This window comes from Taudactylus pleione, unplaced genomic scaffold (assembly GCF_031769625.1).
Source record: "Taudactylus pleione unplaced genomic scaffold, aTauple2 ptg000114l, whole genome shotgun sequence".
NCBI classification, from domain to species: Eukaryota; Metazoa; Chordata; class Amphibia; order Anura; family Myobatrachidae; genus Taudactylus; species Taudactylus pleione.
This window is the reverse complement of record NW_028284516.1, coordinates 1,931,373-2,075,551: the sequence shown is the minus strand read 5'-3', so window position 1 is coordinate 2,075,551 and position 144,179 is coordinate 1,931,373. Positions and strand designations below refer to the sequence as shown.

The 144,179-nt window shown below is 45.5% G+C and overlaps 2 protein-coding genes and 1 pseudogene across 2 annotated transcripts; all 3 read left to right on the top strand.

The window, feature by feature from the left end:
* Positions 1–43,179: 43,179 nt before the first annotated feature.
* Positions 43,180–50,455, top strand: LOC148524913 (chromobox protein homolog 3-like). The gene is made up of 3 exons (XM_088471351.1): positions 43,180–43,191; positions 44,583–44,814; positions 50,247–50,455. The coding sequence occupies exons 1-3, from the start codon at positions 43,180–43,182 to the stop codon at positions 50,453–50,455; spliced, it is 453 nt and encodes a 150-aa protein (XP_088327477.1).
* Positions 50,456–54,399: 3,944 nt separating this feature from the next.
* Positions 54,400–125,008, top strand: CIBAR1 (CBY1 interacting BAR domain containing 1). The gene is made up of 9 exons (XM_088471384.1): positions 54,400–54,585; positions 63,178–63,412; positions 69,719–69,787; positions 85,880–85,981; positions 87,368–87,373; positions 89,983–90,087; positions 99,356–99,469; positions 103,845–103,958; positions 123,781–125,008. Exons 1-9 carry the CDS (start codon positions 54,536–54,538, stop codon positions 123,862–123,864), a joined length of 879 nt encoding a protein of 292 aa, XP_088327510.1. The 5' UTR covers positions 54,400–54,535; the 3' UTR covers positions 123,865–125,008.
* A 14,080-nt stretch (positions 125,009–139,088) lies between these two features.
* On the top strand, positions 139,089–139,207 carry LOC148524911 (5S ribosomal RNA; annotated as a pseudogene).
* Positions 139,208–144,179: the final 4,972 nt, after the last annotated feature.

The following is a 144,179-nucleotide window of genomic DNA, read 5'->3' as shown; positions in this document are numbered from 1 at the left end:
TGTTGATGCACGTGCGGCTATTGCGCACACAAGTCACAAACACAGAAAAAAAAATATTTTTTATTTTTTTTGGAGTGCACTTTGGGGGTTACACCATACTTCAACAGACGAGCCAGCCGGCCCTGTACTTATGACACAGGTGCACGCTTGGCGCTGCTACTTTGTTGATGCACGTACGGCTACTGCGCACACAATTCACAAACACAGAAAAAAAGAATTGTTTTTTTGCACTTGGGGGTGTACCCCTGATGGACAGATCACCCCCTGGACAACACTACAGCACCCCTTTAAGACTACAGCCTTTATGTGACACTGCACAACACAGCCCAGCCAGCCCCTATGGACATTGGAGTGGACGCAGCCCCTATGGACAACTGACTGTACAACACAGCCCAGCCAGCCCCTATGGACAACAGCAGCACAACACAGCCCAGCCAGCCCCTATGGACAACAGCAGCACAACACAGCCCAGCCAGCCCCTATGGACAGCAGCACAACACAGCCCAGCCAGCCATAACTCCCACCCTCCCTCTTCACTGTCCACAGCCGGAGTGAAAAATGGCGCCGACGTGGGGACCTTTTGTAGAATCCAAAACCCGCGAGATCCGACTGCGGGATGATGACGTTTTTCCTGGATTTCAGATCCGAGTCAGGCGGGGAAACTCCACCGGCTCGGATCGGGCGGGCTCGGATTTCATAAATCCGAACCCGCAAATGCAGTGGCACTCACAGGACTTGCACAAAATAGTACTTGCGGTGTATTAACACCTAACACAAACCGGTATCTCCGTGTGGTCAACGTTTCATTTTATTACAAGATTTTGTCGGTATTTTGTGAGTCCTGTGAGTGCCACTGCATTTATTTCTATGTGCATTGACCCAGTCTGGAGGCACCCAGGCAGGATGGATGGATTATAGTATTGAGTGCCGACTTACTCTGTTTGTTATATATATAAGTAGAAACTTTCTACTACACTACCACAAATGACATAAACTTTAACCCATTTGATGAATTGATTACACGCATGTGTTTGAACAGCGTCCATACTGGCATCTCTCTTGCATATCTGACTCTGCTGATTGCTCTCTTTGTCTTGGGTGGATGTCAGGTACAAATACATAAAGCCACCTGTACTTATACCCTAGTGCCTAATTCTACACACTTCCATCAAATAATTTCCCCTTGCAGCCATCTCTGCTGTCAACCCATTAATTGAGCACATCTGCTGAGTCTAATGACCATTGTAGTGTACACGTACCTGACAACTGTGTAATATAGACATTACCCGCAGGACACTAATGCTGGACCCCCAGGGCCTGCTATATTCTGCATTATTGACAATTCGCAGTTTGCTCTCTAGACTGTGGAGGTGAAGTCATTACAATGGGGGTTATCATAAGGTGAAATTCCTATGTCAGCGTTCCATGTGCAAAATAATGGGAATAATAAAACAGCCAGGGATTATGTCATTGTGGCAGTTTATTTCTTTATAGAGAGATTAATTGCTTTTGCATATTTCACGGTATGTGGAGATTTGCACGAGAAGATGAACATTTTTGTTTAATTTGTTCAAACGTGTAGAAATCCTCAAGTGTAAAAAACGGAGCACTTACAGCTCAGATGTCAATTCATCAATATACATAAATGAATAAAAAATAGTGCTATTCGGTCTCCATTGTATTGTAATCAATATAAAGAGAGCACACATGGCGGTTAGACTATGAGACAGTCACTTTATTAACAGATACAAACAACCAATGTTTAGTTCCTGCTCCAGAGACCCCTCAGCCATGACCCAACCCCTCCCAATATACAGTTTAATTCCACCCAAAACTACATAACTCTTCAGGAGCTGGGAAAGCAACATGTGACTTTGGGAGCCAATAAGAAAGTGGCTTTCTGTTGTTCCTCATAATCACTTCCCCTCGAACCTAGACTGCACATGAAGCACTAGACAGGATTCCGTGGACAATTTTTTTTTTTTATATAATTCACTCCTGCTGATACCATTGAGATCCCTGAAGAATCTCACAGTGTGTCTGCAGGAATAATCCTGTCTCAACTCTGGTCGGTGTTATGCTGAGTGGCCATGTGGAATGGCCGGAGGTCAGTGCTCCAAAAAAGTGAGAAAATAATTATTCATGGTTAAACAAGTTAATTGGAATTACACAGTTTTGGAAAATCAATCCCACTTCAAGTGTTGATGAGAAAGATAAATAAAAGCAAACATTTATATTCATATAATCGTATATGACACAACTCTTTAAAATGTTACTTTTACATGTTAGATTTGGAGAATGCGCTGCAGAAGAATGAGGTTCATAGATTTAACATGAGATGTTTATTTGATGGTGAGAAACGTTATATACATTACATAAGTGTACTTCATATCAGGAGCAGGCTTATACCCATATCAGATATAAATTCCTGGCTTCATCTCGGGTCAGACCGGGGACATCGAGCACAATTTGAAACCAGCCTAACCCTTTTACACATGGGTGACAATCCGCGTTGTTCCCAGGTAGTCACACTTCACATCTGACCAGAGTCTTGCAGTGACCCGCGTCTTCTGTCAGGCAGCAGTGGACACTGGAAGATTGTCATCTCCAAGCACCACTGAGCAGGAGCCTTTTAGACATGACCCGGGTTATGCCATTCAGACTAGAGGTGACCCGGGTCGGATCTGGGAATAACCCTGCTACCGAGCAGGGTCACAGACACGGTCCCTTTCACGCGTATCCTAGATCCGGGTAGGTGTGCATGCACTGGGAAAAACCCGAGTATGTGTGAAGGGGTATTACATAACTGGAGCTGGTAGGCACACTTTCTTAAACACTTAACTGCCTAAAATGTTGTCCAAAAACCGCTCAGAAATTGTCAGGATTTTTATGATTGAATTAGGTCAAGAACATCTATTTAAAACTTATCAACACGATTTTATTTAAAAAATATAAATTTTTATGGTATATTGTGAATGAACTTGAACTTTAAACACTTTTAAACTATTTAACTATCCCTAATCGGTAGTCCCGTATCGATATTCTTGATAAGGGATCGGCAAAATCAAAAGGACACATGAAATTACGAATAATATTAATACTGATATACCCTGGGGGGGCTAAGGGCTGATGTATTTACATTTCTCCATCAGTTTTTCGTCTCTGCAGATGCCGAGTATACACTGGGGCTAAGAGCTGCTTTGAATACATTTATTGGGCAGGGAGGTCCCTCTGATATTGGCGGCTGCTAGAAAGTCATCTCCTGGCAGTCACCCAGTGGGCATTACTAACTGATTGCATCAAATGCAACCATGTCAGGAAGAGCCCAGCCTGGAGTGGATGCATCTGTTGTGACCACGCCAACCACATGGTTATACCTCATCCCTTTCCAGTGGCCACGCCTTTTACACAGAATATGTTTTATTATTTCTGTCACAGAGCAGAATATAGTGACTCATATAGAGTGGGATGTACTAAACTGAAAAATGCGGTAAAACCCCCTTAAATGCCATTTTTGGCGTTTTTTCCATATGTACCAAGCACCGGAATGCGATTCATTTCAGTGCTTCGTCCTGGTGGGTAACTCCATCTTCAGATGCCATTACCCAATAGAAGCCTATGGGCTTCTTATCGGGACGCCCCCCTGAGAGGATCTCTCCCAGCTCCCCAGCGGCTTGCGCAGAAGGACGACAGAGGGACTTCTAGGTGTTAAACCCGGAAGCACCTCTATCTGAGGCTCTCTCTTATCAGGAGAGCTGTTCTTTGCGATTATAATTGCAGTTCTAAGTACATACTGGAGTAAATAACCCCAGAATGTAGTGCAGTGATTCCCAACCTCGGTCCTCAAGGCACACTAACAGTCCTGGTTTTAGTGATATCCATGTTTCAGCACAGGTGGTTAAATCAAAATAACTGAGGTACTAATTGAGTCACCTGTGCTCAAGTATGGCTATCCTTAAAACATGGACTGTTAGTGTGCCTTGAGGGACTGTGGTTGGGAACCCCTGATGTAGTGCCAAATTAAGGTTTACATGGGCCTGGAGCTGAAATGACCAATGCTGGTACCTACCTTGAGCTACCTTATAGTGGAGCTAGTAAAATACATTTTTGGAGGGGGGGTTTTTGTAGAATGGTGAGAACTGTATGGTATGCTTTTTCTTAACTGCTAGAATAGTTTAAATTAATAAGGAAAGAATAAAAAAAAATCCTAAATTGTTCACTGATTATTAACATATTTGTATACATTTTCACCCCACATCCGTAGCCGCTGCCGTAAAATAATAAATGAACTGCCTTCTTAGGTGTTGCCTTTTTTTAAAAAAAAATAATGGCAATACTGGACCAGGGCGGTAAGGGTTAACTTTGACGAAGGACACTTTTGTGCATCCCCACTCTGGCAAGAAATTTAAAATCAAGTATATCCTTACCTGCAGTAGAAGTTATGTGATCTATTTTATTAGATGTCCTTAATTGATTCCTCTACATCGATGTGTGTAAATATACAGAGAATATTATATATATATATATATATATATATATATAATGCAAAGAGCATTGCAGTGACTGCCATATAATGGGCAATACAGTTGCTGCCATATAATACAGTTAACATCACAGTGACCACTAGATACTGCAAAGAACATTGTAGTGACTTCCATATAATATAGAGATCATTGCAGTGACCACCAAATGATGCAGTCACCAATGTTTATCTCTGTGTACACCGCTGTTACCATAATAAACCCAGCAGCCTGGTTCAGGACTTCTGTGTGGACTAACCTCCATTTCACATTCCGCTGACACCTATTGTGTTCAAGCAGGTTATACCAATAGCTTATACTAATATCACAATAACAAATCAATGATACCAAGATTTGTATTGATCATTTTAGACTGTGTTGTAAGTAAATGGAATATAATAGGGGAGGATGAACATCTTAGTTGCACCTAGTGCGATGGATGGATGGATGTGCTCACACTTCTCTTTAATACCAATAAGTAAAATGAAGATTCAGAACACAGTTAAAGAAATGGAAATGATAATGTTTGATTAATGTAGGTGTCATCACGTTTAATTTATTAGTGACAAGACTAAATCTCAGACACGGGAGAGACAAAGCCATTACTTCAGCATATTTAATTTCAGTGGTCTACAAAATATGTCTAAGTATTTTATGTACCATAAGGAAATAAAAAGAAAACATTGTGATTACCATAAAAGACATATTCATTAATGTATGAATATGCAAGTTTATTAGGAACCAGATGTTGCTTCCTAATCATGTTACTCTGAGTCTGCAACTATTAAAATACAACGTTACAAAAACAAGTATATTTCTTTGAAACATTCCAAAAACAAACAGAAGTTTATCAGCATCAACATTTTTTGACAGTATGAATCCTTGTATAAAGATATTGGTTCCTAGCACCACCTTAGGGCCTGATTTAGAGATGGATGTTCATCCCATGATGAATGTACATCTCCGATGTCTCCGGGTCTGTGCCTGCACAGGATCCGTTCTGTGCATGTGCAGAACAGGTCCGGCAATTGCGTTCGCAGACCTCCCCAAGCCGTAGCATGATTGACATGCTGTGGCGTTAGGGGGGCGGTGCGAGGGTATGGCTGGTCACTGTTCCCAGAAATGGGGCGTGACTCCACCCGTTTTCTAGGAGGGACGAGGCCAGGGTCTGTGTCGGCGGACCCAGATTCCTGGCCTCTTTAGTGACCAGCACCCGATCAGGTTGCGGGTGGCTTCAGCCCCCGCAGCCTGACAAAGGAGCAACCTGGGAGGTTACCTAAAGTGATTGCAAAAAAGGGCTGTTTCATGGGTGTGTTCTAGGAGGGTCCTGCTGCTGTGCAAATACAATGCTTCAGAGGCCATGTTTAGATGGATTAGAGGAGAGTAGCTAGAGTAGACCCTAGGCTAATGCAAACGTTGATGGTGTGACCCATGTTGCGTCAATGTTGGCATATTTACAATCTCTCTCAAATGCACAGAATGCGCAGTCTAACAGCGGGCACCCTGATGTTTAAGCTGGAAATCTTGAAGTAATTTGGCCATCAAGGAACCTCATTTCCCTCAACTTATATGCAGAGCAAATACTTAAACACTTTGCCGCATTCTGTTAAAAATTGAACTAAAACACAATGGATAATATGTGAATACAAATATCTATGTATAGAGATACAGTAATTCCCTCTAACATATGTGTGGTGTCCTGAATAAATTAATTTGCGTATGGCGGAGGTTTCCAAACGAGGTCCTCAAGGCTCCCCAACAGTTTGGGTTTTAGAGATATCCATGGTTGAGCACAGGTGGTTATATTAAAGTGACTGAGGTACTAATTAAGTCACCTGTGCTCAACCATGGATATCTCTACAACCTGAACTGTTGGGGAGCCTTGAGGACTGCATTTGGGAACCTCTGGTGTATGGTGTTGTATTAAAAGGATTCTAGCAGCAGCAAAGGGATTGATTCCGCACAAGACTGGTTAATTAAAGAAATAAATATTTGTTTTCAGAGGGGGTGCGAAGATGCAGGAGAATAAGGACCTCATTCAGAGTCGGTCGTTGCAGCCGCACGGTCGTACGGGAAAAGGGGCCGGATATGCAAATGATGCACTCGCAAGTTGCGTCCCTAAGATCGGATTGGTAGCTGGCCGACCAAGGGGAGGAAGCGGCCGGAAGACAAAAAAATACACCCACTTCTCGTACGCATTACATGTCATCTCCGGGCATATAAGGATTAATCGAGACCATCGGGAACCATCGGAACTGGTCGTAGAGCTTAAGGTTGACCATACCCTCTCTTAAGCTCTACGATCATGTCAGTGTAAAAACCTCCCATGTCACGTGTGCTATGACACTACTTTGTTAATTATGCACTCCCATTAAACGCCGTTCGCATAATTAGGCACGCCTGCATTCGGATCTCCACTCCCCCGTTTTCAAGCACCTTCCCCTGTTACCACCCACAAACGCCTCAATCTGTCACTCAAACTACCGACCTGGCTGTGTTCAAGTAGAGAGAAATTTTTGATCGTAACAGCTAGTTTGCGCACGTGCATTGCGAACTTTACGCATGCGCAGTTTAGCGAACATCGGTGGCGTACGACCGTGTGGCCGCTACGACCGACTCTGAATGAGGTCCTAAGCTTTCACATAAGTAACTGTAAGTAGTAACAGTGCAGTAAAAATAATCTCTTAATTTTAACTGCTCTAAAATCTTGATGAACAAGTAGTCTCTTTCAGTGTAGAAGCAAGGCAATTTTATACACTGTGCCAACCCAGACATGTGACATCATGTCAAGGGGCAGGCCGCCGGGACCAGGAAGAGGAGGAGCGCCTGAAGCATTCTAAGGGGGTTCCAGGCAGCTCTGCAGTGGTTTTAAAAGCTACAGGGGGCCGTTCCAGCCACCCTGCAAGCCAAGTGCAACTACCAAGCGGATCTGCAGCATCGGTGGTGGAACCATTTGCTAACCCCGGTTATGGCCCTGATCTCTGAAACCAAGTAACAAGATGTGTGAACACTTTTACACAACAATTTTTTGTTACTTTATGACTAAAGTAATGTATTATCTTAATAAACTATGCGTTCAACACCACAGATGTAGTTAGCATCTCGGCCACTAGTCTAAATCCCGACGGGGGAAGCCCGACCTAGGAGTTAAGATTGGCGCTGAAATACCGATGCCTATCTTAATCCCGATGCCAGAATACAGGAGGACGCCATCCGGAATGAGGTAAGTCCGGGGCGTCTTAGCTGTTAGCTGCACGGGGGTAGTGGAAATATTAGGTTTAAGCATCATAGCAAGGTTAGGGTTAGGTTTTGGGGTGGGGTTAAGGATAGGCACTAATGGGGAGGGTTAGGGTGCGGACGGTTAGGGTTAGGGGGAGAAGGGGGGAAGTTTAGTATACTTACCCGACCCCTGTCGGGATACCAACCATCGGGATGCCACTGTCTGTATTTTGACAGGAGGCATCCCGACTGTCGGTATTACATACCGATTCCCCACACCAGATAAGTGCTAAACCAGTAAATTATGTCAAAAGGTGAGCAGAAAAATATACATACATATGTTCATATGTATAGACCTTTGTTATTACTATTATAAGTAACATAACTTCAGTCACACACACACATAGGCAAATGCAGGGGGTTTCCAGTTGCCCTGAACCACCCCATCTTCCCAGCCTGCTGCCACCAAGAAGAGATGGGCATTATGGAAAAATTATTATCAAACCCTGTTATTACCTTCTATTGGTGCATCAGGAGGACTCTTGACACAGTTCTGCTCTTCAGCTGTACTCCTGTTGCTTCCTCTGTTCACAACATAGGAGAGAGGGAAGGATTTCCCCCCCAGACCTAGACAGCAATCAGACCAGGATTTGTTTCAAAATAAGTTACAGTAGTATTTCTTCAAAATACTCCACCATAATGATCACTTAATGATAAGGATAAGGTTTTGTGGATTTAGCATTTGCTTTTTATAATGGTCATTAGGAAATAATCTGTTTTGCATAATGGTCACTAGGGTTATATTTGTTTTGTATTAAATCACAAGAATGGGTTCTACTTTGTAGATTGATTGCCACAATTTGCAATAATATTGCACTTCAAAAAGCTGTCTTAAATATATCTGATTAAGGCCCTCATTCAGAGCCGCACGTTAACAACAGTACGCTCGTTGCGTTCCGATGTTGACTAACCGCGCATGCGTCGGTGTTACACTGCGCATGTGCGTACGGCAGATTGCGAGCTTTTTTTCTCTCGTTCCTAAAATAGCGTACAGGAAGTGACATGTCAAATGTGATTGACAGAACAGGGCGTTTTTGGGTGTTGACGGGGGTGGAGATGAAAAAACGCAGGCGTGGCGAGGCGTTTTTGGGGCGTACATACATTAGCAGATGCGAACGTCAAATGTGTTCGGACCGTCTCATACGTCACTGGAACATCCGCTTTCCCTTCAAAATGCTCGCACAGCTTAGGGTCAGGATTACTCGACCACATTGGCGATGGCCTTCTCCTCCGTCCCGGGACTCAACGATGGTGCTGCGATTAATCGCGGCTGGTCAGTAAAGTAATTAGTGTTGGATTGAAAACCGGCTTGGTATGTGTTTGGAAAGCAGTTTATTGGGATAGCACAAAAGCGTACGCAGGTGGAAATCAGAGCTGCTAATGTCATGATTACACAATCAATTAGCGTACATTTTGGGTGTTTTATTTTGGCCACAATTTGTTGGTTATGGCCTATTGTAACAATAATGTCATCATGTTTTAATTAGCTCCCCTTTTTTTTGGTTTACTGTGGAATTTGCATCGCTATGTGATTTTTTAAACGTTCCTTAAAGAGGCCTTTTTTTTTTTTTTTAAGAGGGTCAGTTTTTGCCTTTAGGGCCAGGATTAAATGTAACCCATTTGTACAATAATGTCACAATACAATGTCAGTTTTTTGTTTTAAATTTATTGTTTAAACACAAACAAATTGGCCTAATATTTTTTGGCCTTTTTTTTGTGGCAAAGATATTTGTTAAAATAAAAAAAAAAGCCATAACTGGTAACATAAACGTAAATACCAAATTTAAAAAAATTTCACAAGAAAGGAGAGGGAAGTTTTGACCAGAAAGGAATATGAGCCAAGCACAGAAGGAGTGTGGGCAAAGTCGCCATTGCTGTCACCGTTTTCTCGCCCGTTTGGCTGGGTGAGGGTGGGCGCCAGACCGGGTCCGGGATGCCATCGGGCTGGCCTGTCCAGAGGCAGATGTTGTGGCCTCTGGACTAGGCACAGGGCTAGGCACATTTGGAGGATTGGCTGATGTTGTGCCAGAGGTGGAGGATCCGGATGTTCCGGCAGGAAGGGAGGTCGGCTCCACCATGTGCTGGCGAACGAGCTGCTCCAGGGCATCAGCGATGCGGATGTTGGCCCTGGTATTTTCCGCCAGGGCCTGAGCAATGGTCACGTTGGCCGCAGCATTTTGCTCCAGGGCCTCAGCCACCCGTATCAGACTGGCGTCCATCCTCTGCAGAATCTCCGTATGGAAATCCGATTTAAAATTGAGTTCTGTGAGGAGGCCCACTGCCTGCGAGGGGGCACGCCCTGGACTGGCTTCTGCAGGGTCCTCAGCCGGATGTACTGGTTCCTCCCCTGCAGAGCCAGCAGAAATTCTGCGGCCAAGGCTCCCCTCTGGAGCAGACTCATCCGCCTCTGTCTCTGTTAGGAAAATTGCGAAAAGACTCACATTAGAATCTACATATTGGCACAATAGCATTTCAGAGTTGGTGACATCACAAGACTTACCTTGGCCAACATGAGGAGCCGCAAAGTCTGGCATGTCCGTATCCATGTTGGACACGCCAAACACCTCCACAGCCTGCACACACCCCTGTGCCAGCTCTTCTAAGTCTGTCAACTCCAATGACACAGGGGTGGGACCCCCACCTGTCCCCCTTGCATGCCTAGCCCTGTCGGCAAGTTTTTGCTTGAGACGATATTTGAAGTCTGCCCATCTGTGGAATGAAATTGGAACCATTATCCTTTGTTTTACAATGGGGTTTGTTTATAGGATGGGAAAGTGTTTACTTACCGCCGTTTGACATCCCGGGCTAGACGGACATAATCACCCACCCTATTGACAGCAACGGCGACCTCCTCCCACATTTTCCACTTCTGGCTTTGGCTCATATTCCTGGCTGCCTGGGGCAGGATGTCAACGCACTTCTGGATCAAAACCTCCATCTCCTTGCTTGTGAAATGTGGCTGCCTTTTTTTTTTGGCAGCTTTGGCGGGTTGACTGGGGCCAGCAGTCTCTTCCATGTCATCCTCCTCACCTATTTGGGTAAATATGCAGATTTAGCCACTTCACAACTTGCACAATATTATGTTTTAAAAGAATCATTGAGACAAAATGCATGAAGGCCTTACCGCCGGATTTTTGGCCATTGTTTCCCTGGTCTGAAGCCATGTCTCTGCTTCCAGAATGAAATCAACCAGAAATTAAATGTGATTTCGTGACGTATTTATACATGCGTCCTTAGTTTGCGGCCGCATCATTGATTGTGCGTCCCTATGATTCATCCTTAATTTGTGCGGGAAAATAAACACTATTTATGGCTTGGTGTGTGTGGAGTCGAGGTTGCGTTGTTGGATTGTTGGCGGTTAAGTTGGTTGGATTTGGTTGTTTGCGGTTGGAGGATTTGGCGGAGTTTGTTTTTTTTTTGTTTTGCTACAGTTGTTTTGGTTTTCCGTTCGCATTTTTTTGGTTTATTTTTTTCCATCGTTTCCTGATTTGGTAAGTTTTGTGCAGTCTAATTTGTGGCCAATTGGTGTCTACTTCTGGTTTTTGGTTTTATATATTTTTTTTTACACTAATTTCATCTATTTTAGTTTGTTTTGGCTTTCGGACCCAAAGACCTTTTTGTTGGAAATCTTATATATTCGAGTTGGGTAAGTCCATTTTTTTTCTTGCATTTGCGAACTAATTAACGCATTTTTGACTGTTGGTGTAGTAACTTGCATTTGCGAACTAATTAACGCATTTTTGACTGTTGGTGTAGTGACTTGCATTTGCGAACTAATTAACGCATTTTTGACTGTTGGTGTAGTGACTTGCATTTGCGAACTAATTAACGCATTTTTGACTGTTGGTGTAGTGACTTGCATTTGCGAACTAATTAACGCATTTTTGACTGTTGGTGTAGTGACTTGCATTTGCGAACTAATTAACGCATTTTTGACTGTTGGTGTAGTGACTTGCATTTGCGAACTAATTAACGCATTTTTGACTGTTGGTGTAGTGACTTGCATTTGCGAACTAATTAACGCATTTTTGACTGTTGGTGTAGTGACTTGCATTTGCGAACTAATTAACGCATTTTTGACTGTTGGTGTAGTGACTTGCATTTGCGAACTAATTAACGCATTTTTGACTGTTGGTGTAGTGACTTGCATTTGCGAACTAATTAACGCATTTTTGACTGTTGGTGTAGTGACTTGCATTTGCGAACTAATTAACGCATTTTTCGAGGCTTATTCATCATGTAAACCAGTTTTGCTTTTCCCTTTTCCATTTTTGGGGTCCATTTGACCCCTATTTGACGTACGGTGTGCAATGTCGTTTTCATCGATGGCCAAATGTGTGTTTCGCCTATTTTATGTGTTGGCTTGCACCAATTTGACAAACAAAAAATCACCCTCTAAATTTTTGATGTCTCATTTTTGGCTTTTTTACAGTTTATACGTATCATGACAATACCCCGGCATGTAAGCAGCTATGGATGGTATCATAAAGCTAAGTTGTTTTATGTTACTTTTGGGGTGGCTCAAAAGCCTTACATTGTAAACTTTGAATTTCAGGTAGATCTGGGGCGAATTGTTCTGGCCCTGCTCCCGGAAGACGACCAACCTCAAACTCGTCCCAGGCGTAGGCATCGTAGGCATGCAAGGCCCCAGATATTTCGAACACGTGTCACCCTTTTTGGAATGCCCGATGATGAGGTTTTAAGACGCTACCGTCTACCTCCCAAAATCATCATAGACACTCTCTCATTAATAGAAAGTGATCTTGAGCGGCAAATTGACAGTCCAACAGCAATACCACCACTGACGCAATTTATGGCGGTGTTACATTTCTGTGCCTCAGGATCGTTTCAAACAACGGTGGGAATAGTGGCGGGCATCTCCCAATCCTCCTTTTCCCGGATCCTGAGGGCAGTGATGGAGGCACTTTTCAAGCACCTCCATCATTTTATTAAAATGCCTTTGGATATGGGTGCCCTTAGTGTGGCCAAGGCCAATTTTTACCAAATAGCTGGCTTCCCACACATCATAGGGGTTGTGGATGGTACTCACATACCACTTCAGCCTCCAGCACGGCTGGAGGCAATATTTAGAAACCGTAAACACTATCACTCCCTGAATGTAATGGTGGTATGTGATGCCTCCCTCCAGATCCTGTCCCTGAATGCTAAATTACCAGGAAGTGCTCATGACTCCTTCGTCATCCGGCAATCAGGGATATGGCAGAAATTAACCAACCTACAAGCTGGTGATGCGTGGCTTCTGGGTAAGTGGAGACCTTTAGTACATAACAATGTTAAGCTTGATACACAGTGTTCCTGATGTTGGCTATTTTTTTTCACAGGAGACAGTGGATACCCTTGCATGTCCTGGCTGCTCACTCCTTATTTGGCTCCCACACCAGGGCCACAAAGTGCGTATAATTCCGCACTTACAGCCACCAGGCAAGTGGTGGAGCGCTGTATCGGCCTTTTAAAAGGCCGATTCAGATGCCTCCACCGCTCTGGTGGCGAGCTCATGTATGTGCCGGATATGGTGTCTAAAATTGTGGTCCTGTGTGGGATATTTCACAACATTGCCATAAGGAGTGGTGTCCCAATGCAGCCAGAGGATGCCTTACCTGAGGATGGCCCCCCCGAGGTTGGTCGGAGGTCAGTATGTGGGGGGGCCATACGCGATGATGTGGTGGCCAGATTTTTTAGGTAAGTTGTAACAAAACTACAGTGTTTATACCTAATGTGTTTGTGTTTGTTTGCGAACATCTAATTTTGTGTTTTTTTTCTCACCATCTTCTGTTTGTTCACATAATCTTTGGCACTCCAACGCTCACTACTTCCTGCTACCCTTACCAAACCTGGATCTGGTCCTTTTGGGCATATATTCTGGAACCCATATTGCAACGCCATGTTTGTGGAATCATGTTGGCATGGTCCTTCGTCAACCAGTTCTTGATTTTTGGTTTTTATTTAATTATTTCTTGGTATGTGTTGTATTTGAATTTATCACTGTGTTCTTTTTTTGGGAGTGACCACTTTGTTTTCTCTGTTATGTTGTGAATAAATGTTTGGAGAGTGAAATGGTCTTCCTTTTTTGGGACGTTAACAGCAAGTGTAACCAGGTTAACACAAGTTACATTTGACTAAGGGGTAATCCAGTACTGACGCCAGTTGAGCTAAACTGAAATATGTTTTCAGCTTCCCAACCCACACCAAAAGGAAGCCTGGCCCAACCTTGGGATTTGTAAGATTGGCCTAAGCAGCTTGCGCACCAACTAGGAACCTGTAAAATGTAGAAATATGTAATTGACACTACACCCAAAAAGGGAAATGACATTGTTACTGTTATGTGTTTCTTGTGTCTGTTTGACATACAAAGACAAAACACAATCTAACTTTTAAAAAAGGGAAATCCTTGCAGGAACAGTCTACTTATGTCATGCTAAACTATCTTGGTTTTGGATTTAAAAAATGAGCCAGAACGTATATTTGTCTGAATAAATTTATTTAGAAACGTTAACAAAAATAAAAAAACTACTGGCGAAGGAGGCCAGACAGCCGGTCGAGGGCCACCAGAATGCCGATTACATGGTGCCGCATCTGGCCAACACAATCCGCCACCTCTTGCCGACGCCTCTGTTCCTCTGTGGGTGAGAAAAGTGTGTGGGTTAATACAACAATAGGGAATCCACATTAAAAAAACAAAAACACAACCAAATCACTCCTAAACCTAAAAAAAAAAAAAAAAAAAAAGGGGGTGCTGCCAAAAATACAAGGCCTATGTACAAATTCCCACAGGTGTGATATGTGTATGTTGAAATCACCAGGAAGAGGTAAAGGCAAACTGCAAAATCACCAAAAGTCAAGCCACAAAAACACGAAGAAAGGCACGACACATGATTACATACAAACAGTTTGTGCTTTAAAAAAAAACAAAATAAAAACATACCGGGAGCCAAAACGGGAGCTCCGGAAATGCCTCCATGATCCTCCTCGGAGGATCCGTCATTCCCCAAAGAATGGGGAGGAGTTATGATGGACTCCGAGGAGGGGGTAATTGGAAGAGGGGTGGGTGGAGGAGAGGGGGAAGTGGGACGGAGGGGAAGGAGGCCCGACATTTCCGGGAGAGGGTCTGGGAAGGATGGGGAGGAGTGGGGAATAGGGGAAAGATTTGGGGTGGAGTGTTGGCTGGGGGTTGGGGATAGTGGCCGGGAACGCCGTCTGGACGGACGGTGACGGCGGAGTCTTGGCTGTCCCCCTAAAATATGTCAAAGAAATTGCGGTTAGTTTATGGACAAATCCGGGCACCAAAACTAAAAAAAAAAAACAACCCAAAAAATAAGCCAAATAGGAGTAGAATGAATAAATCAGAAATAGAGGGAAAACATGCACACGCAGATATGAGTACAAATAATAAATAGGACAGACAGGAAAACATGCACACGCAGATATGAGTACAAATAATAAATAGGACAGACAGGAAAACATGCACACGCAGATATGAGTACAAATAATAAATAGGACAGACAGGAAAACATGCACACGCAGATATGAGTACAAATAATAAATAGGACAGACAGGAAAACATGCACACGCAGATATGAGTACAAATAATAAATAGGACAGACAGGAAAACATGCACACGCAGATATGAGTACAAATAATAAATAGGACAGACAGGAAAACATGCACACGCAGATATGAGTACAAATAATAAATAGGACAGACAGGAAAACATGCACACACAGATATGAGTACAAATAATAAATAGGACAGACAGGAAAACATGCACACGCAGTTTGCCCCACAAACACAAACATTAAAACCACAATACATAACACTTACTTTCCAAGATCTGCATGCGAAAGCATGCCAGCAAGCGGGGCGTTCGCCGTTGCAGGTCGGACCACCTGCGCTCCAGCTGCCCGATGTTGCGGCGTGAGCCGAAGGACCGCAGGCGGGACCGTGCCTCCACATACGCGGAGCGCTTCTGCCGGTTGGTCATGGGTTGAGGTTGGCTGGTGATCCGGCGATCCATGACCTCCGTAAGCACCAGCAGCTCGCGCTGGTGAATGCGGAGGCTCTCATGATGGCAATGGTGTTTTTCTTAAAAATCATTTTTGATAAAGTGTGTAAAAATTTTCTGATTGGCTAATGTATTTTGGAAATTAACAGGAGCAATTTTATTGGTTAGTGTATGAGTCATGTGTTCGACAGGGCCAGAAATCTCTGGAGAGTTATGATAGGCTTGATGCAGTGACATGCGTAAGCAAATTTAAATAAAGAAATGAACCCAGGGAAATATGCGGGGATCCACAGCAATAGAACAATTGTTTAATTGTGGTTCACATGTTTTTTGAACAATAAAAGCGAATGTTTCATCCGTACGTATTCTGCGGGTAAACACAAACACGGACAAGAGTAAAGTTTCTTGCATTGTGTTGAAAAAAAACAAACAATTAAGCTAATTGATACATTGATTGGCATGATACGATTGAGGGAGGTAGGCAGAATAAAGGAGCAGGTAATCGACATCTGACAAGGCCACTTCCTGTTTATACTTGTGCGTGCGTTCCTTTCAAGCCATTTCGGGGATGTACGCTCGCTATTTCGTACGCTCGTTAGTTAGAGGAGGGGTCGTCAGAGTTTAGGGAGGAATTTTAGATGCGAACGAAAATACGAGCGAGCCATTGAATTTAAATATTTTTGTACGTACGCCTAACGTACGTGTGCCCGCTTGCGAGTGGGTCTGAATGAGGGCCTTAGTTTGAATTATAGTACAATTTTAAAAAAATGTTTTATATTATAGTATCACACTACACAACAGTATAACACCAAGTGATTATTATAATATACAGGACGCTATGATGTAAAATGTATTAGTAATGGTTAGGTGTAATTTGAGATGTTACTATACTGTACAGTGCACATATTCATTCACTGTTTGTTAGAGCAATACAGTCACATTCCCACTCATCTTCAATTCAATGATTCATAAATGCTGCACCCAAACTGAGCTTGTACTCTATCTGCTCCACTCCCAAATCTTACACTGATTCTCATATGCTCCAGAATCCAATTTCATTTACTCAACCTTACCTCCAAATCCCTCACCAAGTGATGTAGTTCAAATGCTGGGATGTTGGCGCTCAGAATGCCGGGGCTGGAATCCCAACACCAGTCACAATACCCGCGCCAGCATCCTGACGGTAAGTAATGGGGTTAGGAGGGTTAGGGGTTAGGGTTAGGCACTAAAAGGAGATGGTTAGGTTAAGGCACTAGGGGGGAGGTTAGGTTTAATCACTAGGGGCAGGTTAGGATTAAACAGGGTTAGGGGGAGGGTTAAGAGTTAGGGTTAGGCACTAGGGCAAGGGTTAGAGCTAGGCACTAGGGGGGAATGTTAGGGTTAGCCACTAGGGTTAAGAGTTAGGGTTAGGCACTAGGGAAAGGGTTAGAGCTAGGCACTAGGGGGAGGGTTAGGCACTAAAAGGGGAGGGTTAGGTTTAGGCACTAGGGGGGAGGTTAGATTTAGGCACTAGGGGGGAGGTTAGGTTTAAGCACTATGGGGAGGTTAGGTTTAAGCACTAGGGGGAGGTAAGGTATAGGATGCGGGGAGGAAGGGTTAGGGGTAGGATACTTACCAACAAGTGTCGGTATCCTAACCCTGTAAGGATGCCAGCATCAGGATTCTGACCGCTGGGATCCCGAGTGCCTGCATTCTGTACCCAACCCCTCACCAACACTACTCCTTCATACATCTTAAATCACATCTTAAGATATTTTCTCTCTTGCCACCTTAGTTCTTCATCTAACCTGTGCCTCCTTCATCCCTGGTAACCACCTCTCACTCCTGCTTCAAAGACCTCTCATCTGCTGCTACACATTTATGGAATTCATTACCACACCCGATCAGACTCTTCCACAGCAAACAAGTTTTTAAGGGGTCTATTCACTAAGCCTTTGAGAGAGATAAAGTGGAGAAATATAAGTACCAACCAATCAGCTCCTAACTGCCATTTTTCAAACACAGCCTGTAACATGAAGGAGCTGATTGGTTGGTACTTATCTTTCTCTACTATATCTCTCTCCAAGGATCAGTGAATAGACCCCTAAATGTTATCTGATCACTCACCTCTCTATTAGAGCCTACTCTACAGTACTCCTACTTTTACTACCCACATTGGTTCACCCTCAAGACTTGATGTGATGATTATATATATATATATATATATATATATATATATATATATATATATATAAATATTTCTAAATCTTTATTAAGTTACTGACTGAAGCACTATATAGCCTGATACCTTCTTGAAAAAGTCAGAGCTTTGAGAGAAAGGTGGCCTTTGCTTGACTATGACCTTTGAAGCCCCTATCATGGGGTCTATTTACTAAGCCTTGGTTGGAGATAAATTGGACGGAGATAAAGTTCCAGCCAACCAGCTCCTAACTGTCATTTTTCAAATACAGCCTGTGACATGGCAGTTAAGAGTTGATAGGCTGGTACTTTATCTTCGTTCACTTTATCTTCATCTAAGGCTTAGTAAATAGACCCCCATATTTTTGGACTCATCACTGCTATCCACACAACAGTGTTGGAGACTGCTGCCTTTCATGATGAAGTTGCCGGGTTGACATAGATGCTGGTACAGCTTGATGTGTCAAACCTTGGAGAGAGCTAAAGTATGAACCAATCAACTGCAAACTGTCCCTTTACATGCTGTGTTTGAAATATGACAGGAGCTGATTGGTTGGTACTTTATCTCCAAGCTTTGATAAATCTTTCCCTAAATCTTCACACTATCACTTTGGGCAGTCCCGGGTAATGGTGGCATGGCTACTGTAGGAGCATGGCTTTGCCTAGTTGATGTATACCTTCTTACAGGGATGTGCAGTCAGGGTAGGCAGGGGAGACAAAGCCTCCCCTGTCATACTCCCTCTCCTATTATACTCCCTGTCATGCTCCAGGGTTTTGATATAAAAACCGTGTGCCACCCCAGCCATTGACCTCACCGCATGTCACTGCATTCTTATGATGAGTGCTGCTGAGCAATGGGGGGCATGGTTGTGGCATCACAGGGGCTCCTTAAGAAGCCTGAGTAATTTGTGCCCGCTGCCCCCCTAGGCTTATGAAACTATAGTAATCATAACACATGTTGGGGCTGATGTAGAGCTGGAAGTAAATCAGAAGTTCATTGCTCAAAAGAAAAGTGTATGGAAAATAAGCATATATTCGCCCATATGCGGGATGTAGCTATGTGCCGGTCACAATCCCGACAACAGAATGCCAGCTAGGGATTTAAGATAGGCGTCGAAATACCAACGCCTATCATAAATCCCAACGCCGGAATACAGGACGACGCATGCCCGTACGAGGTGAATCCGGGGCACCCGTCCTGTTAGCCGCAGGGGGTTAGGTTTAGGGCAGTTAGCGGGGTTAGTGTTAGGTTTTGGGGGGTGGTTAGGGTTAGGCACCCCTAGGGGGGAGGGTTAGGGTTAGGCATCCCCATGGAGAGGTTAGGGTTAGGCACAGGGGGGGGGGGGTGTTAGGTACCACTAAGGGAGGGTTGGGGGGGGGCAGAGGAGGTTAGCATACTTACCTGACACTGTCGGTATTTTCATCCTGTCGGGCAGCCGCTGTCGGAATTTGAACCAGCGGCTAAACTATCCAGCATTTCACAATCCCATTCCAAAGTTGTACCCACCTTGAGATGCAACCACCCCTGTGTGCACGCCTGATTTACTACTAGCCATCACCTACCATATACAAGATACAAATATACACCTCCAAACAGGCAAATCTTTGCTTACATCCAGCTCTGCTTACCCCACTCACACTGAACGTTGCTTACGTGAGAACATTCCATTACATTCCAGTTCTGCTGTCTTTGGCCACAAGTGTAGCTGCGATCGAAATGCGTACAACTGCGCATTACACACATTTGTGTGCATCAAATTTTAGTGCATGTACAGCGCAAATTCATAGAAGATACGCTCCGCAAATGGCCACACGTTCAGTTCGGCACTAGCCCCTTGTCGGCCCCATGTAAGAAATACACATTATTACTCAAAGGTGATTTTGATATTTATTTTTTCAGTATTGTGAGCTTACCATGCAGCAATAATATTCATTGGATCACATTATGGATCATTATTGATCGTAAGATTGACCATTTTGCTGAGTGCCTATTATGGCTTATATAACCAAGTCACAACTATCCAGCTGGTTCCTGACAGCAGTGCTGCTACACAGAAGCTACTGCCTTATTAACGAGTCATTAGGTGGCAGCCTTACGGAGGGACATTCAGTGATCGGCAGCTCTCCTTTGGATACATGGTGCTATTAGATATTTATTTACCACCTTGTTACCCAGCAGTGATCCCATATGGGTTTAGTGAGTGGGTGGTTTAGAGCAATTTTAGCTTTGTTTTTGTATTATGGTTACAATGGTTACAGTGTTTTATGATGGCTGCAAGTTACACTATTCACTGATACATACTAGCTACATAACAGCAACAGCTTCATAATGGTGCCATATACCAACACGCACCAGTATTGGCATACTGAATCTTGAACAGCGAACATACCAATTTAATTACTAGTTTTCAAAGGACCTACTGCTACTTTACAACATGCTAATACTATACTGAGAGTGAATTACTTGACCATGCTGATATAGGCCCTCATTCAGAGCCGTACGCTCTGAGCAGAGCGCACGCTCTGAATGAGGGCCGGGCTCCATTTTCATGGAGCGTCCTCCTGGACGCCCGTATAGCTGTGGGTCACCACCCACAGGCTATACGAGCGTGCATTGTGATGGCCACGATGGTCGAGACCATCGCGACCATCGAATTTGCGAGCCGGAGCCTGCGGTTGAGGTTTTCAACCGCAAGCTCCAGAGTGATTTTGGCTCTATCAGAGCCAAAATCACTCCCACTGACATCACTAGTGATGTCAGTGGGCCGGCTTCTGACGGGAGGCGTTCCCGTGGGAACGCCCCCGTCAGGGAGGCACGCCCCCGGCACGCCCACCAAAGGGGGCGTGCTGTCAATCAACATTGACAGCACGCCCCCTTTGATCGGACACAACGAGCGAAGGACTTTCCTTCGCTCGTCGCGTCTGGCGCATGCGCACGACGGAGCTCCCTCCGTCGTGCGCATGCTCAGTCCATAACATCGACCCACTTGCGAGCGGACAGCCGCTCGCGAGTGGGTCTGAATCAGGCCCATAGTTTCATAAAAAGCTGGAGATTTATCAAATCTTGGAGATATAAAATATCAACCAATCAGCTCCTAACTGTCATTTTACAGGCTGTGCTAGAAAAATGAGTTAGAAACTGATTGGTTGGTACTTAATCTCTCTCCACTTTATCTCTCTCCAAGCTTTGATATATGTTCCCCGGTATGTAGCGCTACATAATTTAATTATCATTTTGATACCATTCAGGTATTTCATATTGTAACCAGTGCTCTATTCATTTTCAGGTAAAGTATATGTAGCTTAAATGGTATGCAGTCGGGATGCCGACGGTTGAAATGCCGACCGCCGGCTTCCCGACTGTCTAATCCCGACAGGGGACTAATGACGCCCATCATTATCCCTACGTCGGGAGCTCGATGCCCGGCATACCGAACGAAGGTAACAGCGGACAGCCGTGGGGGGGGGAGGGTTAGGTTTGGGGCTCCGGGGGGGGGGGGGACTTAGAGTTAGGCACCTCCCCCGGGAGGATTAAAGTAGGGGAAGGGGGGGTTAGGCACCCCCGGGGGGGAGGTTAGGGTTAGGCACCCCCCGGGAGTCTTAAGTTTAGGGTGCGGGGAAGGGGATTTAGGTTTAGGCACTTACGGGGGGTTTAGGGTTAGGCACTAGGGGGGGAGGTTAGGGTTAGGCACCCCTAAAGGAAGGTTAGGGTTAGGGGGGGAAAGTGTTAGTAATAGTTAAAATACTTACCATCGGGATTTTGGATGCTGCCGGTGTTCCGCTGTTGGTATTTGAACTGTCGGACATAGGTCCGTTGGTCTTTCATACCGATTCCGCTTAAAAACACATTTGATTGATATTCTCTCTGTTACGGTCATTAACTGACCACTATGATTTTTGATGGTTTTTGGCACCCAATACTCTAACAGGAGCCTTTTTTAATATCATACTGTATTTTGTAGTGATATACTTTTTATTTTTTATAAAAACATTGAATAGGCTCAGCCTGACACCTCTTATGTGGTTTAAGTGGATAAAATAATTAAATATCAGAGCCGTAACTAGACTTTTTGGTGCCCTGTGCCAGAAAGAGCATTGGCGCCCCCCTCATTTTTCAAAGGGACATAATGTACCCAAAAAGGGCCATGGCTTCATGGGGAAGGGCCAGGGAAGAGATAGGGGAGGCCAGGAGATGCTGGGGATGAAATAAGAGGAAGCTACAAGCAAGAATGATAATAAACAGAAATTTGACAGGCCCAAACAGCGCCCCCTGACCTGTGATGCCCTGTGCGATGGCACCGGCTGCACTACCCTAGCTACGGCCCTGTTAAATATGTTTGTGTAACTACAAGTGCCAGTAAGCCCAGGTAGCATATTAAATGCTTGGGAATCATGGAGCTTCTAGAACCCAAAAAACGGGACTGTCCTACTGAAATCTGTATGGTTGGGAGGTATAGTATTCAGCAGCCAGAGACACTAGCTTATCATAGTGATCACAATGTAGCAATTATAATGCTTCTCATCAGGACCTGAACGAGTTAAGTTTGTTTTATGTAGCTGAACAGTGAGTTTCAACCAGAAAGGGGATTTCTGTGTGGCATACTGTGAACTAGGAATACTTTAAAATGGCATAATGTGAAATGGGTGCATTACCATGAGGCTTAAAATAAACTACTGTTGTAAACTACTATGGGGCAACAAATAACCTGCTCTGTCATGGTGGGGGTCCCTACCTGGAGAGACTCAGGAGAGTGCGCTGTTGGCATGGTGGTGGTCTCAGGGGCCCGGAGTTCCAGCGGCGTTCTTGCTGGCTCTGGACACTGGGCGCCACCATGTCTGGAACTGGTCAGCTGACTGCTATTCCCCAATGGCAGCCAGGCTAATGTCCACCTGACCACATCGGCCAATCACCGCGTGACCCAGGGTATAAATCTCTGCAGCATTCTGTGCCTGAGCTTTGTCACTACTAGACATCCAAGGCTCCAGCTCCCTGGATAGCCGTCTGTGGTTCACCTGCAGGTTCCTTCTGTGGTCCCTATCCAGCTCCAGTTTGTGCTACAGTCCGGTCCCAATCTGGCTTCAGTTTGTGCTACAGTCCGGTACCAATCCGGCTTCAGTGTGTGCTACAGTCTGGCTGCCATCCGGCTCCAGTTTGTGCTAAGCCCCAGTCCCAATCCGGCTCCAGTTTGTGCTACAGTCAGGTCCCAATCCAGCCCCAGTCTGTACTGCATTCCGGTTCCAATCCGGCTCCAGTCTGTGCTATAGTCCGGTATCAATGCGGTCCCAGTTGGTGCTACATTCCAGTTCCAGTCAGTGTTTATTTTCAGTGCACCTTTCTCCCTGTACTGTTCTGCTACATAACATCAAATACATCCTTCATCTATGAGGAAGAGCTACATACTCCCTTCCCTGCTCCAAACCTCCCAAGCTATCAGTGAGCAGGTATCAAGGTCTCTCCCAGGAAGTCCAGAAGCCCCAGTCATGACACAAACGCTGCAAAGCATACTTGCAGACATTCTGACTGCCCCCAAATCGACATAGCACGCGGGGGGCACTGCGGTTATAGCGGCCGACCAGGAGACTTGCCCGCTTTTCCAGGTGGCCGGGAGCTACATCCAATTTTTGTGAGCCTCCAGGTTATTCCAGGAGAGTAGGCAATATGCTGCAAAGAGAGTTGTCTCTTTAGAAACATTAATGCAGGAGCCCCTTTAAAATGTTGCTATGGGGCCCACACAGCTCTAGTTACAGCATCCACCCCTGTAAAATCCTCCACCTCCAGTGAGCCAGTTGTAGTCCGTGCACTGGCAGTGGCTTCCCATGGAATGCACTATCTGCTAAATCACACTCAGGACAGGCAGTACCAGGGGGGGGAATTGTTTTCTTCCACTGGGACTGCCAGTCCGGAATGCGATTAGCAAAGAGAGGACTACCAGTGGATTGCCACTCTCCTGTCTTGCCATCATCCCTACCCGGCTTCTAGGGGCTGCAGTTGATGGAATTGATAGAGTTGGTGCTTCTGCGTCAGTCTGCCATTGTTTGTGGGTATGCGCTGGTCCCGACGCCTGCCAGGTCCATTTGCGCATGCACAATGGACCTGGCAAGCGGCGCAACCCGGGCAGTCCGGAATGCAGGACGTCCAGACTGCAGCCTCATCAAGAAGAGTGGGAGCCATCGCTGATAACGCGCCAAAGCTTTCGCACTGGTGTAAGTTACTTTTTTTCGGAGTGGGTACACATTCTTAATGTATGTACTCTCATTTTAAAACAGCATAAAGATTCTCTAAGTCACATTAAGAGCAAAACATATTTTTTTACACTCAAGAGATAAAAAGACTCAAAGGAGTTTACACCTGAGTATTATGTTTTGAGTTGCATTTACTTTAAGATATGTACAGCATAAAATACAATGTCGTAATCATCATGATATGTCTTAATAGGGATGTAGTTAAGAAGCTGGCGGTCGAAATGCCGACCGCCGGCTTCCCGACTGTGAAATCCCGGCATGGGACTACTGATAGGCGTCTAAATACTGACGCCTGGCATTATCCCTACGCCAAAATCCCGATGCCCGGCATACCAATCGTAGGTAAGCCGGGCGTTGGGAGCACTTAGGGTTAAGTTTAGGGTGCAGGGATGAGTTATGTTTATGCACCCTTGGGGGAGGGTTAGCGTTATGTGGCGGAGAGGGGTAGGGATAGCCTACTTACCTCCCCTGTCGGGATCTTCAGCTGCCGGCCTTCCGGCGTTGGTATTTCATCCGCCGGGCTTAGGTCCGTTGGTGATTCATACCGATTCCGTCTTAATATTGTAATATTCTGCAATTAGAATAAACTGTATTACATACTGTAGGGTGCTATAAAGCAAATACAATGTATTGCTTTAACTGTTCCACTTAGACAGTTATCGACAACAAAATTACAATGCTTGGTGATGTCAAGTACCTTTCACTTGAGTTTGTACACCTAGAGTACTGTCAAACTGCTTGGGTTTGAAGGGCAAGGCATGTTTGAAGAAGTACAATAATTTGATGGCCGATGGCCATGCATGCACAGAAGGACAGCACTTTTAATCACAATTGTACGTGCATACCAGCGTCATTAACGTCAGTATGCATGAGGTAAGTGGCAGAATGTATTGCATCCAAAATGAGATGCTTGATACATACCACCCATGGATGTAACTACCATAGGTGCAAGGGGACCAGCCAGAGCCGTAACTAGACTTTTTGATGCCCTGTACCAGAGAGATCATTAACCCCCCCATTTTTTAAATAGGGACATAAGATAGTGTACCTGAAAAAGGGCCATGGCTTCATGGGGAAGGGCCAGGGAAGAGATAGGGGAGGCCAGGAGATGCTGGGGATAAAAGAAGAGGAAGATATAAGTGAGAATGATAATAAACAGAAAAATTGACAGGTCCAAACAGTACCCCCTGCCCTGTGCCATGGCGCAGGTCGCACTACCCTAGTTATGGCCCTGGGAGCAAGCTGCTATGGGGATCAGGGCTGAAGGGGGCCAAACTTCCTTGTCAAAGTTACATGTGTTATATACATTTTTCACCATTGGGTGATACAGTACATAAAGGGCCCTTAAAAACTTTTGCTATGGAGCCTTCAAATACCTAGTTACTCCCCTGATCCTGCCCCATGTCACTGGGATAAGGGTGTGGAAATTGTGCAGTATTTCCACGCTTCAAAAATATTTGAATTGTAAAAATCAGGAGAGTGGAACAAAGATTTGTCAGTTGGGACTCGCATTTCTGGGTATAAAGCATACTTGCCTACTCTCCCGAAAATCGGGTGCCGCTCCCGACTCCCCGCAAGAGGAGGCAAGTCCCCAGCATCGTCCGATGGCCCCGAGCGACCCCCAGCAACCGCACGTGAAAGTGGGCGGTTCGGAGGGGCAATAACGCGATTCACACTGAATCGCGTCATCGTAGCCACCGCCCCCTGCTTTGTAATGACAGTAATTTCGGCATTATAAAGCGGGGGGGCGGGACTGCGATGAAGAGATCTTGTGACACGCCCTCGCTGCGCCCACTCAAGCCGCCCCCACCCTCCCTGCTGCACCGACCTGGCAGCCCCCTCCTGGAAGGGGCTGCCAGAAAATCGGCATGTTTGGTATAAACGGCAACTTGCACAAAAAATCAGGGTGGTTTGTTAAAGTGCAGAGAAATTCAGGTGAACCAGCCTCAAACCAAGGGGTCTAATTACTAAGCAGTGTTAGGAGACAGAGTGAAAGTGATAAGGTGCCAGCCAATCAGCTCCCAACTGTCATGTTTCAAACACAGCCTGTGAGAGTTGGGAGCTGATTGGCTGGCACCTTATCACTTTCTCTTCACTTTTCACTCTGTCTCCTAACACTGCTTAGTAACTAGACCCCTGTATCTCTACACATCTCTATTCTTACTCTACATGTTTACCTCTGCCATGAACGTCTTTTAATATTCTCTTACTTTGCTTTTACAACAAATTTCAGATACACAATACACTGTATAGTTGTATGAAATGCATTCACTTCTCCAACAAATGCAGAGTTTTCTAAATAAACCCCAGATTGATTCTGAATAGGCACCTGAAGTATTTCTGCTGTCAGGCACTAAACAATTGCACATGAAAGCAGACTAGTACAGTATTGTTTCATACGGAAGTCTGCAGTTCTTCATTAAAAAAAAAAGAAGTTTTAATTACCCAAGGACAAGCTATTAAAAGTCAACAGATTATATTTTCTGAATAAATGGCGCAGCTGTTTGTTTGGTTATGAATGATATTTACATGTATTTGCCATTTCCTTGAATGTATATAATGTAAGTATCTCTTTCAATGACAAACGGTCTCGGCTTAAAGATATCTTGTTGATATATCAACCACAAGAGTGTGTCATGAAGACTTCGGTAAAACGTTATTCAATGAATGTCAAAGCCGTCTGCAAATAATCAAATAAGTTATACATCTGTTAGACACTCCAGGTACACACTCAATGAACTGCGTACAACTGTCGATAACTGTCTGAAAAAAAACAAGCTGACATAAGGAGACGGGATTGGTAAAGTGTAATCATGCAGGAGGCGGCCATTTTGTGGACTGAATGAATAACCTTGACAATGCAACCTATTAGGTTGCTATTATACTGGGAAATCACTCATCTGGGAGATACCAATATCACTGAGGCTGACAGCATGGCGATGGACGTCATTCCAGTGGTCTCATTAGTTCCTAAATACTGTAATATATTATTTGAATATTGGCTCAGCCACAAAATGGCTGCTTACTCAGTGTGTAGTTGATGGGTACACTTAAAATTAATTTATCTTTCATTAAAATATGATTCATGGTTTAGCTGACAAAATGGCTACGTCCACTGTGTCACATGGATACCAGAGTTTACACTCTGTAATTACAAATACCGGATCCCAATAGCAGAAAGGCTAAATATACAAGCACAAAGTATTAAACTTGTAATGAAGTCTCTCACCTGCTCTCGAGGTTTCTGAGTTTTGCAAGTCCACAGCAGCAGGAAGTGAGGTTCAATACAACCACCCCAGCAAATGCAGGGCAGCCCCAAACAGTAAATACATACTGAGGTCTCATATAGATAGTAGGTCTGATACAGTTCAAGATCTGGTAAAGGTGCCTACACACTTAGCGATATTTTACACGATTTGCCCGATTCCGACACATTGTGACGACAAATCATACAAAATATGCCCAAATCGTGAGTGTCCACTCACGATCACGATGCCGATGCGCATACCCGCAGGTCGTACATCACATCTTCGGATCTGCCGTGCTGTAGGGCAGAGCTGACAATCTCAGACACAATGCACTGGAATAGTTAGGAGGCACGATAGATCGTTTGTCACATTGGACAGTTTTTAACACCAAATCGTGCCCACGACTGCCGGGAAGCTGCTGGGAAGAGTTCAAGGGAAATCGTACACAATGTTGGATCGTGAGCACATCGCCAACTGTGTTGGCACCTTAACAGGTATCCAAATAATAAAGGACAAAGACAGACGGGTCAGGTACAGTTCAAGGTCTGGTAACAGGTTTCCAAGTAAAGGCAATAGAGTCAAATGTCTGTGAGAAGAAGTCTATATACTAAGGGGTCTATTTACTAAACCTTGGATGGAGATAAAGTGAACGGAGATAAGGAACCAGCCGACCAACTCCTAACTGTCATTTTTCAAACACAAGGGTCTATTTACTAAGCCTTTGATGGAGATAGAGTGAACGGAGCAAGACTTGGGAGAACCCTAGGCTGCACCTCCCCCTTCCCATACTGACTAGGAAACGGGTGTTCACAGGGGCGTATCTATAATGGATGCCGGGTGTGCACCCATATATTCTTATACTTACCTGTCCGTAGTCTCCCAAGTGCTGCTCTGCAGCGCCGCCGGGCAGGAGCTGCAGAGCAGCAAAAATCACTGGCGGTCATTTTCACCATAACTTGCGCATACGTAGTACTCCTGTCTCCAGGAAAACGGCGCAGGCACCATTTTCCCGGAGGCCTGCGCATGTGCAGTAGATTCTGGCACTAAACCAGAATCTACTGTACCGCGATACCGCCAGAGAGAGGCGGGGGCTCTCACTGAGTCTGCACACGGGCCCCCTTCTCTTTTAAAATGCCCCTGAGTGTTCAGTACACTGTAATTCCCAAGTATATAGAATATATAAGTCATTTGCATAATGGGGCGTGTCTTAGAAAGGCAGATCAGTTGAAGCCCACAGCTGTCATCATCATCACTTTGTGATTTGCACCAGGGAATTGGGTGACGTTACCATGCCTTTTTTGTACTTTGGCTGTATCTACAAGCCCCTACCAACCCCCATACCAGTCCCCTTGGCGCAGATAGTCATAAGTGCAAAATGCAGCCGAGTTACCAGGACAAGAGACGCACATCATGAAAAGACGCACTTGCACAATAAAAAAAAAAAAAGAGCAGTGGGCGGAAACAAGCAGAAACTTGCATTTATATCAACTAAAATGAGGCCCTATGGCCATGGTGCAGCTTCTCCGTCTGAACATGGCCTCTGCGGGGGATGTAGTCCGGGAAGACCGACGGTCTAAGTCCCGACTACTGGCTTTCAGACACTGTAATCCCGGCGTGGTATTGATGACAGGTGTCGAAAACTCGACGCCTGTCATTAACCAGACGCCGGAAGACCGACGCCCGGCATACCAAATGAAGGTAAGCCGGGCGCTAAGAGCGGGCAGCCGCGGGAGGGGGGGAGGGTTAGGTTTAGGGCTCCCGGGGGGACTTAGGGTTAGGCACCTCCCCGGGAGGGTTAGGGTTAGGCAGCAGGGAAGGGGGGGTTAGGGTTAGGCACTTACAGGGGGGATTAGGGTTAGACACTTGGGGGGGAGGTTAGGGTTAGGCACCCCTAAGAGAGGTTAGGGTTAAGGTAGGGAATTAGGTTAGCGATACTAACCTTAGGACGATCGGGATTTTTACCCTTGCTGGGCAGCCGCTGTCGGGATTTGAACCGCCAGCCATGACGGTAATACTTACCACACCCCTCTGCGGCTACGGCTCTGCACCTGCGAACGCAGCCGCTGTCACTGACACGCCCACGACACTCCCATTACACGCCCATGAGATAGACTTTTTGCATTCACTTCAGGCCACCTCCCAATTGCGTGTACCTCTGAATCAGACTCACTGCATGGAATACTGAGAATAGCACCAAAGGGGTATTAGTGGTTATCAGTGTTAAGCCCTTTGTCTGCAGGGTCCTACATCCTGTCTGCAGTCTGGCCATACATAACATTTTAAGAAAATATAAAGGATCACTGTTCAGGTTAATAATAAGAAATGAAGTCCGCACCTAAACACATTAATATACATGCATAAATAAATACCTATAAAATTATATAAAAGTTCAAGCTGACTGGACATGTACTTAGCACAGCTAGAGGTTTTACTGTAGTTAACTGGAAAAGAGCTGAGTCCCCCTTTAAATCAGGCCTTATAGATAGAATTTGGCAGGTCCACCAGCTAGAAAGCATCACCAGTTGAACATATGGTCAGGCGCATCAATGTGATCAAACGGCCCCCAGCCCCGGCAGCAGCCCTCATCACTAGTGACAGCACTTACGTGCAGCTCAGACCCAGGCCCAGTGTATCTGTTCTCGTTGGTTTGCCTATTTCAAAGCCTCCTCCTAAGGAAGATAGGATGAGAGAAAGCTCCCTTTGTTGTGGGATGCCCATAAACCCTCCTAGCCTATTCATTACCAACATTCCCTTCTTCCCTCACTTCCACTCCCACCCCAGCAGTCTCATAAATTAGAAATCAAAAATGCATAATTATTATTGTGAAGGAATGTCATTTTCACCATGGCTACTTAGAAAGCCATCTTCAGTCATTGAGTAACTTTGGAGAAACAGGTTGCCTTGCTTAGACTAAATAATGAGATTAGAAACACAAGTGAGAATAATTACTATATGTTAATCAGAAATGGTTTTCCTTTGATCTACTTTGAAGGTCAGATAATAGGAGGAGGCTTTGAAATAGGCAAACCAACGAGAACAGATACACTGGGCCTGGGTCTGAGCTGCACGCAAGCCCATATGCAGCTGCATCTCCAGATATTTGAGCAAACTTCACATGCGTTGTGAGTTACCAATATTTGCTACCGACGGCTGAATGGGCATTACTGGGAGGCAACTGGGCAGCAACGTGGAATTTGCACTTAGAAGAAGCGTCCCATGGGCATGTCGCAGGTGTCTAGTCATAGTTGAGCCTATACAGAAATCACATCTGAGCACGGGGTAGGTGTAAGTGCTGTCACTAGTAATGAGGGTTGCTGCCGGGGCTGGGGGCCGTTTCATCGCATTTGTTGTTTACAAGAGGTTCACTTTCATTTAACTTGTGTTAGTCCAAATATGCTAAGGCCTCATGGCAATTTAATATGCAAAGAAGTGAAGGTTTTTATCATCAAGTATTGACCTAAATTAGGATTCTAGGTTACAATAAACTGAATGCTAATTTGGTTATTTAACAAGGTGGTGTCTCAATAGAATTAAATAAGGGTATTCCTTTGAAGAGCATGATGTATGCTTCCATTAATGTATAGATCAAAGAGTATACACACAGGTTATGTCACTCTGAACATGCCATGAGAAGAGTGCTCTCTCTCTCTCTCTCTCTCTCTCTCTCTCTCCCTCTCTCTCTCCCTCTCTTCCTCTCTCTCTCCCTCTCTCCCTCTCTCTCTCTCTCTCTCTCTCTCCTTTTACAATCCCCTCACACACACATAAAACTTATTGAAATATTGGAAATGTGTTAATACTGTTTTACATATATGTGAATATTATTGAATAAGAAATTGTTATTGAAATACACTTTCCTTCACTTTATTTCATACCTGTGTGTACTCATTCTTGAATGAATTATCCAAATGATTTAAAGGTATATACAGTAATCTTGGCAAGTAGGTTATTAAATGGTTTATAATTAGTTATTAATTATAATCTATTATTAAATTATAACAATAGAATATTTGCTTCAAGGATATATTAGTAGGAGAAAAAGGAACTAAAACCTTTACACCCCCTTTTACAATTATTTTAAATTGTATATAGCGTTGATAGTAATTCTCACGTTTGAACATGATTACATTACTGATGTTCCGTTGACACATGATGAGGATAATGATGACTGCTCGGGTTCTGTTCCAACATGGGTTTAGGTTGACGGGTACAAATGGTCGACATGAGAATGGTCGACACAAAAATGGACAGGCACCAAGGGGAGGGTTAGGTTTAGGGTGAAGAATAGGGTTAGAAAAAATAAAAATGTGTCGAACATTTGTGTGTCGACCACCCCCATGTCGACCTTTTGATCCTGTTGACCTTTTGTACTTGTCAACCTTTTATCCCTGTTGACCTATTGACTGTCAACCAATTGGTATTTAACCCAATCCAACTGCTCTACTTCCCTTTCACTCTTCTATAAGTTTCTCTCTTCTGCAACTCTTCCAAGCATTTTATTATAAATCAAACAACATTTATTAAGCATATTCGTAAATGTTATAGCTCACCCTTCCCCTTATGCATATATGTTTTTCTGTGCATATGGAAATGTCACACGCTCCAGTGAGCAGATCTAGTGCATCTACTGTACATGTCAGACCTGGTCCTGGATATAATCGGGCTCATAAATTTCACTGTAAATGAGGTTTTAATATAAATTGACTTCCTATAACACATTATTCTACTCTGCATTAAAACATTGTATACAAATAAATGCTCCAAGAAACTAGCTCTATATTTAGATAAATGGTAAAAAAATGAACGATAATTTGAAACCAATTAAAACTAATTAAAATAAAGAAACTGTCACATTAAGATTCACATGTCATCTGTTATAAATTAGAAGTGTTCTGTTTTCAAATATACAGTGTATTAGCTAATAATGCAAAATCCTCAGACTGGGAATACACTAAAACAACAATATGCAGAAAAATGGCATGGTAACATAACAATCTATTATGATTTATACGGAACTAGATAGCTGATGTTTAGAGCAAGATGATAATCTGTCAGTCAGCAGTGAGCATGCATTTGTGAAAGATTATCCTTTGCTGCCCCCTAATGGTTAACAAATAAACTGATCAATTTGATAGAGATATAAAGAAGGCTCACATAGGAGCCTATTTATTATATAATATTGCAGGACATTTCCCTGAAAACACACGTTTTCGGAGGATAAACACAAACATTAAGGATCCATAATGTATGATAGAGGGAGCTATATCTGCTACAGTCTCTCCATTTCCAACAACGGCCGCAGGGCCCCTATTGGGGCTGCAAAGTTCTCAAATTCACCAAGTTCTTGGCCGGAACCTGACCCAATAGGATAACCCTATAGTATGTGGGCTGCACATGTGTGACCTGCTTTCACAGCTTCTGTCCCTGCATGTGATTTTTAGTACATTTGGGCAAATGTGAATTTCTTATTGCCACGAAAAAAGCGGCAATAGGAAAATTCTAATTATCGGGTCTGAAGCCCAATGATTAGTAAATATGCCCCTTAGGGGCTGATTCAGGGGTGACAGACGCGGCCGTGTTTTTATGCTAATGTCGTGGCCTAATCTGTGCATACTGAGACTCCTACTTGAAGCGGTGCTGATCCGTCTCGGTGCGTCTTTAGATGCACACTTGTATGCCAGGGGAAGGGCGGATACTAGCATTAGCATAAAGTCGCAGATGCGACTACAGTAAATGAGACTCAAGCGATCGCAGCGGTGTGACTCAAAATCAGCTCCTTAGTGAGGAGCGGAATGTCAGGCATCTTTTATGGAAAGATGGGTGATATTATTAACATAATTTAGTATACTTTTGGTAAAGTGTTCCAAAGGAGCTAATCCTGCTGGCTGGGCTGAATGCAGTTTGGCCATATATGGCATAAATGCAGCCTGTTCTTGTTGGGCAGCATTTTACAAAATACTCGATAACCATTCTATAGATTCAAAAGGCAACTAGCAACAGTCCCTTTGGGGTTAGACACCCTGCAATATTGAGGCAATGTCCCTGCATACGTCCCCTGAACAGATTAATGAAACCTCTAGAGATAGGGACTCAAAGTCAGATTCACATAATTGCCCTGACAGCCTAACGACCTGAAATTTGTTCAGGTTAATAAATCAACCCAGGCTTGCCTACCCTCCCGAAAATCGGGTGCAGCTCCTGGCCCCCGGAATGGCAGGCAAACCTCCCGGTAGCCGCCAATCCCCCCAACCCCCATCTGGATCATGTGATGAGCCGTCACTTGGAGATGATATCATCTCCAAGCGCCAGCTCTTCCTATGCAGACAACAGGACCCGGGTCGCATTGACCCAAGTTACGCGTTCACGCTGTATCACGAGCAGTGTTGAACATGCGTTCAACCCTTCTCGTGACTAGGGTGACCTCTGCGCAGTGTGCCCTTTCACACTGCGCAGTAACCTGGGCTGCTGCACACTCACGTGCAATTACCCAGGTTATTGCTGCTAGTGTAAAAGGGGTATAAGCGGTAAAAAGAAGGTCATGCCATGTTCAGTGCCCATGATATGGCGCAAGCCAAAAAATCACCACTCAGGGGCCTATTCATCATACCTAAACTTTCTCAGGGAGAGGCAGAGGGTGACAGGAAGAGGCAAAGAGTGAAGGGCAGAGGGTGAGAGTTAGAGGGTGACAGGGAGAGGCAGAGGGTGACAGTGGGGCAGAGGGTGATAGGAAGAAGCAAAGAGTGGAGGGCAGAGGGTGACGGGGAGAGGGTGTCAGATGGAGCCAGATGGTGATAGTCAGTGGGTAGTAATTACAGAGCACAGATTGATATACATAGGTCCAGTATAAGGAAGGTGGTAAGTGACAAAACAAGGCAGTAACACTGACACCATTTGCACGTACAGTGTAAGGAGGGCAGCAGTGCCGTGGCATTGCTGTGTCTGTGCTTTGTGTGCAGCTGATGAATGTTTGTTTCCTGCAGGTGTGGGTGGGGGATGGGACAGCTATGCACACAGGAAGTATTTCCTGCACAGAGATCTCCCGCACACCGGATGGAGAAGACAACGGCCCGTGACAGAGAGACTGGCCCCTGGAAAGACTCCAAGATGTCCCCTCTTCCTGCCCGGCGGCACTTGCCAGATCACCGCCCCAGCAGGCAGCTGCTGACAGTGGGATTGCTGCTGACAGTCTGGACTGTTCCAAGGCAATCTGGGAGAGATGGCAACACTGATTGCTATCAGCGCTGCGGATCAATGATGATCCGATCAGCGGTTTGGTCCTAGAGAGCCCCCTATTACCCAAGGGGCCTGGTGCAAAGCACCGGTTGCACCTGTGGTAGTTCAGCCCCTGGCCCCCAGCTTTGAGCTCTGCATCTAGAAAACTTCTAAAAAAAAAATTAAATGTTTAGAGCTTGCAGTGCCGGTATGTCATACCGTTGCATACCTGCACACTTTCGGGCACTGGTCATAGGTAAATTTGGAATCAGCACATCAAAATTAGCCTAGAGCACCTAGAGAGTTTTCCTAGTGGCAAAAATTGTTGTTTTCCAGTGTTATCCATATCATTGTGAAGGTAATAATATGAATAATTTATGGACTGTCATTCACTCAACGGAACTCAAAGCACTTTCCATTATTGCAGAGGGTGCAGTGGCCATTTTGGGTTTGCTCAGTTGCAATCAATCCCTGCCCTGTTGGAGCTTACAATCTAATTTGCCCTACCACTCACACTCTTACTCAGCTGGCCGGCTGCCCGGCGCCGTCCACCATCACAACCATCGACCACCGATGGTCGTGATGGTGATCCCAACACAGCCACCTCCATCGCAGTGCTGGGATCGCAAATGCAGCAGGGGGTGTCATACACCTCCTGCTGTATTTGCATTATTTCAAGGACGCAATTGCAAAGCTACAAAAACACAATCTAAAAACAACCTGCGCCCAAAGGGACTGCAGCTCAGTCCACACTCAGGAGCACCACCCCTTATACTATAACAGAAACAAGACAAAATGAGTGGTCCAAAGAGCGCTGTCCCTCATAGAGATCACTGTACTATCCATGAATGAATAAGAGAAGACTGGATCTATGAGGGACAGCGCTCTTTGGACCACTCATTTTGTCTTGTTGCAATTGCAAAGCTGCCTGAGTGTAGCTTTGCAATTGCGTTTCTTGCTGAATCAGGGCCATTGTCCCATTTTCAGCACTAATGAGCATGGGCGACAAGAGGGAGGGGTACAGTTTACCCGGGCTTGCTAGAGGGGCCCGGCGGGGCCCCCCCTCCCTCACAGCAGCTCAGCACACAGCTTGTGCTGGGCTGCAGTGCGAGACCCCCCCTGCTTAGCGCTGGGCTGGGGGGCTTACAGTGCCCCCCTCCCCAGCGCGCAGCGCCGCAAGAGTGATTTATGATTCTTTTTTTTTGTCAAGGGGGCGTGGCCCCCCCCTTACCTGGGCACGGCCGGGCTCTCTACGGCCCTGCTAAGGTGACTGGGGCAGATCCAGTGTGATTGAGCCAACCTGTAAATCTTCTTCTCTGCCCACTACAGCTGGCCAGTGGCACATCGGATAGGAAGAGAGAGGTTGCCAGGCTGCGGAGGGTGCAGGGCGCAGCAGCCTACTCTCTCTTCCTGCCCAATGTGCCGCTGCCCTGCTATACAGTGGCCATTGGTAGTGGGCAAGGGAGCAGGTATACAGAAGGGGGCGACCGCACTGTTCCCCCCCTGCAGCGAGCGCCTGTGCTGCTGAGCTTACAGTCATATCTAATTTGTCAATCCCATCCATTTCCAAATTACTATACAAAGTGCATCTTGAAGTGCCGTAAGTGGCACTTTGGAAAACCTTTTTCTGAGAATTGAATGTACAAAACAAGCTGTGACTGCCCCTGGTTTCATCTAAGATTAGCGTCCAATCACTGCAACATGAGTTTTAAACGGTTTATGTAATTCTACCTTTGAGAATAATATTAATCATGGAGGCTATTCACTAGACGTCCAAGGCTCCAAACCACTTAGCTGCAGTTAGTGATAAGAATGGAGGTAGGCAATGTGTATTAGCTATTTTGCAAGATCAGTGATGTGAAAACGTAAACACAATTTTATTTATTTAGACCCATTGGGGTCAATTATAATCCAAGCCTATTACCAGAAATGCGATGCATATCTCACATGAATAAACTCTACCGGGGTGTAATTTTGTGTATTATTATTTATATTGAGTGGCCGAACCATTATACCATACTAAGCTCTATACATGAACCTAACCAGTGATGTCAGCTGAATGACTGGCACATAAAGCACACCTAGTGTTACCTTTGTCACTAGTAAATGAATTATGTTTTGTTCCAGCACATTAGTGTTTGCTACATGTAAGATTGATCGCCCTACACAGAGTGGTGTTACACATGAGAGCAATGAATGCAATACTATATCACCTGACTGCTGTACATGGGTCATGGCTGTATATTGGGCCATATGCACTAATGTCATCACATCTGCCATCCCATAGGCAGCTGCGGTGCAAAAATCTGCAAATGTTGCAGATGCTGGGGGATGTATTGAGACCCCCACCTGCGGATTTGCAAATCCAAACATCTGCATACAAACACGAGGCATCGATTGCAGACACTTCGATAATCGGACTTCTCAGTAGCCCTATGGTCACACAGAATGGTCGTGGGAACTGAGATGCCAGTATTTTTTTATGTGTATGAGATCGCAGACGCAGGTTGTGATATGCCTCGAAAACGGTTGCGACATGCCTGCGTTCTTTGCCACCATGCCATGTTATTAGCCCCAAACGTTCCCTGATGGTTAATCACACTGCGATTAGTTGCTGCAGGCGACTACGGTAACGTACCTTGACGCATGCGCCGTGCGACTTAGATGCATGTGCAGATTGCAGATGATCGCTCAACTGCGTAAACGACAAATAGCGTACATCTCTGAACATGGCCGGACTGGCAATCTGGCACTTCTGGTAATTGCCAGAAGGGCCGGCTCAAGGAGTGCGGCTGCCGCTGCACAGGGCGTAAATCCCATGGCTGACTCCGGAGGTGTTCCCGCCCTCAACCTCCCTGCTAGAGTGCATGGTATGAGCTCAGGGGGAGAGAAGGGGTGGCGGCAGTGATGGGCCGGTGCACATGATGGACACGGCATACATGATGGGCCGGTCCGGTGTTAAATCCTTGCCAAGCAGCACCGCCTCCCGGCGCTCTGCTCGGCTGGGATACTATGAGATACTAAGGCCCCTGTGACTCGCGGCACGTCCCTGTGAAACTTAACCACGCCCCTTTTGCGAGTAAGCACGCGCCGTGGCACACGCACATGGGGAACTACAAAGGCTGATCTACAGCCCCATTCCGTCCCTGTCTCTGAATCAAGGCCACTGTGTACTGCTGCGTAAACTGCATAATACTTATACAAGATTGTAGTTTAAAAATACAACATAATTTATTCAATATACGGTGCAAGAGAAATGTTTCTGTGATTGATTGATTGATTGATCAATCAGCATTCAATTATTGTCACAGTACAATAACTTTAACAATGCATGTAAATATATAGAAAGAGAATAGATAATTACTTATAGATGGTGACAAAAGGAAATGTTAGATAAACAGAATTCACCTATAAAATTACAGACTGCAAGAACAAGATAAATATCCCTGTGCGATTGTCTCTAGACATAAAATAAATGTACAGTCAGGGTTGGTGTGTGCTACACCTTTCAGCACTGCCCCCAGGGTTGACAAGGAGGGACTAAGGGCACAGCTGTACCAAGGACCATGGTTGGTGCAACGGGCTGTATAGCCTATTGCTATAAAGCACAGTACCTGACCTACCCATGGGTATTGTGCAGGTAAGAAACAGGGAGGGAGGAGGCGGCCAAGGTTCTATGGGGCCCCGGATGGGCCCACAGACACACCTGTTAACCACTGCCTGCGCTGCTGCAGATTGGTAAGGCAGACTCTCCAGCGGCTGGTCTGTACCTACCAGGGACCCAGGGATAGGGGGCACCTAAAAATATGGGTGTACCAGGCCCCATTATTTCTGTTGCTGGCCCTGGTTCCACCGCCTGCCTACTACTAGAGATGGGAATCGGTTTGATCAATATTCCATATTTGATAGCTGATGATTTGACGTTACAATCTTGTCTCACTATTGATTTTTCTTTCTAGTTTTCTTGGCTCTGGCTGCGGCACTCCACCAGCTCCAGATTACCCCATTCCCTTCGACTCAGGATTTATATTAGATTTGCTGCTGCGAGTTAGCAGGTGCAAGCAGAACATGGCACAGTAAGCACGCACTGTTATTCACATCACATTTGTGTCAAAGGCTTTTGAAAAAGCTGTCTGTAGACAGTGAAACGCGTCAGTATACTTACCTCATTCAACAGCGCTGATTCCAACTGACACCTCCTACCACCTGCTTCTGTCCCTTCTGGGAACTGCATTCACCAACAACTGGAAACTGGACAATTCTTAGTCCTCTTCAGCTGAGACCAGCAAATAGTGAGATTACGTCCGTCGATCAAGGGACTGCACAGGCTGCAGGATATTATTAACCCGGATACAAAGATTCCCATGTTTCTCTCTGAACTTTCATACCAGTAACTATAATTGCAAACCATTAATTACCTTCAGACTGCTTGTTAAGACTTATATAACAGTGGAGAAGTGTGTGTATACATATCTATATGGCACTTATTTTGGTGAATTTTTTTAATTACACATATTACAATATCCATGTGTTTTTCCCCCTGCAATTCATCTGTATGTGATACATTGTTATTGTTCCTATTTATATGTGATACATGTATAATTGTATGTTTTAATGTTGCTGTCACAAGTCGCCGTTGCGATTTGTCACATTCCAACACTTCGGTGATCTCTCCTATTTCCGCCTGCCGTGCGGGAAATGTGTCAACTGTTGCTAGGCGATCGGGATGCCGGATGACATCACGTATTACTGGGAACACGGGATGGTTGTTCGTGGCCCTGATTGATTCTTCACCTTTTTTATGCCTAGCAGGGTCCTCACGGCCTTGCCGCCTGTACTGTAGTATCTCCAACATATGTTTTCCGGTTCCTGCTGTGTAGATCCTATCTCTGCATTGTTGTACCAGCCGCATCACGGCTCATCTAGCCGCACCACGGTCATTTCAGGTCGCATCCAAACTACCTTCTGTACCAGCCGCATCACGGCTCACCTATCCGCACCACGGTCATTCAAAGCTTCAGCAAAAACTACCAGCTGTACCAGCTCACCTAGCCGCTAGCCTAGCAGCTCACCTAGCCACTAGCCTAGCAGCTCATGGCTCACCTAGCTGCACCACGATCACTCCAGGCCGCATCCAAACTACCGGCTGTTCACCTAGCCGCACCAAGGTCACTCCAGGCCGCATTCATATTACCGGCTGTACCAGCCGCATCACGGTCACTCCAGGCTCCATCCAAACTACCGGCTGTACCAGCCGCATCACGGCTCACCTAGCCGCACCCCGGTCACTCCAGGCCGCATCCAAACTACTGGCTGTACCAGCCACATCATGGCTCACCTAGCCGTACCATGGGCACTCCAGGCCGCATTCATATTACCGGCTGTACCAGCCGCATCACAGCTCACCTAGCCGCACCATGGTCACTCCAGGCCGCATTCATATTACCGGCTGTACCAGCCGCATCACTGCTCACCTAGCCGCACCACGGTCATTCCAGGCCGCATTCAGACTACCGGGTGTACCAGCCGCATCACGGCTCATCTAGCCACACCACGGTTACTCCAGGCCGCATCTAAACCGCCAGCTGTACCAGCCACAACATGGCTCATTTAGCTGCATCATGGTCTCTTCAAGCCACCTCCAATTTCCGGCTGTACCAGCCGCACCACGGTCATTCTAGGACGCATCAATATTACCGGCTATCAGCCGCATTACGGCTCACAGTCACTCCAAGTCACATCGCGGCGGACAAAGTCGCATTGTGGCATTAGCCGCATTCCAGCTCTCATCACCATCTCCCGACTCCTAAGTGCACCCAGGCATTACCATCAATACCTGTTCACCTATTACTCCTTTTTGTTTGGTGTCATGTTAACCCTGGTCTTCCTAGGACATCTGTGTAAATCTCTGCTACCCCGAGAAGTACTGGTGGACGTATTCAGTTCTAAGGGAACAGCGGGTGGCTGTTATTGGCAGAAGACCTCGCTTTTATGGTTTTACATGGTGAATCTTAGGAGACTGTACCATTATAGCCAGCCAATACAGTGTTGGCACTCAAGGACCCTCCACAGAATCCAGCTCAGATCCTTGCTGTCAAATTCAAGTCCTTACTCAGAAAGTGAAAAAGGTCTTGTTCAGAGTGGAAGATGTCCATTCCACTTCAGCTCAGATGAGCCTCGAGGAACCTAAAAGGAACCTTTCCGATCGATTTTCAGGTGATCGTAAACCGTATCTCAATTTTCTGGAGAGTTGTAAACTATTTTAGATTACATCCTATTTCTTCCGGAACTGAGGTACAATACGTTGGGCTAGTCATTTTGTTACCTCAAGGAGATCCTCAAACCTGGGCAATTGGGTTACCGTCAACTCATGAAGCTCTGCAGTCTGTGGATGCATTTTTTTTAAAGCATTAGGTCTCCTTAATGATGACCCTAATAAAGCTGCTTTGGCTGAGGCAAGTCTGAGCTCTCTTAAACAAGGACAGAAGGCAGCAGAAGACTATTGCACAGAGTTTTGTAGATGGACAGTGGACTCTGGTTGGAACAATCCTGCTCTTCGTAGCCAGTTCCACTTAGGGCTTTCTGAATCGATCAAAGACATTTTGATACAACATCCTGTTGCTGAAACACTAGACGATCTTATGCATTTAGTCATTCACATAGATCGTCACTTACGTAACCATAGACATGAGAAGGATCTACCCACAAGGTCACTGAGGTTTTCCACTTGGCTTCCTCCTCATGAATTGGAAGAACCTATGCAGATGGGAGCCTTTCGTCTAACTCAAGAAGAAAAACAGAGAAGGCATTCTTTAGGACTCTGCAGTACTGCGGTGGCAAGGGACACTCAGTTAAGAATTGTCCTATCAAGCCAGTAAAAGGCAAGGCCTAAATGTACAGGGAAACTATATTTAGGTCTCGCATCTGTGTCCCCAAAAAACTCTGTCCTGGTTCCTGCAGTCATCCAGATTTCCAAAAAGAAATTCTTTATTACCGACTTCTTGGATAGTGGAACAGCGGGTACATTTCTGTACTTATCTTTCTTTAAAAGCCTGGGAATTCCTCCTATTCCTCTGGGTCACTCCATTACCTTGTGCGGGTTGGATGGCCATATACTCTCTGAGGGAGTAGTTGCAGCTCAGTCTCCACTTATCTGTTTGTCTATTGGGGTACTACATTCTGAGATCTAATTTCTTCTCATACATTGTCCTTTGGCTCCTATTGTCTTGGGTCTTCTGTGGCTCAGAGATCACAATCCTGTTGTTGACTGGCAGACTGGTGAGATTGTTAAGTGGAGTTCTAAATGTTATTATTCATGCCTCTCGGTACCTGTTCAGGTGTTACAACCCTCTGCTTTGGACCCTTCCTCTGAGATTCCTCCGCAATATCTGGAATTCTTAGATGTTTTCTCCAAGCAATAGACTGATACCCTTCTGCCTCACCGGCCTTATGACTGTACGATAAACCTTATTTCTGGTGCCAACTTACCTAAAGGTCATTTGTATGCCTTGTCTATCCCGGAGAATTAGGCCATGGAGGAATATATAAGGGTTTCATCCGCCCTTCCAAATCTCCAGTCGGGATGGGATTCTTTTTTGTCGAGAAGGATGGGTTGCTTAGACCATGTATTGATTATAGAGGTCTAAACAACGTAACTATCGAGAACTCCTATCCTCTGCCCTTATTCTCTATCCTTTTTGATCAATTACATGAAGCGACCATCTTCTCCAAAATCGATTTCCGGGGAGTGTACAACTTGATCCGGATTTAAAAAGAAGATGAATGGAAGACAGCTTTTAATACTCATTCCGGACATTATGAGTACCTGGTTATGCCTTTTGGACTTGCCAATGCCCCAGCTGTCTTCCAGGATTTTATCAATGATGTCCTCAGCGAGTTTCTGGGTATTTTTGCTGTTGTATACCTGGACGATATTTTGATCTTATCCCAACCTGTGGATCATCATCGTCAACATGTCCGACAGGGACTACAGAAGTTGCGAGAAAATCATCTATACGCTAAACTCGACAAATGCGAGTTTGAAGTGACAAGAGTTTCCTTTTTAGAGTATATCATCTCCTCTCAATGCTTCTGTATGGATCCTAGTAAGGTCAGAGACATTCTGGGCTGGGTTCAACCCACAACTCTCAAAGCCATCCAACGCTTTCTCGGATTCGCAAATTATTACCGGAGGATCATCAATTATTTTTCTTCTATTGTGGCTCTGATAGTGGAATTGACCAAGAAAGGAGCTGACACCTCAAACTGGTCCTTCAAAGCTGTGCAAGCTTTTGATAAATTAAAACTTGCTTTCATTCATGCGTCCTTCGTCATCCTACTCTGGATCTACCATTTGTTGTCGAAGTGGATGCTTCTGAGGTTGAACCTGGAGCCATACTATCCCAGAAGGATCCTCAAGACAATAAGTTGCATCCCTGCGCTTTTTTCTCCCTAATGTTGGCTACTGCAGAGAGAAACTACGATGTGGGCAATCGTGAGTTAATAGCTATCAAGTGGGCTTTTGAGGACTGGAGGCATTGGTTAGAGGGGGCCAAGCATCAGGTCGTTGTTCTTACCGATCATAAAAACCTGGCATACATCGAAACAGCAAAAATACTTAACTCGATACAGGCACGTTGGGCTTTATTTTTCACCCGCTTCAATTACATAATTTCTTTCCATCCAGGTTTGAAGAATATCAAGGCTATATAAGTTTTTTGCTGGCCCAGAAGAATCAATTGTTCCTAGCTCTCGTATCCATGTAGCAATTACATGTAATTTGGCAGATTCCCTGCAAGCTGCTCAGTCGGAAGCTCCATCTGGAAACCTACGGAGTTATTATTCGTGCCTGAAAGACTCCGGGAAGCAGTGCTTGTGCATTTCCACTCTCAAAAAGCCATAGGTCATCCTGGTATTTCCAAGACAAGGGAATTACTCTCCTATTTAGTGTGGTGGCCTTCATTATAAGAAGACCTCCGTGAATTTGTCCTTGCTTGTGATGTTAGTGCTCTGAATAAGGCTCCTCGTGTGGCTCCATCTGGTTTCCTCCTGCCTTTATCCATACCCAGTAGACCTTGGACGCACATTGCCATGGACTTTATTGTTGACCTCCCTGCTTCTTCTCAATATTTTGTGATTTGGACTGTGGTGGATCGCTTCAGTAAAATGGCACATTTTTTCCCTCTGCTTAAACTTCCCACTGCCAAAGAACTTTCTGCTTTGTTCCTCCAGCATATTTTTCGTCTCCATGGGTTACCTTCAGATATCGTTTCCGACCGGGGAACACAGTTTATTGCCCAATTTTGGAAGGATTTCTGTTCTTCATTAGGCATTTGCCTCAGTCTGTCCTCTGGTTATCACCCGCCATCCAATGGCCAGACGGAACGCGCCAATCAGTCATTGGAACAATATCTCCGTTGTTACATTTCCAAATGTCACAATGATTGGGTTACCCATCTGCCTCTGGCGGAATTTGCTTTTAATAATTCATGTCATTCTGCTTCCTCAGTTTCTCCATTCATCTGTGTCACTGGACTGCATCCCAGAATGAATTCCTTCAAACCCAATACCAGGGGGTCTGAATCTCCATCTTCAGCCTCTCAGCTGTGTTACATTTGAAGTAAGGTACACCAGTGTCTCCATAGAGCCTCTATTCGCTCCAAGACTATTGCAAACTAACACCGGAAGCCGTGTAAATTCAAGGTGGGAGATTTAGTTTGGCTTGCTACAAAGAACATCAGACTTCGCCAACCCACACAGAAATTGGGCCCCAGGTTTATTGGTCCTTTCCGGATTTTTTTTTAGATCAATCCTGCCGCCTTCTGGCTTAAACTGCCCAATTCTCTTCACATTAACAAAAACTGTCATTATTCTTTATTGAAACAGGTCTTCTTCTCCTCAAAATTTAAGTCCAGGCGTCAAGTTAGACCTTCTCCAGTTTTTGTTCAGGGTCAACAGGAATTTGTGGTTGAGAAGATTCTGGATTCCAGGTTCTCATTAGGACGTTTGCAGTTCCTGGTCCATTGGAAAGGATATGGCCCAGAGGAACGGTATTGGGTTCCGGAGAACGCTCCTAGGTTGAAGATTACATTTTTTGAAGACTTTCCAGACAAACCAGGTTCTAGGGGTTCCTTAACCCCTCATCAAGGGAGGGGGGCTTAATGTTACAAGTCGCTGGTGCAATTTGTTACATTTCAAAACTTTGGTGATCTCTCCTACCACTTCCGCCTGCCAAGCAGGAAATGCGTCAACTGTTGCTAGGCAATTGGGGCACCAGATGACATCACGTATTACTGGGAACACGGGATGATTGTTCGTGGCCCTGATTGGTTCTTCACCTTTTTTATGCCCAGCAGCATCCTCACGGCCTTGCCGACTATAGCATCTCCAACTCGTGTTTTCAGGTTCCTGCTGTGTAGATCCTGTCTCTACATTGTTGTACCAGCCACATCACGGCTTATCTAGCCACACCACGGTAATTTCAGGCCGCATACAAACTACCAGCTGTACCAGCCGCATCACAGCTCACCTAGCCGCACCATGGTCATTCCAGGTCGCAGCAAGAACTACCGGCTGTAACAGCCACATCACACCTAGCCACATCACGTTCACTCAAGGCCGCATCCACACTACCGGCTGTACCAGCCGCATCATGGCTCACCTAGCTGCACCACGGTCACTCCAGGCCGCATTCATATTATCGGCTGTACCAGCCGCATCACGGCTCATGTAGCCGCACCACAGGCACTCCAGGCCGCATCCAAGCTACCGGCTGTACCAGCCGCATCACAGCTCACCTAGCCGCACCACGGTCACTCCAGGCCACATTCATATTACCGGCTGTTCCAGCCGCACCACGGTCACTCCAGGCCGCATCCAAACTAACGGCTGTACCAGCCGCATCACAGCTCGCCTAGCCGCACCACAATCACTCCAGGCCGCATCTAAACCGCCAGCTGTACCAGCCACAACATGGCTCACTTAGCCGCATCACAGTCTCTTCAGGCCACCTCCAAATTCCGGCTGTACCTGCCACATCACGGCTCACTTAGCCACACCACAATCTAGTACACATCAATATTACCAGCTATCAGCCACATTACGGCTCACCAAGCCACATCACAGTCACTCCAAGTCACATCGCGGCAGACAAAGTCGCATTTTGGCATTAGCTGCATTCCAACTTTCATCACCATCTCCCGACTCCTAAGGGCAACGGTGGACGTATTCAGTTCTAAGGGAACAGTGGGTGGCTATTAGCAGAAGACCTCGCTTTTATGGTTCTGGGGGTTTACACGGTGAATCTTAGGAGACCGTTACAGTTGCCTACTTTTAATAACAATTAAATGGTGTATCTTTTTTGAGTATCCACATGGTTCCTTGACTATATTTATCAATTTACAAACTTTTATTCATGCACTCTGCGCTTTTTCTTTGGTTATAGTATATGGTTCATTCTTTGGGTGACTACCATGTTTTTAAACTGCAGCAAATAAGCGTGTATATTATTGGATATTTCCAATTGGTTTAGAATTCTGTGATATTTTTTTAAGTGACTCTTGGTAGGCCTACCTCCCTTCACCTTCCAAATTAGGTAGGTAGGAACAGAAGCAACAGCAACATAAAAGTCCAGAAGGGTATCTCTAAAGCCTTACGCAGTTTGTTGGTGCTCCCAAGAGTGTGGAATGATGTAGACAGTAATAATGGTGATATTTATCGTGTTGACATGATCATAATGTTGATGTTGACCATCTTGACATTCATCAGTAAAGACTGACATTCTAACATGTCCACATATCTCTGGTGGCCCAGTGGTCACTTACTTGCTCCTGATGGCTGCAGCAGCTCTATCGTGGCTTCCAGATCCCAGCGGTCATGTGACCGCCTCTTCTGGGTTAGACCCCCAATGCTCCAGCGGTGAGTGTTTCAGAGATTGCCAGTGCTTCATAATTATAGATTCTAGTAGAATAGACTTGAGGTCTAGTATTAGTTTAATGCATAGGCAAAGGCAGGGGGGTTTCCGGTTGCCTGGAAACCCCCCTCCCCAGCCCACATCATGACAATAGAAATAGTAATATAATAGAATTGTATTACTGCTGCATGTTCCCTGTATCACAAATTGAATAATTAGCCCCACCTGTGGATCTTTTAACATGTGTCAGTCAGTAATAAATACACCTGTGCAACAACTAGGAGATATGGAAAACATGGACTGTTAGTGCTGCACTGCTATAGACCATCAATAGGGTTACTTATTAATACTGTATAATAATTATCTATCCAGTGTATAAGGAGACCAATATGTACATATATGTCCAGGGCAGTGCTAGGTTCTTCTGCAGCTCACCAGACTCCTGGGTTTGCTCCAATGCTCTGGAATGGTGCCCACATCTAGAATAAAATATTCAGCTCAGGTAGTTTTTTAATGGCTTACCGTGATTGCTGGTCCTGTATATGCTGGAATTATGACACACAATACACTTTGTATGATGTGTATTAAAGCTTGTTAATTGTGCCCTCTTCATGGACTGGCCACACTCACTCTAAAATGAAGCATTTGGAAACACCCCTCTAGAAATCCTGTGTTTGCGACTTTAATGGAATTGGGCTCTGCAGGACTGGTGCGAGGTTTCTCGGCACCCAGTGCCATCCTTTGCTATACTATCACCACGGCCCTCCCCTCCCCTGCTCCGCCCATTTCCTTGAGCTTATTCCAGCAACGCCAGTGTATGGGTGGAAAGCGTGGTTTTTCTGACGCCAGCCAGGCTGTGGTCCTGGCGCCCTTGTGCAGCCGCACTGACAGAACATGCCTCGAGCTAACCCTGGGGCTCTGTGCCCCAGTATCACGTAACTAAATTACGGAGTGCTCAAATGTCCCGCTTTTGTGGGGTCAGACTGTTAGAGGCACGCTTTGCGCTGCCTCAGCCAGACAGCCACCGAGCACTAGGGCCCAGCAGCTTGTCGGAGGCACGACCTCCGACATCTGCTACTGCGCATTCATGATTAGTTCACATACAGCTGCAGAGAACTATGATTGGCTCCTGAAAGGACAAGCAACCAATGCTTATAGTTCTGGTTGTTTGTAATCTGTTTAAGAAATGCATTGCAGGTGAGAGGCAATAGGAATCATGCTTGACATTTTAGTAAAATTGTTGTAACATGGAATGAATAACACCTCCCAAACATCCCGATATCAGCAGACAGTTCCACTTTGCGGGCACTGCCCCGCTGTCACAATCTGTGCCCACAGTGTCCTACTGGCGGTCGGGAGACACTCTATCACTGTTGCTCTGGGCAACACAATTAACAAAACATCCATAGCCTAAAGCTGGCCATACACCAGACCAACTTTCCTCCAGCCATCCAACTAGTTGGTTCGTTGGAATGAAAATCCAGTAACGCATGGGAGTACATGATAATCAGCCATTTATGTATGGCTAGCTTTACAAGTAATACTCATATTGGCACAGCTGTTTGTGCAGTCTCTGCTCTCCCTTTTCTTCAATCTGAGGTTGGCTTCTCTGCATTATTAAACAGTAATATTTTTGTCATCACAATTCTGCAGAGCATCCTTTGCTAAGCAACTAAATAGGTTGAAAATAATTAAAGGTAAATGTATTCTCTCTATTTTGAAAAGGCCCAATGATCCTAAAGTTGATCTAATGTGAAAAAGCATGTGATGACATTCTCAGATATGTGTCTTATTTGAAATTATGTGTAACATTATTATCCAGCCAAGTGCAAGCTGATTATTTATATATATTTTTTTATTGAAGCATAAGCATTAGTTACAGATACTACAAACAGTAGATACTACATACAGTATGTAACAAGTTGACATGGGTATATTGATTACAATGCTTTTACAGGTCATACAAAAAAAAAAGTATAAAAAAGTACAGATAAGAAAAAAAAAACATAGTGCTAGACACAATAAGAAAATTCGCTAAAGAAATATACAAAATGTACAAAATAATGATTGCACATAATGCTCAGCTACACCACTACTATTTCTAATTTTTCCAACCCCCCCAAAAAATAAAGAGGGAAGTAACTGCTGGGCAGCAGTCTCCATTCCTTGAAACCTTACACTAAACATTATGAAATATATATATATGAGAACAACTAGTAGGAGGAGACAATATTAGTCTCTCCGTTCAACTGGTCAATGTAGATAGATAATGCTATAAGCAATGATTTAGGCTGCAGTCTGTTACAGTATAATAAAACAGTAATATATGCAAAAGTAAACACTGCATAAAAGTAATGACCAAGTAATGCATAAAAGACCAATAATCTGAATGGTACTCGCTATTATGTTCTATGTTTAAAGAATAATAATGTCATAATAATTCCGTAATATACAAAAAAATTGTCTCAGTCAAACAATAACATGAAATAGGAAAAGTATATTTTTTAAGAGTCAGACAGGAGCAGACAATTGAAGTGAGAAAAGCAACAGAAATAATCTATGGAACACAGGCCCTGATTCAGAGCCGGACGCTCTGACAGAGCGCTCGCTCTGAATCAGAGCCGTCCCTCCACCTTTTTGGAGCGGCCTCCTGGCCGCTCGCATAGCTGTGGATGACCACCCACAGCTATAGCGAGCGGCCAAAATGATGGTCGCGATGGTCAAGACCATCGGGCTTGCGACAAGACCCTTGCGGTAGGGTCTCGCTGCCGCAAGCCTTGGAGTGCTTTTGGCTCTATCAGAGCCAAAAGCACTCCCACTGACATCACTAGTGATGTCAGTGGGGCCGGCCCCAGACGGTAGGCGTTCCCATGGGAACGCCTCCGTCTGGGCAGCCACGCCCCGGCACGCCCACCAAAGGGGGCGTGCTGTCAATCACCATCGACAGCACGCCCCCTTTGGTGCAAGACCCATAACGACGGCTTGGCCGGCGTTATTCGGGTTTCACGCAAGCGCACGACGGAGCAGCGAGTGCTGTAGCATCAGATCCTGAAAATATGGCCTCCATTACTGGTGAAACGAAGGTGACGGGGAAGGATAGATCCCACAAAGTGCTAGTCAGGGGACTACAGTCATATTCAATGATATATTCATATAAGGAAATTCTAGACAATATATCCAGAAAAAGTGCAGTTACAGAGACCTTTAATCAAAGACTGTGTAGTAATATTGGTGAACCACCACTAGAGGACAACGTTGTGCTGCAATAGAATTTAGTAGTGCAATCATATAGTGAAACAAACACAAAATCAACATTACATTCTAAATCAGGGGTAGCAAACCTCGTTCCTCGAGAACTACTAACAGTTCACATTTTCCAGACCACCTAGCTGGTGCACAGGTGTATTCATTACTCACTAACACATCTGAAAAGATCCACAGGTGGAGCTAATTATTACACTTGTGATTCTGTGAGACCTGGAAAACATGGACTGTTGGTAGCTTCTCGAGGACCAGAGTTGGCTACCCCTGATCTAAATAGTGAATCACACTAAATTAAATAAAAGTAAAACACAACTCTGCTGTTTCCAGATACAGACTATATAGCAAAATAAACTTTTATCAGTAAACTTTTTCAGAGAGGAGAAAAAAAGAGACAAGAGGGGAAAAACAGATAGGACGAAGATTAGTGGAATGGGGAACTCACAAGATTACTCAGAGAAGGGATCAGAACAAACGGGTGAGACCATGCTCTTATCTTCACCCAGATCAAGTCACCACCGCCACCCACGTCCCGGGTGCTATAGACGCTGTGAGGGAGACCTGGACAGAGAGAGAGCCTCGCTAACTCCCCCACCGGACAGTCCAAGACACGGTCAGTAGCCGAGGATGTAGAGAATGTACCACACTGTGGGGTACCAGAAGTAAAGCAGGCAGGTCAGCAGCTGTGGGTCCTTCGGAGGTGCGGACACGTGGACTTGGCTTCCTCTCCTGTCCCGCTCGTACTGGTCTCACTGCAGTCTGGTCCACAGCAAAGGGGATATTGTCACAAAGGTATGCCAACAATAGCGTGGGTAGAGGGCCAGCAGAGTATTATTTTGAAGCAGTTTGTTTCTCACTAGGGGAGTCAGGCTTTCCTGTAGGCCAGCGATTTTCAACCGCTGTGCCATGAGCGGTTCCCAATTCTACCGCCAGGAGATGCCCCCCACATCTTACCTGGATCTACTTCCCTTCCCTAAGTTTGTACCAGGGCGTGTGGCAGCCACTGCCCGGGCCGTACCAATGGAGACGCAGCAGAGTGACATCATAGGTCACGCACGCTGCGTCGCTGTCCCGCCTGCACAGTACTTCACACTGCTGATGAGCAGTGAATGTGACAGGCTGCTGCAGGCATGCACCAACCGAGGCTGAGGGACTGAAGGATCTGCCCAGTAACGCTACTGAGGGACAGGGTAGCATTACTGGGACATGGATATGGATCATATAGGACATGGGATCTATATGTATTATTTTGCTGTCTGTGGGGGTCAGTGTAAATGTTTTTTTATGTGGGGGCAATATGTATTATTTTGCTGTCTGTGGGGGCAATATGTATTATGTTGCTGTCTGTGGGGGCCAGTGTAAATGTTTTTTTTTATGTGGGGGGCAATGCGTATTATGTTGCTGTCTGTGGGGGCCAGTGTAAATATGTTTTTTTTTTATGTGGGGGCAATGTGTATTATTTTGCTTTCTGGATAGTGATTTTTTTCATTTTATTTGTGGGCCAGTGTTTTGTTTTGTTTTCTGGAGGTACCAGTGTAACTGAGTTTTTATGTGGGGACCATGGGTCTCATTCAGACCCGTTTGCAAGCGCTGAGCGCTCGCAACCGGATCAATGTTAAGGCCCTGCGCGAGCGCAGCGGTCGCACTGCGCGTGCTCAAGCCCCAAAGCGAGAAAGAAATTATTTTGCTCCGGAGCTCACTACATAAGGGGCGGCTGTCAATGTTGATCGACAGCTCGCCCCATTTTGTAGGCGGGGCGGTGGCTACACAAACGGAGGCGTTCCATTTTGTGGGCGGCCGCACTGACATCAGCAGTGATGTCAGTGGGGAGCTTCCTGCTCGATCAGAGCAGGAAGCTCAATGGGGCTTGCGGTTGCCAAGACCCAACCTTATGGTCTCGTCACAAGCCCCGATGGTCTTGACCATCACCCTGGTCGGTCGCTGAAGCTGTGGGTGGTAACCAACAGCTTAGCTAGCGAACAGACGGCCACACTAAAAAAAACAAGCGGCCGCCCTCATTCAGAATGAGCGCCTCTGAATGAGGGCCTATGTGTATTATTTTGCCTTCAGTGGGGGCCAGTGTGTTTGTTTTTTTAAATGGGGGTCAATGTGTTTTATGTGGAAGCCAATGTGCTTTTTTGGTTTCCATGGAGGCCATTATATGTGCTTTTTCCCCCCCCCCCCGTGTGGACCATTGTGCATGTTTTTCTTCTTGGGGGACTGATGGTGTGCCTTGGTACTTTTAAAAATTTGTTCGGTGTGCCGCAAGTTCAAAAAGGTTGAAAATCACTGTTGTAGGCCATCAGTCCCTATGGCCGGACTCCGGTGGTAGAAAAGTGAAGCAGCTCGAGTTTGGTCTCAATCAATTCACCTACAGGATATAAATCCTAATCCCTGCTTGTTATCCTCCAAAAATTGATTTAGGCGAAGGATTGATGTGGATTTAGCAGACCACGCTCTAGAGCTCCGTTAAAATGCGGCCATTCCAGATGCCCCACCCACCAGAAGTCAAGCTGTTTATTTTGAATAATTACTAGCTGAAGTACACGGCGTTGCCCGATTTAAATCTTCAAGTTATTAAGATTTATTATGTGATGTCTTCCAAATCCATCCAGTGGAAGGCTCAGAACAGGTTCCTTGGGTCAAAGTTCTGCCCAGTGCACTCGGCCGTGAGGTCCGACCGTGACCCATCCACTCTATTAGGCATCCCAAACCAATTGCCACTCCTCTGTGAAGTTGTATCCAAATCCATCCAGTGGAAGGCTCAGAATATGCTCCCCAAGTCAGAGTTCTGCTCAGCATACACCAACGGGAGGTCCGACCAGGCCTCTAACCCCCTAAAACCTGGCCAGGATTCAACTGGATCACCTTTCATTGGTTTCATCCCAATCGGTGCAGGGGTGTATCTTCAAGTTATTATGTTTTACTGTAGCTTACTTTTTTGATTTAAGATTTGCCAGCTTTACCTTGAGAGCTGTGGAAGATATTCGCCAACAAACTTCTTTCATACTGTATATAGTAGATTTATTTTATCTACTTTTCTTGAATAGTTCACATTTTTCTTGTTTTGCTCTGTGAAACAAATGTTATCTCATCCTTTTCTCTGTATAAAAAAAAGCGCCTATGTTTGAGTGTTTTGTATATGGTCATTTATAATTTCAGATAACTGTTGCATACATGCTAATAACAAATTCCCGCTGTGTACCTCAAACTGGGCCTGATTCAGCGATGGACGCAAATGGTACTGCTGTCACATGTTTGTATGCAGTGGCTGTGCTAAACCAGGGACATGCAGTCAGGACCTCCCCTGTCATGCTCCAGTGATTACTTTAAAAATGATTTTTATACGTGTGCCTCCCCAGCCATTGGCCTCACCGCACGTCACTGTGCTAAACGATGCAAAAGCCGTAGAAGGCGGTGTAGCTTAAGGCTCATACACACTAGACCAGGGGTAGCCAACCCTGGTCCTCGAGAGCTACCAACAGTGCATGTTTTCCAGGTCTCGTCACAGAATCATAAGTTTAATAACTAGCTGCACCTGTGGATTTGTAATGAATACACCTGTGCACCAGCTAGGTGGTCTGGAAAACGTGAACTGTTGGTAGCTTTTGAGAATCGAGGTTGGCTACCACTGCACTAGACGATGTGCTGTATGAACGATATTGGTGAAAGATTTCCCTTGAACTTTCTGTAGTGCAGGACAAATGATATTGGGTGCACACACTGATAGATATCTTTCAGTGAAGTCATTTTGCCACATCTCTGAACAAGCAATTCTTGCTGATATCGTCAGATTGGCCTGCATGTACGGACGACACAAGACATCGTTAACGACCGGCGGGATCGTGCATCGTTGGTCGTTCACTGCATACCCACTGACCGATATGAACGATCGTTGAACAATATCGTTATCGTCCATAAGAATCATCTAGTGTGTATGCGGCTTTAGTTTCGAGTTTATTTCCACAAATGGCTTTATTCAATACGTTTGTGCCAATCCATATCGATTTGGATCATTAATACAGGACCTACAATTGTCCATCCCTGGATAAATATTATAGAGGAAGAATCTGATAGTACCTTCCAATGAATAGTAATAGTTTTACCGTTAATGGGTCTTCACCGATGCGAAGCATTGGCCGCACAAGTACAATGTTTGACTTGTGTGCACATACAATTAACGCGCATGCTGAAAAAAACATTGTTAAACCGATTATGGCTTTTGCTAAACCTTTTCTTATTGGGCAGACAGTGCTGGATGGTAATCTTCAACCCTCCCAACTGGGCGGGACAGTCCCGATTGCAGACTGGTAATGGGGCAGTGATTTATACAAAATAGCTGTTTGCGGAGTAATGGGGCATAGCTTATTTTGTTCCGCTTCTCAGAGTCATCATGAACCAGTCCAGGTCCAGGACCCTTAACTGGCAGCCGGGGAGCCATCACGGATCACGCTGTATAACCCCGCACTCAATATCATGGCCAGCTCACTCACATGCATACGCTCCCGCCTTCCCGCCAGTGAGAGCACGTGACGTGTGTGTGTGCGCGTGACGCAGGCGCCATGGCAACGCGGTCTCCCCAGTGACGCGGGTGGGATGGAGGAGGAGGTGATGGCGCTGTGAGCCAGTGGGAGGAGGAAGACGCGGCGGTGCCATCATCCTCAGTATGAGCCATCATCATCATCATCAGACGCTGCTGGAGAGCTGCAGAGCTAGGTGAGCGGGGTGCCCGGGGAAGGCTCTGTGTGTCATGCTGGCAGTGAGGAGGAGGCCGCAGCAGCCGAGCACACGGAGTAGAGGAGAAGGGACGGGTCTCATCTGGGAGTATTAGATCCTTGCCCATTCCCGAGGTCTCCCACAGACACCATGTTTTCCCAGCCCAGGTGTGTATGGAGGACCCCTGGTACTAGAATTATCTGCCATTTTCACTTTTGTGGTTGCTATACAGAGGTGCCCACATTTGCCTGTCCTCTTATCACACCAGATAGCCCCATTTGGATTTGCATGTTATAGCAGTTCAGAAAATGGCAACCGGGGGACTGATATGACTGAACCGCGCCATGCATTCTGCCACGCAGCTGCATGCAAATTTATACTGCCGCAATTGAGAGAAAAGTGCATGTACTAAGTCCACATACATTACAAGTCTGTCAGTGACTCATAACGCTCATAGCGATGCCAAAATGGTGCAAAGGTACGAAACTCTCGCTAACCATGGCGTGTTGCCTAAAGCTGGGTACACACTATGCGATCCACTGAACGATCTATCGTCGGATTGGAATGATAGATCGCGCAGATCGCAAAGTGTGTACGGACTATCTGTGCGTTCCTGCGGCCGCATGTGATATCGTTCGGTCAGCTGTACTACAATGTCAACCGGCCGATATCATCGCATGCGGCGTTGTGCAGGTAATGGAGGACGTGGGATTGTTCCGTCGTTTGTTACATCGCTCAATGTTTACCCTTGGTATGATATGTCTGGCTGTCGTACTGTCCTGGTACACAGCAGCAAGTGTGTACCCAGCATAAGTCATGCCATACAGTGCAAAAATGCTAGGTGTATAAGGACATATCTGTAATTACTGACGTGTCCACATGCACCTTTGTTTAAATGAAACCAATTAGCCATATTTGATGCGTCATGGGCTTAGGTCTGCAAAGTGTTTTGACAGAGAATTTTTCTTAAAATATGCATCTTAATCACATCACTAAAGTGACAAAATTACAATGCAAGGGTACATTGAGCACTGGCATTTCATGTACGTCTGTGTGCCACTCTGTCGCTAGTCTGAGTAAATGGGTAAGACAGTGTTCGTTTACAAGTGACCCATAGCACAGATCATTATGCTTAATCTGCAACTTTATACCAACACTTTTGCAAGAAAAATATTAATAGTGTTCTTGGTACATGTAAAGTGACTGTGAGACTACAAAAAAAATACTAATGGTGTTCTTGGTACATGGGACTGAGTTCGTATGGCTACGAAATAGCATGAATCGCTACCCGTGGCAGTTCATTGAAGTTGCGCCACATGGAGCAAAAACTTAAGGTGAATGAGGACACATTGGCAAGGGCCGCTCAGTCCTGTGTTTTAATACACTCCTCTATGGGTCTGCGAACAAAAAGGGCAATTCAATTCAGAGAGGGGTGAATAGTACCAGGAAGTTGGTCACGGAGCTATTAAATTAATCTCGCAGTTTAGTCCAACTATAACAATGCCGGTTTTTGCGACCTAACCTGAGTGTTTAGTGGCTAGAACCGGCATTCTCCGACAAAAGTGGCGAAAGCGAGGATGTTGATCTTGCATTCAAACGACCCCGGTGTGATTGGCCATTCATGCCTCCTGCGTAGCTTTGTCTTCACCTGGTGAACGCTGCGTGGGTGGCTAGAAAAATGAGGATCACTGATCTTTACAGTGTATCTCACTACATTCAGACACTTGTCAGGTGGCTTAATGGGCTACTTTTCCCTTTTTTTTTTTTTTTTTTTTTTTTGTTAAGGCACCTTAGGGCATGTTTCTACAACTTAGCATATATTAACTTTGTCCCATCATGCTTATAAGATGTATTATGTATTTGAATAATTGATTTGTATCTGATTGTTTACATGGCTGGTTTTTACCTTCAAAAAACATATAGTTGAGATTTTTAAGCGTTTAGTTGGGATTTTGATATGTGAGAACGTGATGTGTTTATGCTTTTTATTTTTTTTTTCATTATTTTAAAGCATGAAAATTGAAAACCTCACATTAGAAACACATACACTGGTCTTTATTAAATGCTTTGTAGAATTTCAGACCGCAGTAGTCTGACAAAAACGGACCAAAGATGAGTCACTTTGAGTACGGCTTTAAATTCAATTGGTTATCATCCTGGCTCCACCTCACTTATGCCGGGCATACACTATACAATTATCGGGGCGATCTGCCTGATATCAGCGGATCCCCCCTGATAATTGCACACCGTGTGCGGGCGACCGAGGGTAAAATATCGATCGGTCGGGCATGCCGTATTGTCCAGCATGCCCGTCCGATGCAATATTTCAGTGGTACTCAAGCTCTGTCCTCAGGACCCCACACAGTTCATGTTTTGTAGGTCACCCAGCAAGAGCACATGTGTAGTCATTACTCACTGACACATTTTGAAAGATCCACAGGTGGAGATAATAATTTCACTTGTGATTCTGTGAGGAGACCTGGAAAACATGCACTGTTTGGGGTCCTGAGGCCCGAATTTGAGAACTTGTGCAATATTTTGTATGTTAAATGTCGGCCACATCGGGCAGTGTATGCGTGGCCGACAGACATTGTATTTCCCCTGTTCCTTCCCATGGAAGGAATGGGGAAATGTCTCCTCCCTGGAGGCGAAGCGTTGATATCTGGGCCAATGCACTGAGATATCTCGCAGTGTATGCCAGTGATATCTGCAGGGTGACAGGCTGCCAGATAAAATGTTTTGTCAGGCATTTTATCTGGCAGTGTATGCCCAGCATTAGCTTGAGAGATTTGTTACCTGTGTTCACCTCTACATGTTTGCTGTGTAATTCGTCAGATGGTCCTGTATTTGCCACTTAGGCAGACTAAATACATGCTTAGGGACAACGCTTTTTAAAAAGCTGAAAATAAATGTTTTCATGAATTTTTTTTTTTTTTTTTTTTTCCCTGGCAATATTGTTGTTTCTACTTCAGGGTTCATAGGGGGTCCACAAGGTTGACCTTGGGGTATAGCTGGATCTGGATCCACGGGCACCATGCAGTTAAAGCTTTTGCTGATGCTCCCAGGATACACTTGACTCTATACCCCGCCCCAGAGCCACAGGCACCTCAGTTTTAGTTGGTGCACGGCTGGAGTTGGGTCACCCTGGCGCAGTGGGGCTGCATAAGCAGCCCCTAAGCTTATTTTTATTTTTGTAAAAGAAGCTGTTTATTTATTCTTACTCTTCAGAGCGGCAGCATCAGACTGTCCATCTGGACGTCCATGCTGCCGCTCCAACAACCCCACTGGCGCTATGACGCCAGTACTGATCTGGGGATCGCAGCGGGACCCCGGAGTCAGTACTAGCAGGGCTCCGGGACCTCCCACAGACTGCTGCCGGATTCGCCGGGGTCAGGTAAGCCGCTGGCAGCGCATTGCGTTGCCCGCGGAGAAAATGCAGTCTTTAGCCGCCGGTCTCTGGGGACAGACCGGCGGCGCTAGTTAGGGGGAGCCCGCTGCCGCTATCAGGCAGGCATACCCCACGTGTCTGCTAGACCACCAGGGAGTAAAGGCTGGAGCGGGAACCAGCGTCCCCGGGGTTCATTACTGGCCAGTGGAGTGCACCTTTCCCTGTTTTGCGGCTCCTCGCCTCAGCTCAGCGCGCCTTCTATCATGTGTGCTGGCGTTGCTGAGCTGTTCCTCCTGTGGCCACGCCTCCTCTAAGCTCTCCGGCGGCCATCTTCTCTGGCAGCAACGCATATCTCCTAGGCGGTGCATGGACCGGTCCCCCTGCGTACCTCTCCCCTGCTAAAGGACAGTGTACAGTGTCTGGGAGTATAACCCTCCCAGACACTGAATCTGGGAGGTTGATTGTAGCGAAAGGTGCAGTGAGTATTGTTGGGGAGGATTTATCACAGGATGGTCTGTGCGGGCGGTGCCAGGGTAGTGCCTGGCCCCTCTAAACCCCCTACATCGCAGGATCCTCCTTGGGCGATGCTTTCACAGGTGCTAGCGTCAATTGCGGACCGTTTAGGTGTCCCGCCTGCAGTCCCTATTAGGGCGTTGCCCCAGCATACCATCCCCCATTCCCAGGGTATTCCGCAGTTATTGCAGTCTCCCCCCGGGTCTCAGACTGTGGGTCCTTATACGGGGTTGCCTGGGTATGTTCAGTCTCCCCCAGTGACGCAGCAGTCCGTGGTGCCCTTTCAGGGGTATCCTCAGGCGATTCCTCCACCCTTGGTGGATGTACTCTCCAGCTCTGTTCAGAGCCTGGCGGCCTCGTCTTCGGCTTTTCAGTCGGTTACAAAGTGACATGCCCCCGAAGGCGTCCAAGCGCCCCGTTACGGCTTCACTGGCTGCGCAGTTAACGGACAACAGATGACGGAGAAGTACATGAGGACACTGACTCGGATGCCATGGCCCAGGAGGTGGAGACTAAGTCCACCATAATGTGCCGGCATTGGTTAGGGCGGTACGGGCCGTCCTTCACATAGAGGATGATGCATCGGCTCCTAGGTCGAAGTATCCTAATTTTAAAAAGGCTAAGGTAACTTCAAATGTTTTTCCCCTGTCTGACCAATTGACGGATCATATGGCGGGGGCCTGGCAGTCACCCAGTAAGAGATTCCAACCACAAAAACGGTTGGCATCCAATAATCTTTTTTCTGAGGCTCATTGCAGGAAATGGGAAACCCCACCTGCGGTGGATTTCCATGTCACCCGCTTAATTAAAAGCACTACATTGCCATTACCGTCTATTTCCTCTCTGAAGGATCCCATGGACAGGAAAGTGGAGACTTGTTTAAAGTCTATCTACTCTCTCAGGGGCAGTGGCCCGTCCGTCCATGGCCATCTCTTGGGTGGCTAAAGCCGTAGAGAGCTGGACCAACGCTTTAGAGGATACTTTTCCAGATGATGCTCCGGATATCCAGAGAGTGTTAATAGGACAGATGAGATGCGGCTTCCTATATTGGGGAAGCGTCGTTAGATGCCAGCCTGCTGACCTCTAGGGTTTCGGCTGCAGCTGTGTCTGCTCATCAGTCCTTGTGGCTGAGGTCCTGGAGAGCAGATGCAGACTCTAAAAAGGCCCTGGAGGCCTTAACTTTTAATGGGTAGTTGCTATTTGGTCCAGACTTGGACAAAATAGTGGATACTCTGGCTAAATCTAAATCGGCCTTCCTCCCTTTGGCTTCAGCACCTGCTAAGGTGCGGTGCTCCGCTTTTCATTTTTTTCGGGTTCAGGGCAAGGCCAAAGGTCAGTCCTTCCCGAGGCAGTCGGCGACCAAGGCCGCCTCTAAGCCCAAGAAGCAGGCCTGGAGTGCTAGGTACCCTTCTTCCAAGCAGGAAGATAAACCTTCTGCCTGATGGGACGGGCCACCCTCTGGGGGACCCCAGAGTGGGAGGCCGACTTCAATTTGCCCAGTGCTGACACAGTACCACCACGGATGCCTGGGTTTGAGAAGTGGTATCCCAGGGGTATGCCCTGTCTTTTCGGCACAGACCGCCCCACCAGTTATTCTGCACGAGTCCTTCTCAGGACAAAACCAAGGCTTTGCAGATTCAGGAAGCTATAGAGTCCTTGCTGAAAGCAGGGGTCATTGTTCCCGTTCCTCAATCACAACGAGGGACGGGGTACTACTCTACTCTGTTTCTGGTGCAGAAACCCAATGGTTTTCATCGCCCTATCCTCAATTTGAAGTCTTTGAACAAATTCCTCAGAGTTCCCAAATTCAGGATGGAAATGTTATGTTCCATCATTCTGGCGATGGAACCTGGGGATTACATGGTCTCCCTGGATATCCAGGACGCCTACCTCCATGTTCCGATAGCACCTTTGCACCAGCGGTATCTATCTGAGGTTCGCTATCCTACAACATCACTACCAGTGTCGGGCGCTACCCTTTGGCCTCTCCACGGCACCAAGGGTATTCACCAAAGTGATGGCGATCATGGCCGCCCATCTTCGGAACCAGAATGTACGGCTGCTGCCATATCTAGACGACCTCCTTTTGCTGGTGAGCTCTCCGGAGGTACTGCTTCAACATCTCCACTTGACGATCGCTTGTCTACAAGCACACGAGTGGTTGATAAATTGGAGAATGTCCTCTCCTGATTCCATCACAGCGGATGGTTCATTTGGGAGCCTTGCTAGATTCTCGTCAGCAGAGGATCTTCCTGACTTCGGAGAAGGTCTCCTCCCTACAGCTGCGGATACACAGTTACCTGAGCAGTTGCCGACTGTCGGTCCATTCGGCAGTGAGAGTTCTGGGGTCCATGGTGTCGGCATTCGACATGGTGGAATTTGCCCAGTTCCATTCACGGCCCCTGCAGGGGCTGGTTCTGTCAGAATGGAACAGGTTACCTCACCGGATCTGCTCTCAGATGCTGGTGTTGTCCCCGGAGGTTCGACCATCTGGTCGAGGGGCGCCCCTTTTGGATCCCGGACTGGGTCCTGCTCACAACAGATGCCAGTCTCCAGGGAGAAATTTACGTTTCAACTGGCGTTCCTGTTTCCTCCGATATCCCTGCTGCCTCAGGTCCTGTGGAAATTCAAGCAGGACGGCGGCACGCTCGTGCTGGTGGCTCCAGCGTGGCCCAGACGTCCTTGGTACTCCGATCTGAGGAGCCTCTCCATCGACGCTCCGTACCTTCTTCCTCAGCATCAGGACCTGTCTGTCTTTGACGGCGTGGCTCTTGAGACACCCGTCTTAAGGTCTCGGGGCTTCTCTGGTTCGGTTATTAGTACCATGCTCAGGGCGCGCAAGCCTGCTTCCGCACTGATTTACCACAGGGTGTGGCGCACTTACTTTCAGTGGTGTGAGTCCATAAACTATGATCCTCAGGTGTTCCGAGTTTCTAGGATCTTGGAATTTCTTCAATCAGGTTTGGACCTAGGCTTACGTCTTGCTTCCTGAAGGTTCATGTGTCCATGCTGTCTGTGTGGTTCCAACGAAGGATCGCTACACTGCCGGATGTTAACACTTTTTTCCAAGGTGTTCTCCGAATTCAGCCTCCCTTCGTGGCTCCTTGGGACTTGGCAGTGGTTCTTCGGTCCTGCAGGGTCCTCCTTTTGAGCCTCTTGAGTCGGTGGAACTCAAGTGGTTAACGTTTAAGACCGTTTTTCTCCTGGCAATTGCTTCTGCCAGGAGGGTGTCAGAATTGGGGGCGCTTTCCTGTCGTCCCCCTTTTCTGATTTTTCACCAGGACAGAGCGGTGCTTCGCACTCGTCCTGAGTTTTTGCCTAAACTGATTTCGAAGTTCCACATCAATCAGGAATTTGTTGCCAGCTTTTCAGTCACCTGGTCTTTCAGCTGGTGAGGCTTCCTTAGATGTAGTCCGTGTTCTCAGAATTTATGTGGACCGGACTGATTTTGTGAGGAAGTCTGATTCATTGTTTGTCCTCTTTGGTTTTCACAGGAGGGGTTGGCCTGCCAACAAACAAACGTTAGCCCGTTGGCTTTGTTCTGTTATTTGTGAGGCTTATGCACAGGAGGGTTTACCTGTTCCAGCCTCCGTTAAGGCTCATTCCACTCGGTCTGTGGGTCCTTCTTGGGCTGCTAGACGTGGCGCCTTTTCTGTCAGCTATGTAAGGCGGCCACCTGGTCTTCCATTCAGACATTTTTGAGGTTCTATGCGTTTGACACCTTTGCCTCTCAGAATGCATCCTTCGGGCGCCAGATTCGCCTTTCTGCACAGGAGCGTCCCCGCCCTTAGTTGAACTGCTTTGGGACATCCCCAAGGTCAACCCTGTGGACCCCCTATGGACCCTGAAGTAGAAAACAAGAGATATGGTAAGAACTTACCTTTGTTATCTCTGCTTCTACGAAGTCCATAGGGTCCACAGGGCGCCCGCCCTGACGCACCTGGCTTCATATGGGCTGTGTGGCTGGTCATCGGTTTTCCGTCTCCCATTTCTGTGAGTATGGTTTCTTGTGTGTTCCAGTCTTCCTTCTCTCTGTTTAGTCTCCTCCTCCTGCCTTGGCTGCTTACCAACTGAGGTGCCTGTGGCTCGGGGGTGGGGTATAGAGGAGGATGGACCCAAGTGCATCCTGGGAGCAGCAAAAGCGTTAACTGCGTGGATCCAGATCTAGCTTTACCTCAAGGTCAACCCTGTGGACCCTATGGACTTCGTAGAAACAGAGATAACAAAAGTAAGTTCTTACCATATCTCTTGTTTTCTTCAGGGTTCATAGTGCTCCACAGGGAGGCAATGGTGTGTAGGTGGGACTTGGAGGACCGGACACCAGTAGCAAAGCTTTTCAATCCCCGGATGCTCCGGTCCTTCCCCCTATACCCCACCCACAGCCTGAGGTTGGTGGTACACTACCAAATAAAATGATTTTTAGTCAGTGTGATAGGCAAAACCAGTGTTAATGGCTGCCCATAGAAAAATATGTGGACAAATAGAAGCGCAGCCCTGTCAACCACCATAAAACTGACTCTATGGGTAATATATAAGCACATTTACTTCATTTTAATTTTTGCTGAATTTCTCAGTAAGAAACTTTGTCCCAGGCGTGTCGTGGAGGAAATGCTGATATTCTAGGGCACTGTGATTCCAAAAAAGTTTGGGACCCACTACCTTATGCCAGTTAACTATATTTCTCATTGTAGGGACAATCAGACGCGACAGCTTCAAGAAACTGTTGGTAATGTGGAAAAACACTTTGGAGAGCTGTGCCAAATCTACGCTGGGTATATACGTAAGACCGCCAGACTAAGGGACAAAGCCGATCTTCTAGTGACCGAGGTCAACGCTTATGCGGACACTGAGACTCCAAACTTGAAGCATGGATTGAAGAATTTTGCTGATGAACTTGCCAAACTACAGGATTACCGTCAGGCAGAGGTATTTGAAGCTTCAGATACTGTGTCTGTGTCCTTTAGGTTGTCCTATCCTGTGACACTTTAACCAGTGTTTCTTAATATTAGTCTAAATACTTTATAAAATCTTATATTTATTCACGCATAATCCGAGAAATTATTTTCTACTTCAGGGTCCATAGGGGGTCCACAGGGTTGACCTTGGGGTATAGCTGGATCTGGATCCACAGGCACCACACAGTTAAAGCTTTTGCTGCTGCTCCCAGGATACACTTGGGTCCATCCTCCTCTATACCCCGCCCCCGAGCCACAGGCACCTCAGTTTTAGTTTGGTGCCCGGCCGGAGTCGGATCACCCTGGCGCAGTAGGGCTGCATAAGCAGCCCCTAAGTTTATTTTTATTTTTTAAAAGAAGACTTTTATTTATTTTTGCTTCTTCAGAGCGGCAGCATCAGACTGTCCATCTGGACGTCCACGCTGCCGCTCCACCAACCCCGCTGGTGCTGCGATGCCAGTACTGATCTGGGGATCGCAACGGGATCCCGGATTCAGTGCTAGCAGATCTCCGGGAGCTCCCATTGACTGCTGCCGGATTCTACGGGGCCAGGTTAGCCGCGTGCATCGCATCGCGCTGCGCGCGGGGGAAAGAATGCTGTCTCACCGCCGGTCTCTGGGGACAGACCGGCGGCGCTAGTAGCGGCGGCGGGCTCCCCCTCTTCAGGAACACCCCGCGTGTCCGCTGGACCACCAGGGAATAAGTGCTGGAAGGGAACCAGCATCCCTGGGGTTAATTACTAGCCAGGGGAGGCAGTCTTCCCTGGTTTAGCGGCTCCTCCCCTCAGCTCAGCGCGCCTTCTCTCATTCGTGCTGGCTTCGCTGAGCTGCTCCTCCTACGGCCACTCCTCCTCAGAGCTGTCCGACGACCATCTTCTCAGTGGCAAACGCAGATCTCACAGGCGGTGCTTGGACCGGTCCCCCTGCGTACCACTCCCCTGCAAAAGGACGGTGTTCGCAGCGCTATAGCCCTTCCAGACACTGAATCTGGGAGGTTGATTGTAGCAAAAGGTGCAGTGTGTATATCTTCCTGCATGGTATGTGACTTTTGCTAGTGCTGCTGTCTGTGCTAATTTTTCTAGCTGACTGTCATCATAACTATCCCTTTCCTTCTCCTATGGCCCGCAGGTGTGTGGGGGAGGGGCGTTCCTTCTGTGTACCTCACTTATATAAATCTAAGTATTTGTGAGGTCAGTCACATACAGTGGTGTGCTACTCAGTACCATTTTGTGGGCTGTTTGTGTTGCATACTTGTGAGTGCACAGGTGTTATACGCCTCACCTCTTCTCAGTGATAAATATTTATTGCAAATTTACTGTGTCATGTCTGATGAGGAGATTGAGCTCTCCGTGGCTCCAGTGTTGTTTTCCTGCAGACGCTGTTCTGCAGGGGTTGATAAAGAGGATTTATCACAGGATGGTCTGTGCGGGCGGTGCCAGCTGGTGCCTGGCCCTTCTAGACCACCTATGGCGCAGGATCCTCGGGTGATGTTTTCGCAGGTGCTGGCGTCAATCTCGGACCGTTTAGCGGTCCCGACTGCAGTCCCTATTAGGGCGTTGCCCCAGCATACCATCCCCCATTCCACGGGTATTCCGCAGTTATTGCAGTCTCCCCCCGGGTCTCAGACTGTGGGTCCTTATACGGGTTGCCTGGGTATGTTCAGTCTCCCCCAGTGACGCAGCAGTCCATAGTCCCCTTTCAGGGGTATCCTCAGGCGGTTCCTCCACCCTGGGTGGATGTACTCTCCATCTCTGTTCAGAGTCTGGTGGCTTCGTCTTTGGCTTTTCAGTCGATGTTACATGGTGACATGCCCCCAAAGGCGTCCAAGCGCCCCGTTACGGCTTCACTGGCTGCGCAGTTAACGGACACGGACGTGTTTTCAGATGACGGCGAAGTACATGAGGACACTGACTCGGATGCCATGGCCCAGGAGGTGGAGACTAAGTCCTCCATTAATGTGCCGGCATTGGTTAGGGCGGTGCGGACCATCCTTCACATAGAGGAGGATGCGCCGGCTCCTAGGTCGAAGAATCCTAATTTTAAAAAGGCTAAGGTATCTTCAAATGTTTTTCCCCTGTCTGACCAATTGACGGATCATATGGCGGGGGCCTGGCAGTCACCCAATAAGAGATTCCAACCACAGAAGCGGTTGACATCCAACTATCCTTTTCCTGAGGCTCATTGCAGGAAATGGGAAACTCCACCGGCGGTGGATTCCCGTGTCACCCGCTTAATTAAAAGCGCTACGTTGCCATTGTCGTCTATCTCCCGGACAGGAAAGTGGAGACTTGCTTAACGTCTGTCTGTTCTCTCTCTGGGGCAGTGGCCCGTCCGTCCATGGCCATCTCTTGGGTGGCTAAAGCCGTTGAGAGCTGGGCCAACGCTTTAGAGGATACCTTTCCAGACGATGCTCTGGATATCCAGAGGGTGATAGTAGGACAGATGAGAGATGCGGCTTCCTATATTATGAAGCATTTTTAGATGCCTGCCTGCTGACATCTAGGATTTTGGCTGCAGCTGTGTCTGCACGTCGGTCCTTGTGGCTGCGGTCCTGGAGAGCTGACGCAGACTCTAAAAAGGACCTTAACTTTTAATGGGTAGTTGCTATTTGGTCCAGACTTGAACAAAATAGTGGATACTCTGGCTAAATCTAAATCGGCCTTCCTCCCTTTGGCTTCAGCACCTGCTAAGGTGCGGAGCTCCACTTTTCGTTTTTTTCGGGTTCAGGGCAAGGCCAAAGGTCAGTCCTTACCGAGGCAGTCGGCGACCAAGACCGCCTCTAAGCCCAAGAAGCAGGCCTGGAGTGCCAGGTGCCCTTCTTCCAAGCAGGAAGATAGACCTTCTTCCTGATGGGACAGGCCTCCCTCTGGGGGACTCCAGAGTGGGTGGCCGACTTCTTCAATTTGCCCAGTGCTGGCACAATACCACCACAGATGCCTGAGTTCGAGAAGTGGTCTCCCAGGGGTATGCCCTGTCTTTTCGGCACAGACCGCCTCACCAGTTTTTCTGCACAAGTCCTTCTCAGGACAAAACCAAGGCTTTGCAGATTCAGGAAGCTATAGAGTCCTTGCTGAAAGCAGGGGTCATTGTTCCCGTTCCTCAATCACAACGAGGGACTGGGTACTACTCTACTCTGTTTCTGGTGCAGAAACCCAATGGTTTTCATCGCCCTATCCTCAATTTGAAGTCTTTGAACAAATTCCTCAGAGTTCCCAAATTCAGGATGGAAACGTTATGTTCCATCATTCTGGCGATGGAACCTGGGGATTACATGGTCTCCCTGGATATCCAGGACGCCTACCTCAATGTTCCGATAGCACCTTTGCACCAGCGGTATCTATCTGAGGTTCGCTATCCTACAACATCACTACCAGTGTCGGGCGCTACCCTTTTGGCCTTTCCATGGCACCAAGGGTATTCACCAAAGTGATGGCGATCATAGCCGCCCATCTTCGGAGCCAGAATGTATGGCTGCTGCCGTATCTAGACGACCTCCTTTTGCTGGCGAGCTCTCCGGAGGTACTGCTTCAACATCTCCACCTGACGATCGCTTGTCTGCAAGCGCACGGGTGGTTGATAAATTGGAGAATGTCCTCTCCTGATTCCATCACAGCGGATGGTTCATTAGGGGACCCTGCTAGATTCTCGTCAGCAAAGGATCTTCCTGACTCCGGAGAAGGTCTCCTCCCTACAGCTACGGATACACAGTTACCTGAGCAGTTGCCGACTGTCGGTCCATTCAGCAATGAGAGTTCTGGGGTCCATGGTGTCTGCATTCGACATGGTGGAATTTGCCCAGTTCCATTCACGGCCCCTGCAGGGGCTGATTCTATCAGAACGGAACAGGTTACCTTACCGGATCCGCTCTCAGATGCTGGTGTTGTTTCCGGAGGTTCGGCAGTCTTTGGCTTGGTGGCTTCAGACAGCCCATCTGGTCAAGGGGCGCCCCTTTTGGATACCGGACTGGGTCCTGCTCACAACAGATGCCAGTCTCCGGGGTTGGGGGGCAGTGACAGGTTCGTTGTCACTTCAGGGACGTTGGGGAGAAGTGCGTCTTCTGCTGTCCATCAATATCCTGGAACTGCGGGCGGTGTACAGGGCCTTGCAGTCATTCGGCACCACTCTTCAAGGTAGGGTAGTTCAAGTTCAGCCCGACAATGCCACCACGGTGGCGTACATCAACCACCAGGGAGGAACTCGCAGTCGGGCTACGATTGCGGATGTGTCTCGCATCCTTGCTTGGGCGGAGTGCCACATTCCAGCAATCTCGGCGGTCTTCATCCCCGGAGTCCTCAATTGGGAGGCGGACTTCCTCAGCCGTCACGACGTGCATCCCGGGGAATGATCGCTTCACCCAGAGGTGTTTCAGCTACTCGTAGACAAATGGGGACTGCCGGAGCTGGGCTTGATGGCCTCCCGTCACAATCACAAGTTGCCCGTCTGGTACACGCCCTGTCGGTGAAATGGATGTTTCACCTGGCATATCTGTTTTCTCCGATATCCCTGCTACCTCGGTTCCTGTGGAAATTCAAGCAGGACGGTGGCGCGCTCATGCTGTTAGCTCCAGCGTGGCCCAGATGTCCTTGGTACTCCGATCTGAGGAGCCTCTCCATCGACACTCCGTACCATCTTCCTCAGAGTCAGGACCTATTGTCTCAAGGGCCCTGCCTTTACCCGGATCTGGGTCGGCTGTCTTTGACGGCGTGGCTCTTGGGACACGAGTCTTAAGGTCTCGGGGCTTCTCTGCTTCGGTTATTAGTACCATGCACAGGGCACGCAAGCCTGCTTCCGCACGGATTTACCACAGGGTGTGGCGCACTTACTTTCAGTGGTGTGAGTCCAGAAACTATGATCCTCAGGTGTTCTGAGTTTCTAGGATCTTGGAATTTCTTCAATCAGGTTTGGACCTAGGCTCACGCCTTGCCTCCCTGAAGGTGCATGTGTCCGCGCAGTCCGTGTGGTTCCAGCGTCTGATCGCTACACTGCCAGATGTTCACACTTTTTTCCAAGGTGTTCTCCGAATCCAGCCTCCCTTTGTGCCTCCTGTGGCTCCTTGGGACTTGGCAGTGGTTCTTCGGTCCTGCAGGGTCCTCCTTTTGAGCCTCTTGAGTCGGTGGAACTCAAGTGGTTAACGTTTAAGACCGTTTTTCTCCTGGCAATTGCTTCTGCCAGGAGGGTGTCAGAATTGGGGACGCTTTCCTGTCGTCCCCTTTTTCTGATTTTTCACCAGGACAGAGTGGTGCTTCGCACTCGTCCTGAGTTTTTGCCTGAAGTGGTTTCGAAGTTCCACATCAATCAGGAATTTGTTGTGCCAGCTTTTCAGTCACCTGATCTCTCAGCTGGTGAGGCTCCGTGGATGTAGTCCATGCACTCAGAATCTATGTGGACCGGACTGCTTCTGTTAGGAAGTCTGATTCATTGTTTGTCCTCTTTGGTTTTCACAGGAGGGGTTGGCCTGCCAACAAACAAACGTTAGCCCGTTGGCTTTGTTCTGTTATTTGTGAGCCTTATGCACAGGAGGGTTTACCTGTGCCAGCCTCTAAGGCTCATTCCACTCGTTCTGTGGGTCCCTCTTGGGCTACTAGACGTGGCACCTCTGCTGTTCAGCTATGTAAGGCGGCCACCTGGTCTTCCATTCAGACATTTTTGAGGTTCTATGCGTTTGACACCTTTCGCTCTCAGGATGCATCCTTCGGGCGCCGGGTTCTCCTTTCTGCACAGGAGCGTCCCCGCCCTTAGTTGAGCTGCTTTGGGACATCCCCAAGGTCAACCCTGTGGATCCCCTATGGACCCTGAAGTAGAAAACAAGAGATATGGTAAGAACTTACCTTTGTTATCTCTGTTTCTATGAAGTCCATAGGGTCCACAGGGCGCCCGCCCTGACGCACCTGGCTTCATATGGGTTGTGTGGCTGGTCACCGGTTTTCCGTCTCCCATTTCTGAGAGTATGGTTTCTTGTGTGTTCCAGTCTTCCTTCTCTCTGTTTAGTCTCCTCCTCCGGCCTTGGCTGCTTACCAACTGAGGTGCATGTGGCTCGGGGGCGGGGTATAGAGGAGGAGGGAGCCAAGTGCATCCTGGGAGCAGCTGCAAAAGCTTTAACTGTGTGGTGCCCGTGGATCCAGATCCAGCTATACCCCAAGGTCAACCCTGTGGACCCTATGAACTTCCTAGAAACATAGATAACAAAGGTAAGTTCTTACCATATCTCTTGTTTTTGCCTTGTTATATATGTGCTAGCAAATTGTCATTTCATTTTCTGCATCTCTTTCGTTTATCAGGTTGAAAGACTTGAAGCCAAAGTTCTTGAACCTTTGAAAAGCTATGGGGCAATTGTCAAGCTTAAAAGGGTAGGTATGCACTTGATTGTGTACTTTCCTTTTACAGGTGTGTTAAAAGTACTTGTGACTTATTTTTTAGCCTTCTTTTGGGTGTAAATTCCTGGTTTAATTTTTTTTTCCATATAATGTTACGTTTTGTAATATCGCATACGATAGAAATCGCCACTGTTAGCCCTAAAAATTTTTATAGTCTATAGTTATGACAATACTCACAAATTCAAGATAGCACAGAGAAGGATATGTGTTTCTCTGTCCTTACTACAGGTATCTGGACACTTCCTTCCAGTTTCTTCATCCATAGGGGACATAGGGACTACGCTGGGGGAATAGGGTGGCAGGTGGAGTCTGGGCACCAAACGGTTAAAATCTTCAGGAACGTCCAGCCCAGGCTCCTCCTCCCCTTTACCCCAGCCTAGGCAGGCCAGTCTAGTTTGGTGCCGTAGGAGTGGGCACCTATGTAGTGCGGCCGCGGTGCTGGAGAGTGGGTCGGCGACCTCGGGCGGATCCTCTCTGCACACGGAGGAACAGACGCGGGGGGCAACATGAAGTACGGATCCCTGCTTGCAGGGACCGCATCAAGCGCAGCTGCCACTGGCGGTGCTGACAAGTGGGTGGCCGGGACGCCCGCACCCCCGCTAGACCACCAGGGCATACAAGGCAGCGGGGGGGTCTGCAGAGCTCAGTGGCCCATTTCTGCATTATTGGGTGAGTGCCAGCAGGGATCTTTAGGTTCCCATTACCCTGGGGCTCTATGTCAGCAGGGGGAGGTAGGCTCTCACGCTTAGCCCCTCCCCTGGCCCATGGTATGATCCTTAACGGAGGCTTCCCGCCATGGGCTTATTCCTCCTCCTCTCACCTCCTTTGCACAGATGCTGAGCAGCCATTTCAGAGCTGTGCTTCCTGCAGTTAGTCTTCAGAGAGGTTTGGCTTCTGTCTCCCTGTATACCTCCTCTCAGGCAGGTTGTACAGTTTAGCTTCTTCCAGCCTACTGGGGTTGGATTATTGAGCGTTATCTGCCTATTCTATTGCTCTGAATGTGACTCTGTGCTTGTTCTGATTTTCCACACTAATGTCTTTCTTTCTAGAGCTGTTAAAGGGGTTAACTCCCCCCCCCCCCCCCCCTCTGTTGCCCCCCTCATTGTTAAATTGTGAGGCCCCTACATTCAGTGCACTGTTCCCTATTGCGCACCCCTGTTATATAACTATGTGTGTGGGACATTTCTTGGAACAGGGTAACATGTCTGCCAAGAACAAAACGCTCAAGGAGAAGGAGGCTCCTTTTGCTGCGTACATGTAGACTCTGTTCTGCTGGTCTTTCCCCACAGTATGCGGTCCAGGATGGTCTCTGTATCTGGTGTTACTCAGATACGCAGTGAGACGGCCCATCTACTGCTTCCAATCAGGAACAGACATGGGCGGCCAACTTGTCGCAGTTGGTGGATCGCCTTACAGTTCCCGCACCTGTCCTTCCTACTTTGGTGGTCAAAGCCTCCCCTATTATGCATTCTCATTTGCAGCTGTCTTCACTGGAACCCCCATGAGTGAGCACCTTCTCCTTTCAACAAATGCTGACTAGGGACCAAACTTCTGGATGCAGACCGTCCAGAAGTGAGAGCTCTGTCTCCCAGATGGTTGAGGTTTCTGATTCGGAACTCTCCTCTGACCAGGAGGAGGATTTTTCTGGTGCCTCTGAGGATGAGACCTTGTCTGTTAAGGGGGAGCCTCTCCCTCAGGTAGATATTGTTGCCTTAGTTAGGACCGATCTGACTGCCCTTTCTATTGAGGACAAGGAACTGGCTCCTAGACCCAAGGTGCTGGTTTTCAAACGTCAGAGAAAGGTCTCAGTGAAGTTTCCAAAGTCTGAACAACTTGAGGAAATACTAGTGGAGACTTGGACCGCTACTAACAGGCGGTTTCAGCGCATTGTCTTTTTACCCGCTTTCTGCCGAGGAGCGTAGCAAATGGGAGTCTCCTCCTCCTGTTGACATTCACATAGCCCGTATTATCAAGAGTTCTACCCATCCTATTTCAAATACGGCTTCCCTCTAGAATCTGACGGACCGGAAGTTGGAAAATATCCTTAAGGGAATTTATGCACATGCAGGTGCTATCGCATATCTGGCCATGGCACCTGCATGGGTGGCCAAGGCGTTTGGTGCTTGGGCGGATGCCCTAGAGGAGGGCCTTAAGTCGGGGCCCATGGCAACCAGCTATTACTTCTGGTGGCCCATATCAAGCAGGCTGCTTTCTATCTGGATGATGAATTGCTCTTGACGCCAGAATCTTAACTTCCTAGGTGTCAGCTTCTTCTGTGTTGGATGGCGTGCTGACTTGGACTCTAAGAAGGCCCTTGAGGCCCTTCCTTATTCTGTTGATGTTCTATTTGGGCCAGAATTGGGTAAGATGGGGGCCACGGTGGCGTGTTCCAAGACAGCGTCTCTACCTTCGGCAGCAGCCCCTAGAGCACGAGCGCCCTCCTTTCGCCCACAAGGGAAGGCCAAGGGGCAGTCTTTTTCAAGGTCCCAAAAATCTTCCGCTAAGACCTCCAAGCCCGGAATCGAGCAATCCTGGCCTACCAGAGGCCCGGCTGCCAAACCAGCCAACAAGGTTACCGATTGACGGGTCGAGCCTCTCCTTGGGGGACCCCAGTGTGGGAAGCCAGCTTCTGCTATTCTCCGTCTGGATGACAACCACTTTGGATGCCTGGGTTCGCAGCGTTGTCTCGCAGGGCTACGCTCTGACTTTCAAGAGGCGTCCACCGACAAGGTTTTTTTTTTACCACAGGCGGGAAAAGGATCAAAGGGGCTCTGGCTTCTACTCCAGTCTCTTTTTGTAATAATGTGGTTTGAGTGATCCAGGCACCAAACAGATAAGTTTTCAGCTCCCAGGATGCCTCTGGTCCTCCTCCACATATACCCCGGCCACAGGCATTCAGTTGTTTGTTTGGTACGGCAGGATTCTGACGCACCTTAGCAATAAGGGACTACTCAGGCAGTCCCAAGATTTTATTTTATGTTTTATTTTATTTCTATGTTTTTGAATTAGCGGTGTTGAGCGTCTGTATTAAGAGGCATGCACTGCGACTCAGTCTACCTCCGCCAATCCACAACACCAGTAAAGTCTCTGATTTCGACTGGTCACGGAAGAGCTTGCTAGCAGTGAGGGCCCGGACTGCAGCCGCACGCACGGAGATGTCAGGTAAGGCAATTCCTCGCTTATGGGGGATTGTGTGCGGCAGTCCTTGCTTTCGACGCCGGAGACACACCGGAAGCTGCTGCAGTGAGGGCCCAGTGCGTCCACGTCCTCGCTAGTCCACCGGGGCCTTATCGTCTGACGCCGGGGATCGGCAGCAGACGCTTCTGCTGCCATGAGGCCAGCGTGCCCGGCCGGTTGATGCAGCTTAGGGGAGGTAGGCTCTCCCCTGTCCTAAGCACAGATCCATGAAAAGTTTCTGGGTCGCTCCTCCTACCCTCCTCGTGCATATGTGACGCTCACAGGGCCTAATTCTGCATGGGTCTGGGTGGGACCTTGTGGCCTTTGGTATGTTACAACGTATAGTTCACAAACTGTTTATTAAGTTCCTTTGTGACGAATGACAAACCTTTAATACTGCTTGAATACCCTGTAGTTCTGAATATTGTTTTCTAAAAGGAGTTATACTCTTTTTATCCATATTATATTGTTCTTTTTATTTGTTTTTAGCATGCACCATATGTTTTCGGTGGTGCTTGCTACCAATGTGTGTAGGTTGTGAAAAAATTTAAAATAGGAGTTTGAAGCATTGTATGTGCTTGTTTTTTTTTTTTTTCCCTATCTTCCCTGCTCTTCTCGGACAGGATCCTGCACCCATGGTCGGGGAGTGGGAGGGTTGACACTGTCTCCGCAGGTTGGGACAGAGAACAGCTAGATTATTTGATACCAGATCCTATTTTTTATTTCCCTAAATCAGGTATTCGTTAAGCATGGCTAATGGTGCAAGTTCGCTAGTACAGGCTGTTCCAAGTGCTAAACTTTTTAAAATGATTTCTTGGAATGTGGGAGGTTTGAATTTTCCCATTAAGAGGAAAAGGGTAGACAACCATTTCAAAAAAGTTTAGTCCAGACATAATTTTTCTTCAAGAGACACACTGGTTAGAGGGTGGCGGTTCCACATTACGGCCTCCATGGATAGGAGAATACGTGACAGCGAGCTACTGCAGAAAAGTCAGGGACTTGGCCATTCTTTTCTACAGAAATCTGCATTACTCCATTTTAAACACTGTGGCTGACTCGGATGCCAAGTACCTTATTTTGGAGGTGGAGATTGGGGGGGAAAAGCTTACACTGGTCAATATACAGTCAGTAGCATAAATATTGGGACATTGACAGAATTTTCATATTTTGGCCTCTATTCACCACCACAATGGCTTTGAAATGAAACAAACAAGATGTGCTTTAACTGCAGACTTTCAGATTTAATTTGAGGGTAATTGCATCCAAATCAGGTGAACGGTGTAGGAATTACAACGGTTTCTATATGTGCCTCCCACTTTTTAAGGGGCCAAAAGTAATGGGACTATCAACTCAAAAGCTATTTCATGCACAGGTGTGGGCTATTCCCTCGTTATTTCATTATCTATTAAGCAGGTAAAAGGTCTGGAGTTGATTCTAGGTGTGACATTTGCATTTGGAATCAGTTGCTGTCGACTCTCAATATGAGATCCAAAGAGCTGTCGCTATCAGTGATGCAAGCCATCATTAGGCTGAAAAATCAGAACAAACCCATCAGAGAGATAACAAAAACATTAGGTGTGGCCAAATCAACTGTTTGGAACATTCTTAAAAAGAAAGAACGCACCGGAGAGCTCAGCAACACCAAAAGACCCAGAAGACCACGGAAAACAACTGTGGTGGATGACAGAAGAATTATTTCCCTGGTGAAGAAAAACCCCTTCACAACAGTTGGCCAAATCAAGAACACTCTCCAGGAGGTAGGTGTATATGTGTCAAAGTCAACAATCAAGAGAAGAAGACTTCACAAGAGTGAAATATAGAGGGTTCACCACAAGATGTAAACCATTGGTGAGCCACAAAAACAGGAAGAACAGATTAGCGTTTTCCAAACAACAACTAAAAAGCCATTACAGTTCTGGAACAACATCCTATGGACAGATGAGACAAAGATCAACTTGTACCAGAGTGATGGGAAGAGAAGAGTATGGAGAATTAAAGGAACTGCTCATGATCCAAAATATACCACCTCATCAGTGAAGCATGGTGGTGGTAGTGTCATGGCGTGGGCATGTATGGCCAATGGAACTGGTTCCCTTGTATTTATTGATGATGTGACTGCTGACAAAAGCAGCAGAATGAATTCTGAAGTGTTTCGGGCAATATTATATGCTTATATTCAGTCAAATGCTTCAGAACTCATTGGACAGTGCTTCACAGTGCAGATGGACAATGACCCGAAGCATACTGCAAAGCAACCAAAGAGTTTTTTTTTAAGGCTAAAAAGTGGAATGTTATGCAATGGCCAAGTCAATCCCCTGACCTGAATCCGATTTTGAGCATGCATTTCACTTGATGAAGACAAAACTGAAGGGAAAATGCCCCAAGAACAAGCAGGAACTGAAGACATTTGCAGTAGAGGCCTGGCAGAGCATCACCAGGGATGAAACCCAGCGTCTGGTGATGTCTATGTATTCCAGACTTCAGACTGTAATTGCCTGCAAAGGATTTGCAACAAAGTATTAAAGTGTAAGTTAGATTTTAGGATTGTTTAGTTTGTCCCATTACTTTTGGCCCCTTAAAAAGTGGAAGGCACATATAGAAACCATTGTAATTCCTACACCGTTCACCTGATTTGGATGTAATTGTCAATGTCCCACTACTTATGCACCTGACTGTATATGCTCCCAATGTTGCTCCTCATGAATTTATCGGACAAATATCACAATGACTGGCTCAACGCCTCACTTTCTCAATAATATTGGCTGGAGACTTTAATTCAGTGGTGAACTTCTCTCTTGACAGGCAGCCAGTCCCATTGTCTAGATCACAATCGGCATGGCAGCAATTTCAAAATCTCAACAACCCTCCAGCTCACTGATGTTTGGAGACTTCTTAACCCAACTGGCAAACTGTTCACGTTTCACTGAGCAGTGCATAATTGATGATCCCAAATAGATAAGGTAGTATATTTTGTTCAGGATACAGGGATTCACGCGATCCTAGTGTCTGATCACGCCCCAGTGCCCCTATCCTTTACGTTGGGACACGTAACTAGTGGCCCAGATCTTAGGTGCTTACCTGTATAAATCTGACAATTTTAAGACTTTCCTTGTTAATCAATGATTGAATTATCTGGATGATAATTTGGATGCCTGAGATACACCTGCAGTGTTTTGGGGAGCGTCAAAGGCAGACTTGAGGGGGCATATAACTGAATATGTTTCTAGGCAGGGAGGCTAGGGCTACTTATGAGTCTCTTTCCAAGACACTGTCTTCTGCTCTGCAGGGTTATATTGATAACCATCTATTGTCTCAAGCGAAAAAAGATGTTCTTTTTACTAAACATAAGTTCTTTTGATGGGGGAATAAATCTGGTCGCTTACTGACTAATATGTCGAGACCTTGTCGTAAAAGGACGTATATTGCTACGCTTAGGGATCCTTCCTCAAACATGATTGTGACCTCTACTGAGGAGATAGTTAAAAAAAAAAAATGAGACTTATTAGTTACTTATTTATTATGAGCGTATGCTTTCTGAGCCCTCATTACCTGTACTAACCCCCAGCCAGAGGGAGTTGCTTAGTGGGGACGTGACCATAGATGAGGTGCTGTCTGCTATATCGAAGTTACATCTGGGCAAGTCCCCTGGGCCAGATGGCTTATCTAATGAATATTATAAACTTCTACAGCAGCAAGTGGCACCAGCTTTGGTCGATTTGTTTAACGACCTACTAAATAAGGGTTCTCATTTCACACATACAACCACTATTTTGCTCCCTAAACCCCAGAGGGATCCTGCTCTCTTAGACTCGTATAGGCTCAAAAGTCTCTTAAATACCGATGCCAAATTCCTTTGCTAAGATCATGGCAGATCGTTTGCAGGTGATACTTCCGGAATTGCTTACCTCGTATCAATTAGCATTTGTGTGGGTTCGCCATTCTGTGAGGAGGGAATACAGGCGGCGGCCTCCTCGGAAGTGGCCAATACTAAGATTATGTTTTTAAGCCTTGACACAACAAGGGCGTTTGACACCGTCCTATGGCTGCACCTTTTTGCTGTACTCTGATCACGAGAGTTTGGTTTTGCATTTACCAATATTGTACGATATCTATATACATCCCCATTCACTACTTTAATGGTCATCGTGGTGCTCCTTTGGAGATGTTTAGAGGAACTCTGCAGGGCTGACCCCTCTCACCTCTTTTATTTAACTTCGCAATAGATCCGCTATTTCGTTGTTGGAAAAGTGTACAGAATTTAAAGGTATATCAATTGGCTATAGAGAGATTAAATTAACAGCGCTGACAATGTTTTGCTATATTTGGATGACCCGTCTGTTTCTTTGGACCCTATTTTTCAGATACTGAGGCAATTTGAGATGGTATCAGGGTTCTCTGTAAACATCGAGAAATCGTTAGCACTTTGTTTAGGCACGCGTCCTGCACAGTCCTTAGTAATAGATGATTCCCCACTGAAGTGGACCAGAGGCCATTTCACATATCTTGAGGGCCGTGTACCTCGCTGCCTGGGTAATCTTTATTCTTTAAGTTACACTTATATTATGAAGGTGATCTCAGATGAGTTGGAGGGATATTCCCTTGTCTTATTTAGGACTGTCCAACCTAATCAAAATGGCATCCTTTCCAAGACTTATTATTCAAGCTCTTCCCCTGTTTCTTTCAGTCAAAGATTTGCAAAGTCTTAATGCAATGTTTAGGAGGTTCATTTGGCATGGAAAGAGACCAAAAATTAGCTTAATACGACTGCAGCAGACCAAGGCAAATAGTGGGATAGGTTTCCCAGACATACGAAGGTACAGTTGGGCAGCCATTTTTGGATATCTATCTGATTGGATTCATGACAGCGATACTAATGCTAATTCCTCCATTGAAAGAGGTTTTTTGGTTGATTGGCGTTTGCTTGCCATCCTAAATCTCCACGACCAGGAGTTGCCTAGTACTCTAAAAGACAACCCCTTATTGTGGAATACCAGGAAATTATGGCATATAATTCGGCATACTGCTGGTTTAAATTTTCCTAAATCTCTATTCCTTCCATTCCTGGAAAATCCTGAATTGCAAGATGGTCTAGCTGCGCATCACATTATGGCGGGCTGGGGGGATTACTAGTGTCGGCTGTTTGGTTAATAGGGACACACAACAAATACTATCATTCATAGATGCTGTGGTAAAGTACCCCACCTTAGCCGGTCACCCCCTGTCTTTTCTTCAGGCCAAGCATTATATAGTACAGTGGTCAGGCATTTTTCAGTCAGGGATTGGGAAATCCAGTAGATTCACTTTTGTTGTACCCTCCTATTCTTAAAAAAGCCATTTCCCATTATTATATCTCTTTTCGTGAAGACATGGATCACTCTTTCTACTACAGGGATGATACAATGGCTGCCACAATTCCCCCTCTCTTTCGGTTGATGACCTGGTAGCTGCATTGGCGGTTTCCCGTAATTACCATCCGCTATGTACACTAATGTTTTTAAACATTTTCCACCGTGCATATTTATCTCCGCGCAGGAACTTCCTTATGGGGCACTCCTCCTCTCACTCATGTTATAGGTTTGGAGAGTACAATGCAGACTTGTTTCATTGCTTTTGGCTCTGCCCACTGGTTAGACGATTCTGGCTTCAGGTCAAGCGTTATGCTGAAGACTATTTAATTATGTGCCTTTTACTGCGGATTGGGCGGTGCTGGGTCTTTTACCGGCTAGCGCTAGAATAAGTAAATGGGGAAGGCAATTGCTTCTAGCCATCAGTGCAGCTGGCCGTAAAGCAATTCTACAAGAGTGGGTTTCAACATCTCCCCCATCATTGTCCCTATTCAGGGCCAAGCTTTTTTTTTTAATCTGTTCCGCATGGACTGGATAGAGGTAACTCTGGATAAGGAGCATAAAGTCGAACATTTTCAATGATCGCGCTGAGCGAAAAAATTGTGGGTTCCAGGGACCCCTCACTTTAAAAAATTGGGGTCCTACACCACTTTTTCTGGGTCCCATCATATTATGGGAGTTGAGGGCAGCCAACAGTTGGAACAGAGCTGGGGGGTATGTAGCAGTTGGGGTAGAGGGGGTTGGAGTAGAGCGGGGGGGGGTAAAGGCAGGGAGAAGTTGGGGTAGAGCTGCAGCTAGAGTGGAGTAAGGGCAGGCAGGGCTGGGGGTAAGGGTAAATAGCAACTAGGTCAGTACTGATGTCGGCAAGGAGGTGGTTAGGGGCAGTGCTGGGTCAGGATAGCAGCTGGGGCAGCACTGGGAGTAGAGGGGGCAAGTGTAGACAGCAGCTGGGGCAGAGAGGGAGAAAGAGTTTGTTAGCAGCTAGGGCAGTACTAGGGGTCAAGGAAGAAGGGGTAAGGGTAGATAATTAGGGCAGTACTGTTGTTAGGGAGGGAGTTAGGATAGCAGCTGGGGCAGTACTGAGGGTAGGGAGTGGGTAAGGATAGACAGCATATGTGGTAGCGGTTACCTCCTTGCTTTTGCTGGGAGCCCCCCGGTCGGGTCACTGTTGCAGCTCCCTCCTGTGCAGTGTCCACCTCCTGACTGAAGGAGAGCAGGCTTCTAGAGGGTCCTGGCACCATGGACAATGCTGCTGCAGCCAAGGAAGAAATGCCAGAGGGATGCAGTGCATAGACTCAGTCAGGAAGACGGTGGTTGGCCGAGGAGACAATGCGGGGTGGTTGGCCGGGAAGACGCCGCTGCGCAGGGATTGGCTACTGCATCTCACACAGCGCCAGCGCGTCCTGCAGGACCATCAGATTTTAAAACTTGGTCCCCAGTTTTCTGTAGTGCGTAAAAACACTATAGCGCATATTTTGCGAACCCCGCCTTTTTTCAGTATGTGGAAGAGTTATATTTCTACACTGTCTGTTGAGCTGAAACGCCAAATTCACCATAGCCTCCATAATACCTCCTGGTAATTATTGTATATAATCGATAATAATCTGCCTATTGCTTTTGACTCGAACACTGTTTAAGAGGTGGTGCCTGTGGGGTTCTGCGGGGGGTGGGGGAGAGGGACTTTGTTGTTTTTTATTTGTTTAATTTGTGTAAATCTATTTTTTTTTTTTATTATTATTTTTCTGTGGAATTGTGTTAGGATTCTCTTACACAATAAAACAGTAATCGATTTAAAAATATTTCTTATACAAATGTGATTATGGCTACTAGTTATAATACTCTGCTCTACTTTTCTTTGTTTGTGGTTACCACTTCAGATTATGTTCCTAATATTTTTTCTGTATGGATATTTTTTTGTTTTTGTTTCAACTGTATTGATTTTATATCAATATTATTTTTTGTTTATACAATTCATATGTTGCAATAAAAAATACAATTTAAACAAATAAAAAAAAAAAAAGTAAAGGGAAGGAAACATGAGGTGGAGGCCCTAGTACTGGTTTCTTGTAAATCCTGTTCTGCGGGGTAGTCCCCTCAGGACTTTATTAAGGATGGCTTGTGTGTTGTCTGTTATAAAGAACCACCTCACCAGTCCAGTCTACCAGCCTCTGTACAGGAGCCATCTTGGGTTGCCTCTTTGTCTCAGGTGATGACGCAGCCAGTGGATCGTTTGGCTACGCTCACACTGCCTCCTTTAATTGGATACCCACAGCATGCTGTGTTTGCCTCTACTATACATCCTTCCTGGGTGGATGTTTATGCCCACTCAAGTCAGAGTATGGCTCAGTCAGGTGTTGCAAACAGACCAGTAGTCACTAAGACACCTTAACGGAGGTTATCTTTTTATCAGTCTGCTCAGCATGTAGATTCAGATGCATCTTCAGAGGAATCCGATGATGCGCCGGGTTCTTCTCCATGGTCTAGTTCTGAAGAGAATCGTCCTACAGTGGATGTTCCTCCTTTACTGAGGGCGGTTAAATCAATCCTAAATATACAGGGTGATAAACCAGCACCTAGAAAGAAGGCTCCATTGTTTAAACACTAGAAGGTGGTAAAACCTGAGTTTCCTAAATCTGAGCAGCTCACTGAGCTTGTGGAAGAGGTATCAGTGTTCTCCCCAGAAATTTTTTCCAGCTGGGTGGCATCCAAAAGTAGCCGGGTGGGGGCCTTCGCAATTATGCGCGCGCCGGGAAAAGGGGTATCTCCCTTACCAATCCAGCCCAACAGGTTTCAGGCTGCTTCCCCACTTTCTCTCAGTCAAAAGTGCCCATTATGCAGTGCCCCCTGTAGTTTTCCCCTTTATGCAGTGCCTCCTGTAGTTTAACTTTGCCCTTATGCATTGCCCTCTGGCTGAAGTAGTGCCCCCAGACTGACCTCTTATATGCAGTGCACCCAGGTTTAATAGTGTCCCTTATGCAGTGTCCCCAGACTGGCCCCAGCCCAGCACTTACCTGTACTTGCTGGCCACTGCCTCGCTCTGACTGGATCTAACTAGATCCAGCAGGCGCGCGTGGCGTCATCACTGGCCTCTGAAGTGATTGGAGGCTTCTTTAGCCTCCGGTCGCTTCAGAGGCCAGCGGGGGTCGGCGGGGATAAGGGCCGGGCGGCAGGCTGTTTCTGCCGGGCAATGCACCCGCAGAAAACAGCCTGGGGAGGACACTGGGCATGGTTTAATCCAGATAGACTGTTCCATGTTACAAAAAGATTAGCATTGTTGTATCCTTTCCCAGCTTCTGAATGTAATAAGTGGGAAATCCCTCCTACTGTGGATGCAAATGTGACACATTTAGTCGGGAGTGCTACGTTGCCTATTTCGTCAGCATCTTCTCTTAGAGATTCTACAGAGAGAAACATTTGAAACCTGTCTTAAGGCAGTGTTTTCATCTTCTGGAGCTGTTACTTGACCGGTTATGGCTGGGCCTTGGGTAGCCAAGGCTGTTGAAGAATGGACGTGGGCATTGGAAGAGACTCCACCAAATGCTACCGGAGAACAGCTGACCTATCTCCCACATACGGGAAGCTGCCTCCTATTTGGGAGAAGCTGTAATAGATGTTGGACTCCTAGCATCTAAGGCATCGACAGCCTCCGTTGTGGCTCATAGAGTCCTTTGGCTGAGGTCCTGGAAAGCAGATACAGGGTCAAAGAAGGCTCTGGAATCCTTACTTTTTTTTGGGGGGGGGGGGAATACACTTTTTGGAGCCTCAAAATATGCAGGTCTGCCATCAACAGCTACGTTGAAGTCTAGGCAGTCTTTTTGGTCCTTAAGCCAACAGGGACGAGCAAAAGGTCAGTCTTCCTCCAGACCATCTAGTGCTCGCAGGACAACCAAGCAGCAAACTAAGAGGTCCTGGCCGGCCAGACGTCCAGCTTCTAAGCCAGACGACAAACCCGCTGCCTGATGGGGGCGGGCCTCCTCCTGGGGGATCCCAGGGTGGGGTGCCGACTGCTCCTGTTTGCGGAATACTGGCATCAAGCAACAGACGCCTGGGTCTGAGAAGTGATCCTCACTTTCCAGAGGCATCCTTTTTTTGCACAACTCTCCCATCAGATTCTATCAAGGCTTTGGCCCTCCAGATTTGCTCCCTCCTGCGGGCAGGGGTGATAATCCCGGTTCCTGTGGGTTAACAAGGAAGGGGTTATTATTCCAATCTATTTTTGGTTCAGAAACCGAATGTGTCTCATCTATTCTAAATCTGAAACATCCGTGTACCGAAGAGTCTCCATACGGAACTTGGGTCAATTATTTTGGCAGTGGAACCTGGGGATGTTATGGCTTCCCTGGGCATGTGCCTATTACACCATCCTATCAACAGTTTCTACAGGATTTCTGCCCTGCAACAGCATTACCAATTTCAGGCACTACCCTTTTGCTTGATCAACGGCGCCTCGGGTTTTCACCAAAATAATGGTTATGGTGGCCTACCTCAGGCATCGGGGAATCTGAATACTACCATATGTGGACGACCTTCTGATTATTGGCACAGTCTAATGCTGTTCTGCAACACCATCTCCAACTGACCATGGCATGTCTAAAGACGCACGGCTGGATCATTAGTTGGAAGAAATCTGCAGGCCTCTGCAGATATTGATTCTATTCCAGTGGAACGGACAGTATAATCTAATAAAGTTCCAGAGGATCCTTCTCACTCCGGAGGTTCGTCTTTCTCTCTCGTGGTGGCTACAAAAGGATCATCTGGTCAAAGGTTGCCCATTCTGGATTTCAAAGTGGGTGCTTCTCACCACGACACCAATCTTCACGGTGGGGGGGGGGGGGGTGGGCAGTGACAACTCATCACATCTTTCCGGGAAGTTGGACAAATCAGGAATGTTATCTGCCCATAATCAATCTGGAGCTTCGAGCAGTATACAAAGCACAGGACCTGCTCTAGGGCAGGCCGGTCTAGATCCAGTTTGACAACGCGACCACGGTAGCCTATCTCAATCATCAGGGAGGCATGCGAAGTCATGCAGCCATGAGGGAAGTGACATACATTCTGGTTTGGGCAGAACGTCATCTTCCGACTATCTCTGCAATATTCATCCTCAATTGAGAAGCGGACTTCCTAAGTTGTCAGGACTTGCATGCCGGAGAGTGGGCTCTCCATCCGGGAGTTTTTCAACTCCTAGTGAACAAATGGGGCCGACTGGACAAGGAACTCATGGCATCACGTCAAAACCACAATGTTCCCAGGTACGGGTCCAGGACAAGAGACCCATTAGCCGCCTTAGTGAACGCACTGGCAGTAAGATGGAACGTCAAACTGGCAGGAAGGCGGAACAGTAATACTGTTTGCTCCTGCTTGGCCCAGACATCATTGGTTCACCGACATACGGAATCTATATACATACATTCCGTTTCCTCTGCCTCTATGGCCGGATCTGTTAGCGCAGGGTCCCTACCTACATCCGTACGTACTTCGTCTGTACTTGCTTTTCTCCAGGCTGGGTTATACCTTGGTCTCCCCCTGGCCACCACGAGAGTGCAGGTTTCTGCGCTGCCAGTCTGGTTCCAGCGAAGGATTGCTTCTTTACCCACTGTTACATTTTTTTTACAGGGTGTTCTTCGAGTTCAGCCACCCTTTGTCCCACCGGTGGCACAGTGGGATTTGCCTTTGGCTCTCAAGGGGCTACAGGCTCCCCCATCCATTTGAACCTCTGGACTCATATGAAATGTTTGACGGTGAAGACACCTTTTTCTCCTCGCTATCTCTTCTACACGCAGAGTCTCTGATTTGGCAGCGCACTCTTGTCGCTTCCCATTTTTTTTTTTTCACAAGTATAGAGCTGTTCTCCGCACAAGGGGGGTTACCTTCCTAAGGTAGTGTCCCGTTTTCATGTGAATGAAGAGATTGTGGTTCCAGCTTTTCAGTCTTCAGACCTTTCTGTAGGTGAAGCCTCCCTGGATGTGGTTCGTGCTCTCTGTATTTGTGTGGAGCGTACAATCTCAGAAAATCAGATGCACTTTTTCTGCTATATGGTTTTCAAAAACGAGGATGACCAGCTAACAAACAGACTCTGGCTTGATGGTTACGTATGACTATCTCTCAGGTATACACACAGGCTGATCTCCCTATCCCGAACACTGCAACAGCACATTCTACCCAGTCTGTGGGGCCATTGTGGGTGTTTAGTCGTGGTGCCTCTGAGGCGCAATTATGCAAGGCAGCCACGTGGTCTTACGTCCACACTTTTTTCTTAGGTTTTACGCCTTTGAAACTTTTGCCTCTCGGGATGCTTCCTTTGGGCGAGGGGTTCTCCTTTCTGCTCAGGAGTGTCCCCCACCCTTTAGGGAACTGCTTTAGGACATCCCCATGGTATCCCTGTGGTTCCCTATGGTCCCTGAAGAAGAAAATAAGAGTTATGGTAGACTTACCTAGATAACTTTTTCTTCGAAATCCATAGGGTCCACAGGGCATCCACACTGACTCGCCTCGCTTCATTGGGTAATTTTTCTTTTGGTGCGGACTCCTTCATTATTTGTGAGTGTGTTTCTGATGTACGAATGTTCTTCCTTCTCCTTTTCCTTCCTTCTCCTGCCTTGGGCTTGTTTGCGCAACTGAATGCCGGGAGCAGGGTATATGGAGGAGGACCAGAGGCATCCTGGGAGCTGAAAGCTTAACCATTTGGTGCCTGGATCACTCCAACCACATTATTCCCCCCATGGTATCACTGTGGACTTCGAAGAAAAATAGTTCTCAATGGTAAGTCTACCTCAACTCTATTTACTCTTTGGCAGCACCACCACTAAAAATAAAAAAAAAATCGGCACATAATTGTCTGAATTAAAGTATATAAACTGTACCATATCAGTTGGTGCGGAAATCTCCGTTACTTTGTATCAATGTGTTTTTGTTTTTCTTTGAACAACTTTGATGCTCATTTAAAGTTACAAATGAATACAATATAGCAGCTTCCATGTTCTGGACAAGTCTTTAGACACTTTTATATATTTTTTTAATTTTTTCAAATCATCTCACTGATTTCTTCCTGTTTTCAGATCTAGTCATGAGAAAAAGAAAACGAAATGCTTTGAACTTAAAGCCGCTGTGTGTGTGTGTGTGTGTGTGTGTGTGTGTGTGTATATATATGTGTATATATATATATATATGTGTGTGTGTGTGTGTATAGCAAATATGTATATTGAGCTGGGTAATATGTATGAAAGAATTGTAGTGATTTTACGTAGCAAAATATATCCACCCTGCTCTCTCACTTCAGTGCAGCATGTTGCCATGTTAGGAGGAATGTGTCTCTGAGCAGGCATAGTGTGGGTGTCAGGTTTACAGACTTCTTTTGCAGAATTGCACAGTTTGGTTTGGTAAATTCATACACAGAAGTAAGTTTGGTTATTTCTCAGTGACTGAAATAATGCAATATGGAGAATTCTACAATGACTATAAATAAAAGCAGGCTCCTTATTTAGTTATATGTGGAACCAAGAAGGTAAGAAAAATAACCTGTCACGACAATTGTTTCTTATAGGAGGATCTTAAAGTGACTTTAAATGCAAGGAACAAAGAAGCAAAGCAAATGGCACAACTAGAGAAAACCCGTCAGAGAAATCCATCTGATCGGCAAATTATCGTATCCTCTTGTTAATGTTCAATTTTTATTTTGCCTTTTTACTATAAAATGTGGTTTTTTTTTGTTTTTTTGGGGTTTTTTTTTTTATTATTATCATTTTTGCTTTCTTGCCTTTATTTGACACTATATTGCAGAGGTTCTCAAACTCTGCCATTACAGTCCAGGTTTTAAGGATATCCATGCTTGAGCACAGGTGACTTAATTACTGCCTCTGTCAATTTGATTTAACCATCTAGACTCAAGCATGGATATCCTTTAAACCTGGGCTGTAATGGCACAGTTTGGGAAACTCTGGTGTGTGTGTATATAGTATAACATCAGACCAACCCCCTACGACATTGGCATCACTCCTTTCAGTAAATTTAAATGTTTGTTTTTTTTCTGTTTTGCTCCTAAACTACAGCTCCGTTTGGCTGGACTTATGGTGAAAGTGAATCATAAATTTTTAGCTAAAATTGTAAGGTTTCCCAAAGGTTAATAATGTGTTTAAAAAGTTTAAATGTTTTTATCTCATTTAAATGATCTTGCTCCATGCGTCTGTAATTTACACTTTATGAATGACCACAATAGTGTGTAGTAATTTTGTTTTAATCCCTTCGCTGCAAAGGACGAGTGGGTTTCGTCCTCTGCATATACAGTACAGCAATACTGTGGACGATGAGTTCCACTTGTCTTCCTCAGTGATGGGTGAAGAAAAACACTTAAACAATTGCCTTCTCCCAGTGGGGAGTGCGGAAGCTGACCAGGGTGCACAACGTTTCATAAAACAAAGAAATGGAGACTTAAGTTCTATGGTCTTCCTAACGATACAACATAGGAGTCTCATAAGAGGGGAGTCTCCTCTTTCAAACTAGATGTTTACAGATCTTGTCTGATGATTAGTGTGATCATCAGACATTAAGCCCCTATACTAAAAGGAAATCATGGAGTCCAAGGATTGGGGGACAGATTTCTTCCAACCTGGCTTCCAGTGACTAAAGGGCATCCATATTAGACATATTAATCAGAGGGCACAGTGCCCTATTAAAAGAATGGAACATTGTGCATGATTGCTCCTTTAATGGCACATACACACGTGAGGCACCCTTGTAAGAAAGAGGGGAGTCTACTCTCATAAACAATGTGCCTCCATTGGGGTTATTCAATTAAATTTGATGTTGAATAGCGCCAGGAATTAGTGCCCGGAGCTATTCAATTGTCCCCACTGCACTTAAGTCAGGAGATGCAGTTTACGCCGTTTAATGTCGGGTGTTTAGTTGCAGTAAACTGCATTCTCCGTCTTAAGTGGCGTTTGCGCTCGCTCTAAGCCCGCGACCAGCCTCACGGCACTAGTTTTAGTTTCATTTCTACTCTCATCTCAGGAGTATGTGAGCAGAAATCCTCTAGTCGCAGGTTAACAGCGCAACCAATTGAATAGCTCTGGGAACTCATTACCGGTGCTATTCAACATATCATTTAATTGAATTGCCCTCCTTATTAATTGTCTAGTGATCATGAGACAATGACTTGATAAAAAAAATAACTCCACACAGGGATGGGGTCTATATTTAGTAATCAGATCGCATTTCCCATAATTGTAATGGGAAATGTGATCTGACCAAAGTTACTAAAAATAAAATGTGAAAAAATACCGGGGAAAGCTCTGTGATAATAACCTGGAGGTGGCGTTATCCAGGGTCTCCCCCGGTTACCGGACTCCTGCTCCGCTATAACGTGCAGAGCCCGGAGCCGGCCCCAGTGATCAGCTGTGTGGTCTAAACAGACCGCACGCTGATTCACTGTAGAAAAAAAAAAAAAAAAATCAAACTTACCTGAGTCCAGGGACCGGCGTTCGGGACTCCGGTGATGTCCTCCCTCCGGTCAGCTGGTCTCCCATGGTGCACTGGGGCCCGGTCATCACATGACAGGGTCCCAGTGCAATATGAGATGTCACATGACCGGAGCGACAGAGGACATCATTGGAGGCCCGATAACTGCAGGTAAGCGTAATTAAGGGGCGGGGGGTCCGCAATCGCGGGGGGCTGGGCTTAACGATGGTGGTGGGGGGGGGTAGCAGCGGCTGCCGGTCAGCGCATGCGCGGGGCACTTGTCACGGTATTTTTGGTGAAAATACCGTGATAAGGCTCCGGAGGGGATTCGCTGGGACAGTGCTTTATCACAAGCTCTGTCCCTGCAAGGGATTTGTAGTAAATCCCTGTGATATTGCCTGAATTCGCAATGCGAATTCAGTCGGTAATATCACACTACAATCTGCATTACAAATGCGGATTGTAGTAAATAGAGCCCTTAATGCGGTATATTCCCTAGTTTAAAAAGTGGAAGGCCTAGTTAAGCTGACATATTATTCCTGTCTATGGATAGCGTGTAAATAAAGACAGCAAAAAATAAAAAAAAATATTCTTTTCTAGGGCAGTTTTTTTTTTTTCTTAAAACGTACACACACACACAATCCTGCTGAATTTTAATTATGAAAGTGAAAATGAATGCCAAAGCAAGAACCGCAAAGTATTTGTGGTGCTTAATAAAGTTTTACAAAATTTATATTATTTTTTTTGTCTGAATGCAAATAAAATTAATAAAACAAAATATATATCTGTCCAGAATTAAAAAAAGAAAAATGATTGTTCGAGTCAGCTGTTTTTCTTCTCGCCCCTAATGCTGCATGCAAAAAAAGTTTCAGAGCAAGAAATTGGCTTGTTTGACACCGCCAATACAAAACCCATTAATTTCAATAGGGTGGCAGCTTAAAGTGCTGCTTTTTCTGAGAATAAATATTCAGCTGATAAACTGTCATCTAACACAGGAATATGTTTGTGTTTGCAGTAAGTTCTACAATGGTATTAATGCACTCACGGTTTTCATTTTATTCTGTATAATTATAATTTCTTTGATGTGCTTGTCTTCCTTAATCGATACTAAGTCACAGGTATTAACACCATTTCCTTCAGCTCCCAGGATCAGGTGGATCGACTTCTTTTAATTTGTATACAATTTATGATTTGTTAGCTTTTACCTTACTGCAACAACCACCTAGTGATTTTGTTTTGTTAAAATAGTAAGGATATAGTTCATTAAATCTCATTTTGTAAGTGTCCTTTCACGTTAGAAGCAGTATTAATAACAAATAGGTAATTATGCTGGGATATTTGCTTTGAATGATTGTTATTAACATTTATAGTGTGTCTGCCAACTCTGTGTTGTTTCATTGTATATTATTCTTAAGTAATCTAGAATAGCTGTGATTTTATTAAACCATGACCCTTAATAATTCTCAAGGCTATGACAAAACATTAATATGCTAAAAAAATAAATGTGTTTATTTCAGTGCACAGAACCATAGGTAGTGACTTAAGGGGTACATTAGTACTTGCCACACTGAGCTCACTTGTGTACAGTATATCTCCTGGATACCATGCAACCCCTAATAGCCACTATGTAGCAATGAAAATTCTTTCTGTCTAGCTATCTATCTCCAGTATGGGGGGCAGTTTCCAGGGGTTAACAGTATTTTTTTTTCACCCAGCAGTGTATTCATAGCACACCAGTCCAGGATGTTTGGTACAGACAGCCGGAGCTATTTTTATTTACAAAGTTCCAAAACATAAACCTAAATCCTAACCTGTCTGGCGCTAACTAAACAAAATGCTTCCCTTTCTATGGGTGGAAGGTCCTACTGTCTAACTCACTAAAAAAACACAGCAATATAGCACAGAATTCGCTTTAAGTAGTAATGGTGTCACTCTGCAAGCCAGCAACTTGCTCCCCAGGCATTGGGAGAATGACTGGAAAAATGGACACATCTTAATTCACCTTTCACAGGTGATCTGTCAATCAAGGCTGCTCACTAGCCTGATTACCACCAGACAGAAGCTAGAAACCAGGGACATACATAGCTTTTGTAACGATATACACATAGTCTGTGTTTATATAAAGCCGGATGATTTACTTGATAGGGTGGAATGAATGTTACTCTAAGTCAGAAAGTTTTACTTTTGTTTAAGGCTGAAACAGAATTACAGAGAGCAACGATGGATGCAGCTCGAATTAGTCGAAAACTCGAGGAAGCTATCGATAATTTTGAAAAACAGAAAATAAAAGATATTAAAGTAAGTTATACATTTTATCTGCATATGAAGACTGAAAATATACTTCTATAGTAGGTTTGGATTTAATATAATATGCAAATTGCAATGCAATATATATATATATATATATATATATATATAATTTATTAATTATGACTCCAGTGCTCTCTTTAATATCTGCTCCGGTGCCCTCACACCCCCCCACAATATACACAGCAAGGGAAATAAGGCAGCACCCAGAGACTCCGATCTTCAAACAAATTACCCCATTACTGGGGTGTTTATTAATTTCCTGTGATAGATGATTAGATAGAGATATATATATATATTATATACACACACACAGTGGCAGACGCAGGATTTTGAAAGGGGGGTTTTCAATACTTGGTTACAAAGCCAATGGCAAAAAAAAATCTAACCACATACAGGCAGCACTCCTCGGGTACTCAATAATCGATACTCAATAATCCAAGCTTGTTAATCTATTACTGTGCAACGTTTCAGATGAATTTATTACATATTTCATCAATGTCTTGAAGAGATATGTAATTATTGCATCTGAAACGTTGCACAGTAATGGATTAACAAGCTTGGATTATTGAGTACCTGAGGAGCGCTGCCTGTAGGTGATTGTATGTTCAAGCCTGAGCGGTCTACTTAGTTCTTAGGATCTGCACACCGGGTGTTGAACTTTTTTTATTTGGAGTCTACTGCACTGACACAGACACACTAACACACACTGCATTGACAAAGCCTATACACACACACACACTGACAAAGCCTAGACACACACACACACTGACAAAGATCACCCTCCCCCCACATTTAAAACATTACACCCACCTGTGGTGCGGCTCTGGGAGAGAGCGCCGGTCATTGTCACGCAGCAGGCTCCGATGTCTCAGCCTCCCACAATGCCGGTGTGCGGTGCCCTATGGGAACTGCCCGGGATGAGCTGTGCGCAAGCGCTGCAGCTCCTCCTACAGGCAGCTCAGCCAGGGACAGTTGCCGGCTCACATGTTTTACACAAAAAAAAAATAATTGTTAAGCTGGGCTGCGATGGACTGGCAGGCAGGGGGGGGGGTTTCTAGGTACTCTGAAACCCCCCCTGCGTGCGTGGGTGATATATACATACATTTTTAATTTTTTTTACTCATTTGTATTTGTGTATCGTGCAATCAATATGTATCGATGATTGGTGCAGACACTGGCTGTCGGGGCTCTGCTGTTCCCCGGCAGGTGTTCCCCTCTGCAGCCGCCGGGTATTCATCATGACTGGGGGCGGCACTGGCTTAATTGACCCAGTGGCTGCTACTCTCTACAGCCGCCGGGAACTCCAGCTAATTGTGGGACAGCGCAGGAATCACAGACCCGGCAGCTGCTACTCTCTGTAGTCGCCGGGTCTATACACTGGGGCAGCGCTATATTGACCGGCGGCTGCTCCTCCGGTGCACATACTGCGGTACTACCATCCGAAGGTGCAGAGGGACCGGGAGGTCCCCCTGAGATTGTCGGCTGCTGGAGATCATCTTCCAGCAGCTGCCCACGGGGCATTTTCTGACTGGTCACATCAGATGTGAATATGTCAGGGAAAGCCCAGCCTGATATGGTCACATCTGAATACGGCCATGCCAGGCAAGTGGTTAAAATAAGAAAAAAGTTCATAACTTTTTTTTTTTCCCTACTTTTACTTCCCCAATGGGGGACACTGGAATACTGGGCTATAGATGGTAATGTGTGGAGTCTGTCTCTTGAAAACTTGAAATGTTCTAAACCCCAGGTGGTCACTGTACTCATTTTGTTCCAAGTGGCCTTTAGAGCAGAGTGATCTTTATGCAAGCTGCTGATCAACCTGGCAATTTTCTATTTATTTTATTTTTAGTTAACAATTTCCATTAGGCAAACTCTAGACTGCTGCTGCGAGAGCCTGTCTACATCATGGGATGTCTCCGGAGGGACCTGACACAGGCTCTTGTCCGGTTCCCCTGAACGCAGGTGTTATCCGACTTCATCGCTCAGGCCACGCACTGAATACATGTTTGTAGCCTTGTAAGTATTATTCCGCCTTCCAAGCTGCAGTCGCTCCCCCCACCCCTTCCCTTTACAAGTTATGCCAACTCAGGAGCCGGTTCCTCTATTTTGGGTGGGTGGGCAGGCCTAGTGACAGCTGCATTCGGGCATTGCTCGCTGAAGGGAATGCCCTTGGAGGCGTCCTCTGGCCTGGCTGCATCCTTTTGGCCAGGCTCTTAGAGGAGGGGTTAATTTTGTCCACACCTCCGCTCTGGCATTCCTCTGCCTGCAGACGGCCTGTCAGTTTTTCCGGCTTCAAACACTTAACAGACTTATGCTGGGTACACACTAGACGATATGCCGGCGGATCGGACCAACATATTGGGCACATCGTCAAGTGTGTACCCTCTGTCGCTGGTGATGCGCGCTCCCGAAGGTCGTCGGCGACATCCTCCTTTGGCTCTACATGCTGGACTGACAGGGAATTTCGTTAGCGAGGGCCATGCTGCCCCTTTTTTCGCTGCTGGTATCGGCAAGTGTGTATTCACCTGCCGCTGCTGGCTCTCCCGCCGGGTCCGTCACTGCCGAGGTCGGGCTGGGTACACATTGTCTAGTGTGTACCCAGCCTTAGCCTTTGTGGTATCCTCCAAAGAGGCAGCCATTGTGCGTATGCTGGAAAAGGCTACTTCTTGCTTCCTTCTCCCCCTTTATATCTCTGTAGGGGTTCTTAGAGGGATTGTTTAGCTTATACAGCAACTGTTTGTATAGTGTGTCTGGGGAATGGGTCTGCACCTCCTTTATCCCTCCTAGAGGACTGCTGCTGGTATTTTGACTTATCCTTTGTCTCTATTCCTCCTACTCCATTATGTCTGGGAGTATATACTCTCTGAAGAGAGTTGTGCCAAAAATATATAATTTCCTCAGCCACAGTCGGATTTGGGGAGGGGGACTGTCTGAGTGTATGGAGAGGAGGAGGGCAGTGTGACTCTGCATGAGGGTGCTTCCCTCCCTGTGGAGACACCAGTTTGGCTGGCAAACCCTAGCTGAAACATTGTCAGGACTGGCTAGACAACTAGCCTCTAACAGCAGGGTGTACATCCCTAGTTGCTTCCAGCCCATGGCGAGTCCTTCAGTGGGTCCCTCCCCTATGGCTGTTCCTGATGATTTGAGTCTCTTCTTCCTTTTCCTCCACTCTACTGAGCCTTCATGGACACAAGGTTTGGCTAGGTCTGTTCAAGGTTTGCTGCAGGTTTCTTCTATCCTTGAGAGACGACTGGATTCGTCCGCAGCACCTATTATTATTATCGTTTATTTATATGGCGCCACAAGTGTTCCGCAGCGCCTCACAAAGTACATGAATAGATTTAGTGACTTACAGTACAATACAATACATTACAGGGCATGGATAATATACAACAATGCAAAGCAACCAAGTGTTAGGTGCCCTGGTAGAGTGTAAGAAGTAGATGAAGGTAAAGTAAGGAGAAGCACAAGAGGGTAGAGGGCCCTGCTCATCGGAGCTTACATTCTAGGGGAGAGGGACAGACAGGGGTGAAACAGATGGGGTAGGCAGGGAGAGAGGAGTATGTAGCAGCAAGTTAAGATGAGAGCTGAAAGGCTTTGATGAAATAGTGGGTCTTGAGAGCCCGTTTGAAGGATTAAAGAGAGGAGGAGAGTCTGATGGGAAGCGGGAGAGCGTTCCAAAGGTGGGGAGCAGTGCGGGCAAAATCTTGGAGGCGGGAGTGGGAGGAAGTAATCAATTGGCATGAGAGGCGGGGTGCATTTGTTGAACGAAGAGGGCGGACAGGAGAGTGAAGGGAGAGGAGATCAGAGATGTAAATGGGAGAGGAATGGCTGAGGGCTTTGTAAGTGAGTGTGAGAACCTTTAAATTGGGTTCTAAAAGGGAAGGGGAGCCAGTGGAGAGCTTGTAGGAGGAGAGGGGAGGCAGATGTAGAGCGTTTTGAGAGGAAGATGAGCCGAGCTGCAGCATTGAGGACAGACTGGAGAGGGGAGAGAAGGGATTTGGGGAGGCCAGATAGGAGGAGGTTACAGTAGTCCAATCTGGAGATGACCAATGAGTGAATGAGGGTTTTAGTGGCATCCTGGGTGAGAAAGGGTCTAATCTTGGAAATATTTTTAAGATAAAAATGACAGGACGGTGAGATATTCTGGATATGTGGTTTGAGGGAGAGGGAGGAGTCCAGGATAACTCCAAGACAGCGCACTTTGGGGCTAGAGGAGATAGTTGTGCCATCAATTGATAAGGAAATTGTGGGAAGTGTGGTTATGCAGGGGGGAGGGAAGATGATTAGCTCAGTCTTAGACATATTAAGTTTAAGAAATCGCTGGGACATCCAGGAAGAGATGGCCGAGAGACAGTTGGAGACACGAGTGAGGAGAGAGGTCAGGGGAGGAAAGGTAGATCTGAGTATCATCAGCATAGAGATGATATTGGAGGTCAAAAGAGCTTGAGTTCACCTAGTGAGGATGTATAGAGTGAGAAAAGAAGAGGTCCAAGAACAGAACCTTGGGGAACACCTACTGCAAGAGGCTGTGGGGGAGAAGAGGAGCCATGAGAGGAGACAGAGAAGGATCGGTCAGAGAGGTAGGAGGATAGCCAGGAGAGGGCGGTGTCACGTAGACCAAGGGAGTGAAGGATTTGCAGAAGGAGAGGGTGGTCCACAGTGTCGAAAGCAGCAGAAAGGTCAAGGAGAATGAACAGAGAGTAGTGGCCCTTGGATTTAGCAGCAAAGAGGTCGTTGCTGACTTTAGTGAGGGCGGTTTCAGTGGAGTTGAGAGAACGGAAGCCTGACTGAAAAGGGTCAAGGAGGGAGTGAGAGGAAAGAAAGGTGGTAAGGCGCTTGTAAAGAGCACGCTCAAGAAGCTTGGAGGAAAAAGGAAGGAGAGAGATTGGACGGTAGTTGGAGAGAGTGTTAGGATCAAGGGTAGGTTTTTTTAGTATGGGGGAGACAAGGGCATGTTTGAATGCAGACGGGACAGTGCCTGATGATAGGGAGAGATTAAGGAGGTGGGCAAGATGGGAGCAGGCAGAAGGAGAGAGGAAGCGGAGGAGACGTGAAGAGATAGGGTCAAGAGGGGAGGTGGAAGGGGGGGGAGGACTGGATGAGGGACATGACTTCCTCTCCAGATACAGGGGAGAAGAAAGTTAGTCGGTAAAATGGAAGGAGAGGGGTGATCTGGGAAGAGAGGAGGTGGATAGCAGGGAGACTGGTGGGATATGATGTCCTGACGTATGGAGTCAATTTTAGATGTAAAGTAGGTAGCAAAGACAAGGGCAGAGAGCGAGGATGTGAGGTGAGGAGGGGGTGGGCGGAGGAGGGAGTTGAAGGTGGTGAAGAGATGTTGGGGATTTGAGGACTGAGAGGAGATGAGGTTCTTGAAATATGACTGTTTGGAGAGGGAAAGGGCAGCACTGTATGATGAGAGCATAAATTTGAAAGGGAGAAAATCAGCCTTGGAGCGTGATCTTCTCCACTGTCGCTCGGCAGTTCGTGAACACTTTTGCAGGTATCTGGTGCATTTGGAATGCCAAGGTTGAGGTGTAAATCTGCGAGGGTGAATAGTGATCGCCGGAGCAACAGAGTCCAGAGATGAAGTAAGGGAGGTATTGTATAGAGAAATGGCTTGTTCAGGGCAGGAGAGAGAAGCGAGTCCAGCTGGGAAGAAAAAGAAATGGTCAATAGTGTCAATGTTACGCTAAATGATGGTGGCCTTAGGAGGTAGAGGAAGGGAAGGAGAGAGGGATAAGTTAAAAGAAAGAAGGTGATGGTCAGAGAGGGGGAATGGGAAATTGGAGTAATCAGAAATATCACAACGGTGAGTGAAGACCAGGTCAAGCGAATGCCCACTCACATGGGAGGGTGAAGAGGTCCATTGGGAGAGACCAAATGAAGAGGTGAGGGTAAGGAGTTTGGTGGCAGAGGCTTCTGTGGGGCTATCAATAGGAATATTGAAGTCACCTAGGATAAGAGACGGAAGGTCAGAGAAGAGAAAGTGAGGAAGCCAGGAAGCGAAGCTGTCAATGAATTTGGAAGGACGGCCAGGGGGACGGTAAATAACAGCTACTCTAAGGTGAACTGGTTGGAAGAGGCGTATAGCATGAACCTCAAATGTAGAGAAAGTAAGAGATGGTTCAGAGGGTAGTAGTTGGTAGGAGGTGCCGGGGGATAGAAGGACCCCTACCCCACCACCATGGCGACCCCCAGGCCGAGGGGTATGAGAGAAGATGAGGCCCCAGAGGAGAGAGCAGCAGGGGAGGTGGTGTCAGAGGGTGAAATCCAGGTTTCAGTAATGGCTAGGAGATGCAAGTTTTTTTAGATGAAAAGGTCATGGGTGGGTACGAGTTTGTTACATACTGATCTGGCATTCCAGAGGGCACAGGATAGAGGGACAATGTTTGTGGGAGAGATATGCATTAGATTATTTGGGTTACTGTAGCGAGAAGGTGAGTTTAATATGGGTGGCCGAGATGAATTTAGTGGAGAGATTATGCGGGGACCAGTGCTGGGAAGGGAACCTGTAGGTGGTTGGCAGGGAGGGAGTTTAATATGATGGGGGTGGTATGGAGAGGAGGTTTGGAGGAAGGATTATCAGTGGGGTAGTAGGACATAGGAGGGGTAGAAGAGAATGAAAGTGTAGTAGTGGGAGAGGAGATAAAGGGAGGAGGTGGAGGAGACAAGGGGGAAATGATATAGGTGGAAGAAGGGGGTAGAGCAGAGGATTAGGTAGACAATGAGTGGAGGAGGTGGTACACATGATAATGGTGTGGAAGAGTTGAGTAGGGGGAGGAAAACTAGATGTAGGAATAAACTATCAGTGCAGAGGAGCAAGTAATAGTACAATGGAGGAAAATGTGCCTGCAAAATTTCCAAATTATTATTGAGAGGAAAAGAGGAGAAATGGAATTGTAAAGTAAACCTAGGACACGAGACTGCAAGGAATCCTTAAATTTTGGCAGGGTTCAAATTCTCAGGCTGAGCATGACCTTATTGACAACTCAGACCAGGACCATTCTTCTCTGGAGGACGACAACCCAGAGGTATAGACGGTGGTAGAGTAGATCCTGGCACTTTAAATAATTTAGAATTGTGACTGGCGCATCAAGCCTAGTGGTTCCGCACTGGCCCCATCTGGCTTGTTACTCCTCCTTCTGGCAGACGATCCATGGCCTCTTCCGCTGAGATTGGATCTTCTTCAGCAAGGTCCGTTTGTGTATCCCGACTTACATAGACTATGTTTGACAGTGTGGCCGTTGAAACCTACATCTTGAGAAGACCTGGTATTCCACAGACCGTGATTCCTGCTATGCTTAGAGCTCTGAGACTGGTTACATACGCTCATTACCATCGCATTTGGAAATCCTATGTGGCCTGGTGCGAGGGGTGTGGTTCTTTCACCTCTTCATTCTACTTGCCTCGGCTTTTGTTCCTTCAAAGGGGTTTAGATGCTGGACTTTTCTTGGACTTGTTGAAGGTGCAGGGTTTTGCCTTATCTGTATTTATTTCAGCGTTGCTTGGCCCTGCTTCCGAAGGTGCAGACTTTGCTTCAGGGGGTGTTTCGATCCAGCCTCCCTTTTGTGCCACCTACTTTGCCATGGGATCTCAACCTTGTCCTGTCTTTTCTTCAGTCTGCAGTGTTTGAACCCTTGGATGAGGTGGGTTTAAAATTTCTCACCTAGAAATTGGTCCTTTTGTTGGCCCTGGCTTTGGCTAGGCATGTGTCGATCGTGAAAAAAAAAACCAGAAGATCGAGCTGAACTTCGTACTCTCCCTTCCTTTTTACCAAAGGTGTTATCTACTTTCCACACTAATTAGCCGATTGTGGTCCCAGCCTGCTGGATTCATCTGGGACTTTGCACTCCCTAGATGTAGGTGAGGGCCCTCTCTATCTACGAGGCAAGTACAGCGGGTTTGCACAAATCAGATACTCTTTTCGTCCTATATGATGCGGCCCGGCAGGGTTGGCCTCCGTCTAAACAGACTTTGGCCAGATGGATCCGTCTGGCTTGTCGCCAATGCTCGACCTCCACCTGTATCCATTTCGACACATTCTATGTACTCGGTGGGTACATCTTGGGCTGTGCACAGGGGTGCTCATGCGTCTCTTGCCGTGCAGCTACGTGGACTTCTCTGCACACTTTTGTTCGGTTTTACAGGTTTGATACCTTTGCGCCCTCTGATTCAAATTTCGGCCTCAGAGTTTTACAGGTTCCTCAGCACTCTCCTAACCGGGAGGGCAGCTTTGGGACATCCACAAAGTCTTGATGTCCAGTGTCCGCTAGTAGATGAAGGCAAAAACAGGATTTTGGTACTTACCGGTAAATCCATTTCTCAGATTCCACAGGGGACACTGGACACCCGCCCACTGCTGCTTACCTGTTGCAATGTTTTTCCTGTTGGAATTTTTCTGCTCTACTTCTGTTGCAGTTTTGTATGTTGTTGGCCTGCAGTGAGTTGTGGTGTTCACTGATGGTTTGTCCCATTCTGGGAATTTTTCCTTCTCCTTTTTTCTTCCGGTCTGTTTGGTCTCCCCTCAGGCTCTGTTTTCTTAACTGGGGCTGATGGGGCATAGAGAGGGAGGAGCCAGTCACACATCTAAATTATTTAAAGTGCCAGCCTCTACTCTACCACCATCTATACCCCTTTGTCTTAAGCTCCAGTGTCCCCTGTGGAATAGGAGAAATGGATTTACCGGTAAGTACCATAATCCTGTTATTGGTCTGTTCAATGTCCAAGGCGAGGCATACACTGCCAGATAAAATGCCTGCCAGACCGACAGACATTTTATCTGGCAGCCATTCACCCTGCAGATATCGCGGACATACACTGTGAGATATCTTAGTGTATTGGCCCCGATATCTGCACTCCGCCTCCAGGGAGGAGACATTTCCCTGTTCCTTCCATGGGAAGGAACAGGTGAAATGTTTGTCTGTTGGCCGCAGCTAGGCATACACTGCCCGAAGCGGCCGACATTTAACATACAAAATAACGCATTGGATGGCATGCTGGACAATGCGGCATGCATGACTGATGGATATTTTACCCTCTGTCGCCCGCACACACTACATTTATCGGGGGTATCCGCTGATATTGGGAGGGTCGCCCCGATAATTTTATAGAGTATGCCCAGCATAAGATATAGATTGAGTTTAGTTACTCTACAATATTACTTAAAAATATCTAAACAACGTTCAAATCAATACAATGTATGTTTATTATATAAATGTTACTTTTATCATATTACTTTCTTTTGTTTTAGAAAATATTTAGTGAATTTGTAACAATTGAAATGTTGTTCCATGGGAAGGCTGTAGAAGTGCTTACAGCTGCCTTTCATCATATAGAAGAAATCGATGAGGAGGAAGATCTGGAGGTAAGCCTTTTGCCTGTGTGCTATGGAACAAGAGACTCTGAAAGACTAGTGCTTATTAATGATTGGGACAGTGATCATCTCATTATTGTTGCCTCTAATATTTAATAATGAAGGGTGCGTTAGCTTCCTAAAAAGTTAGTCTGGTGGCAAAACAACATATGAAAGCAGGAATATAGCATTCAGTGCCCCCAAATCCTTTGGCTTAAATTCTGTGTTGGCGCTTGCCCCACACTTAGTAAGACACAAGTATGTATGTATATTATGTTTTGTTTCTTATGGCGTAGAAGTAAAGAAAAAAAAAGAAAAAAAATCTCCTTCCACTGGGGGACACTGGAGTAACAATGGGGTATAGACAGTGATGTGTGGCGCCTGCCACATTAAATCTTCATTGATTTTTGACTTAATTCCTCCCACTCCATACCCCACCTCACTTTGATTTAAATACCCATTGAAGCGCTGCCGTTTTTTTCAGGCCGCTGTACAGCCTGTCGTCATAATGTTTATTTTTCAATGGATCCTGCTGTGCAGACTCCGTGCCACTGGCTGCCATAGATGCAGGCCTCATCTGCATTAAAAGTTTTTGCTGCTGCCATTGCGGCACGTAGGGCCCTATGGCTGAGAACATGGCAGACAGATTCTGTATCTAAGTGTTCCTTAGAAGCCCTTTCTTTTTCTGGTGGTATCTTACATAATTGCTCTAGCTACAGGGGGCAAGAGCTCCTTCTTACCTTCTTCTTCTTTGACAACCACACTGCGCAATTCTTCTGGGCCATTCTTTCATTCCTTTTCTATGGTGGGAGCATGTATTGTGTGTTTTCAAAACATCTGGTTCCAAACATGTTCTGATTCTTGGCTGCAAAGTATCCTCTCTGTAGGGTACAAGATGAAATTTGTAGGTCCCCCTCCTTGGAGGTTCTTCACCACAGGGCTCATGGCCTTTCATCAGAAACTTGTGGCTTTGATGGAAGCGATAAACAAACTTCTTTCCTCGGGCGTTGAGATCCTAAGGGTTTTATTTAAACCTCTTTGTTGTTTCAAAGTCAGACCTCTCTGTACTTCCCATTCTAAATCTGCTATTTCAGAAATTCAAAGTGGAGTCCCAGTGCTCGTGATAGCGAGCATGGGAAAAGGGAAATTCCTGGGTTTGCAATAAGGAAGTCCCACTTTCATTTCAGAGCCCTTATCTTTTGGCCTCTCCTCCACCCCATGGGTATCCTTTACCAAAGTAATGATGGTAATGGTAGCTCACGGTTGTTGGGGGTTACGATCATCCCTTATCTCAACTATCTCTTTATCAAGGCCCCGACTGTGGACATAATTAATGCACATGTCAATCTGAAGCATCTCACCCTCATATTTCATGGCAGGATTGTCAACAAAAAAAATTTCAATCTGACTCCATCCCAGAGACTACTCTTCTTGGGGATAATATTCGAAACGTCCTTTCAGAGGATTTTACTTTCTCAGGACAAGATTCAGGCTAGGGAAGATCAAAAAAGACTGTTTCCATCCATTTTGTATGCGACTCTTGGGGAAACTTGTCTCCTCCGGCGCTGATCGTTTACCGCTGCTTTTGCTACCCGTGGGATGCTGTGGCCCGCGAGTAGGAAAGGCACAGAGCAGGTTGTTTTAGCGGGCGCCGCTAAAAGGGGCAGGGCTAAAACAGCCTAGCGGGAACACTATATACCCCCTGCTCTCCAAGTGGGATGGCTCTCAACTTCACCTGTCCAGGGTCATTTACATTTCTCCACAGACCAGTATGTCCCCCCTCTGGTGGTTGAACTCCAACCATCTCCACGTGGTTTGCCCATTCTCAATCTGGAATTGGATGTTGCTAACCACGGATGCTGGTATTCTGGGGTGCGGTGGTTATTCAGACTCCGTTTCAGGGAGCTTGGTCCCAACAGGAAGCATTACTACCAACCGTTGTCTTAGAACTTCAACGTCTTGATAGCGACTCAGTCGCTGCTGCAAGGGCATCTGATGAAGTCCAGTCTGACAACGTCCACAGTGGTGGTGTACATCAGTCGTCAAGGGGAAATTAGTCATGAAGTAAACGTTACACAATCTCAAGTGTGCGGAGAGTCATGTACTAGCCATAGTGGCAGTCTTCTTTCCTGGGGTCGACAGGAGACAGATTACCTTGGTTATCAGGGCCTCCATCCCGGTGAGTGGGTTTTTTTTTTTTTTTTCATCTGGACGTCTTTCTGGATCCGGATGGCGATTTCATGCGATCTCTACTCCACCACAAGATTCCTCTGTATTGTTCCAGAACAGGAGATCCAGGGACTCTGGCTGAGGACGCCCTAGCCATGCCGTAGACTTTTTGCCTGATTCACCTGTTTTCACTATTTCCACTACTTCCTCAGGTCCTGAAACTTATCAATCAGGAAATAGCAACTGTAATCCTGGTGGCTCCGAATTGGCCAACCAGATAATGCTACTCGGACCTTGATCATCTGCTGATGGACGAACCATGGCCCCTTCCTCTCTATCCAAACCTGTTACAACAAGGGTCATTAGTCTACCTTGCCTTACTTGGACTGCGTTTAACAGTGTGGTTGCAGATCTGCGCCTAAGATCCTTAAAGGTATATGTTTTCATGTTGTCAGTCTTTTTCCATAGACACTTGGCCTTCCTTCTTGTGATACAGACATTTATGCAGGAGGTCCTACATCTACAGCCTCTGTTTCTTCCACCCACAGCTCCGTGGGACTTGAATCTTGTCTTACAATATTTACAATCAGATCTGTTTGAACTGCTTGACTCTGTGGATATGAAATGCCTCACTTGGAAAACAGTTTTTCTTCTAGCAATTGTCTCCGAACTAAAGATGTGTCCTCACTTGTCTTTGCTGCATTCGTGCCAAACAACCCCTCTCGGCGCGCCCGGTATTGTGAGACTCTGCTAGTGCAGAGTGTTTTTTGCTGAAAATGTGTCTAAGTCGCAATGCGATGCGAGAAGTACGCACCAGGAGACTCTACTGATTAATTTGATTTGCATCACATGTATATCTGTGTGCAACTGAGTCTCTCAATCAGCATGCAAAGTGCTAAGATGCAGCAGCTGCAGCTATGTTTCTAAGCCAAGTTCCCTTTACAGACTCGGTTGCACACAGTGTTTGAATATCAAATTAATCAGCACAGTCTCCTGATGCGTCCTAGTCGCCTGGTATTGCATCTTAGATGCATTTTTGTCAAAAAAAAGACTCCAGACGCTAGCAGAGTTGCATGGGACCTGGCGGCTCACTCATGCCAGGCATATTGTGCTGCATGGCGTATTGAGGCAGGATGAGCAAGGACACATCTGTAAGAGCAGAGTCTTGTCACTTTTGTTACCTGTTTTTTCATGATGCCAAGGCAAAGCTTCATACTAAGCTCACCTAAGGTAATTTCCAAATTTTACATAATTCAACCTATTGTGGTTTTAGTCCTTCCTACCGGAGATTCTTCAGTCCAGGCCTTGGATGTGGCACGGGCCTTTCGAGTGTACAATTCCCGTACTGCTCATTCCACTGATACAAGTTCCACACCAGATCCTTCATGAACATCTGCTAAAGTAGGCTTCACATATCATCCCTTTAATTCGGGACAGGTTCTGTGGCTGATTAAATAGAAGTGAGATGGACACATGAATTACACAGATTCTGTGGATGGCTGACTTCATGTGTCCCAAATTAGAGATGCTATAGCAAGCCTATGCTAAAGGTTTGTCAGATGCTTCACAAATACAATGAGTTTTGCAGAATGAAAATTGTTCCTACCTAAAAGTTCCCATAACAGCCCTCTAAGAAGGGGTATACCAAGAAAGGTTTCTCTTTGGCTTTTAGGAGATACTCTCAGGCTCCTTTTAAACCGTTTCCAGTGGAGCAGTTCTTTGATGTTGCATAGCTTAATTATTGGTCAACACATACCCATCCCCAGAAGCGGGATAGTCATATAGACATTGGAGACCACCTGGCACGTTCATTGACTCAATGGATGACAAAATCTCCAACCCACGTTTGCTACTTGGAAGTAGCATTGAACATCTCCAGGGGTTTAACCACATCCCTGGTTGCACTCCCGGAGGTGTATTGCAAGCACTATCCAGACTGGCCAGCCCACTTAGTAATTATATAAACATGACTCTTGAATATTGTTTGAAATATTTGCGAACTGGTTTTCAAAACTGCATAATCTTCCTGTCATTCACCCCATGGTTGAAGTACTACATAGTTATAGGAACATACAGTTTTTGTGCTCCTGAGCATTATTTTCTCTTCTTGCTCCAAAATGTTGTGTATGTGCTTTGTTTAGCCCAGTGTTCCATGCTAGCTGCTCTATGATGCAATGCAAAAATTATATTCTTGGCTTGTTCTTCTTTGAATTTCTAGGTTTTCCGAAGTTCTCTCCATCCACCCGATTTCCAGTCTCGCCTAGATATAGTGCGTGCCAATTCACGGACTGGAACAACTGGAACGAGTCGGAGAAGGTCTGCCTCCTTATCGGTGAGATCTACATTTTATTAACTAATAGTCTATTTACTCATTTTACAGCCTCTATAAACAACTACAGGATCTCCTTTTACCTACAATGCCCTGAATGAAATATGAGCTTGATATGTCATTAATAGAATATTCTTATAAAGTATGCTGTGTGCATTATAAGAATATTGAAAGGTTTCTGTGATTTATTAAGCAATAGCAGGCCGAGCACGTATTGAGACATTAAAATATATTTCTTTCCTTCATGGGACACACAGGGATCACGCTGGGTATAGGTGGCGAGTCTGGGCACCAAACTGTTAACTACTTTTTCACAGCAACACAGGCCTATACCCCGCCTCCAGCAGTAGAGGACTAGTTTTCATTTGGTGCCCAAAGAGTTACCATCGGTGAGGGAGGCCACCGGAGGTACTGGCAGTGGGGGCCAGGTAGTTTCTGTACTGCAGTCAGGTTATAATTAAGCTCCTTCCTCCCCTGTCGAGGCTTGGTTCTTGAGCAACAATTGCCCATTCTCTTATGCATTGACTGTTTTCTCTGTGCATGTTTGTTTTAAAGTGTATAGGCGTACTTTGTTTGCCTAACTCTTTTTCGCTTCTGTCCCTTTCTTCTTCTTCGATTGTTTTCTATATATGCATCTTCTATACTGACTTTTTTGCTTTTTACCACTATATTTTCTGTTGAAAATGTAGTGTTTGGAATAGCACGTCTGTATCCTGGTGCACACCTTTTTTTTTTCTTCTTGTGTCCACTCTACAATTAGTACTGACCCCATAGCCCCGCTTATTAGTTTATCTGTGGTGCAATATCATTCAGTGCTCTACCCCTTGACATTGATACAACTGTTTACCACTAAACTCTTGTGTGTGTGTGGGGACATTCCTGGAATACGCCATCATGTCTTCCAAGGGTCAATCAGCTAAAGCTCCCAGGGATAAGGTGCTGCTGTGCTGTGCAATTGCAGATGCTAACGATACTGGATCAGAACCTCTATATACCCCTGCCTGTTTCTTCTAAAACCCTTCCTATAAACCCCTAAAGATGACACTAATTTGCGTACGCAGTCATACAATAAATAAAGACTTAGACGTGGAATCTGTGGTTCCAAAGCACAAGTGATATTCAGGTAAAAGTTCAGACAGTTACACGCAATTGATCAAGACACAATTTAGGCGTAAAAGGAAATAATACAGACCCAAGTACAGTATACATACGCAGCGCTTCCGGACACGGAGATAGGCATCAGCAAGAGACCCCTAGTCATACAGCATTCAGCACGAAGACTAAAAACTAGCGTTCGGGCACACATATTTATACTCCCCCAGAATAAACAGGACAATAGGGAAGTTTCTTGCTGATGTCATTGGTTCCCAGGGGAGAAGCATATGTTACAGCACATTTAACAGGCTGGTTCAAATAGACTCTCCCTGCCTCTAACAGCTGGGGATCTTTCTAGTCACGCCCACTGTAACATCCTAACAGTTGTTCATGAAATAAAACATTTTGTTGCTTGTAGGTTCTGCGATCCATAACTTGAGTTTGCATGATGCGATCTCTCCACCGATAACCCCGGTATGCTGTAAAAAGAATACGCATCAGAACAAAACCAAACACAAATTGCTTATCATGTATAATACCTTAGTTATCAAATACCTTTATTTCTCAGTATTTAAACTAACTGAACCAACCTAAATCATACACTTTAATGCTTATTGAACCTTATGTGTGAATATGCAATGTGTGGGTATTCAGGGTTTGATATAAGGACGCTAGTTAACTTGGGGCGGATGCGTGCGCATAAAGCTAATTATACAGCGGTTTCATACTAAGTCCTATGCATTCGCTAATATGCGACTAGTTAACAGCGCGCTTGCGAGTATTTATGTGTGTATGAGAAATGATGAAAGATGCAATCGCATGGTGCTAATAGTAATATCGCCACATGTACTAAAATGTGAGTTTATCTAAAATGGCGCTTAGGCGGCCATTCGCAAAATGGCGTCTTGCGATCTCATTTCTAAAATGGAGTCTTGCGGCCAGTCGCACGATGGCGTCGCTGCGATTGAATTTTAAACTGAACTTGTCTCAGCCAATTATTCAGCTTCGACAGTCCACCCTTTGATAGCAAACAACATGCTATCACAATCTGCTATTTGAATTTAATTTAGGCTTACATTTACATATTATTTGGTGTTATTATGGGATGGCACAAGATGGTTCTTAATCCATCAAGAATGTGTCTCTGGGTGGGGACATAAAACTACTATTATACGCACACCGCGGATCTTGGAAGATCATGTGAAAGGTGTGGGAATGCACCAGTCTTATAACAGCAGTCTTGAAGGGGAATTGAGACTTTACATGCTCTGAGGTATTCTATAAATAACATTTCAATAATACATTCTATGCATGTCTAAATATAATACATCAAATGATGGTATTTCCTAGCTCAGGGTTGTAATGCAGTTCTGTATCTACCTCGGTATACATATTATCATTTCTGGCCACCATCATAGTTTCATTCTTTCGTTTCACTCTGTTTTTACATATTCCACACTTCAACACAATAGGAACACACCGGACGCATATGCCAATTATTATGATGACAATCAGTATAAGGATCAAGAATTTGACTATGCTGGCGATCACTTCCTGGACCCATTCCCCTAGACCTGAGAACCATTTCACTGGGTTCAGCCATGTCACCCATCCTTCGATCTTTTCCCCTGCTTCAACCACTGAAGCGTTATGGTTCTTACGAAATTCCCATTTTAGCTGCAGAATCTCATCCATCTTCCGGTCTATCACCTCCGTAGGGTCGCTGGTATCATTGGTGACATAGGTGCAACATTTTACTCCAAATTGGGTGGCTAACGTTACGCAATACCCTCCAGTAACAGCAGTTAAATAATTCAACACTAGCCTGTGTTGCACCAGTTCTTTCTTGTACGCTTGCAATTCTCTCCCGGTATACCTGAATGTGTCATCGTCCATCTCGGTGATATTATCTATTAATTTAGCAAGTTCCTGGATATATCTAAAATTTAATGTACCCCGAGCGATTCTGGTTGGGTCCAACGCAACCAGAACTTGAAAGCCAGTTGTCTCACTGATTAACTGAGTGGCTTTATGTATATCACCAGGTACCATCTTTCTTTTGCCTCTGTGCTCATATTGTGTGTGAAGATATGGTGACGGTGTTTTCTTATGTATTCCTAGCATTTCAACATGTGTGAGGGTCATAACTTCTGGGACTACTCTTCCCAGATAACACAAACCTTAGGAACTCGGGGAGAGCCATTTATACGCTTGTCTTCCACAGATGAAATATACATTATCAGGTAGAACATAAGGAATGGTATGCATCAGTATCATTAGGCACATTTCCCTTGCAAACAATCCTATTTCTGGTTCCTCCATCTGGTACATGCAAGTTTCTGGCTGTATTATTTTAGCACAATAACCATTTGGCACCTTACCAATAATTCTTTGGTGGAACTCAATGTATACCGATACCTAAAATGTTTCCCACCAGACTTAATGGAGCGCAGTAGATCATAGTTTATAGGCTCATTATCGGCTCTTTGTGAGAAGGTCATCGTCTGATTATTCCCGGTCACTTCCCAACTCCCAGGTTTATTGGGGTTGGTTATGTTCAGACACAAAAGTGATCTATCTACTTGGAATTGATAGAGTTTGAAATGAGGTGGTTTGGATGAGAGGAATTTTCCATCCAATGTTATCCCTTTTTGCAATTCTAAAATTTCCGTGATATTCAGCGGAAATGGCACCAACCCTACATTATGCTGTCCCTGTGGCACATGTGAACACACCCAGCAATCAGTTTGATTTAACACTTTGCCTACCATGCTATGATAATCCTCTAGAGGATACCCACCCCAGTACGGATTATATTTAGGTTGGCACCGTTGGATACAGTTCTCATCAACTAGGGACCCACAAAGCTCACAAATACAGGAATCTTCAGACGATAAACCTCCACACCTTCCCCGAGTATCCGGAATGACAGCTCTCTTAACAATAACAGTACTAAGATTGGAAAGACACTCCCCTGATTGGCATTGCACTCCTCCTGTCTCCACTCCATCAGCACTGCAATCAGCTCCCGTTTCCTCAATCGGTCCCCCATCACAGACACTGGATATCCCCGGACTAACCAGGATGGTGAACACTCTAAAAGAGAATATGAAAATGAACACAGCAGGCCCATCCATTTTAACAACAAGTCCTGCAAAATTTCTCTCAGTTCAGGTATCTCACTACGACCTTTTTAATCCTCCCGGAACAAGCTCGCGAGCGACAGGTCCACACTATCAGCCTCGTCTCTGACTTGTTTCTCCACCGGTTGATTGACCTTTTTGCAGTGAGTGGAATGGACCCAGGTATCTCTCTCGGCCACCTTCAAAGTAGTACTTGTCAGCAGCACCTGGTACGGACCTTCCAACCGATCAAACAAACTGAACGCAAGAAATTTCTGATCATTACATATTCTCCTGGTTCAACATCATGACAGTTCGTTTCAGGCATATCATTAGACAACAATTTCAGTTTCTGCTGCTGTTGCTTTAACTGCTTACTCATTGATATAAGATACTTCACAGTTACCTCGTTGTTACCCTTTAGATCTTCCTGTGGACTTATAATCAAATGAGGTTGTCTACCGAACAATATTTCAAATGGGGACAGATTCAGAGGAGGTCTAGGAGTGGTCCTTATGCTATGTAGGACCAAAGGTAACGCTTCTGGCCATCCTAGTCCAGTCTCTGCCATAATTTTACTTAATTTATTTTTAATAGTCCCGTTCATCCTCTCTACCTTGGCACTGGCTTGCGGTCGGTAGGGGGTATGAAGTCGGCTATTAATACCCATCAGCTTACACATATTTTGGAACACATCACCTGTGAAATGAGTACCCCTGTCACTCTCGATGATCTTAGGGATACCGTACCTGCATACGAATTCCTGGACTATTTTCTTGGCAGTAAACGCAGCAGTATTAGTGGCCACTGGGTAGGCCTCAACCCAGTTAGAAAATACGTCTGTGCACACTAATACATACTTAAGGTTCCTGCAGGGTGGTAATTGGATGAAATCAATTTGTATCACCTGGAAAGGTCCATCAGTCGGTGGAATGTGGGACGGTTCGGTAGGGATCGCTTTCCCTATGTTCTTTCTCAAGCAGGTCAGACAGGACATTGCCATCTTCTCTGCTTGTGAAGAAAAACCTGGTGCGCACCAGTATGCCCTCACCAACTTGCACATACCCTGTTTACCCAGATGAGTTAGACCGTGTGCTGCCTCAGCCAGGCTGGGGTAATATGCCTTGGGGGCTACTGGCTTACCATGTCCGTCCCTCCAGAGCCCAGAGGACTCTGGCCCACATCCCTTGGACTTCCAAATTGATCTTTCCTGAATTGAACACAAATTTTGCATCTCAATTAATTTCAGCAAATCAATAGTTTGGAATGACATAATTGTTTCAGTTGGAGAAAACATTTTTAACCCTGCTGCCCATTTTGCAGCTTCGTCAGCTCTGTTGTTGCCCAGTGACACCGGGTCATCCTCACATGTGTGGGCTTTGCATTTAATTACTGCCACTGCTTTGGGCAGTTGGATTGCTTCTAAAAGATGTTTTATGTGTCGGGAATGTGCAACTGGTGTGCCTGCTGCTGTCATAAAATTTCTCAGACGCCATAGAGCCCCAAAATCGTGCACCACCCCGAACGCGTACCTCGAGTCAGTGTAAATATTAGCAGATTTGCCTGCTGCCAGTTCACATGCTCTAGTCAGTGCTACTAACTCTGCCACCTGGGCTGAGTGAGGAGGACCGAGAGGTTTAGCTTCCATGATGTCTGTGTCATTTACCACAGCATAACCTGTACATAATTCACCTGTGTCTGTTTGTCTATGACTACTCCCATCCGTATAAAAAGTTACATCCACATTCTCTAAAGGTGTGTCATGTATGTCAGGTCTAGCAGTAAAGGTCTGATTCAGATATGTCATACAATCGTGCGTATCATTATGTCTGCCAAACTCACCTCCCGCCAGCAACTCCTCTCCTTCCACCCTTTTGTACATCATGTTGTACATATGGTAGGTATGTTGCTGGTTTCAGCGTACTGCAACGTTTGACAGTAATATTTGCAGGAGCGATTAGAGCTAGTTCCTATTTGGTGAACCTAGCCGAGGAGACGTGTCTGGTTTGAGCTGAGTTCAACAGAGCAGATACAGCATGGGGAGTGTAGACAATCATATCATGGCCCAATACTACGTCCTCACTTTTACTCTCCAATAAAGCGGTAGCTGCTACACTTCTCAAACAGGTGGGGAGTGATCTTGCTACCGTGTCCAATTGGGCACTGTAGTATGCTACGGGCCTACTGGCATCACCATGTTTTTGTGTAAGGACACCTGCAGCACAACCATCGGCTTCCGTACAATATAAATCAAAAGGTTTTTCATAATTGGGTATTCCCAATGCAGGAGCTTTTGTCAGGCTATCCTTAAGATTAAGAAAAGCCTGTTCTGATTCCTCTGTGTGTATGACACGATCGGGCTTTGAGGAAGAGACTAGTTCCTGTAAAGGCAAGGCCAAAATAGAAAAACCTGGGATCCACATTCGGCAATATCCACACATTCCCAAGAAGGTACGAATTTGCTGTTGATTCTGCGGCAGTGTCATGTTTTGTATGGCCTGGATTCTATCATTTGTAAGATGTCGTAACCCCTGGGTTAGGCAGTGTCCCAAATATTTTACTCTGAATTGGCACGGCTGTAACTAGTCCTTAGCCACCTTGTGTCCTGTATGCGAGAGATGAAGTAACAAAAGTTTAGTATCATTCACACATGACATAAACGAGTCAGAACATAGCAATAAATCGTCCACATATTGAATTAGAACCGATCCATTGGCAGGTTGAAAAGATTGTAAACAGTCATGCAATGCCTGGGAGAATATACTGGGGCTGTCTATGAAACCTTGGGGTAATCGTGTCCATGTATATTGCACACCTCTGTATGTGAATGCGAATAGGTACTGACAGTCAGGGTGGAGAGGCACAGAGAAGAAAGCAGAACAGAGGTCAATGACAGTGAAATGGGTTGCATTTGGTGGGATCTGCATCAGGATGACAGCTGGATTTGGCACTACAGGGAATTGGCTCTCTACTACCTTATTAACACCTCTAAGGTCTTGCACCAGCCTATAACCCCTCCCACCACTCTTCTTTACTGGAAAGATGGGACTGTTGGCTACACTAGCTGTACGAACTAAAATTCCCTGTTGCAATAATCGCTCAATTATTGGAAATACCCCTAATTCTACCTCCTGTTTTAGTGGGTACTGGGGAATTTTTGGAGCTTGCCTACCGCTTTTTAAGTTTACCATTACTGGGCTTACATTTGCCATTAATCCAGTGTCCTGTCCATCTTTAGTCCAAAGGGAATCTGGAATTTGGGACAACATTTCATCTACTTGTGATGGATTTTCTTTTAAAACTGTAGAGCGATACATTATCCTTTGAGGAGTGTCTAACATATCCCGCACCTCGTATACCATTCTCTCTGGGATATCTAAATATACACCATCAGGGGTGCAATATATAACACATCCCATTTTACATAACAAGTCTCTGCCCAGCAGGTTAGTAGGAGCCGCGGCAGCCAGGAGAAAAGAATGTCTGGTATGCAACGGCCCAATACTAACCTCTGCGGACTTTGTTAAAGGATAACGTTCCACTTTACCTGTCACACCCATTGTTGGTATTTTCTCGTTGGTCACCTGTAAATTAACGGGAGATTTCATCACTGACTTGGTCGCCCCTGTGTCTACAAGAAAAGGATATTCAGTACCAGCTACATCAACCATCAAGACCGGTTCTTCCCTAGTACTTCCCGTTAACCTGACTATCTGTAGACTACAGGTATGACCTGACCCCTAGCGTTGGCTACCATTCTCCAATAAAGCATTTACAGCTACAATTGGGGCTGGTGCCTGCTGAACATTTGCTGGCCTCTGTGCATATCCCTTATGGGGATGTCCAGGTCTTCCCTGTTGTGGGATCCATACTCTCTTTACTGTACAGTTTCTACTTAAGTGTCCTGTTTGTTTACAATTGAAACATGTCCGTGATTCAGGTGAAAGCATGTGTTGTTGTGACGTTTCAGCAGAGGGTAAAGGTGGTGGATATGGGTAAGGATAGGGAGGGTAAGGGTATTGTGGGGGATAAGAAGTTGGTGGATAGCTTAGGACCTGTGGTTGCATCGGGTTAGTGGGATAGAGTTGTGTTTGTTGTTGAGTGGGGTTAGTGAGAGCACATACTTGTTCAGACGTGAGTGTGTGTAAGTGCAAGTGTGTCTGTTGGCTGTGATGTTACCGTCATTCCTTCCAGAGCTTGTATACTGACAGCCATTAGTTTTTCGCTCTGGATCTCCCTCTTTTTTGAGATGTTTTTGTCATGTTCTATGGCAGACTCTATGAGGTTATCTATTGCAAGTCCCCTCCAGCCAGGCTGTGAGGTTTGAACCCGAGTTTTTAAATTCTCTTTTAGACCGTCCATTAGTATCGTGACTATCATTCCCCTGTGGTGAGTGCCATCTTTAATATCTTCTATCCCAGTGTACTTGGTGATAGCCTGCTGAGCCCGGTCGCAATAGTCTTCTGCTGTTTCACTCTCCTTTTGTTTGATTGTGAAGATTTTGTTCCAGTTAACTACTACTGGAAAATATATACCCAATTGAGTCACAATGCGGGAAATGTTACCTTGGTTTACTTGGTCTGTTAAGGGAACGTCACCATCCAATACACAATCCGTGATAAATTTTGTCACGTCGGTATTGCGTGTTAGACAGGCCCTTAACACCACACGCCAATCTTTATTAGTGGGCTCATGAGAACTACCCAAATTTCTCAAAAATCTTTGACGTTTGGCTAGTTCCTTTTTGGGATCGGGGAAATCATTTATGATGGAATTTAGTTCTGCTCTTGTCCATGGACAATGCATTACTACTTCCCTCGTGGGCACTACACCGTTTGCATCCGCATTTCCATTTGGAACAGTTATTGTCCGAATGGGATGCAGACCGGCAGCGTTACTACCTCTGACCTGGTTACCTGGCTGGGGGTTTAATCTGCTGCTACGTATGGTATTAACAACTTCCTCTATGGGTGCAGAGTGTGTTAACATTTCCCTTGCTGTTACCGGTGGAGAGGGCGGCACCACCCTTGATTGTGGTGATGCAGCATCTATCATTTGCATAGCATGGGAAATGGCAGACATTACAATAGGCTCATCATCCACATCATAAACATTTTCTTTATGGTTGCTTAAGAGGGGGTACAAATTGCTTGTTACATTTTTATGGGTATTTTTGGTAACTGTACTTGCACCTCCATCCACATAAGGTGGGGGAGGTGAGCGTGAACTGCTGGCAATACTCTCCACGACGCTACCTTGCCACACGTGCGCGCCAATTTGCGGCTCGCCCGTATTGCAACTTAGCGTCGCGGATGTATTTTCTGGCAATGCGCTCGCAACGCTAGTTTGCGTCGTTTGTACATTTTTAAGCCACGCATCCCCTTCATGCTGCCACAGTCTTAAACATTCAAAATACTTAACCTTTTTCTCTCGGGAGCGCACCATACTGATATATCCTGGACATTATCTAACACATTTTTGTCAAAACTACCAATTTTGGGAAACGGTCTAACACTCTTCCTCGTCATATTAAACCATAAATCACAATACCTTATTGCATAAGTACCGTACTTGGTATACATGATACGACATCCGATCGGCGCCTCAATTAGCAGCACATCATTGCCTAACATCTCTACTGTTTGCGTGGCTCCCATTCTGAGACAACTCCTACGCTTTTCAATAAAAATTTAAACTGGTGAAAGACAATCAAGATACTTTCACTTACCTGTGGACTATTTAAGTCGGCGTCGCCCACACACCTGGATAAGATTTAGTAAGGCAACTTCCACACCTATGAGCGTTTATATGTCGGCTACTCTCACGCACCTCTCTACAACAAAGACAACATGTACACCTGCTACTGTGTATAGAACGGTAAAGCTGTTTACCGAGCGGCTAGGCTAACCCTTGCACCTAGCCCTTAAGGATCATACGGTACCCTTAACTTTGTTCAACAAATATTCACTGTTACTCTCTTTTTCCTGCGCAGAAAAATACACGCTAACCCAGATATTGGTAATAGAAAAAAATGTAAACCTCAATGGCTTTGTTCAAACACGTGGCAGCACAACCGGAAGTACGTATACGCTATTGTGCGACCAGTCGCGTACACAATAATGCGACTACCACACCACCGTATAATGACTTTTTAACTGCGTACGCAAAAATGCGTTTCAGCCGCGTACTCAATACTGCGGCACCCCCCTAAACGCAAGGTTCTATCAACAGAGGAAAACAAACTTTTTCCTCTCTTGTCCCTGGATTCTAGTCAGCTTCCTTGATTCACACGGAGACGGGTAGCGATCTTTCAGCACAAAGCGGTTGCAGGCAAACCCTGCATGTGGCCACTCCACCCTTTGCTGAAAGATCGATGGCCGTATATACCGTGTGAGCAGGTAAGTGACTTCACTACGAGCCCCCAACTAACGATACTGGATCAGAACCTCTATATACCCCTGCCTGTTTCTTCTAAAACCCTTCCTATAAACCTCTAAAGATGACACTAATTTGCGTACGCAGTCATACAATAAATAAAGACTTAGACGTGGAATCTGTGGTTCCAAAGCACAAGCGATATTCAGGTAAAAGTTCAGACAGTTTCACGCAATTGATCAAGACACAATTTAGGCGTAAAAGGAAATAATACAGACCCAAGTACAGTATACATACGCAGCGCTTCCGGACACGGAGATAGGCATCAGCAAGAGACTCCTAGTCATACAGCATTCAGCACGAAGACTAAAAACTAGCGTTCGGGCACACATATTTATACCCCCCAGAATAAACAGGACAATAGGGAAGTTTCTTGCTGATGTCATTGGTTCCCAGGGGAGAAGCATATGTTACAGCACATTTAACAGGCTGGTTCAAATAGACTCTCCCTGCCTCTAACAGCTGGGGATCTTTCTAGTCACGCCCTCTGTAACATCCTAACAGTTGTTCATGAAATAAAACATTTTGTTGCTTGTAGGTTCTGCAATCCATAACTTGAGTTTGCATGATGCGAGCTGTCCACCGATAACACCGGAATGCTGTAAAAAGAATACGCATCAGAACAAAACCAAACACAACTTGCTTATCATGTATAATACCTTAGTTATCAAATACCTTTATTTCTCAGTATTTAAACTAACTGAACCAACCTAAATCATACACTTTAATGCTTATTGAACCTTATGTGTGAATATGTAATGTGTGGGTATTCAGGGTTTGATATAAAGACGCTAGTTAACTTGGGGCGGGTGCGTGCGCATAAAGCTAATTATACAGCGGTTTCATACTAAGTCCTATGCATTCGCTAATATGCGACTAGTTAACAGCGCGCTTGCGAGTATTTATGTGTGTGTGAGAAATGATGAAAGATGCAATCGCATGGTGCTAATAGTAATATCGCCACATGTACTAAAATGTGAGTTTATCTAAAATGGCGCTTAGGCGGCCATTCGCAAAATGGCGTCTTGCGATCTCATTTCTAAAATGGAGTCTTGCGGCCAGTCGCAAGATGGCGTCGCTGCAATTCAATTTTAAACTGAACTTGTCTCAGCTAATTATTCAGCTTCGACAATGCTCTCTCCCCTCAGGTAGCGGAACATGACTGTTTAAGTGCCCAGTGTTTTTGGTTTGCAGCCTGATATCCCGTCAGCTGCTGCTTCCTCTCAGGAGCCGGCATGGGCTTCCATACTTTCACAGGTAATGTGAAACCAACTAGTAAACCAGCTTGCAAACCCTAGGCCTACTCCCTGCTAGTCTTGCTACACTAGTGGATCAGGTTGCAGTATTCAACTCGCTCAGGGGACCTTACACCTCGCTGACACAGAACCGCCTTGGATTCAAACCTTTTCTTAGTCGGTTGAGGGTCTGGCGTAGGTGTTTGTTTCTCTCCAACAGATGCAAGACAAGGATCGCCTGTCCAAGTGACCACATTCCAGACTGGACACTTCTACTCCAACGTTCTGGTTTTGACACAGACTCAGATGTTTCTAAAGACCAGGAGGATAACGTCCCTGTCAATTCGGACATGGAGACCACCTCTATTCAGGGGGACTCCCAACCACAGGTAGATGTTGAAGCCCTAATCAAGGCGATGAAATATGCAGTTTCATTTAAGGACACTGACCAAACCTTTAAGTCAGAAGCCCTTGTATTTAAGCGCCAAAAGAAATCTGCAGTAGAGTTTCCTTCTTCTACTCAGAGGACCTCCTGACTAAGGCATGGGCTCACCCCGGTAAGCGCACATTTTATCCCATGCCAGCTGCTGACTGAGCTAAATGGGAGTCACCTCCTCCGGTGGATACACATGTGGCAAGGTTGGTTAGATTCTCTACCCTTTCTATCCTGAACACAGCCACTCTCAAAGATTCTACATACAGGAAGCTGGAAAAATATTTAAATCCATCTTCTGTAATGTGGGGGCGATTGTCTGTCCGGCCCTTTCATCTTCTTGGGTTGCCAAAGCCTTGAGACACTGAGTGGATTCCTTGGAGTATGGTCTTTTGTCTGAGATTCACAGGACAGAGTTGTTTTCTGTGGTCGACCATGTCAGAGAAGCCAGCACTTATCCTGGTGAGGCTACTATTGACTCTTGTCCTCGTTTCTAAGGTGTCTGCATCAGCTGAGCGAGCTTATGCGCACTTCAAAAAGGCTCTCAAAGCTTTCTTTCTCAGGTGAGGTTCTGTTTGGGCCAGACCTTGATAAGATTGTGGCTACAGTAGCGGCTTCCAAATCTGCTTTCCTTACCTCTGTGGCACTCCAGTCAAAAACCTAAAATTTTTGTTCATTTCGTCCACAAGGTAAGGCCAAGGTTCAGTCCTTAGCCAGATCTCACAGATCTTCCTCAAAGAGCTCTAAGTAGAGAGGTAAGCAGGCCTTGTCCAATTGCCATCCAGCCCCCAAGCCAGCAGCATGACTGGACTGGCCTCCACCTGGGATCTTCCAGTGTGGGGAGTCATTTTTTGCTTTTCTCCGATTCCTGGATGACAGCTATGGGCCGTATTCAGTTAAAGCGAAAAAGTATCGCCGATTGCAACTTTTCGCCTGTCTGAAAAGTATCGCCGTATTCAATTCCATCCGCTTGTCGCGTATGCGAAAATGCAATGTAATAGGCGGAAAAGATTCGCTTATGAATAGGTGGAGGAAAAAAAGTGCAAAATCGCTATTTAGGGATGCAAAGGTGGGGAAACAAAACAGTACTCTTTGGACAGTCCCCCAAAGGATAACTGCGTAAAAAAATAGAGGCACACCACAAAAAATTACTTAGAATAAGGGGGCAAAAGTGCAAAGTGGGGATACAAACTTAAAACTTGGGGAAATAGATTTTTGGGGGGTCTGCAAGTAGGGGTGATGTGTTTTTTGGATTGCAGGAGCTTGCTTCAGGTGCGTTTTTTAAAACTTTAGTGACTTTTTAAACCATGCTTGCACCCATTTTCAAGTACCCCAAATTTGACAGGACTACTTATTTTCACCAAAAACAACTGCTTAATGCTATTCTTCATCACTTTTGCAAAGACGCTAATTAGAAGATATTGACGTACCTTAAGTACCCCAAAAAGATTTATTAGGGCAAATCGGGGGCATGTACATTATTCCCCAATGTTAGTGCATCTTTTATGGGGTGTCAGGCTGATTTCCCCAATTCTGACAGTACTTTTCGCCTGTTTTGCATTCACCGGGTTGCGTTTTTTTGCGTCTTTTGGAATTTAATATGGCGAATTGGGGGGACGCGCGCTCTAAGTTTCCGCGGCTAAAATAAACGATGTAGGCGAAAAGTCCGGCATTCGAAAAAGTATCGAGGGTGCGAAACTATTTGAATACGGCCCTATATCTAACGCCTGGGTAAAAGGGGTAGTGTCCCAGGGTTACGCCCTAACCTTCAGGGAACATCCTCTGGTCCAGTTTTTCCCCACAGGTCTTCCAGTGGATCCGGAAAAGGCAGAAGTGCTACGGAACTCCAGCTCTCTTCTGACCTCCTGGGTTATTATGCCTGTTCCCCCGTCTCAGAGAGGTGTCAGAATGATCTGTCCGGTTTCTGGACCAGAAACAGGTTGTCATAAATCAGATCTATTATCAACCTGAAATCGCTGAACAGGTATCTCCATGTTCCCAGGTTCTGCATGGAATATCTGCATTCCATAATTCTAGACCTGGAACCGGGGGACACCTTTGGACAGCCAGGTTGCCTACTTAGACATTCCTATTAAGGAATGTCATCAGCGTTTTCTCAGGTTTACGGTAAGGGAGGAATATTTCCAATTTCGGGCTTTGCCTTTTGGTCTTTCAACAGCTCCTCATGTTTACTCGAAGATTATGGCAGTCATGGCAGCGTCTTTCAGACGCAGGGGGTCCACATACTATCTTATCTGGACAACCTGCGTATTCTGGCCCAATCCCCAGAGGTACTTCAGGACCATCTCCGTCTCGCTGTTGGTCTTCAAACTCATGGGTGGATCATCAATTGCAGGGAATCATCCTAACACTATGCCAGGAGATGCTTTACTTAGAAACTTTATTGAACACCTCGGTTCAGATGGTGTTCCTCCCATTTGACAAACTCCTATCCTTGCAAGCCAAAATTAGTATCCTCCCGGGGCGGCGGAGGGTGTCCATTCATGCTTGCATGCAGGTCTTGGGAACTCTAGTCTCCACATTGGAGATGGTGGAGTATACCCAGTTTCACTCACGTTCTCCGCAACTGAGATTCTGGCCAGATGGAACAAGTCTCATCTACACCTCGAGTCTCAGATGATCATTCTATCAAGAGAGGTACATCACTCCTTTAAAGTGGTAGCTCCACTGCTCTCATTTGGAAAAGGGCAGCCCTTTCTGGATTCAGGACTGGGTCCTGCTCACCACCTACGCCAGTCTTCAGGGGTGCGGGACGGTGACTTGTCATTGGACAATGTGACCGCAGTCGCCTACATAAATAATCAAGGCAGGACCTGCATTTGAAGTGCCATGAAGGGAGGTGCGACAGATTCTTCAGTGGGCAGAGCATTACCTTCTGCCTCTTGACGGCAGTATACATACCGGGAGTCCAAAGTTAGGATGCGGATTTTCCCAGCTGCCAGGACATTCTTGCACACAAGTAGGCCCTCCATTCTGATGGCCTCCTATAACAACCACAAGCAACCGAAGTACTGCTCACGGACAAAGGATCTGGGAGCTCTTCTGGTGGATGCTCTTGCTGTCAGGTGGTTTTCTCTCGCATATATCTTTCTTTCAATTTCCATAATTTTGCGGGTTCTCCGTAAATTGGGCAGCACTTTGGTTCATATTGTTCCGTATTGGCTGCGCAGGGCTTGGTACGCCAACCTCCCATGGTCTGGCCATCAACACTCCTTGGCACCTCCCACTCTGATTTGAGATTCTGTCCTAGGGTTCGTGCTTCCACCCAGATCTGACCTGGCTAGCTTTTGACTGGGTGGCTCTTGAGACATTGATCCTAAGGGCCAAGAGTTTCTCAACCACAGTCATTAAAACCCTGCTTAATACCAGAAAACCTTCTTCAGCTCGCAGCTATTATAGAGTTTGGAAGACTTACTTTGAATGGCGTTTGTCTCGGGGCTCTTTCCGCCTGTCGAGGATCATATCCTTCTTACAAGCAGGATTTGATTTTGGCCTTCGTTCTTCATCAATCAAAGTACAGGTTTCGCGTCTTTTGGTCCTTTTTCAACATAAGGTGGCATTCTTTCCGGATGTGCAAACCTTTATTCATGGTGTGCTACATCTCCAGCCTCCATTTGTTTAGCCTGTGGGACTTGTTCTTGGTGCTTCGGGCCCTCCAGAGCCCCCCTTTTGATCCCTTGGGTACGGTGGATCTTTGTTGGCTTACACGGAAGACTGTTTTCCTTTTAGCAGTTGTGTCTGCCTTTTTGAATTTCAGATTTCAGTGCTTTGTCCTGCCACTCCCCCATCCTGATTATCCATCATGAACGGGCAGTCTTTCGCACAATGCTTGGTTATCTTCCAAAGGTCGTTTCCTGGTTTCACATCAAGCAAGAAATTGTGGCTCCTGCTTTTAGCCTACCTGATTCTTCTACGGAGTAGGCCTAATTAGATATAGTGGGGGCCTTCTGTATTTATGTCAACAGGACGATGAATTTGTGTTCTGAATCCCTCTTTGTATTATATGACTGTAACTTAGCAGGGCTGGCCAGCTATCAAACAGACTATCTTGTTTCCTTTGTTTGACTATATACGCCAGGCCTACACTTCAGCGGATATTCCTGCCCCGACTTCTGTATGGGCTCATTCCACTAGGGCTATCAGTACTTCTTGGGCAGCGCGGCGTGTGGTGCCTCTGTGGAACAATCTTGTAAGATTGCCATGTGGTCTTCTGCCCATACATTCATTTAGTTCTCTGCTTTTAATACCTTCGCCGATGCAGTTTCGGGCCGAGGGTTCTTAGTGCAGCACAGGAGCGTCCCTTCCCCCCCCCCCCCCTTCCTTCTCCTTAAGGGTACAGTTTTGGGACATCCCAACATAATCCCTGTCTCCCCCATGGAGGAAAGAGAATAGGGATTTTTGTCCTTAAAATGTAAAATCCTTTACTCTGCCTCCATGGGGGCTCGCAGGGCGCCCTCCCTGACGCACCTGGCTTGCTGGGTTTTCCTATATAGTTACCTGCTCCTCTTCTTGCCTCTGTTGTGTATTACTCTTCCTTTATTTCTTTGTCTTGTTAACTTAACTGGTCCTCCTAGTTCTGTAGGAGAGGTATAGGGGAGAGTGAGCCTGTGTTGCTGGGAAAAAGAAGTTAAGTTTGGTGGTCAGACTCTAGCCCACCATACCCAGCCTGATCCCTGTGTCCCACAAGGACGTCCAAAAAAAATATTTTACAGGTAAGGACAAAAATCGCCTTTTACCTATGTTTTAGCGAAGTGTATGTGTGTGTGTGTGTGTATGTGTGTGTGTGTATGTATGTATATATATATATATATATATATATATATATAAAATAAATAAATATGATAGTCACATAATAAGACGAAAAACGTTTAGTTGGTCAGCACAGCCAATCTATTTGTCCTATATAAAGCGTCAACTTATTTGCAGCACTGTACTACTAATGGATGATACACCAAGCAAATTACATACACCTTTTTAGGAGAAATTAACGCTATCCTTGACCAAAACTACAACTCCAGTCCTCATGAAACCCCAGCAGTGCATGTTTTACAGGTTTCCTCACTATCACAATTGAAATAATTAGCTCCACCTGTGGATCTTTTAAAATGTGTTAAAGTAATGAGTACACCTGTGCACCAAACAGGAGATCAGTAAAACATGCACTGGAGCTGGGAAACACTGGTCTAAAGCTGGCCACACATTTAAAGATTATCTGTCCAACCATCCAACTAGTTGATTGGTTGGAATGAAAATCTGGTAAGGTATGAAAGCAAATGACAATCAGCAATTTGCTCACGAATGCCGGGAAATAGACCAAAACTGTTTGAACAAATTGTTTAGATCAAACATTTAACAAATTTGTCTGAATGTCCATTTTCATCTGTTTTCTGGCATTTACAAGCAAATTGCTGATCTTCATTTACTCCCATACATTACCAGATTTTCATTCCAACCAATCAACTAGTTGGCTGGTTGGATGAAAGTTGGTCTAGTGTGTGGCCAGCTTAAGAGGTGTGGGAGCAATTGATACATAAGATAGCTGAATAACAATTTTAGCTGCTGTTGGTGAAAAATTGCCTGTGGATACTGCAAGGCAGGTGCCTTATCAGCCACCAATACTGAAGCAGCCATAGGCAAATGGCATCTTTGTACGGGTATGGACAGTGTAGTGCCATTGTAATGAGGAGAGGTGGTGGATGGGTAAAAGCTGAATCAGTCATTGCAGAAACCTTAGGATCGTCAGAGGCTGCGACTATGATTCTCCTTTACAGTTTACATCAACCAAAGCTCCTTCCTTTCCACACTTGTGGTTATATGGCAGCTAGGGGGGGTAGCAGTGTGCCTGGTATATTTTGATGTTGTCATGATCACTAATGGACACAAAGCCAGACAGCTGACCCCCCCCCCATGTTGACAGAAGCTGCAGCCATCCAGGAGACTGTAGATATCGCCAAAGGTGGCAATAAAGGTTCATATTACTGAATTTTGCAGAGATGTTTCCAGTAGAACGTCAAAACACAGTGTGATGTGACTCATTGGCACCAAATTGTACTTGCTCACTAAAATCTTATTAACGATACGAAACATTTGTATAGTATACTCTTCCATATTGCTATATGCTTGTAGTTCTTGTGTACATATGTTGATCACCATGAATGCTCAGCTACTGTAACAAGGTACCCTATTTACCGTGTAATTCTGCAGTGGGATGCTTACCGCTCTCTTAACAGAGATTCGGATATCAATTGTTGCATATATTTGCAAATACATGGCTAAGCACCGGACCACGTCAAGGCTTCTCTGTACCGGCGTCCCTAACGCTATATGATAGCACCCACTTTGGGTCTAAATAATTGCATACAGCTGTGCCACATGATACCAGCACATACATAGATAAATTTTAAGTTGAGAGCCAACTCACCTGAAGGTACCTCAGAGACCTCCAAATAGCACTACAGGAACCAGAACACCCTCCCAATGCTGGTCCCATCCATGCTCCCGAGAACAGCATTAAAAAATAGTGGTTGCTCATGATGAACTTAATAGTTTTTCACAGGTGCTTGTAAAGGGAGGGGCTTACTCTAGGATAGAAAAAGAAATTCCCTCCAGTACACTGCAAAAAAATAAAATAAAAACAGCAAAAAGATTTGAATACTACAGTACATGATAAAGCAGCTCTGAGTAAAAGCACTTATGAATAGATGGGTGTGTATTGCTGTTCCAAAATGAAGGCAGCTAAAGTCATTCAAATGATACTTAAAGAAGTTATTTTCTCCACAATTTTTTTTTTTATTCTTTAAATTGTGTATTACTTGTGCAGTATTGGGGTATTACCTTACAGATGTTGCTTAATATGTTTTTAGTAAGCAGGCATTCACAATGCGATCAAAATGTGCTCTTCAGAACTTCTTTATTCCAAAGCAGAATTTTATCCACCCATATGTTTGTACTCTGTACAGGAAGTCGCAATAATTGCTAAAAATCATGTAAAGGTTTCCTGCGTAGTGTGACATTTTTATTATTTGAGGCTAATTGATCTAGAACTGTGGTCTTGGCCTTGTTCAGTGTTTGGAAGGCTCTGGAAGAGCTGCTTTATCAGGTGTAATTCAGTGTTGTTGTCAAAGCATTGAACCATTCAAAATATGTATGTATCTGTTTTATTTGTAGTTTCAATGGACAAGTCTTGAGTCAAGCATTACTAAAATGGTCATTAACGCAACCCACGCACGTCACGCCAGGGTATAGATTCTCCTGTAGTCAAAACTTTGAAGATTGATTGCCGCTTTACCTTTTACATTTCAGAATTAAAATGATTGCTTAATAAATACCTAGGGTTAGTATAAATTGCAAATGGTGACATGGAATCTGCTTAATCCTTAAACCCCATGTCATATTACTTAAAGGGTAACCAATGCAATTAGAGGAAGTGTTTTTGTTTTTTTTCTTTGTTTGTTTTTTAATCTTCATTATTGTTGTATTCCCAGCAATCTGCAGGTAATCCGTACAAACCAAAAGAGGAAGATGATGTCTATGAGGAGGAGGATGAGTCAACCGAGGAAGATAACTAACATTGTGTTATTTTAACCAGACCACATGGTACATACCTGACCTTCCAGGGTGTGGATGGATTTATACAACAAAGTGCAGTGTAATGTGTATGGTCTTATCATGCATCTGTCTGCAACATAAACAAGCACTTTGGATAACTTTTTGATGTAATCCTTAATTCAGTCACCTAGCACTGATTTTATATGGCTCTGTGATATTTGAGTACTGGCTTGCATACTCGGAGGACTGGTGAACCAGTTGGTACTTATTTACCTAATCTACTATGTAGGCTGTCACTAAAGCCTTGGAGATGCTGAGGGGATGAGCTCTGCAGATGGTTCATAGTACACCAGAGCACTGCATTCTGGGAAGGCTCGGTGTGCTGCCGACCATTGTTTGACGTCTTAATCTTATTGTGACCAGATCTGCAAAGGGTTCTGGGATTGAATTTGGAGCATGTGTACAGTTGTATTGGAGCAAGTGACAATTCGAGCTGTATTTGTACAGTGCCTTTTTGCTTACTTTGTGTCCTGCAAAACACATTCTACTATCTAGTCAAAGTAATAGTAAATCAGACACCTCATTTTCATATTTTGGCTACACTGCTAAACTGATAAAGGACTGATTATTTTTATTAAACTGGTGCCTTAAAATATGTGATCTCAGCAGTGCAGTGAATGCTACAATTCTTTAGGTAAAAACCTAAGTATTATCAGTATACATTTTAATCTCTCTCTTGCCAAAACTACAGAACTTTGAAAGTTGTTACTTACTGAAGACTTGAACATATGTACTTTTGCTCAATGGCAAAACCATTGAATATCTCCCGGCGGGTGCCCAAAAACAATTGAATGCCCCCCCCCATAAGTATTATAAAATATTTTAATTTTGTTTTAACCAGAAAGTGATGGATTATAACCAGGGATTTAACATTCTTCTAAAATTAATTTCAACGGTACTTTTAAAATTGGTTGATATGCTGTTTTATGCCACACGTAAATTTAATGAGGCCGACATTCTTATCCACTCTACTTTGGCAACCATTGTATTTCATATTCTGGTATGTATTTCATATGTGATGTATATTGTTTCTATGGATGTGTATTATACCTGGAAATCAAACTAATAATAAAATATTTGCTATGACTTGCAATAGATTAACGAGATACATTGACTGCAGTATATTAAGTATAAAGATTGTGGTGTTTACTATAACCTATTTAAAACGTTTCCTATAAATATTGTTATGAATGTTAAGTAACTGACAAGGCAGCAAAAGGCGTCGCAATGCCAGTATCTTTGTTGTGTGAATTAAGTCAAATTCAGTCTTCACAGCTACTCTGACATCTGGCATTAAGGAGCAAATTGCTGATCATCATTTATTCCCAAATGTTACCAGATTTTCATTCCAGACAATCAACTAGTTGGCTGGTTGGACAGATAATCTTTAGATGTGTGGCCAGCTTTAAGGTACATGTAAGACTATATTCTGCTCTAAAATGGCATATTGGTAAATACTGTATGCTCAAAGTGACGCCTACTATTCTGTGTAATAATTTTCTGACCGCACAGGCTCTGGTTGTACCATAAGTAATTAAACTTCAGAGTCTTGGTGGCCAGAACTAGTAGCTAAATTAGACATTTGACTGTAAGCAGCAGAATCATAATTTCTAGTAAATTAAAGAAAAATATGGAACAGACATTCGTAGTTTTGGGGATCTGTGATTACAGATCTGTCGGTCAGCTGCTTGCAAAGCAGTATCCATTAAAAGGGCTGGCGGGCAGGAAGGGCTGGCTGAGTCTGGTGGGGTGGACAGGCAAAGTGGCATGCATGACCTGTGATGTCACGCCGCCACGTTTAGGCAGGTCACGGCCCGGGCGTGCCTTAGCCTCCCAAAGGAGCTCAGTGGCAGGGTTGCCCGGTCCTCAGTTCTTTAATGTGACCGGTGGCTCTCGCGCCGAGGCACACTTCAAATTCATCAGATTGTCCCCTAGATGGATTCAGAGAAAAGTATTTAACGGCAAATACAAAAATCCCATTTTCATCCAATTTGGGATACAGTGCTTACCATGGGATGTTCAAAAGCCACCCCGAGGGCATAGTACACTCCGGCAACTCGAGCACAGAAACCTTCTGGCCAAAACCTGCATCCATGGAACGAGTTCCAGTTTGCCATCGGCACAGCTGCTCCCAAAAAAATAAAATAAGCACCTCTTGCATAGAGTGAGCCTAATAGAAGTTGAAAATAATGTAATCCATAAAAGAGCAGCAGCACTCCCTCAACCAAGGAACACACGGACGCCAGATACCAAAGGACTACCCACATTATGTATAAATGAAGTATGAATAAAGGGACATCCACAAATCTCTCACTACTAGCAAAAAAACACTCACAAACCTGAGAAACACAAGAACTAGACTGCTGAAAAACCCACTAAGATGAGGTGCTTAATACCACCGTAGAAAAAAAATGTGTTAGAGAGCCCAGAAAAGCCCCATCCGTGGAGCAAATTACCAAACCATCAGCCACCACACAGAATGCCAAAGCAATTAGTGCATTCCAATTACTAAAGAAGCTCTGAAAGGTGCCAACAAATCCGAGAAGCTAGATTCCAACATAGGTTCAGCATCCGCGCACCTATCCACAAATGCAATGGCAAAGCAAACAGCCTGAACATGTCTGGACTACAGCCTCAAGAACAATGAGCCAAACACAAAATGGGCAGCAAGCAGACCACTGATGAGCTCAATCAAAGGAAACGGAGAACAGAACAAGACAGGGGTCACAATACGCACCGTGAGAATGAAACCTAAGGGAGTCCTCAAAAAACACTACACACCTCCAGTCATTGAAATTTAACCTAGGGTGACTTGGAACCAGACCTCGTACAGCATAGGGCTCATATTGGACAAAGCTATTCAATCTTAGGGTATGGAGACACATTTTAGAGTACACAAGACGCCCACTCCAGAAACACTCATTTGGATCAGTCTCTGTACTAGGGCAACTAAGAAAGTTGCAGAAACAATAATGGACTAACACTAGCAGGCCTGCCAGACCACATTGTGGGTCCCGGAATAAAGCAGACACAACGAGCCCACATGGATAATCAACTCCAGAAAACAAAGGCTAGCGCCAAACCAGTCTTAACAGCTAGCAGCCCAGAGACTGAACTAGGAGAGGGAATACTAGGACAGCGACCATCCCTGTAGCTGAAGAAAAACCCCAGAAAACCAATAACTGTAAGCAGAATGGGGCCTACAGGGCTGGTCACATAATGATGGGGTCCCTTGGAACACAAAATAATGAGCAGAGGAACAGTAAAGTAGGTTAGTCCCCAAAGAACCGTGTAGTAAAACACCTGCACAGTCCTTAGATTCCTGAAGCAACAAAAGTGACAGACATGCAGCAGATCGCAAATCAGATCTACTATGCATGGGGTAAGACTATAACTGCGGGGAACCGCCACTGAGGAGTTAAGACCACCGCAGGTATTACTGTACAGAAACCTGGCCTAGCCCTCCCCCCAAGGAGGAAATAGCGAAGCGCCAGTAGCCTAGGAAAAATGGTCCCCTAAGGACAATAATTGCAAACAAACCAGGATACAACACAAAAAGGATTTGGACATGGCTCAAACCAGTTCACAGTACTATAGGCTACTGTGAAAATGAGCCAGCAGCAACCCTAGTGCTGGGCTCGGCTCCAGAAACTGGCAGGGTGCTGTAAGCCTTGAGACACTTCTCAGGGGCACATAAAAGCCAAAGGCAGAAATGCACCTGTAACTAAAGTCCAGACCAGGGCAAGGCCTCCACCCCCTGCTCCAAGACAGAGACAGCAGGTGGAGTATAAACCTCCTGAAGCAGGAAAAACACCTTTCAGAAATAATGCAGTCCAAACCTCAGGGGCAGCACCTGTACCCAGAGACCTGTTACCCCCGGTCCCTCCACGTAGAATACTCGCGTCACACCCAGGTAGGTCCGAAGAAAAATAAGGCCCCGTTATGCTAGCCACTTATCATTGTTTATCTTTCCAACCAGCCAGCTAGTAGACTGGTTAAAACAAAAATCTGGTAGTGTATTGGAGAAAATTACAATTGACCATTTCCTCACAAAACCGAAAAGCGGTCATTAAGCCAAATTGGTTAAATCAAACTGATTTAACCAACTTGTCTGACGATTTTCGTCTGTTTTCCAGTGTTTAGAAGCAGATAGATCATTGTCATTTGCTCCCGTACATTACTAGATTTTCTTTCCAACCAGTCAACTAATTGGATGGTTGCACAGATAAGGTGTATGGCCGGGCTGGGCTTGGGAGCTGAGGGAGAACGATGCGGCGCCATTGATCTCCGATGCCGGGGCTCTACATACCATTCTTCCCCCACTTCCATGCCCGGGACGCTGCGATGCACTTGGAGACTAAATACCGTGTCTCCGGTCCCGTTACTCCATCGCAAGCCAGAAGCCTTCCTCTTTGCAGCCTGCTTCTCTGTCCCCTGCGGCCGGATCACCCACCCAGGAGCGCGGGTCCGCTGCCCACCGGGCTGAGCAGCCGGACCGCACCAGGAGAGCCAGCACCACGGCACCTCCGTTCCCTTGCGGTTCCTATCGTCTGAGAGAGGCCATAAAAGGAGGAAGACACCGCCATCTTCATTCACTGAGTGCATTGCCAGTATACCACCAGTGGAGCCTCAGTGTCCATGACATATTGCTGTGAGTAACTGAATCTGCTACCTCTGCCCTATTATTTTCTTTTGTTTATTTTCCTTTTTTTCTGAGCCCCTGGAAGTTTTTCTACCTGTCTACCTATCCCTGGTTACCAATGTCTGCATCTCTGAGTTGATTATGTCTGAGAAAGATCCCTCACCTTCCACCAACTGTATTCTCTACACTTATGTATACCATACTTCTACAATACCAGAATATCTAGAGGATTATACCCTAAAGAACTTTTTTTTTTTTTTTTTTTAATATCCCTATTATCTACTGCTGTTCTGCAATCCATTCCTTATCCTCTGCTGCCATCTCGGGGGTATGAAAAAAATTGTTAAATCCTCTACCCCTGCTTATACTCCATGTACATGTGGAAGGTAAAAAGGAGACATTACCTTAACAACTGACCCTCCTGATCTGACTCCAATGTTGGCTAAATCAGCCTACACATGAATCTACCATGGATTCAAACAACCGCACACCAAGATGTAGTCCTTGCAATAAAAGATACCATAACTCCTATAATGGAGACGCTAGCGAATAAGTTTGCTGCCGCACTCAAAGACCTAAAAGCACAATTAGATTCCACAGACTTACAAGTTGTTGTTACGAATCAAATAATGAAGAACATGAGCAGGCCCTTTTTGACTTAAAGCAGCAATTGGATCAGGAACAGAAAGATATCCAACAACTTTTGAATAAAGTAGACGATCTGGAAAATCATTCAAGACGAAACAGTCTTAGAATTGTTAGCTTCCCAGAACAGCTTAAAGGCCCAGACCTCTATCAATTCTTACACAAGGATTTTCTACAACTCTGGACCTCTCCTGAAATTCCTGATTTTGCAATAGAAAGGGAGCACAGACTGGGCCCTTTTCGGGATGCCAAACGTCCACGTACTGTCATATTCTGATACCTCAATTTTGCTCATAAATAAGCAATATGGACTGCAGCACATACAAAAAGGAACCGTTGTATGGCAGAATAACAGTTTCCTGATGTTTCAAGATTATTCGGCAGAAGTCTCACATGCCTGGAAAGAGATGTCGCCTGCGTGTGCCAAATTAATAAAAACACAGAAGAAGTTTGCCCTTCTATATCCAGCGAGGCTTTGCCTTTTTCAAGATTCTGGTTACAAGGACTTCACATCATTCGCAGATGCAATGGCTTTTTTGGAAGAAGAAGAAACTGAATCCTCAGCATCATCTTCTGATCGTCCTCTGTATTTCTTATGTTCTGATATCTGTGTTGTATTTAGGACTAGTTCAACGATTATAGTCCTCAGTTAATTCGTATGGTTAACTCAAATTTTTCATTCTATTTCCAGGCTTGATGTTTACAGTGTCTTTTATTGCTTGATATTATCTACCTTTAAGGGACTGTTATTCCTTCAACTACTTTAAAAGTATGGTATTTTCCTTCTATTCATAATTACCGAGTCCTGGAATGTTCAGTTATTGTGTCATTACATTCATTCTTATAAGGTGGGGATTACTCCTCAGTATTTACCTATAATGAATAACTTGGTTTATTGGTTTTATATCCTGATAGTTCTCAATGATTTGTTTACTATCTAGAGATCCCTCTTCCAGTTTTCTCGTTGTTTTTCCCCTATAAGACTGCCATATAAGGAAACCATTTACTTTTTTATGCCTTCATTTTGTTATTTTTCAGAAATGTGTAATTTAGGGGCACATTTTTTGACGGAATTGTATTTTGATTCTTGACCTGATTTGGATCCGACTCTTGTGGTAATCCCATTTTACTATTTACGTTATACATGATTTCAAATTCTGCTCCTGGAACGTCCAGGGCATTAATACTCTGGCTACACGCTGTAAAATCCATCTCGTATCTTAATTTACAAAAAGCTGACATCTCCTTTTTACAAGAGACGCACTTAACAGCTCCGGAACGCGAGAAACTTTCTATGTTAGGGCAGAAAATTGTGGTTTATGCTTCGTATAACTCAAAATCACGTGGCGTAGCCATTTTAATGAAAAGGAATTTACCCTTTTCTATTATACACCAGCAGTCTGATCCAAACGGTCGTTAAGTTCTCCTTGTGGTAAAAATATTTGACACATCTTATACACTCTGCAATGTTTATGCCCCTGCCGTCTATGAGAAAACGTGTTTTTTTTTTTTTGTTGTTTTTTTGTTTTATCTCTTACTAATCTATTATGTCCTTACTTAGACTCCAATTTGATTTTGGGTGGGGATTTGAACCTTTATTGTTTCCCAATGTATGGACCGCCAGTCCACAGTTGTTACTCCCATTAGACCTCGACGAGTAGGTATTCAGTATCTTCTTGGATATCTTCCCTTGGTAGATATTTAGCGTCTCCACCACCCAATAGATAAAGAGTACACTTTCTATTCTGCTCCCCATTCTACATTTTCTAGAATTGATTATTTTTTGCCATCTTCTATTCCAGCTTCTAAAATATTTGGTATAGAGATGTTGGGACTGACCGATAATGATTGACGGATCATGCTCTTATTTGGATTTTGTTAGACACCACCGTCCCCTCTGGCAACAGCAGGTTATGGCATTTTCCCTCTTATTTGACTTCCTCTGATAAGTTTCAGGATATTTTACAATCTGCCTGGAATGAATACCAATTTGCTAATTCTTAACATCAACAAGATCCAGCTCTTTATTGGCAAACTGCAGAGGCAGTTTTGAGAGGTTAAGATCCTATCATTTATGTCTCCTCACAAAAGATACCAATCCGAGATGTTACGGTCTGCCCAGACCGACTTAACTCATGCTTTTGAACTTCTACGCCGTTCTCTATCCACTCCTCCATAGAACAGAATTTAAGGAATGCAAATTAGCCTTTGATAGCCTGATTCAACAGATTGGTGATAAAAGAATCCATAATAATAGATACCAATTTCACATACACAGTAATAAAAATAGTAAACTTATTTCTAACCTACTACAAGGTGATAGGTCTAGTTCAGCTATTTTATCTTTGACTGATATAGGCACACCCTGTACTTTAGGGCCTGCAACATTAGATGTCCTTCACTCTTTCTACTCTAAACTATACTCCCAAGATTCTGTTAATTGGAATAATAAGCGCATTTTCTGGGATGCCATAACACTTCCACGGTTAATTGAATATCAAATTTCCTCACTAATTCACCCTGTCACTGAATTTAAAGGTTCTTTCAGCTATCAATGGACTTAAACCCGGAAAATCACCAGGTCCTGACGGATACACAGGAGAATTCTATAAATGTCACACAACCTCTATAGTATCTCTACTCTCAAACCTTTTATAATTCCATACTCTCAGGACAGGCATTACCAACTTATTTTAACTATGCTCTCATTAAAGTTCTACCAAAACCCGTCAGAGATCCCACCCTACCAGCTTCCTATCGCCCTATATCCTTATTAAATGTAGATTACAAATTTTTCACCAAAAGTCTTGTGGACCGGCTCAAGCTGGTGATTCCTACCCTGGTTAGGGGCGCCGAGAGGGGGGGGAGCGAGTATAAATTACCCGGGCTTCCTTGGGGACCCGGGTCCGACACCGCCTCTCCCCCCTCCCTCACAGCAGCCCAGCACACAGCAGTCTCCTATGCCTGTGGGGGGGAGCGATCACACTGATCGAGCCCCCCCCTGGCTTTGCGCCGGGCTGAGGGGGCTCAGAGCGCCCCCCTCGCCAGCACGCGGTGCTGAAATTGTTTTTTGTTTTTCAGAAGGGGACATGGCCACACCTCCCGTGATTAGGCCACACCCCCTGTTACCCAGGCCCACCACGGCTCTTGGCGGGCCTGACCCTGGTACACCCCCATCAGACAGGATTTGTATGGGGGCTTAGTGCCATATCCAATATATGCAAAGTTCTGGCAGTCCTACAACATTTTGACACAAATTCATGAAGATGATCTTCAGCTATTTCCTTAGATGCAGAAAAAGCAATTGATTTACTGGTGTGGGATCACCTGTATGAGACGCTCCACATATTTGGATCTCCCCCCGCAATTTTTATCACTTATCCAAAAGCTAAACACTTCCTCTACTTCTCGAATAGTAGCTAGCAGTTACTGTATCTATCATCTCCCATTTCAATTCAACAAGGCATCCGGCAGGGATGTCCCTTATCCCCCTTTTGTTTGCGTTAGTTCTAGAACCTCTGGCCGTCGCTTTGCAGTCTGACCATCACTTTCAGCGTATCGACGTAGGTGCTATGGAACTCAAATTAACTTGTTTGTTGAGGATTTATTTCTTTTTCTCTCCCCCCCCCCCCCCCCTCTATTACAGCTATTCTACATCTCATATCTATATTTAGCTTGTTTGCATGGTATAAAATCTCTAGACCAGACCTACTGCCATTATGTGCTCCCCTTGTGTCTACCTTTTCGGTCACTTCTTCAAATTTAAATATCTTTGTATTTTTATTACACAGTCAATTTATCTATTATATAAAATTCAACAGTGGATTTCACTTCCACTCTCCCTATTGGGATGAGTAGATGTTATTAAAAGTGTCTAATTTCCTAAATTAACATACCCACTACAAATGATCCATATGTTCTTATCTAAAGCTGACAATTCTAAATGTACGACAGCGTTTCAATGCTTCTTATGGAATCGTAAAAAACCTAGGATCTCTAGGAACCGATTACTCCACCCTAAAACCAAAGGAGGACTGGGCCTTCATGGCTTTTATATATATCTCGGACTGGTGTCTAAGCCAATCTAATTTCACTAACCAGCTCTTAGAGGAAGCGTTATTTGTATCTTTTGCCCCTGCAGCTCTACTTCATTTACCTCGCTCAAAATTGCCGAGCGGTATCGTACACAAAATTATTTGTTATGGATACTTATAGAGCGTGGTCCGTCAAATCCCTATTCCACTAAATTTATCCAGTTGTGTGGAAATCCAGATTTTATTCTCACGATTTCTCATTATCTTTTTTGGAAACAATAAGGAATTGCGGCTATTCAGAATGTGTTTAACCCTGGAGGCAACTTATACTCTTTTTCAACAGCTTAAATATTTATTTGCTATCTCTAATTATCATATTTTCCTATACTTACAAACCTGACACTATATTCATAGTAAAACGAGCTCTGGTTCATATGATTCCCTTGTTACGTCCTCTCCTATATACTCCATCTTTACATTGGCTTCAACTTGTAAATTCAAACTTAATTTTATGTACAACTATTTATTGCCCCCTGATATAGATAAATTGTGGCATAAAGTCTGGTCTTCTTGGGCTCATGATTTTCATGATTTGACATATTCCTCCAGAATTCTTAAACAACTCCCATCAGTTTTAAAATTCATAAAAATTCCAGGAAATCCATATAAAATTTCTCCATAGATCATATCTTTTACAATCAAAATGGAGCCGCATAACCCACTCTGATCCTGGTTGTTGCCTGAAATGTTCCTTTCCTTCTGTGACTTTTATTCACAATGTATGGCAATGTTCCAAAGTTAAAAAAAAAAATTGGTACAAGGTCTTTAACTTTATATAACAGATCACGGGGGACAAAGCTACCTTTCACCTGGGAACCATTTCTTTTAGCGGACTTCACATCTTGGTCCCTAACTTTAGTTTCCAAATCTGTATTGCCATTATTAACAATTCTCACAACTTTGGCTAGAAAATTGATTTTACAACACTGGCTGTCGAAGACCGTCCCATCTATAGAAATGTTATGAATTGCTAATTTCTCTCTATTTGACAGACGTGCTGCTCTCCATGATATCGGAATAGGAGTTAAGATTTTTTTATTCGAAATGGGAATTGTATTTAGCTTATTTACCTACCAACACTTATAACAATATTACGAAGATTTTTGAAAATACCACTTGGTCCCTTTTTTAAACAGTCTCTCCTAGACCCATTCGTCATAGAGTTTCTCCATATTCTTTTAATGTTTTTTATCTAATCTGAAATTTTCCAAAAATGATTGGCAGTCTGTGGACCAAATGTAATAGGGTGAGAGTTTAGCAGTAAAACTCTCATACTAATACATTGATTGAGCTGTCTTTTTAAAACAGGAAACATCTGGATGAGAGTTTAAATCTTGAGAGTTTCTTGAGTCTGAAAAACATGCAAGTTTGCCTGTTCTGTGACTTTATTACATTGGCTGAGTTTAAAAATGTGATAGTTTTCTCTCACATTTTCAAAACTCTCACCCTATTACATTTGGCCCTTTGTCTTTCTCACGCACCTCCCCCTCCTTCTCTCTCCCCCCTCTTATTTCCTCACCTTTTTCCCATAAAAATGAAAATACATGTTCATTGACATTAATACGATTGTATGTCTTTATTGACTTGTTTGGTACTTCACAATGTTTTATAGTTACATTGTAAATTATAAATGGGTGTGTACCGGCCACTTTTCATGTTTTGGATCTGGATCGATCTTCGTGTTTTGGATCTGGATTGGTTTTGCCAAAACCACCCTTCCATGTTTTGGGTTCTGGGTTTTGTGTTTTGGATCTGTATTTTTTTTGGAAAAAAGCATAAAAACAGCTAAAATCACAGAATTTTTAATTTTTTTTTCCTATGCTATTATTAACCTCAATAAAATTAATTTCCATGCATTTCCAGTCTAATCTGAACACCTCACAATATTGTTTTTAGGTAAAAAGGTTGCACCGAGGTAGCTGGATGACTATGCTAAGCGACACAAGTGTGCGGCACAAACACATGGCCCATCTAGGAGTGGCACTACAGTGGCCGATAGGATGGCAGTTTGAAAAACTAGGCACCAAAGAGTACATACTTGGCGCTGCTACTTTGATGATGCACATGCGGCTAAGGTGCACAGAAACACAGAAAAAGGGAAAAAAAATATTTAAATTTTTTTGAGCACTTTGGGGGTTACACCACCCTTCAACAGACCAGCCGGCCCTTGACTTATGACACAGGCGCATGCTTGGCGCTGCTACTTTGTGTACACCTTAGCCGCACGTGCATCAACAAAGTAGCCGCGCCAAGCGCACACAAGTCACAAACAGAAAATGTTTTTTGGGGGTTTTTTGAGGCACTTTGGGGGTTACAGCACCCTTCAACAGACCAGCCGGCCCTTGACTTATGACACAGGCGCACGCTTGGCGCTGCTACTTTGTGTTCACCTTAGCCACACGTGCATCAACAAACACAGAAAACTAATTTTTATTTTATTTTTGGGGGCACTTTGGGGGTTACACCGCCCTTCAACAAACCAACCGGCCCTTGACTTATGACACAGGCGCACGCTTGGCGTTGCTACTTTGTTGGTGCATGTGCGGCTAATGCGCACACAAACAGAAAAAAAATTTTTTTTTTTCTTCTATGGGGTCCACAGCCATTACGTTGGGGTATGAATCCCGGTCACCAAATAGTTAACACAAACGAGCTCTCTGCTCCCAGGATGCACCGGGGTTCCTCCTCATATACCCCACCCCCTGCCTCAGGCAGCCAGTTCTTCCTGTTTGGTGTGTTCACCACATAGACAGTGGGACTGCTGGAGCAGTCCTGCAGACGAGTAACAAAAAAAAAAAAGAAAAGAGCGTTTTACTCTATCTCAGCGGGTGGTCTGAGCTGTCCTGGAAGCAGCCTCGCGCCTGATTGGAGGCGCACCGGCCTCGCTGCAACTACCTCCTCGGGCACCGCTAGCCTCGACAGGTCCTTGGCAGGGGATTCGGCAGGGGCTTTCTGGCCCTGGACTGCAACCGGATCAAGTGGATGGCAGGTAAGCAGGTGGTCGCGGCAGCCGCTGACGCCGGGACCACGTGGCGGTCCGGCCTCCGGCAGTGAGACTGGCCGGAGGTGCGCTGCAGTCAGGAGGCATACGGCTTGTTCTCCTAGCCTAGACCGCCGGGATTTGATGTTCCTGACCAGCCGGGGCTTGTGGCGGCAGCCAGGTCAGTTTACCGGGCAGGTCCAAGCAGCATAGGGGAGGTACGCTTCCCCGGCCGCCCCTCCCCCAATCCACACGCTAGTTCAGTCCTCTGGCAGTGATTGTGGATTGCTCCTCCCAGCCTCCAAATAGGGCAGTCAGAGTGTATGTCAGTTGCTCTCTGAACGCTGCTCCTACAAGAGAGGACGTTGGGCAGTCTCCCTGTATACCTTGCCTACTGCTGGTCTAGGTTTTTACAGGGCTTTATCCTACCTAAGCTTAGGCTGATTGTGGTAGTGAGAGCTTATATGCATATGGCTCGCAGAGTGTTTATGCATGACGTGATTGTTGTTTATGGATACTGTTTCTTCTGTAAAAGAACTAATTCCTGTATTCTGTCACTGTCTTTCCCCTTAACCCTTTCCTACAGGTTAAGCTGCAGTCGGGACGCATACAACTTGTTTCCTACACTAGACCGCTGCGATAAGGGGTCCAAGCAGCATAGGGGAGGTGCGCTTCCCTGGCGGCCCTTCCCCAATCCATACGCTAGTTCAGTCCTCTGGCGCAGTGATGGTGGGTTGCCACTCCCAGCCTCCATAGGGCAGCCAAAGTGTATGTCAGTTGCTCTCTGAATGTTGCTCCTTCAGGATGCTGGGCAGTCTCCCTGTATACCTTTCCTACTGCTGGTTCAGGTGTTTAGAGGGCTCTATCCTACCTAAGCCTAGGCTGATTGTGGTAGTGAGAGCTTATATGCATATGACTCACAGAGTGTTTATGCATGACATGTGATTTGTTGTTTTATGGATACTGTTTCTTATGTAAAAAGAACTGACTCCTGTAAATTATCACTCTTTTCCCTTAACCCTTTCCTACGGGTGTGTGGGTAGTTAGGGTGAAACAAAATCACGTGTGTACTCAGAACTTGTCATTATTACGTCAGAGTCTGAAGGACAGGCGGCTGAGGTCCCTGTGCTGGAGGGAGTTTTCCCCACAGGATCTCATACAATCTGTATTATGTGGTTACTGTGTTAAGTAGACAAACCTCCCAGCATCTGGATAGGAACTCCCTTGGGTTTCCTTTTCCCATATTATGGACCAAAGTACCTTGCTTAGTGGCAGGTTGAACAGGCTCAAATATCCTACGAAGCTGGTGTGCTTTTTGATCAAGAGCCTATGGCAAACGTACTGCTTAAATGCGTTAAGTTTTGCTGAGTTATGCTGCCTTTGTTTCTGAAAAGACTATTTGTGACGATGAGCACATTACATTGGCCCCAGCTGTAGGCTATATGGGCTAAATTGTAATTCACATATACTGGTAGCGCTGGGTGGCCCATCCCCCCTCTCTCCTAATTGGGAAGACTCAGCTGAGTTGAGTACTGATTGGGGGGGAGGGAAGTTGGCTATCCCTGAGTATGCCTTGTTCCCAGGAAAGTGCATAACATTGGAATCCTACCAACTTTTGTTGCTTGGAATCCGTAGCGATTGATGCAAATCTACAGGTAGATTTTGCAAAACGGGTCAGTAAGGCATGAATGTGCTACTGTTCAAAATTTTACTTTCCTGAAACCCCTAAACTGTGGTTAGGGGTTAGAGAGTGCTTCACACGTATGTTTTCTGTAAACCGACGCTTGTTGTGGGTTACTTGCAAATGTTCTCAGGAGATTTGGTTCATCTTCCTGGGTGCCTCTCTGTGGATGGCTAGGTTATACAGAGCTTGATGTCCTACTTAGCCTTGTCGGCTGTTCGTAGTTGACCATAACATTTTTTGTTGCATGTATGTACATATGCCTCCACTGCGGTGATCAGGTCATGCAGAGCTCTAGGTCCTACCTGGTGCTTGGTAGTTGGCCAGAGAGCTTAGTGTGTATGAACAGTGGATATGTGTGTGTGTGTGTGTGTGAGTGTGTATATATATATATATATATATGTATGTCAATTCTCCTCACTAGCTATGGCCAGTAAATTAGTTCTTTATTGGTCACCCTCAGAGTCTTGTTTGCTAAAGCTACATATGATCATGTGAAAGAAAGAGACACGGACACGAACGTGTATATGTAACCACAAGCATCTCCATCTCTGCCTTTATTCAACAGAACAGCCCACATTTATAGATTCCGTGTAACACATGGTATTCATTATCTGCAGTGAGACTATAGCTCTGTTTAAACATTGGAATCGCATACCTTACCATATATGTACATATGCTTTTCTGTGCACTTATAACAGGGTCTTTTCAATGAATTAACTCCATCCTGTCCTGTGCACCCACCCTTCATGCATACATGGCATACAAAATGGATTCTTATTCCAAAATGGCTTCTACAATATATATATATATATATATATATATATATATATATATATATATATATATATATAAATTATGTATCATGTGCATTACATGTGACTTATGGAATCTGCTGTCTTATGCTGCCTTGTCAGCATAAGTCTATCACTGCTGTTTCTCCTCATGTAACCCGCTACAAAGATACGTGGGTAAATTGGATGTAAAATGATGGTCACATTAATACTAGACATTGGATAAACCTTGTATGTCCAATGAAAAGGTAAGACAGATGGCTGGGGCTCCTGAGTTGGTGGCATGTGTGACCTGTAGCAGCAGCCCCTATGGTTATGCCCTCTATTTCCATCATGAATGGACATTTCACCTACAGCCATACCACACTGGACATGTCCAATCTCATGTGACTTTGGAAGCTATGCCGTGTTGGTCCTGGTTAGTACTTGGATGGGAGACCACCTGGGAATACCAGGTGCTGTAGGCAGTGGTTGAGGCAGGCATCATCTTTAGTAGCCGTTCAACAATTACTACAGGCTGCTAGGTTTTTGCAGCCAAAGACCTGATGGCGTCGGCCCCTTACGCGGGCCAGGCCACAGAGAGGGGCGATGGGGGTGACCTCACTGGACTTAATATAAATGGGTTGTTGTGGTCACTGTGCTAAAGAGTCACCACAGTAGTCAAATCTACCAGATCATAGCGCAGGTTGTGGACAGATTGGCGACTCCTGCGCCAACCCTGATATTAAGGTATCCGCAGCCTACCATGTTGGGCTTCCTAGGCATCTGCCCTGGAGGGACATGTGTGTTCACTCGGTTCAAAGGTGACTTCATCCTTAGCAGCTTTCCAGCAGTTATGGCAAGCAACTAGGCTAATACAGCCAAAAGAATCAGAAGGCGGTCTGGCTCACGCTCCGTCCAGCCCTCGGATTCTGGTACATCTTCTGGTGTTTAGGGGGACACACGGGTCTCCTCCCAGGAGTCACTCTTAAGAGAGAAAGACAGTCTTCCAACAGTTCGTCTCCTCCCTGATCAGAGGGGTCAAAGCTATGCTTGTGGAGCTGGTATAAGGAGAGGCTTCCAGTGTTCTAATGCCAGAAAGTTGGGAAAGCCTTCCAAATCTGACTACAGCCAGACCATACTGGACATGCCCAAGATTGTTGGATCTTGATAGCTAGGCAGCATTGAGCCCAGTTAGTACTGGGATGGGAGACCACCTGAGATTCCAGGAGTGGTAGGGAACGTAGTATGGAGTTTCTCCGGGCAGAAAAATCCATATTACCAGAAAGGTTGAGGCCTTATATCCCTTTCAAGTATCATTGGCATTCGCCTGTAAATGTTCCACTGATAAGATATTTGAAGACGTTTTTCTGCGCAGTTATTCTCTGTCAGGAGCTGTTATTTGCCCGGCCAGCGTACGGCCGGGGTTCCAAATAAAGGCACAGACTATCTGTCTCTCACCAGAAGAGTGACTATCCGTTAAAGACATTTGTCGCAACAAGGGTTGCCTGTTTTCGACTTGGATGACACCAGCCTCCGCGGGTGGGGAGCAGTGACAGGTCGACACACGTTTCAAGGAAAATTGATGACAACGGAAAGCAGTCTCTCTGTAAAACGACCTGGAACTAAGGGCAGTATTAAGGAGCGCTTTTCAAGCTCAGGAAATACTAAAGAGGCAGGCCGGTCTAGTTGCAATCAACACCACCGCAGTAGACTTCCTCATCTATCGGGGCAGAATGTCATTTTCTAGCGAGATCGGTTGTGCTCATACCAGGAGTCCTTATTTTGGAAGTAGACTTCCTAGGCCAGCAGGATACGCGCCAGAGAGTGTGGGCTCTTCATCCACAGTATTTCAGAGCCTTGTGGATGGATGGATGGGTCTTCCAGAGTAGACCTCATGGCCTTGAGTCACAAGCACAGGGTCCCCAGGTAGGGGCACAGTGTTTGTGGATGCTCTGGCAGTAGAGTAGAACTTCAAACTAGCGTATTTGCTTCACCCGCTATCCCTCCCTCTAAGGGTTAACGGGAACATGCAACAGTAATACTGATGGCCCCTGCATGACACAGGTGCTGCTGGTTCGCCAACCTGCAGAGTCACTCCATAGACACTCTGTGGCCTCTTCTGCTAAGGTCGGACCTGTTAATATAGGATCCCTTCCTGTATCTAGACCTGACTCGTCCATCTTGGACGGCATGGTTCTTCAAGACCTCCTCCTTGTGAAAGGATGTTCTGTAATTTAGAGGACAAGTAACTTACTTCTGGCTGCAGTTATTAAAAACTTTGTATGTTCTCCGGGATGAACTGAGAAAATGTGGCTCTAGGGGGTTAGGTTTTCTCGAGTATGTTCTTTTCGTCAGACTGGAGGGTCTCTGATCTAGCAGCACTTTCTTCCTGCTTCCCCGTTTATAAGTCATCGGGAGAGAGCGGTACTTCATACTAGGGCGGAATACCTTCCAAGAGTGGTATTCTGGTTCTATATGAATGTAGAGATTGTGGTCCCAGCTTTCAGACTACAAGCCTCTCGGTAGGTGAGGCTTCCTTGGATGTTGGCCGTGCGCTACATAATTATGTGGATCGCGCCAACAGCATGAGGAGGTAGGTTTCCCTTTTGTACTGTATGACAGTCATATGGCTGGCCAGCCGATAAGCGGATGCTGGTCAGATGAATTTATATGACGATTTCTCATATACACACAGACTAGTCTAGTGGTGCCAGACTCAGTAAAGGTACATCCACACGGTCAGTGGGCCCTTCGTGAGCGGCTTGCTGGGGTGCCTCTGCCGAATAGTTCTGCAGGGCAGCTACATGGTCTTCCGTTCACACCTTTGTCAATTGTTATGCCTTTGACATTTTTGCCTCTCAGGATGCCTCCTTCGGGCGCAAGATTCTCCTCTCTTCCGAGAGCCAGGAGCGTCCCCGCCCGTAGGGTTGGTGCTTTGGGATATCCCCAATGTAATGGCTGTGGACCCCATGGACCCCGAAGAAGAAAATAAGAGTTATGGTATAATATACCTTTGTTAACTCTTTTTTTCTTCGAGGTCCATGGGGTCCACAGGACACCCACCCAGACGCACCTGTAGTTCTGGGGGGGGGGGTTTTCCGTAGTTTCTCCTCTTGAGAGTCTGGACTCATGAGTTATGGGTTTCTTCTTTCTTACCCTTTGTTTGTCTCCGCCTGCTTGAGCTTGGTAATGAACTGGCTGCCTGAGGCAGGGGGTGGGGTATATGTGGAGGAACCCTGGTGCATCCTGGGAGCAGAGAGCTCATTTGTGTTAAATGTTTGGTGACTGGGATTCATACCCCAACGTAATGGCTGTGGACCCCATGGACCGCGAAGAGAAAGAGTTAACAAAGGTATGTTATACTATAACTCTTATTTTTGCACTTGGGGGTAGCACCCCTGATTGACAGAGCACCCCCTGGACAACACTACAGCACCCCTTTAGGACTACAGCCTTTATGGGACAACAGCACTGCACAACACAGCCCAGCCAGCCTCTATAGACTTTGGACACAGCCCCTATGGACAACAGCAGCACCAGCACAGCAACCCCCACCCTCCCGCTTCACTGTCCACAGCCAGAGTGAAAAATGGTGCCAACGCGGGAACCTTTTGTAGAATCCAAAACCCGCGAGAATTCGACAGCGCGAGGATGATGTTTTGCCTCGTTCTGGGAATCGAGTCTGGCAGGAAAACCTGAGCCGGACTCAGTTCCCGGCTCGGATCGGGGGGGTTCGGATTTCAAAAATCCGAACCCGCTCATCCCTAGTTTTGAGTCAGCCTTAATATAAGTGCTTTGCAGGTGCTGGATTAGGTCACACAGGGTAGAATTGTGTAAATATTGTTAAGAGAGACTGGAAGAGCAGTTTTGTCCTGACTTTGCAGAAGTTTTACAGGCTCAGTCTAGTCTGTGAATATATATACTAAAGTGCGTATTTTTAAAAATGGATATGTTGACCATAGTAACCAATCAGATTGTACCTGTTATCATTGATCTAGCTCCTTCTAGAAGATAAGTAGAATGTAATTGGTTACTATAGGCAACATCTCTAATTTAAAAAAAAATCAACTTAGTAAATAACCCCTTTAGTTTCTCACAGACATGATATTAGTTGCATCAAACAACACCAGCTACTCGGGTACATCAGCAGGCACTCCAGCAACAATCCTGAAGATGATGACAACAGCATCATTTTGAAGATTTTAATAACAGGATACAGCCAATTATCATCTGTGAAGAATTATCTTTAGTTTAAGATGTTGAAAGCTGTCAAAATAAAAACAAATTAAACATTAAAAAACACAATATTCCTGAATTATGTATTATTGCAATATATCTGAACAAAAGTAGTGAAACAGGTTTTTTTTTTTTTTTAAATTGTATGATTTTGTTTTGTGGGATGGGAGTTTTCTACACCATGCATTTGTGCATAAACTTTGCATTGGTGGGATACCTGTCTGTTTTGTTTTTTCAATGTCGTCTTGAGAAGACTAAATGGTCTAACAATTGCCTCCCTCTTGGTGTAAATTATTTAAAATATAACGTGTTTTTAAAGAATAGTTATCCTAAGTTGTCATTCTAATACTTTTTTAGGAATTTAAATTGCTAAACTTGAAGAAATTTTTGCACAACCCTTCTAAACCGGATGTAGTTAATTTGCCCGCTTTCGGGATGCAGGCCGTCGGAATCCCGTCGCCTGAATCATGAACCACAGCTAAAGACAGACGCTAGAATCCAGACCTGGTATGAGTTGCCATCGCCTGAAACCCGACATCCGGCATCCTCAACGATGTTACAGCGTGAAAGTATAGTTTTATGCCACGGGGGGAGGAAATTAGATTTAGGCACCACGGGGGGGGTTAGTTTTACGCACTAAGGGGGGAGAATTAGGTTTAGGCACTAATAGGGAGAGTTAGTGGGAGAAGGGGGAGGGCTAGTGTACTTTCAGAGCCCCCCTCTTCATGCTGATGATTGGGATGCTGTTGTCTGTCTTTTGACCAGCGGCATGCCATCTCGCACCCCCTACACGTACACTGGGAAACAAACAAGAAAAACAGAACAATAACACAATCACTCTTCACAATGTACTTGCCGTCTGCTCTGCGCCATTACTGCACTATGCCGGCCTACCGTGTTCTTTCTAATAGACCGGACCCTTTAAATCTCGCCATTAGGCTGGACCGTGAGCTCCTGGCTGTCCTGCAACAGAACCTGCAGATGAAAAGATGACAAGGAACAGAAATTTAGACCAACAAACTTATTCAACTCACCACAAACTTCCAGGCCCTAGCTCCATTCCATTTGGCCCCTGTTCCTACAAGTACACTGGATAACAGACAAGAAAAACAGAACAATAATACAAACACACACAAGCACTCATTACAATGTACTTGCCATCTGCTCTACGCCATTACTGCTTTATGCCGGCCTACCATGTTCTTTCTCGTAGACCAGACC

Bases quoted from the DNA above. Each gene is read 5' to 3' on its own strand.
- LOC148524913 (XM_088471351.1), top strand. The intron at 44,815-50,246 runs GTTCTAGGGGTT...AAACTTTTTCAG, and splicing joins AGACTTTCCAGACAAACCAG to AGAGGAGAAAAAAAGAGACA.
- CIBAR1 (XM_088471384.1), top strand. From the start codon at position 54,536: ATGAGCCATCATCATCATCATCAGACGCTGCTGGAGAGCTGCAGAGCT. The intron at 63,413-69,718 runs GTATTTGAAGCT...TTCGTTTATCAG, and splicing joins AGGATTACCGTCAGGCAGAG to GTTGAAAGACTTGAAGCCAA. The intron at 99,470-103,844 runs GTAAGCCTTTTG...TTGAATTTCTAG, and splicing joins ATGAGGAGGAAGATCTGGAG to GTTTTCCGAAGTTCTCTCCA.